Below are 129,989 nucleotides of genomic sequence, written 5' to 3'. Positions count from 1 at the left end.
GAGTTGTCCATTAAAAGTGTGTGTCCATTAAAATTTGGCCGGAGGAAGTTGTCATTTTCCAAAGGGAAAAAAAAACACTTCAGACCGGAGGAAGTTCTATGGTATTCGACCAATCATGACACATGTAAACAAAACCGATGCAGGTGATTGGAGAACATTAGCGGATGTGCCGCCTTATTTCCATTTTGACCAACTTTCTCCAGGAAATTGCCAGGTTTTACTGTGGAACCCTATCAGGCAGGGTGGGGCCCCCCGGATGCGGTTCTTAGTGGTAGGACTGATGTTTGAATGGAATGGGCCACTGAACAGATCAACTGCAGTTGCAAAGTTATCAGGGCCAATTACAATGAATTCAGTTTTGTCTGGGTTTAGGTGGAGGAAGTTACTGGACATCCAATCTTTGATAGATCAACAGTCATGGAGGGAGCACAGTAGCCTGGTTAAAACCATCTGGATCTGTGAACTCACAAGCTGTTCGTCTTGCGGATCCCTCAGGACTCAGCGCTGTGCACATTATTTCTCTGAAAGTACTTGCCTTGACAGACAACTCCTTCAGACAATCAGCGTTGGATCCAGTCAAATCCAAATCCGCTCGGGAGAACGGTGAAAACATATTTTCCGCCGAGAAGCTCCGCTGTTGTGGCGATACTCCTGTACTTGTTTAATTGTTGTTATTGAGTCTATTTCTGCAATAACTGAACTTTATGGCTGTTTAAACTCGACAAATGTTGACGTTACTGCTCGAGGCGGACAGCCACGGAGGCAGCCATTACTGTTTTGTCATCGGCATTCCTGATTGGCCGGTTATGATGTCAACTACGAGGTAGGTCCCTGATTGGCTAGTGCCCTTTGTCAAATCTGAAAGCGCCCACCCAGGGCTGGAGGCCAGACGGTCCCGCAAAATGAAATAGAATGTGAGTACACGTGACCGGATGGTTTACCAGGCTAGGAGGACAGTAGTTGATTAAGGTTATTGGGTTTGGCAGAGAAATCGATCTGTGTATCGTCGACATAACAATTCTACGACACATCTTGAAAGAGGCTGAACAAGAGACCCAGAGGAAGCATGTAAAGTGCAAAGAGGATTGGTCTCAGCACCGACCCCTGAGGGACTCCACACAGTAGGGCAGCTAAGGAGGACAGACACACAAAATATCTATTAGATAAGTAGTAATGAAACCAGTTTAGAGCTGTACCAGAAATGCCGACCCCAGTTTTGCAACCTATCAAGTAAAATGGTGTGATCAATAGTAGTAGAGGATGGGTCAAATGCAGAGGATGAATTTCCCCACGGGGACAATAAAAAATAACTTAACTTAATACTACGTCACTATTTGAATTGACGACTAGTGAGTGCCAACTGAGTGCCAACTGAGTGCCAATGATGACTTTAGTCGTCAATTCAAATAGTGACGTAGAGTGCCAAAGACGACTAAAGTCGTCAATTGCGTTTTTTGACGGGGGGATGTCGATCTAAGCCTCTTACATCGCCTCTTACAATATGGGAGCTATTGAATGTGTCTAACCTATTTTACAGAACCCTTAGGTGGCGACAGTGCTCTCCAGATAACAGAAAGGCAAGGAAAAAACAAAGAAGAAGTCGTTGGGGAAACGGAAATCGCATCGCATCCGTATGCATCGATATGCATGAAGCATAACGTTACTGTAGCTGTGCCTGCAGCAGCCAATCTGCTGCCACAATTGAGCCGCTCCGTGTCCGTTGCGACAGCACATCCGCATGATCAGCCGTGGAGTTGTTATTATTCTCAACTGGAAGCATGGCGGAACGCTGTAAAAAAGCTGGCTGTCGCGCACCCTTCACTGTGCACAGTAAACTCAGCAGAGAGCCACCAGAGACACTCCCATACGGAGGAGGAGTGTGCAGTTGAGGCGGGGGGGGGGGGGGGGGGGGGGGGGCACGCAGAGCAGCACACAACACCCAGACAGACCCAGACAGCAGGACAGGATTGACAAACGCAAGCCAGAATATCCGATGCCCACCAGCAGTAAATCAAGACCAGCAAGAAGCTGCAACCAGCAGCGCGCGCAGGGGCCAGCGCTGCTGGTTGCAGCTAAAAAATATTGTTTTGCCAAACAAAATTCCTTGGTTTTCGCTGTTCTATTGAAGGAAATTATTTTTGAGGTGTGACTACATCAGAAAATATTAGCTTCAGTCAGTGATGTGCATGAAATGTTTAATTTCACAAAAGGCTCATTATCTCAGCTTCTAGAAAATAATTGCTGTTTTTGGTTAAATCAAGCTATCTTCTCCGGCTCATAACTAAAGAACGGAAAATGGGATCAATAAACTTTTTTTTGCAGATGATAGAAGAGAGTATCATCGTTCTTTGTGCGTGTTCAGTGTTTACATAGTAATATCACACAATATTCTGTGGGCCTCGAGAAATCACTGAAAACGCTCTGAAACTCTGGCACTGGGAGCGTCCGTTCTCCAAAAGTGGCTGGCACTCAATGAGTTAATACTCCTCACAGTCACAACATGAAGGTATAACTTAACTTAATACTCTTCACAGTCACAACATGAAGGGATTCATACTCAAGGGCAACTGTTTTTGGACAACTCTGTTGGTGCTTTAATCAAAAGGAAAATCTTGTTTCCAAGAGGGTTTGTTTACCTTGTGTGACTCGGTTAGTTAGTTTTTTTTGTTTTTTTTTAGCAGGGAGCATTGGCGTTACAATACATTAACAAGTGTCATTTTCTTTTCTTTTTTACATTGAAACATCCCAACCAACACATCTACCCTCATTTGCCTCCACACAACCCAGTCCCATTCCAACAGAAATAAAAATACATAAAATAAGACAGTAAAATTAAAAAAAATTAAAAAAAATCTCGGTTAGTTTCTTGATGCTGGGAACATTGGTGAAATAACTGCCTGACATATTATTACTACACTAAGATGATGTATCATTTATTTTTTTCTCATCTTGTCTTGTGATAACTTGGCTGCGTTCAACGGTCCCTTATTTTTACAGAATTATTACGGAGTCTTCACAAAAATGTGTATCTTCCAGTAAGTCATTGTCATGGTGACCAGGCCTGTTGTTTATTGTTAGGTCAGTTTTGCTTCATGCTAGATTAAACTCTGCCTGGATAGTCTGCCACTATACACCTCTCCACCAGTGGTATAAACAGTGTTGGGACTAACGCGTTATTAAGTAACGCGTTACAGTAACTAAGTTACTTTTTGCGGTAACGAGTACTGTAACGAATTACTTCATCAGTAACTTAACGTACTTACAATTATTGCGGTTTAAACAGGCTCGTTACTCGTTACTTCACGATTCTGTGCGGGACCTACAGCAGCGAGGGTAGAGAGGAAAATGCGAGTCTGACGGCGGTCTGATGAGGAAGTAGGCAGGCTAATCGTGCAGCACTTCTATACTTTCTGTTACTGGACCAAATTCTGATAGTGAAACGGGTCCTTTTGCGCGAGCTGTGTTGTGTACGGTAGTGTTCACTTCACACCGCTCGGCGAGTCAGCAGCATGGAGCCCTCTCCTCCTCGCTTCTCTCAGGCTGTCTGTCACCAGTGCCCTGCTGCACCAGGCAAGCACTCGTCTCTCACTCACAGATTCCCCTCGCGTTGGAGGGTGTTCACGGTGTGTTTCGCGTTGTCATGAAATGGGGAAAAAATGCCTGCAAGTCTGCTGCCTTTTGGAGATGAACTGCTATTAACACATTGGGTGCCAGCCATGTTTTCATTCCTGTAGGTAAGTTGTGCCAGGGGTGTTTTTGACGATTCTGGCTCATTTTAAAACAGCCGAGGATTCTTTTCTGTTATGATTTCGTGAACACCAATCATCTAAAAACAACTAATAGAATGTGTGCTTTCTCTGTCTAAAAGAGTTAGTTTGTAGAGTTAGTAGTTATGTAGATATTAGCCGTTGAGTACAGCATGGTTTTGGCCTCTGAGAAGGAAAGCTGAGAAAAATGTAGTTTTGTGAAATTCAATCAAACAGGCAGAACAGTCACTTTTCACCATTTATTTTTGGCATCAGTGAGACATCAGACATCTGAACAATAGTTGTTTTCAATAATGGAGGAATAATACAAATAATAAAATAAATAAATGTCAAAATAAATACAAAACAAGAGCAGACTCAGCTTTTTTTTTTTTTTTATATAGTTTTTTTTTTTTATAGTTTTTTTCGGTTAGTGATCAAACCGGTTTGGGCTCGTACACCGAATCCAGAACTGCTCCAAAATGTAATGGGTACTTCCTTGGCCCATGTTACACCCATCCACAAAGTTACATGAAAATCGGCAGGTACTTTTTTATGTATTCCTGCTAGCTAGCAAACAATCAAACAAAGAGCAAAAACAATCCCTGGCTGGTTTTATTTTTATTTTTATGACCCATACCTACTCAGCGCCAGCGCCGCTGAGGAAGGTTCTTGTCTGAGTGGTACTCCTCATAGCATCTACCCCTGTGTAATGAGACCCCACATTTGACACACATGTAGCGTGTCTCTGCTCTAACCTTTCTCTTTGCACACATGCTACACCTCCTCGTTGGGCCATCTTTTTTGGGTGTGGCTGGTATGAGGACCATTACATGGCCCGCTAGCTTGACCTCCAGCCTGCATTGAGGGTCCAGGTATGGTCGCCGGGGCATGGTTGCAGGTTGGTCACTGCCCCCCGCCCCCGCCCCCACCTCCTCCCCGCCACCCCCCACCTCCTCCTCGCCAGCCCCCACCTCCTCCCCGCCACCCCCCACCTCCTCCTCGCCAGCCCCCACCTCCTCCCCGCCAGCCCCCACCTCCTCCCCGCCACCCCCCACCACAGGTCTGGTCCATACACCGATAACACTCAGGATGAAATCCAGCAATGTTTCACACTTTCTCTGGCGTTTAGCTGGGTGTTTAGCTTTGTACAGAACAAAGGCGTTATAAAAAGAGATCTGAAACATGTACATTACAAATTTGAAGGGCCACCTGGATGTCTTCCTGGCAAACGGATAGTATGCAATGTTCTGATCCAATCTGTCGACCCCATTCATGTACTTGTTGTAGTCTGCCACACACTTGGGTTTTGTGTGTGCGACCCTCTCTGTGCTGCCTTTCTGCCTGACCTGCACCGTCTCCATCGTGTCGTCGTGCAGCGTGGAGACCATCTTCACGATTCTTTTATCTCGCCAGGCGAGAACCATGGTGCCACCGTTGTGGCGCATGACCGTTTCCCCCAGCTTCACGGTGTGGTTGGTGACTATGGTAGCAGGTGGCTCACCCCTGTTCTTCCTCAGAGTGCCACAGACATGTGTCTGACACTCCAGCAGCTGTGCACACATTCCAACAGAGTTGTAGTAATTGTCCATGTACAAATGGTACCCCTGCCCTGCCAAGTCCCCGAGGAGGAACTCCACCGTCTCGCCTAGGGTGGCCCGCTCACCACAGTACGGCTTCATGTTGTGGCAGTAACCTGTCTGGGAGTCACACAGGATATAGGACTTGATCCCATACTTTATGGGTTTTTGGGGGTTGTAGACTTTGAAGGCCAACCGCCCACGCCACAGGAGCATCCCCTCATCAATGCTAATGTTTTGACTCGGTGTGAACATGTCTCTGAACTTTGCTAACAGGTCGTTCAGAACTGGCCGGACCTTGAACAACTTGTCTGCACCATCAACATCAAAATTGTTACTGAAATGGAGGAATCTTGTGAGCAGTTGAAAGCGGTTGCGAGACATGGTTTTGTTGAAGTGGGGGGTAGCAGTCAGTTCATTTGTGGTCCAGTACATGGCCAGTTTAGGCTTCTGGACGATCCCAGTGAGGAAGTATAGTCCCAAGAAGCGCTTGAGTTCTGCCACATCAGTGTCCTTCCACCTCCCAAGCCTCGAATGTGGCAGAGCCTCGCTCACCTGACTGATGCACTGGTGTGCATACAGGTTAGTTTGGACAACAATAGCCTGCAGCAGCTCATCGTCCAGGAAGAGCTGGAAAAAGTCAACTGGTTCAGCAGCACCACCACTATGATGACCCGGTTCAGCTGTGAAGGGGATGTGGGTTGGCTCCCAGTCAACTCCACTCCAGCCTGGACCTGCAGGCCGTTTCCCTCTTCCAGCTCCACTGCCACAATCTGCAAATTATAGAAATACATAATTACCATAAAATAGTGTTTTTTATATGTGTGGTACTGAATGCTGGCTGGAACCTGTGATGTGAAAATAAACCTGATTCTGAGGTGTGCTCTTACCCATTTTCCTGGCACCAGAGGCTGCAGCACCAGAGCCGCTACAGCTGGCTGCCTCAGGCTCATCTTCAGACTGTTCAGAGTCTGAAATAAAAGTAAAATGAATTGACTGACTGCTGGCTTTTGTATAGTCATAGTAATTACATTTCCACAAGTTACACAAGTCATCTCAAACATCGTCTTACCACTGCTCTCTGGAGCTTCGCTCCTCGACGGGGCCCACTCCTCCTCAGAATCCTCCGCGTCTGGAGAAGACTGGAGGTCACTCGACTCGGACTCAGTCGTGAGCCCTGCAGCCGCAGCCGCGACATGCAGAGGCTCACCCCGTTCATCATCCGAGACCTCGGAATCGGTCTCCGGCACAAGCTCGTTTCGGACGGAAAAGAAATCAAGCAGTGATCTCTGATCGGCCGATCGCTTGCGTGCAGCCGCCGAAGACCGCTTGCGTTTGGCCGGCATGGCACAAACACGCCACCCGCTCCCAACTAAACTGAAATAAAACTACTGCTACGACTAACTCAAACTGAACTGAAATAAAACTACTGCTACCACTAGCTCAAACTGAACTGAAATAAGGCTAATCTACCGGCTACCAACTCGATCAAACTGAACTAGAATAAACTGAACTAGAATAAAGGCTAAATACTAAAATGAACTGACGCTAACGCTAAATGTGCTAAGCTAACTACAATGAACACTAACTGTAACTACCGCTAACTATCTATCTAAACAAAGTCTTTATAAAGACTATACTAAACACTACTACTGTACTAACAACTAAATCAACTACGCTAACCAACTCGCTCTAAATCTGACTCTAAATTGCTAAATTGCTGAAATTCTCTATATATAAATCGCTATGTCTCTGTCTACTCGCTCAATCTTACCTACACAACCCGCTGATCAAAGAGCCCGCCTTCCCTATATAGAAATCTTTGTTAGAGTACTTCCGGGGCAGCGGGAGAGGTCGGATCCACATTCACATATTGCCCAAGGGCGCCAGCTAGTGGAAACCACTGAAAACGATGTAAGACGAGTTGGGTCGTCCTTGGCACTTAAGCGCTGGATTATGTAAGACGAGTTAGGTCGTCTCTGGCACTTAATGTGTTAAAGGCAGCCGTGACGAGCGGCTGCTTTGAGGCTCTGCTCTGTCCCTATCTGCAGGCAGCGCTGGGCTCTGCTGCTGAGTGTCACTCCGCTGTTACAAACGGTAACCACAGTGTTTCTGTTGTTCAGCCAGGATATAGACTATTGATACAGTTGTTAATTATACACTGCCAAAAGTGTACTGGCTACTTTTTGAAGGCAATAATAAATATGCCTCAATGCCTAAATGTTGTGTTTTCTTGTTCCACTACTTTTCGTCGTAGTGATAATGGGTACAATGATCAAATTTGACAGTTGTCTTGTCCCACACTGTGCTACAGAAACCCCAAAATAATGTGTGTGCATTAATAAGAGAATTGAGTTAAAAAAGAAAAGTAACTCAAAAGTTACTTTCCTAGTAACTAGTTACCTGGAAAGTAATGAGTAACTTAAAGTAACTGAGTTACTTTTCAGAGCAGTAACTAGTAACTGTAACTAAGTTACTAATGTAAAGTAACTTGACCAACACTGGGTATAAATACTGTCAAATAAACCAATGGTATGGTGATTTCTCAAACACTGAATAAAAACAATGGGCCTGACATGAAGACACATTGAGAGCCAACATTTCCCGCACATTAGCAGAATTGTTTCCACAAAATACAGTAGAGGACAAAGTGCATCTGGACAATTTCCCAATTTTGAGACCAATCGCATTAGGGTACATAACTTCCCAACACAAAACTTCCGTTCAACCTGACCAGTGAATTGCAAAAGGGATTTGATTCATGTTTTAATCATATCACAAGGACATATCAGTAAATGTGTGTACGTATTTACTCCAAATCAAACAACCAAGACGCTACAATTGTCGATTGGGTTGTGGAACTCGTTTTGAGTCGCACAACCCAATCGTGCGTGCTGCCACTCGATGATGACATCATCATCGCCTTTCTAATAGTTGCTGCAGCAATCATGACTCAACCAGGTCGAAGGTCGACTGCCTGTGTAATGTTTGTTCCGTTACACATTAGATTTTCTTTTTACTGATGTTTGAGTCAACGAGTCAGTTCAAGCTTCGACTTTTCATCAAGTGTTCAGAGAGAGAGCTCACAACTCCATGATCTGCACATGACCTCACTGCACTGTGGGAAATGTCCCCGCTTTTCAGCCTCCATCACTGTTTAATCAGTGCAAGCACTGATAGGGATTCACATGCTGATGGCTGGGATCGCCAGTGATTCAGAATCAGGATTCAGACTGATTAGTCTAGTCTTGTTTATTTATATAGTCCTTTCTCACAGTCAGGTCTCAAAGGACGTTATATATACCATCATATTTATACAACACTACATCAAACATATATACTACATACTATATACAAACACATTATTTACTGTGCATCCTGTACTAGGCCATATACATATGTCATACAGTATACATTGTTTGCTATATACATACTAATGACTAATGATTGATCCTCAGACAAATAGGCACATTTATTTCACTCACACACACACACACACACACACACACACACACACACACACACACACACACACACACACACACACACACACACACACACACACACACACACCTTTTCAGAAGACTAAGCACATGGCCAGTTTAAATGTGTATCTGTTCGGTTCTGTATGTATGTCACACTAATAAATGATGCCTCAGGAAAGCTACCCGAACAAGTCTGGTGTGCTGATTCCAATTTGAATCAAAGGGTTCCATACCAGCCTATTCTGCATTATCAGACCCAGGTTGTGTGTGTCATGGCTGAGGTCATTCTCTGGTCTGAGGCCTGGTTGTCTGGGGTCTGAGAGTCCAGAGACCCCCCACCCCCACCGAGGTCCCAACTCACTGGAGTAAACACTAGACCATTATATGATGTGTGTGTGTGTGTGTGTGTGTGTGTGTGTGTGTGTGTGTGTGTGTGTGTGTGTGTGCGTGTGCGTGCGCTGTGTGTGTGTGTGTGTCCTCAGGACATCATTACATTCATCAGGAAAGTGGCATGGGCCGGCTGTAGCAGAAACAGTTATATGACCTCATAACAATTCAACTTAAATGAGACACAACAGGAAACTCTGCATGCACTGATTATTTCAGATGTAAGATAAATAATGATATTTTTGTCTCGTTCCTTTTGACAGCAAATGCAGTATATCTACCTAAAGTTAAGACTACAGCTTTTTAAAACCGATCATAGAAGTGTTTATATTAGTTTCTATGTCACACTATATATTGTGAAAACTAAAGACATACGTTGCAGGGAAAAAAGTCCCCAGCGAAAGTCCAGCATCTTGATCTACCCAATAGGAGTGTTTTTGAACATGTGTTGTGAATCCTAAATGTAAGCCATATTGCCAGCAGCACCCCATCTTAACAGCAGAGGGATTCGCGTTAACAGCTTTGATTCACGCGCTCTGCCCTCCACAGCTCTAACAGGAATACCTCCCCCGTTTCTAGCGCAGGTATTGACAAGGAGATCAGTCACTCATCAACAACTTACAAAGTCCTATTATGAATGGTGGGGAGGGCCGAGTGTGTGACGCTCCATGTGGAGGGAATATTCTCTCACTGCATGAGGTCAGGGGGCTGGAAGCGGAGACGGGAAGAGATGCATGATGTCACTGCCCGGGGGAATATCGCGCAATCCCTCCCGACGTGGATCGTTAATTTACAGCACATTAGCAAAAGTGATAGCACATTGACCTGCATTAACGCTGTAACAGGCATTGTTACCTATGACCTGCATTAACGCTGTAACAGGCATTGATACCTATGACCTGCATTAACGCTGTAACAGGCATTGTTACCTATGACCTGCATTAATGCTGTAACAGGCATTGTTACCTATGACCTGCATTAATGCTGTAACAGGCATTGTTACCTATGACCTGCATTAACCCATGTTACATTAAAACATGGGTTCCCAAAAGCAGAACTTTAGCGACTGTACGTTCTGCGTGTGTTTATGAAAGAGAGAGAGAAAGAGATATCTAAATAGATAGCTATTAGAGATGCGCGGATGAGCTTTTATGCCATCCTAATCCGCGTGTATGCATGAACCGTCTGCCCGCCATAAATCCGCGCAAATTATTTCATACTATTTATAGATCCGCGCCCGCCATGCACCCGACGCTATAAACGCTATAAAAGGAGCGAACTTACGGTTTCTGCTGCCGTTGGTGCCATGGCCGTAACTAGCTATGAGGACGGGGAGGTCCGGACCTCCCCTAATATTTCAGAGAGAGATTGTTTTTTTTGTTTTTTGTTTTTAACAATTTGCATGGAAAAGCATGAAAAACACGGGATCGCTTTTATTTTGAAACGAAAGGCAGGTCAGGCAGGAAGTCATCTGACGCCGCGTCCGCGGTAACTTGATTCCGAGAGAGCAGCAGCATGGTGGTGAGTGATGACTGTCTGTCTGCCTGGCGAGATAATTGAAGGTGAGCGAGCTGCGAGACAGTGAGCGAGTGAACGACAGACAGTGAGTGACACTGACAGATTTTTTAGCAACAACCAAGAAAGTAAGTGTCTAGTCTGTCTCTTAAGTAATGTTACCTGTGTGACACGTTGGGATGCTACTGGCTAATCATGCATGATGCCAATTGCCAAGCTCCCGAAGTCAGGTATGCAGGTGGCTATATGCATGGTTTCAGTTTCATGACCCAATAAGTAACAAAAAGAGGTGGTGTAAAGTTAAAAACAACATAATATATTTTATTATATATTATTTATTCCTATCAGGAATAAATAAATGTCCCTCTGTATGTTTTTTTTATTATCGATGATGACTTTGTGTGTTGTGTACGGCTTGGGTTGTGTACCTGTGTTTGTAGGTGTCATTTTGATATGAATTTGGCTAAAACAGTTTGTGTTTGTTAGTTACAATTATGTTGACAGGAGAGCTGAGCAGGTGGTGACATGAAAGAGAATATACTGAATAATGACATCACAACAGTATAATCCTAATGTTGATTTTAAATGATATATTACTCTAAATATGGCTAAAAAAGGGGGGGAAAAACCCTCAAATTGGCCTCCCCTTGCTGGACCTCCCCTATTTCGGAACTCTGGTTACGGCCCTGGTTGGTGCGATCGCTGCAGTCCAAGACTCCAAATAAACTTCCATGCTGTATTATGTCCAGTCCACCACTTGCCCTCATGTAGTTTACTTGATTGCCCCATTGTATGGGAAAATACGAACGCGTCTTCTCTTCAAACACGTCTTCAGCGGAGATTCCTTTTTGAGGGTGACGCAATTGACCATATATGGACGAAAAGTGGAGAGCACATGGCTGAATTGTTTGGTTTACGGCCGTGGGTCCTTTGGGGGATCTACAATAGGCGACTAAGAATGTGCCTGACGAACAATGTAGCTTAAAATACGTTCATAGACTAGAGAACGTAATTCATATTATTGTTCCTCATTAATGATACATCGTTTCAACTGCCTGCAACCCATCCGCTATTAATCAGAATGTTTATTTTTATGATCTGGCCCGCCCGCGGGGCGGGATATCCGCGGTCAGCGCGGTTATAACTGCGGCCCGCGCATCACTAATAGCTATCCTTCTGTGTGTGTTTATGAAAGAGAGAGAGAAAGAGATATCTAAATAGATAGCTATCCTTCTGTGTGTGTTTATGAAAGAGAGAGAGAAAGAGATATCTAAATAGATAGCTATCGACTGTACGTTCTGTGTGCTTGTTGGCTGATTGGTGTCTGTTCCTTTCATGTTGCCCGTCCCACTGGCCACAGCTGTTATCTTGCTTTTTGCCTCTCGCTTGTCTGTCTTAATGCATGTGTGTGCTACCTTTGTTTTCTGTTTTTGTTGTAGGCTACTGTTCTGCTTGTTGTCGTGAGTATATGTAAGTGGAATATATGCTGCAAATGTTATGACTGTATATTGCTGATTGGTATATTTGGATGTGTGTCCCTTTCTCCTTTTAACTTCTTACTATCGCTGTGCTACTAGTTGGGTTTGTAAATGTTTGCATGCTGCTGTCATTTAGCTACAGTATGTCTGAAATGCTGCATGTGTACCACTACTTTATCTGTTTATGTTGAAGTGTTTAGATGGTTTATGTACTGCTGCCTTTTTAAACATTTAACCGGATTTCTTTTTTCAGCGCCCCTTTCCCCCCTCCCTCCAAGAGGCCTTATCGTCTCTTGCCAGGCTGTCATTGTAAATAAGAATTTGTTCTTAATTGATTTGCCTGGTTAAATAAAGTTTTTTTTTTAGTTTTTTTTTTAAGTATCGGTCTTTCTCAGCATGTGATCCAGGGTCTATAGCAGGGGTGGGCAACTATTTTTCATGGGGGGCCACATGAGAAACCCAGATTGTTGCCGGGGGCCGAACAAATATTGTCATGCCATAACCCATGGATGGGCAACTTTGATGATAGAGAGGGCCACAAAAAATGTCCTCGCTACCAGGTTTTGCTGAGGGCCGAACAGCGCCAGCGCAAAAGATTTGTGGCATTTGAAGCCAGGTTTAGAGGAATAACTCATTTTAAATGAACAGTTGTGATGTCATTATTCAGTCTTAACCACCAATATTTGATCCTTTTCTCACTCACTCCTATGTCACCACCTGCTCTCAGGGCTTGAAATTAACTTTTTTGACCACCTGCCAATATGGCTGCTAGATTTTAAAGTTACCAGCCAATTAGAATTTCCACTAGCCAAAATGTTTTTCTTGAAATAAACCAGAATATGAGTGGGTTAATTTAAGCATAAGTATCAGTAAGTGGCCCGGGATGATCAAAGCCTGTGTTGAGGGTCACACGAACAAAAATGCACTCTTGAAGCTAAATAAATCCAAAACCAATGAGTTAATTATTTAAATTTCTACTTCAATGTAGCCTTTTAGTCATAAAGACTATTGAAAGATATTCCATATTCCAGACTGAAATGCTATAACAGAAGTGGAGAATTGGCCAGAATGACATGAACATTTGGACACTTATTCAGCGGGTATCTTGCATGTTGCGTTCAGGTGCACTGTAAAAAAAAAAAAAAAATTGCCGGCCGTATTTTGCCCATGTGTGGTCTATAGGATGGATGGACAGAGAGGGAGTATAGGTCTTTCTCAGCATGTAATGCAGGGTCTATAGGATGGACAGAGAGGGAGTATAGGTCTTTCTCAGCATGTGATCCAGATGGGCTGGTTATTTGGGCAAATACTAGATGATTTATGCCCCTCTCCCAGAACGACCCATGTTGACATATTAGCTTCATGTCTGTGGAGGTACAGATGCAGACCTGTGTGCACCAGCATAAACATAGCGCAGTTGACACATTCGCCTCATATGCAAAATATGGTTAAAACAGTCTCTTTTAATTATTGTCATTAGCTGTGGCAACAAGTGTTATTAGAGGCAGGAGAGTGAGTGCATATACTCCAACTGCACTTTGTAACGTTCCATATGATGCATTGGAAATGCAGAGGGAGAGCCAAGGAAAAGACAGGGTGTCATGTGTTGTGACCATAGACCAGGGGTGGGCAATTAAGGGGAACACTTAAATCACACATCAGATCTTGATGAACCCATTAGTCAAGTTGAAAATCTCATGTACATAATTTGTTGAGGACAAAATGACTAACAACAGTCAAAAACCAAAATCATCAAACCATTGAGGGCTGCTGGATTCAAAATCACACTGAAAATCAAAGTAACCAATTTAAGTCACAGGCTGATCCAACTTGCGTGAATTTTATCACAGCAACTCATAATGTAGATTCAAGATTCAAGATTCAAAAACTTTATTGTCTGTCACAACGCAACAGAGATTTTTCGTTTGACCAGGCTCAGGTGCATGTTACAAAACACATAAAAAACACACAGACACATATAATAAGAAACAAAACTGACTGATCGCTCATTTAAAAGACAATACTAGAGGGGCCCATTTAAAAGACAATACTAGAGGGGAAGTGCAGTAGTTAAAAAGTTAAAAAAAAAAGTGTTAAAAAGTTAAAGTGCAGTTCCTACTTTAAAAGGTTGAGGGCGGTGATTGCGGATGTGATGAACGTTTTTCCGGGCCAGTGGGACTTTGTAGCGTCGACCTGAGTCGAGTAACTGAAAGAATTGGTGAAGGGGGTGAAGAGGTCCTGTGTGAGGGTGTATGCCTGCCTGTATGCACTCCCGACAATGTCTGGGCATGCTCTTGATGAGTCATGCGGTTGGTGTCGTGGGAGATCTCCTCCCAGACCTAGATCTGGGCATCGGTGAGCTCCTGGACAGTCTGACTCTGGATCAGGGCATCGCTGAGCTCCTGGACAGTCTGAATCAGGGCATCGCTGAGCTCCTGGACAGTCTGTGGCGGTACTTGGCGGCATCGGATGCACCGATACATAACGTCCCATAGGTGCTCAATTAGATTTAGGTCAGGAGAACGAGAGGGACAGCCAATAACATCAATGCCTTCATCATCCAGGAACTGCCTACACACTCTGGCCACATGAGGCTGGGCATTGTCCTGCTCCAGGAGGAACCCAGGGCCCACTGCACCAGCGTAAGGTCTGACAATTGCTCTGAGGACTTCATCCCGGTACCTAACAGCAGTCAGGGTACCGTTGGCTATGACATGGAGGTCTGTGTGGCCCTCCAAGGATATGCCTCCCCAGACCATCACTGACCCACTGCCAAACCCCTCATGCTGGATGATGCTACAGGCAGCAGAACGTTCACCACAGCAGCGTCTCCAGACTCTTTCCCGCCTGTCACATGTGCTTATTGTGAACCCGCTCTCATCTGTAAAGAGAACAGGGCGCCAATGGCAGACCTGCCAATTCTGGTGTTCTCTGATGAATGTCAATCAAGCTGCACAGTGCTGGGCTGTGAGCACAGGTCCCACTACAGGACGTCGGGCCATGTTTTTAGTGAGTCCTGGTATATAATATTGATATTGTATGAGACTGGATAGCTCCATAGAGTCCTATTTTTCCATGGGCTAAACAATTACACATATTGACCTCATTATGGTGCTATAACAGCCCTCTTTACGTTTTGGTCCATAACTTTTGAACCGTATAGCTTCTACAATCAAATTATTTTTTCCCTGGATTCCTTGGGTCTTTACCTACTGATATAGGCCCCGCCCATTTCTGTCTAAAACAAGATTTTCTGCCATTTTGCATTTTGTCCAAAACACTTTTTTCGTAACTTCTCCTACAAATTTTGTCCAATCTTCTCCACCAAACCACAACACACAGCATGTCTGGACTGTCATGCACAAAACTTCTGTCACAGTTTTTAGAAAGTCTGTCCCGTTGCAATATCAAAGTTTGGTGGGTGGAGCCTATTTCACAAAAAAGTACCACTATAAACTAGGGATGTCAACGGTTAACCGTTAATCGATTAACCGTCGCTAACGTCGTTGTTCGGTTATTGCTGTCGGTCTATCAGTTAATATTAAAATTTTTTTTTTTTTTTTTTTTTTTTTTTTTTTTTGTGGTCTATTTACTCAATGAGCTCATGCCCAAACAAGGCGTGTCTATTTAGATGCTGAAATGTTAATGCTTTTTGTGTTAGAAATTCTAACACAAAAAGAATTTGTGTTGAAATGTTGATGCTTTTTGTTAATGCTTGTTAATGCTTTTTGTGTTAGAAATTCTAACACAAAAAGCATTAACATTTCAGCATCTAAATAGACACGCCTTGTTTGGGCATGAGTTCATTGAGTAAATAGACAAAAAAAAAAAAAAAAAAAAATTTTTTTTTTTTTTTTTTTTTATATTAAAAAATTATGAATTAACCGATAGGTTAATCGATTATTAGCGTCGGTTAATCGAAAGTGAAATTAACCGAAAATTGACATCCCTACTATAAACCATCATATCTGTGTTGTTTCACCTTTGATTGAAAAATGCTTCCGCCAGACAGCACATTACTTGATGATGTTGACTGATGTTTTTTTCTCTAAATGTGCAGATTAGTTATTTTCCTTGTTAGGTGGAGCAGTGCCTATAGCGAAGATCGGCAGTCTACCGAGTGCACTTTTCTAGTTGTACTGGAATACATTTCCTGGAGAACGAGTAGAGTTGCTATGGTGTTTCGAGTTGGTGTTAAAGTGATACCATTTTCTGAACTTATTAGCCTCTTCTGGCTGAGTAAAATGAACAGTGATTGCCCTTCCTAATGCTCATCACATCCACATGACTATTTCAAAAATAAATTATTGTGTGTATATATCTTATGAAAGCATCAGTCTCACATGACACACAAGTATTTGACCTAGAAGAATAGACCTAGAATATTGTCTTTGGGTTAATTTCTCGTCAAAAATCACCCAGTCCTACTGTAACCATAGATATATATAAAGGTCTTTATATATATCTATGACTGTAACTGCATATAGCCTATTCACCTTATTCACCACGCCCACTTTTTCTCTCTTCCACGTTAGACGCAATTGTATTTGTTCTTCTGGTTCAGCGCTAGTTGGTGGCCAATTTCAAAACAAAACGTCACTATAATAATGACTGAAGTTTGGCAACATTCAGAATTAAGCTACACTGCGGCCAACTTCAGTGACATGTTCATAGCGTTACTGCTGCGAGGAGCCGATGGCTGTACCCGGTCGGCATTAACGTTAGTTACAAAACAAGCACGTCGACAGTGTTTTCTCACTGCCAGTAGCCTACAGTTAGCCTAGGTAAACCCAGCCCCCACGTGACCTGCTCTCTCAGTTCCCAGTCACTGGCCTTGTGACTGTAAGCAGGGTGAGCCTGAGAGCAGGTCACTGGGGGCTGGGTTCACCCAGGCTAGCCTACAGTAGGGTTTGACAGATAGCTAGTCCGACCGGTGTCAGCACAGCCAGCGCTCCCAGTCCTCGCTGCTCGTTAAAGATTTCCAAATAGGCATTATTCTGATAAACTGGTCACATATATGTTACGTTCTCACCCGAAAAATATTACAACTTTAAAACAGTTTTTTTTTTTTTTTTTTTTTTTGCTTGAAAACAGCTTTCTGGCAAGTCTAAAAATGACTACGGTAGGCTAATCTACTTCCGTGTCTAAAACTGGAAAGACGATTACAAAATGACGTCATGCAGAAGCGTCCTTGTATGGGCAAAGAATAAGGTTAATACTGCAGATAGAGACCTATAGAACAATACCTATTGTATGGCCTAAATTAAACCAAAAATAACTTGGCCAATGAGGGGCGGATCGGGTTGCTTGTTTCAGACGCGTGTTGTTCATTCAATGTCCACGAAAACGGTGTTGCTTCCCGAATCACGCACACCTGAATGCGATCCCCGACACACCTATAATTATAGAGCACTTTCCCCCCGACTCCACCTACTACGTAGTGGCTCAATAAAGGGGCAGTACGCCAAATACAGATAATTCATATAAACACACACATATCAATGAGGGTTCAATTAACGTCAGATGATGAATAGAAAATGGTGCGTTTTGGCTCCTACACATAAATGTATGGCCTAAATTAAACCAAAAATAACTTGGCCAATGAGGGGCAGATCGGGTTGCTTGTTTCAGACGCGTGTTGTTCAGTCACTAAACATTCAATGTCCAATGCATCAGGATATATTCGGATACCTCACCGGCAATCCATTTATTGTCATTAATCCACCGTTAACACAGAATAACAGCATAGTCCAATGTCACTATATGATGCTACCATTCATCATCAACCACAATGCTGCACACTTGAACGGTGGAACACAGAAGTAAACCGCAAGAACAAAGTAACAGGACACGGTTGAAAACGGTGTTGCTTCCCGAATCACGCACACCTGAATGCGATCCCCGACACACCTATAATTATAGAGCACTTTCCCCCCGACTCCACCTACTACGTAGTGGCTCAATAAAGGGGCAGTACGCCAAATACAGATAATTCATATAAACACACACATATCAATGAGGGTTCAATTAACGTCAGATGATGAATAGAAAATGGTGCGTTTTGGCTCCTACACATATAGTCAAAAAGTGCTTTAGCTGTGTGAACTCTCTGTTCAGATAAAAAGCCTAATTGCTCAGTGTGTCTATCGGTTTCATCTTCTGCTTGAATGTAAGAAGTAACTCTCCGCCATGGACTGTATATAATATCGCTCTCCGCACACTGCCACGTGCCCAACGTCTCTGCATTACTGACTGAGGTTAAACCAACACCTTCACTGTAACAGTAATGAGGGGAATGAAAGACATGCGAGAGAAGAGAACAGGAGGACAGATAGTCAGAGACGGAGATGGAGTGCAGCGGACCCTGGCCTTGTTCTTGCAGGGCGACCGGGCCCCAAGGATAACTGTCTCTAATCAGCAGCAGCTCTGTGGCCCACGAGGGGAACACATTCATTAACCCTGCAGTCAATCCACCACGTGAAAACAAAACACACATTAGTCTGCCATTCCATATGACTCAATGCCCTTTCACACTGACCACGAATGTTAGCGCTGCTGGGCTATTTCCTGTCCGCCATGACTCGCCCTTCCTCCGCTATCGGTCGCATTCAACTTTTAACCTGCAGTGTTTGGAGGTTGAATAAAGCGGAGACTGAATGACGTGGCACCTTGCTGTTTTCACTGACTGCCGTAGCCTACCAAGGGGTTGGATGGATGGATGGATGGATGGGGTAGGTTTATGAGCTAAAGAGAATGAATGAAGTTGCGAGGCTCTATCACAGGGATACTCAACTTGCTTTGCCCGGTGGCCACTTTCGTGAAATGATAGAAGGCCAATAAACAAACAATATACATTTTTCTGTAGCGGATTGTAGGTTTTTGGGGTGTCAGCCAGAGTTTAGTCTGACAATGTTGTGCACACCGGATAGTTAGGTTAAGTTAGTTAGGTTAAGTACATACATGAGTGCCTGGGTAGCGAGCAGGCGGCAGTATTTGACAATTTAGCAGCTAAATCATAGATTATTGAAAGATATTCCATATTCCAGACTGAAATGCTATAACAGAAGTGGAGTATTGGCCAGAATGACATGAACATTTGGACACTTTTATTCAGCGGGTATCTTGCATGTTGCGTTCAGGTGCACTGTAAAAACAAAAAAAAAGTGCAATTCCATCGCGGGCCACACAGGGGGCGCCCGCGGGCCGCATGTGGCCCGCGGGCCGGCAAGTCGGGTATCATTGCTCTATCATATCTATTAGACCTGTTTTCATGCATGTTTTTAGGCTCAAATCTGTCAAACAATGACTAATTTTGAATTGAATTTCATGGATCGGGTCCCAAAACCTTCGCCCAACACAAAATACTGTGGTTCAAATGGGCCAACTGATTGCACTGCATGGAAAAGAAAATCTCGCAGAAACCTGCCAAACCATTCAGATTTCCTAACTCTATAACCAGCCTTTCGCAATATCTAAAATCTGTGTTCTTTTAGGATGTCATCCACAATTATGAACAATAATGTAAATGTCGAATGTTTCAGGGTTTGTAAAGCCTTCTCACTCAAGTGTGTGTGCCATTATCAGTTTGTGGATTACACTGCTTGCTTTTAAACAACATAGGAAGTGGAACAGAGTGTTGGTGCACATTGTCTAGCTCTAGCTACAGTAATAGCCTAATCAGTCAAATGAAGTCTAGTCCAATCAATGAAAAATGTAATATCAGGGGACTAATAGTTTACAAAAGAGGATGTAGGCCAACATTATGCTAACATTTTTAATCTGAGAAATTATATATAAAGCTTGCGAATGGGGAGGTCACTCACTGTGTTATCATAAAAAACATACGACTGTAATCAAATAGCCCATGAGCTATCGTGCCTCTGTCTTATGTCACAGCGGCCCGTGGTTTCACAGGATTCAGATCCGATAACTTAGCATGCCGGCTTTCTCAGATAGCAAAACATTGGCTGCATGTGTCATAAGGTATGTATGTGCTTATCCTTGGGTAAATATTAGACAGGCCATTAATACCATGTGACCTACATCTGTAGGCTTTACTCCCACATAATTGACTTTACAGTTAAGCTGTTCCTGTGCTTCATTCACAATAAAGGCACAATAAAACGTGCTCTATATAATATAGAAATAAAAATGGTTGCAAAAAAGACGTTATGCTCTAGTCCTGTAACTATAAATCTCATACAATGTTGGCTATGGTTGTGTGCGGGTTATGTCTGTAGAATGCTGCTCCATTTCACTTTAGTCACACATTTTTTGTCAGACAACATGTTTGGTGGGAAACTATGGCTGCATTTGTGTGTGAATCATCTCACCAAACAGTGGAATATTTCTCTCAAAAATCTGTCGATAAATACAAGCTGATTCACAAATGCAGATTTAACACTTTGTAAGCCAATTTTACATTTAAGAATGTGTAGGCTATTGCCAAATAAAACAAAAATAAATAAAAGAAGGATATTTGGAGACGTTGTTGTATTTATTTGCAAACTATGTGGTTTTTGCAAAAGTGAAAACATTTAGTGACAAATGTGCATGCGTTTGTGAATAATAATTTGCATTCATTCAAATGACGATTGAGTTTTTTTTTGTGGATAGTAAAATACTTTGTGGTTTGTTTTTTTTACTTCCAGATCTTGGTACACACATTTGTGAACTATACTTTATGTAGGCCTAAGGGTTAATGCACGACGAGGTGTCCATTTACTCCATTATCAGAAATTAATGTACGAGGCGGAGGCGTGAACCGTCCGAGGCAAAGCCGAGTACATTCATTTCTGATAATAGACAGCTCGAAGTGCATTAACCCGCTTATACCATGGTCACTTGCCAAAGAAACAAAACAAGACCATTCATTTATATTTTCATGCATTTTGCAATCAAAATCTAGTTTTCATAACCATGGATATGAGTTGAGAACCGGCGAGACAAAATAGTCCCCTCGGCTGCTCAAGATTATCATTGGAGAAAATGGCCGCTTAGTGCCTGCACCTGGCAGAATTTCTAGACCATAAACTAACTAATAATTTGGCCAATTGTATGTAACATACAAAATAAAGCAAACGGCAATGTCTAAGAATGCAACGCCATGTAACTGGCTCGTTAAACTCGCATTCCAGGGAATGATGTGAATGTCTTAAGATGTAAGTGGCGCGTGCCGCGCTCAGAGGAGACTGAAAACCATCCGAAGCTTTCTATGTTGGAGTGCAGCTATGTTTTGTACAAGGACGTCTCTGTGTGTTGCTGTTAACTGCCCATTTCGTTGTTTTCTTTTTGTTGATCTCGTCGACTTGATTTGCATCAGTGATGCAGGCAGCGCGCGCTCTTGCAAAGTGCCTGGCTGGCTTGCTGCAAAGTTGTAAACAGAGCTGGTTTGACAGTTGACAGCTGAGAGCCGGTTCTGTCAGCTGACAACATCAGATCTCCAAAAACGACAGATTCCTAAATAGCCGTTATTTTGATCAACTGAGCGCACAGGGGTAATCTAAATAGTTACTTTGACCAACTCCATTTTTTTCTAAACGTATAAAAGTGCCATACTAACCCTTAACGGCAATGGCGCTGGAATTACTTTTAGGTAGGGGGTGCTGTAAGGAAGGGACTCTCGGTGCTTCCCGCAAGGCCAGCGCCGAAGAAAATTTGACATTTTTTGCACTTTCATCCATATTTAGAAGAATATTTAATTTTAAATTAACATTAGGATTATACTGTTGTGATGTCATTATTCAGTATCTTCTCCTTTTCTCACTCACTTTCATGTAAGCACCTGTTCTCCCTTTAGTCCAACAGACAGCAACACAGGCATAAACACTGAACTTATTATTATTATTATGGAAAACCAGATTATGATGAAAATCAAACACTTTTGAAGAGAGAGTGTATGAAATAAGATTAGAGCTGGGAAGCACACACTGTTTTTTAATGCATTTTGTTGGTGGTATAAACACAAGACAGCCAAATACAAACAATTTCAAAAATCCCATATCTTGCCACCAGGGGGTGCTGCAGCACCCTCAGCACCCACCTTCCAGCTCCCTTGCTTAACGGTGGTATAGAGCTCTGTCGAGATCCTCATTGATATGAACGATGAACAGACAATTTGCCTGGAATGACTTAGCTAGATGTACATTATCACCCTGCAGCCAATCAGAATCGAGTATTCACACAGACCATGGTATAAACCTGTTTATTATTGATTTCAACCTCCATAGGAAACAATGAGAAAACACTACGATACTGTGTGTATTGTTTCAGTGTTCCTGCAATGAGGCAGCACTTGGCTCCGGCTGTATACCAACGCTGCACTGCCTTAAATGGGAAACGGAGAGAACCAGACCTGTGCTTGACTACAACATGGCTCTGATTAAGACCAGCTTGCTCTGCCTGTGGTTGGTTCTGACCCACAGCCAAATCCCACTCAGGGACAGGACTCTTTATTCTGTTATGCATTCATTTATGTAAAACATCTTCTCCCTTTCAGGCCCTCACTTTTGCCTCAGTGGAAATCAGAAATAACTCCAATCATTGCCTAGTAGCTGATAGATTATGAGCATCGATGTTCATTTTGTGTCCCTTTTACAATATTCCGACATCAGAATCAGAATCAGAAAGACTTTAATGATCCCCGGGGGGAAATTGGGACAAGTTACAGTAGCTTGCTCACAGAACACACATAGCATAAAATAGACAGTAGTAAATGCAATATAAGCAAATAAGCAGAAAAACACAACATAGCGTAGAATAACTAGTAAATGCGATAGAAGCAAAAAATAAGTAGAATGTCAGTAGCAAAATACAATGTAATGTAAGTATACATTCCGTGTCAATTATCATTATTGCACCCTGGCCTTATATTAAGTCGGCTTGCCCTATACGTTACACGTGGCTCAGCCATGCTCAGTTAACCTATCGGCTGGCTCAGTCTCAGGGAGACTGAGCGTCTCCGAGGTGCTCTTTTAAGAGAGGCATTAAATAGACCAATGGCCACAGGCAGGAATGATTTCCTGTGCCTCTCCGTATTGCATCTAGGTGGAATCAGTCTCTCACTGAACGTACTCCTGTGTTTGACTAGCACGCCGTGGAGTGGGTGCGAGTCATTGTTCATGATGGAGCGTAGCCTGGACAACATTCTCTTCTCTGACACCGCAGTCAGAGAGCCCAGATCCAGCCCCACAATGTCCCTGGCCTTACGGATCAGTTTGTTGAGTCTGTTGGCATCCGCTGCCTTCAGCCTGCTGCCCCAGCACACAATAGCATACAGGAAGGCACTAGCCACTACCGACTCATAGAACATCCTGAGCATGGTCCGGCAGACGTTGAAGGACCTCAGCCGTCTCAGAAAGTAGAGACGGCTTTGCCCCTTCTTGTAGAGTGCATCAGAGTTCTTAGCCCAGTCTAGTTTATTGTCAATGTACACTCCAAGGTACTTGTAATCCTCCACTATGTCAACACTGACCCGGTGGATTGAAACAGGGGTCACCGGAGCCTTGACCCTCCTCAGGTCCACCACTAGCTCCTTTGTCTTTGACACATTGAGCTGCAGGTGGTTCAGCTCACACCATGTGACAAAGTTGGCCACCACATCCCGATACTCCTCATCGTCGCCATCTTTGATACATCCCACTATCACAGAGTCACATAAAGGTATCGATAGCATGGACACAAGAATGTGATGCAGCAGTGACAACACATGCTGTCGCTTGGGGTTGAGTCCTCTACCCACTTTCTTTCTCACATCTGTGTGCTAGATGATTCAACAGTAACAGGACAAGTTCTGTCACACATTCCTGCTCATTTTTCATTTTTTATTTGACCTTTATTTAAACAGAGGTGGCCCTTGAGAGCAGGCTCTCATTTTCAAGGGCGGCCTGTTACAGCAAAACATTTATAAAAGTTATAAAATTACAGACAGGCCAACACTCCTAACACTCCTGCCAAATAATCTCCTGATATAATAGTGATACAAATCCAATGGCTGTAGCAGATGAGATTTATTAACATAATTCTGCCTTTTATTGAGTTTTTGGGGGTTGTTTTGTTTTTCTTTGAGTCCGGGCCTGGGGCCGCAAGAAATGACTGTAGAACAGTCATTTCTTACACATGAGATTACTTTTAGTCTTTTAGTCATGAAGATTATTGAAAGATAGCCTATAGCGGGTATCTTGCATGTTGCATTCAGGTGCACTGTAATTTATATATATATTTTTTTCAATTCCATCGTGGGCATGGGGCCCGCGGGCCGTATTTTGCCCATGTGTGCTCTAGGAGCACTCTAAACGAATCTAAAGAGACCAATTGCTGTGATTTTAGAATGTCCTGGAGCCTATTCTAATCGTCAGGGGCATAGAATGAAAAAGCAGTCTTTCCGTGTTCAGTCCTCACACGCGGAATAAGCAGTCTGATGTGTGACCGCGAGCATGATGACCTCATGTTAATCTAATTTTGTTTTGTTTTGTTTGGCGAACTTGTTTGTGCATTTTGTTCTTTTTGCAGCATTATGAGTTTTATGTCATTGCTTGTCATCTTGATTTTTTATCTTCCACTTTTAGGATGACGGATGATGACATGATGTCTTCTCTCACATGTTTCTGTCATTTCATTTCCTCAGGTGCTGTGAGGTGAACCATCTGCAGCTCAGTGTCAGTATAGGACAGAGGAACTGAGCTGTGGATTTCTCACAGCAACAATTCATTGACATCTGCACTGTCCGGGGTGAGGAGTGGAGATGGTGCGGTCCCACATCTACCTGGGGATTCATATCAACAAAAGTCTGCCTAGGACTGATAACACAGAGGCACCGGACAAGAGTACACAGAAAAATAAAGGCGCCAACTGGAACTGAAAATGGTTCTTCAGAGTGATGCAATAGAAAACCCTTCTGGTTCCACAAAGAGCCTCTTAAGAACCTTTTACCATACGTTACCATATGGTTCTTTGGGATGTTAACGGGTTCTTAATTCTTACTAATTGCGTGGTGGGTGATCGCATAAATGTGGAAACTAACCCAACCCCTCCATAGTATATATTGTACATTTTCAAACAGTGCAGGTGTCCAAGCAAAGAAAGTAGCAGAAATGGTTCTTTAAGGAACCTTTGTTGTGTAGAACCTGAAATTGTTCTTCTATGGCTCCACTCCAACAAATTGGATGTTATTCCCACTAGGTTTCTCAAGGAGGTACTTCAAACAGTTGGGGCAACATCTTCTTTCTATTATTAACTGCTCATTATCCACTGGATCTTTCCCCTCCAGTTTTAAACATGCAATAGTCCAACCTCTCCTGAAGAAACCCACACTTTTGAACCTCTAATTCTTGACAATTTTAGACCAATCTCGAACCTACCATCTTTTATCAAAGATTTTAGAAAAGGCTGTTGCCACACAACTTCCTTAATTTATGAATAATAATAGTACTTTTGAACCATTTCAATCTGGATTCCGTGCCCAACATAGCACAGAAACAGCTATTATCAAGGTCTCAAATGACTTACTGCTTGCAGCTGACTCCGGGGCCTGTTCAATCCTAATTCTGCTTGACTTGAGCTCTGCATTTGATACAGTTGACCACGGCATCCTGTTAGAACGCCTGGAAAACCTTGTGGGCATTAAAGACACCTCCCTTGCCTGGTTTTCATGTGGTATTCCTCAAGGCTCGATTTTGGGGCCTTTATTATTTTGTATTTACAGTATATGCTTGCTTTGGGACAGATTTTCCGCAATCACAATATTAATTTCCATTATTATGCGGACGACATGCAGCTATATGTACCGCTCAAAAGCGGTGAAACTGATAACCTTGTACGTGTCATGGCTTGTCTCTCTGATGTGAAGTACTGGATGTCACAAAATCTCCTCCGACTTAAAGGAGAATTTCGTTTTTTTTTTACCTGGAGCCCTCTCCTCACATTAATTATTATCTGACAACTCACCCAGTGTTCTCCGCAGCGATTTGGACCGTCGTAGGCGTTGTTGCGATCAAAATAGTTCTCCAAGCCAGTCCTTGAATGCGCTCCGTCGGGGCCACATGGCAGCGTGCTTTTCCTCCATGGGCTGAGTTTCACTAACGCTCGTCAAGTCAGTACACAGCCCAGCCAACTCTCGTCAAGTCAGTACACAGCCCAGCCAACTCTCGTCAAGTCAGTACACAGCCCAGCCGGCAGGAAAGTCTTGCAGGACTTGACGAGAGTTGGTGAAACTCAGCCCGAATGAGGAAATGAGATCCCTGTGAAGAGTAGGCTAGTGGAAATAGCCTGGGGGTGAATAGCAATCTGATGTTTCTTTAGGGGTCATATAATGACGATATGGGTAGAACACGGGACGAAAAGTGTCTATTTACATGGAGGAAAAGCACGCTGCCATGTGGCCCCGACGGAGCGCATTCAAGGACTGGCTTGGAGTACTATTTAGATCACAACAACGCCTACGACGGTCCAAATCGCTGCGGAGAACACTGGGTGAGTCGTCAGATAATAATTAATGTGAGGAGAGGGCTCCAGTTTAAAAAAAAGTCTAAAACTGAGGTCATTTTATTTGGCTCTCCAAACTTGATCTCTGATTGGCATAAGAATTTAGGGAGTTTATCCACCAATGTCAAACAGACCACCCGTAACTTGGGAGTGACCTTTGACTCTGAGTTATGTTTTGACAAACATATCACTAAGGTAATTCAATCTTGCTTTTTGCATCTCAGAAACATTGCTAAAATTAGAGCTTTTCTGTCTCAGACCGACCTTGAAAAAGTCATCCATGCATTTATCTCCTCACGATTGGACTATTGGAACTCTTCAGGGCTCAGCCAAAAAGCCATTTCCCATCTTCAGCTCATACAAAATGCAGCAGCCAGACTTCTAACAAACTCCAAGAGACAAGATCATATCACACCCATCCTCGCCTCTCTCCACTGGCTACCTGTTAGGTTTAGATGTGATTTTAAGATTTTACTGATTACATTTAAAGCACTACATGGCCTTGCTCCTACCTACATTTTAAATTGATTAGCCCCATATGAGCCTGGTCACTGCTTGCGTTCCTGTGGTATATGACCCTCCTGAATGTCCCAAAAGCCCGCCTTGTTGCATTTGCTGTTAGAGCCCCGCAACTACAGTATGGAACTCCCTTCGTGAGGTCATCAGGATAGCAAATTCAGTAAATTATTTTAAATCACATACTTTTACAGGAAAGCCTTCTCTTAACTTGTTTGCATTTCTCTCTGTTTTTATTTTATTTTATTTTATTTTATTTTATTTTATTTTATTTTATTTTATTTTATTTTATTTTATTTTATTCTATTTTATTCTATTTTATTCTATTTTATTCTATTTTATTCTATTTTATTTTGTTTTATTTTGTTTTGTTTTATTTTATTTTATTTATTTTATCAGCATTATTTTATTGTTCCTATTTTACTTTGTTTTTATCTGGGGTACTTGTTTTATTTATTTTATCAGCATTATTTTATTGTTTCTATTTTAACTTTGTTTTTATCTGGGGTACTTATTTATTTTTATACCCCTGAGTATGCACTTTGAAACTTTGTTTTGAAAAGCGCTATACAAATAAAGATTACTTACTTACTCCGAAGAACCATTTTCAGTGCCAGTTTGCACCTTTACAAACTGGTTTATAAGGCTGGTTCTGTAGACCTGTTTTGTGCCAACATCCATCGGAATGTATTTCCTGCCTCAACTCTCCCATCTTCAGCCGACGAGTCTCTTCCACCGACCCTGGATTGCGTTTCACATTCCTATGCTCTGCACTAATCTGACATTGCCTTGCAGTGTTTTCATCTACATTCTCTGCATGTGAGTCGGCACATATGACATTTTCTGCACGATATACACATGACATGCCATGTCTGTTACCTCCATCTGTGTTCTGACAAGTTGTTGAGAACAGACAATACATATGAACTTTGTGTAATGCTGTTTGTACATGTGGGAGCCGGCTCCATTCTGACTTTAGATAAGGGACTTTAGATAAGGGGTACCCACAACTCGCAATGTCTACATTGGAACATTCTATAACTTTGTAATGCTTCCTCGCCGGCAACAGCCGTGGCAGCAGGCATTATGTTTTTGGGTTTTCTGTCCGTCGGGACGGTCCATCCTTACATTATGTGCATAGCCTACATCCATATGTCCCATTCCTGTGAACGCAATATCTTAGGAACGCCTTAAGGGAATTTGATTTTTTTTAAACGATTAAAACGATAAAACGATTTCAGACGGACAAGCCCGTCTTTTATTGTCACACGATCACACATCAACACATGCATGGCCACAAACACACTCATGCTGACGGTGGCCGGTGAAATTTGTCCTCTGCATTTAACCCATCCTGGCTTGTCCTTTCCTCCGGGGGGCAGGCCAGGAGCAGTGGTCGCTTTCTCGTACAGCGCCCGGGGACCAACTTCGGGTGTTGTCGTCACTGGTCGGATGACGATGACGATCTGATCTTCTGCATGTTTTTAGTGGGGGGGGGGGTGGTTATATACGGAGGAACCCCCTGGGCGAGCACGGGGAGAACATGCAAACTCCACACAGACAGAAAGGCCCTTACGACGAGATACCCCACCTGGGCAGTGGGCACTGAAGATATGGGGGGGAACACAACCACAGCGCCCACAGTGTCCCAGGCGAGAATCGAACTCAGGACCTTCTGACTGTGAGGCGACAGCTCTACCACTGAGCCACCGTGCTCAAGGTCTCTGTGACATCACGTCAGTCCCATTCTCATGAACGTGATATGTCAGGAATGCCTGGAGGGAATTGGCAAAACCCTCCGCTGCGACTCAAGGATGAACTGATTACCATTTGGTGGTCAAAGGTCAAGGTCACTGTGACCTCACAAAGGATGTTTTTTGGGCATAATTCTAGAATTCATACACTAATTATGACAACATTTCACACAAATGTCTAATAGGATAAAATGATGAAGTGATGGAAAAAAAATATCCAAAAGTTCAAACGTCAACTTCACTGTGACATCATAATGTTTTGCTTACCACTGTAGCTGAGAAAAGATCTTGGGTCATCCTACAAAAACTTGGCCTACTTTTGCAGACACATATTAATCACATTAATTATATTGATTTGGACGCCAAGATACTTGTATGAGTTCACCCTCGTCACTTCCTCTTCCTGGATGACAACCAGGATGGGGCCTCCTGTTCCTCTGGTAGTCCACCTCCACAAGCTAATTGTCGTTGCACCATGTGACGAAGCTCTCGATCAGTCCTCGTACTCCTCTGCAAAAAAAGACAGCATGTTTCTCAATGGAGATTATTCCTTGAAATCATTCATGTGAGTGATAAATCTTCAAATCCTTCAAAGTCTTCCTACATATTTGATGAGTCTGGACCATTGATAGTAGTCTGGACAGACATGGATGTAAACTGCAACTTGACTTGTTATACAACCGCTGTAACATTACCTATATATATTTGTATTTTACCATATCCATACACCTAGACATTTTCTGAACATGCCCTTTATTAAAGAGAATACAACTGTTTGCATATTTGTGCTGTCATGTCTTCTGAGAGGATATTCCCAAATCCTTCTCATTGTTAGAAAGTATAATGCATACATTATATTGCATACTTTCTTTCTTAATTTTTCCACACCCTAATAATGTTCTAATGATAATCTATATGTTATTCCTACTTTATTCTACTACTTTTAATTTCATACAGTCATGCGCAGCATGATCTAGCCTACTGTTGAAAGTGATGGTTTGGTTTTGTATGTTTACGGAGGAATATAATCAATCCATGTTTATTATCTGATATTGTCATTACAGTAGCCTACAGTGAGGTTTTCTCCATGTTTAGGAAGTGGTGTCTCTCTACTAGGCCTACTCTTGTGGTCAAAATGAAATTTTCAGCGAGAATAGAAACCTATTTCTTACGGTCTATAAATAGAACACAATAGAAAGCTTGGCTTGGCTCAACAATAGTAGATCAGACCAGGGATCTCCATGACTTACTCAACAACATCGCTGTGTGTCAGGGGGCACACTATCTCATGCCTTTTGGTTCTGCCCTTCACTAATGGGATTCTGGGCCAAAATATTTGACTGGAATATATATAAGGCCTACAAAGTAACCCTGCAGCCGGAGGCAGAACCCACTATCTTTGGCTGCACTGAGTCCTCTCTGAACTTCCCTACAGCCGTGTTGTAGCAATCTCTGGTGCTGGGGACAACTGTTGCTAAAAGACTTATTTTAAAGCAATGGAAGTCCTCTTCTTCACCTTCTTTTCAGGTGTGGCTGATGGACATGTTCTCTGTTATACAGATGGAGAGACTGAGGTTCCTGAGAGCCAACTCGCTCAGAAGGTTCTCAAATATCTGGGAACCCTTTTTGGCTTACTTTTGAAGTTATGACTAGTGACTGAGGTTAGGGGTGATAGACTGCTTACCTGGATGGTTTTCCATGGACTTTCGTAGGATCCCATGCATAATATCTTGTACAAGCACATATTGCACCTTATCTGGCTGGTAGCACCACGTTACAATACTAAATGTCAAATATCTTTTTTCCCTCTCTTTTCCTGTGTCTGAGCTTGTTTGTTTATTGTTCCGTAAACATTTGAAAATAAAATATTGAGGGAAAAAAACAACAACAACAACAACAACAACATCGCTGTGTTTCTTCCATCATCATCAGTTTGGGTTTTATTTAATCACATTCAATCAGCTGTTGGAAGAAACTGAGTTGCCCCCCTGGAGCTGTGTTGTGTCAGCGAATATAAGAGCTAGCGAATATAAGAAGTTCCGGTGAGGTTTTTCAAAGTAAAATAACGATTCTGCACAATTATAGAGCAGACGGGGCGATTGAAAAATGATTATTTTCCACATTAAACTAATAAACTAAGCATGTAAATGAAGCTATACAATACAAATGATGTTTCTGTATGATAATAACTGTTTCAATAACATTGAGAACATTCTTCTCAGTATCTTATAGCCTAGATAAAAGCTGTTCACTGGAGTGCATAGCCTTTACAAATTGGACAGGTTTGTGTTCAAAGTGGCAGCTTGCCAAACATATGCACACGCTCGGTAGACCTCCTCTATCACATCACACTCTCAGCTAAGCTCGGGAGGAGTAAGAAAAAACATGGCAGAGGTCACTCATATTGATATTTTTGTACAAATATTGGACAGTGTACACCCCTGTGTCGAAAGTGGCAGCACAAACGATATATGCACGCACTCAGGAAGACCTCCTCTATCACATCACGTCACGTCACATATGAGTGACCTCTGGGCGGGTTTGACAGCCTGCCATGTTTTTTTTTACTCCTCCCCAGGTTAGCTGACAGTGTGATGTGATAGAGGAGGTCTTCCTGAGCATGTGCATATAAGGTTTGTGCTGCCACTTTTGACACAGGGGTGTACTGTACAGTGTCCAATATTTGTACAAAAATGTCAATATGAGTGACCTCTGGGTGGGTTTGACGGGCCACCATTTTTTTTTAACTCCTACTGGCCTTGGGTGGGATGTCATAGAGGAGGTCTCCCCGAGGCGTGATTTCTAACCCCACATAGGATAAGCAATAACCACGCCCTGTGGCGTCGGGATTGGCCAGGAGCATTGAAGCTTGGGACTAAAGCACCTGGGTTTTTTCATCTTTTAAAATAAAGATGTTTAAAAAACTATTGCTTGTTACATTTTCAGTGCTGTACCTTTTCTCTGGGTAAGAATTGAGCTTGAAATTAATGATACTGTAGCGTATCGGGTAATTACGTGTATTGGGGTGTTTCCGTGCTTGGCTAGGAACTGATATGTGTGGGTGTGTTCCTAGGGGGAAGGGGATATATGTGACCAGCGGCCGGGGCGGAGGCCAGTCAGGCTATGCGAGGGAGCTGACCGGGTGGTTGCAGAGCTAGCAGCGAAGCTAGCTGCTAGGAGCTATATTGTGAAGACAAGAATAAAAAGCCTGTACCAACTTCAAGTCTCCAGTTCCTTGGACAAATACTCACTTTGTTACATTGGTGTCAGACAGTAAAGCGGTAACGCCTCTGATTCGGCCGAGAGGGGAGAGGGTGAGAAGGAACGGCAAAAGAGACGGGTGGTGCGGCTTTTTGGCTCTAGATCTAGCGCTAGTAAGTTAGCTACCAGGGGTGCTAACTGCTAACTGCTAGCTGCTAAAACCACGTGCGATGGTGCGCGGAGAATGGCCATCGGTGAACGGGAGGAAAGGAGAGCTGACGGCGGGGATCAGCTCGATGCTGGCGGGCATGGAGGCCCGTGTGTTGAGAGAGGTCGGACGGCTGGTGGAAGAGACTCCTGCCTGGGCAGTAGAGGTGATGCGGGCGCTGCGAGAAGTCATGCAGCGGGTGGACTTGATGAGCGCGGAGGTAATGCAGCGGGAAGAGCGGCCGGAGGAGCCACGGAAGAGACTGTGTTGGACCTGCAGAGAGCCGGGCCACGTGGCGAGGTGGTGCCGAGGCGGTTCCGGGAGACGGACCGGGTATGCGGGACAACGACATGGACAGCAGGGAGCCTGCTGGGCATGTAGCGCGATCGGACATCTAGCCAGAGAGTGTCCAGAGGCTGTCGGAGATCGGGGGGCAGCGGGAGAAGAGAGACGTGCAGGCGGCGGACAGGTGAGACTCTGCTGGACTTGCCAGTCACCGGAGCACTTGGCCAGGGACTGCACTGAGAGTGTGGAGGCCGGAGGTGAGACGCAGGCTGGGAAGAGCGTGAGCAGCCGGGGAGAAGAGAACGTTGTGACGGATAGGAGAACGGTGCTGCAGGGGAACAGCCAGAGGGAAGAGAGGGACATCGTCTGCAGCGTTGTTACAGTCGGGAGAGCGACGCTCGTGTCTCCGAGTGAGCGAGAGGGGTTACCGCCGGGGGAACCGGCCCAGCCTAACCGCTATACACCCCCTAACGTTGCACTGCGGAGAGCCGAGGGGAAGATCGACGCCGGTGGTGTTCGCTCTGCTGTCCTCAACCCTGGAGGAGGGGGACGGAAAAACGAGCGGAGAGCCGAGGGGAAGATCGACGCCGGTAGTGTTCGCTCTGCTGTCCTCAACCCTGGAGGAGGGGGACGGAAAAACGAGCGAGTGCGAGGCCGGGAGGACGACGCCAGGGTCAGCTGGAGAGTCGACGGGCGCGAGTGGAGACCGGAGGACGAGGATGTCGATCCGGTGCTCGTTCGTGCATTTGGCTACTGGAACAAACAAAAGGGGGGCTTGTGTTTAAAAGAAAGCTAAGGTAAATGTGGGTTGAATTGAAATGTGTGAAAAAGAAAGGAAATAATGAAAAACTAGACATTATGGAGTGCCTAATGGGAAACTAGACATTATGGGGGTAGGCTACCTAATGGAAAACTAGACATTACGGAGTACCTAATGAAAACTGGACATTATGACGGGGGTGCTGAAAAGAAAAGACTGTTTGTTGGGGAATTAGAATTTGATGTGGTGATGGGAAAAAATATTGTGTTGGGTGTGTTTTGGTACAGGGGGATGTGTGTGGGTTGTGCATGTCGCGTGGAAGCGACATTAAATTTGTGTGGGGGAAATGTAGCGTATCGGGTAATTACGTGTATTGGGGTGTTTCCGTGCTTGGCTAGGAACTGATATGTGTGGGTGTGTTCCTAGGGGGAAGGGGATATATGTGACCAGCGGCCGGGGCGGAGGCCAGTCAGGCTATGCGAGGGAGCTGACCGGGTGGTTGCAGAGCTAGCAGCGAAGCTAGCTGCTAGGAGCTATATTGTGAAGACAAGAATAAAAAGCCTGTACCAACTTCAAGTCTCCAGTTCCTTGGACAAATACCCACTTTGTTACAATAAATTATATTATATGAGCTGAACGTGAACACAACACCGTTTATATTATTGCAGGTTTTTGTAGATTTTGTACATTGTGTAGATTACAATTATTATGCTTATTATTATTATTACTATGCTAAGGAAGGTAGGTGACCATAATTAATTTCAATGTCCGCTCTCAATATCGCTGTCTGTTCTCAAGAGCTATTCAGTTGGTTCATGAAATCGCTGGGCTGCGTGCCCTCCAGTGTTGCTCCTGGCCAATCCCGGCGCCACAGGGCGTGGTTATTGCTTATCCTATGTGGGGTTAGAAATCACGCCTCCCCGAGCGCGTGCATATGTTTGGCAAGCTCCCACTTTGAACACAAACCTGTCCAGTGTCCAATTTGTAAAGGTAGCCTATATGAACTCCAGTGAACAGGTTTTATCTATTTACATACTGAGCAGATCGTTCTCAATGTTATTAAAAAAGTTGGTGTCAAACAGAAACATAATTTGTATTGTATACCTTCGTTTAGATGCTTTGTTCATTGTTTTAATCTGCGAACTAACCATTACGCCGCTTTTACTCTGAAGGCTGAACGTGTAAACCGGAAGTCTTATATTCGCTAGCTCCGTCAACCGGATGTGTTATATTCGTTGACATTACGGAGCTCCCCCCTGGTCCTGCATCACTTCCTGTTCCTGCTGTAAATGTGAAGCCGTTACAACTGACTCTTCTATCGTTTATTATTTTATTATCAAAGTGTGAATAGGCGGACCCGAATACTCGGCTACAGTAATATAATATCTATGTTATGGCTTATCTGAGACTAGTCCATCTGTCAATAATAATAATAATAATAATAATACTCCATCTGTCGCAAGTTTCAAAACTAAAACGCAGTGTCCCTCTTTACTAGCCGTAGTATTTACGTCATCAAAACAAGCCAAGACGGACAGGCATGGAGGAACATTCATGCTGAAGAACTGACCTTATGAATGTATTCTTGTAAAATAGTGTCGGTAAGATGATGGTTCTTTACATCGTGACATTGGCGTAAGTTTGTTTAAATAAAATTGACGTCCCTGTTATTTCCTGTTGATGAACGAACGTGACAAAGAATTGGTTAAAGCTAGGCTAACGTTAGTGGGCTGCGGCGCTGCTCCCAGACTCCCAGATCAGGGTTCTTCTGTGTGAAACGTTTTTTAAGCCTTGTTATCTTTGGCCACTGATTCAATAAACTTAGACGTGCCACCACCACAGGCCAGTTTTAACTCTCAACTGGTCATCATCTGGTCAGACAGAAATATTAAACACAAACCATCAACACAGTCACTGTCAGATTGCATTGATAAATTCTCTTTTTATATGCATTTATCCTAGACTTGAATAGACCGTTCCAGGATGTCGGTGAAGCAGGCGTCAGTCCATGCCAAATGGATCATTGGCAGGGTGACAGGGACCAAGATGACAAAGACTGCCAAAGTGCGAATCACTAGGCTGGTGCTGGACCCCTACCTGCTCAAGGTAAACTGAGACTGTCAGTCAACTCGCTGCTGAGATGACATGGGATGTTGTGTACTTTCCAAAGGAGAAAATACCAAAAAATGCTATTGTTGAAACCAGTCAGTCACTGGCTGGTTTCAGTCAGTGTATTTCCATATTCTATGCAGAGTTGACGTCATGCATTGTTCTCAACATAGGGTATTCAACAAACATGGCGCAACTCCGCAAGCTCTATTACATTCTCAAACATGACGAACATGAATCACCCACAAGATCCCAGACAGGTTTTTCTTCTGGTGTCTACTACTCACTCATTCAGTTTCTTAATTTCCTCTCACTCCCAGACAGTGGAAAGCCCGGCTGTGAGAGGAAATTGAGTATACCTTAGGCCAGTGGTTCTCAAACTTTTTTGGCTCCCTTTCCCTGATTTCTCAATCCAAGTACCCCCTCTACAACATTTTGCTAAAAAAACTGCTAAAATAAAACTATAGCATGATGCAATGAATGAATGATAACCCACCTTTGGAAGAATATAACATTACAAAATAAGAAATGGAGTGAAAGAGTTGTGATTAGTGCCTCCTGAGCAGATTTATTTTTCATAACGTTTCATAACTTTCATATATTTTCATGATTTATTCTTACATTTTTTCCCCTTTCTTTCAAGTAACCCCTGTAGTACATCTGCGTACCCGTACCCCAGATTGGGAACCAATGCCTTAGGCCATAAGATTTATTTAAGACGTATTTATTTTTTGCTTTGGAATATGGCAAACTCATTTGTATATGGCACAAGCGATCTTAGTACAATGGTAATACTATACAATAGGCTACATGCATAAATAATGATAAAGTGCGATACACACTTGTGAAACTGCTACCAATGTCCTTGCAGCAGAATCAGACTAAAAGGCATGGCACACAACTAATGAATTTGGTTACTATTAATCTACTGCTATTGAAGTCAGTAGCCTCAATGTATAAAACAAATCCCCCTATCTCTTGTGTCTAAACCGAGGAACACACTCCAAATGGACATTTTGACAAAAGACTGTTCCAGCTATCTCGGTACATTGACCAAGTCTTAACAAATGTTGTCATTTCTTACCCACAGTACTACAACAAGAGGAAGACCTACTTTGCCCACGATGCTCTGCAGCAGTGCACTGTGGGAGATATAGTTCTTCTCAAGGCCCTGCCTGAGCCCAGGTCCAAACACGTGAAGCACGAACTGGCTGAGATCGTGCATAAAGTCGGCCAGGTCGTTGACCCGCTGACGGGAAAGAAAGTTGAAGGAACTGAGTTTCTGGAGCCTCTAACCGACTCTGCACACAACCTGGAAGAGCAGACGACGCTAGCAGAGAAACTCCAGCAGCTGAACATCTCTGCCTCACCAGCATAAACACCTGTCCCTGACCCCATGTTACAAAGTTGAATTATTGTATGTAATAATGTTTTTCACGTTGCTATGTTTGCTGCTGCCTGCTCAGGTAGTGGAATTGAAGGCACATTTCAGAGGAATTTACAATAACATGATATTCATAATTCAACTTCTCTGTCCACAGAAAAGAATATATTTAATAAATAAATATAATTTACAGTCAGATCAAATACTGTATATCTATTTGAAATACATTGGAGACTCATTTATTTCAAAAAAGATATTTTCACTTTCCAGTCCTTGGTTGCAAAATGCAAAGCCCTATTACCATTCATTAGTCAGTTCCTTGGGAATACCATTAGCCAGTGTTGTGTATGTATATTCAATAAATCTGCTAATTTGATCACAATGATGCTATTATTTATTTGTTGATTGATTATCTGTGAAATCATTGGCCGTTCCCCTAAATATGGCATATCTGTATGAGATGATTATGATGCAAAACAGGCAGAATGAATTAGGCTAGATCTTCAGAAGTGAATAAGTCGGGTGTTTCAAACGCAAGTCCTGAAAACAGCACTCGCTGTTAAGTTAGTTTGCGAAGTCTGCACAAATCTGTCGGAAAAAACAAAGTTATGTGCTTACTCGGATACGTGCACTTTTAACACGTTATTAACGTCAGTGCTAGTCCAGTCCGCCAGGAGGAACACCCAGGAGTGGACTGATTTGCTAACCTGACGCTGCCAGATGGATGTAAGTTCGTTCACATTTGTGGAACAATGCCGCCCCCATCTGGCGGAGTCAGGCTACTGATTTGCTGCAGCTGTTCAAAACAACCAGCAACAACAACAGTGCTGAAGCCAAGGGGAAAGATGGCGACCCGAGTCCTTCAAAGTGTGGGCAACGGCTTGAAACAAACTACAAATAGGCTTCAGGGGAACGGACAGCTCACCGTTATCACCAGGTTAGATTGTTCAGATGAAGATTGTGAATTTCGATGGCAAATCCACTATATCTCATAGTTGGCATCAATGAGAAAGTCCTGTATGCTAGCAGTTAGCTGGCTAACGCTAAAGTTACGCTAACGACGTTATCCACTGCGCCTGCTTCAATTCTGTGTAACGTAGCTAGCTAGCAAGGTGTTGTAAACTTGCTAACTTATTGCTAATGCTAAAATGACTGTGCTCCCTTAAGACAAAGTTGCTAAGTAACTTATTTGAGCATGTGTTTTACACACACTTGACACTGTTGTGCTTAGAAGTACAGTAGCCATATGCCGAAAGCAAAATCAAAGCTCTGCTTCTGTCAGTGTCGAACATAATTAAACTTCAAGGTCAAAATGCAGTGAGTCGCTATGTTTGTTTTGTTCACGTTATGGCATGGTCCTACTCTGGCAGGTGTGTTTGCAGTGATCATTATAAGTGAAATGTTATACTTTGCTGAAAACTGCCTACTTGAGTACTAGACTAATTCTTCTTTGGCTACTTAGTAATTTACAGTTTATAGTCTTCTCAATTGCTTGCCTGTTAGCTGTGGAATTTCTGGGTTTCTGAGTTGGATTATAGTGCAAAGCCTGATTCACTGCAATCATCAATAATGATCCTGCCCGCCTTGTGTGTTTCCGGATGATTTAAAAGAATGCAAGCATCATATTTGCATACCGCACCTGACTTGATATTCAGGTTTTGTAAGATCCTGGGTGCTACAGTGTAAATAATAGATGAAATTAGTTTTTTCTTTTGTTTTAAATCTCACTGTTCTCCTTATTTACACTCCAGGGTCCTCTCAGCCTCCACCAACAGGCAAAGTGAAGACAGCTGGTTCAAATCTCTGTTTGTCAGAAAGGTGGACCCCAGAAAAGATGCCCACTCTCACCTGCTTGCCAAGAAGGAAGACAGCAACCTGTACAAAATACAGTGTATGTATTATAATGTGAGGGTAAATGATCCGTTGTGTTTTTCAACAGGCTTGAGATGGATAAAAAAAAAATCCTAGGACAATCTTATAAACATCTGTTACATTCTGCATAATGCATTGCCTCTTAGGGGTGGGAATCGCAGAGTAACTCACGATACGATATGGTCACGATACTTAGCCCTCGATAACGATATTATCACGATACAGCGATAATCGATAGATTGGAAGATTTTTTTTTATCTACGATACATCACGATATCTGTGTAACTGAAGAGGAAAAAATACCCCTAAAAGGCAAAAAGCAGGTATTATGCGTTTATTAGCAGAATTGACATGACTGATTGACATCACTCACTCATGTCATGTTGTCACAATACTAGAATTTCAATTTTCGATAGCCTATCAATACCCAGGAAATAGATACTCTATACCATTTTCAGTACCACAGAGGAAAAATGACAACAAGAGGCTTTTTTTTATTTTATTAAAACATGAGAACAATGGCATATATTCACAATATATACAATATATACTTCCTACATGGTGCTAGTCTATCAGAATATTAGCTGTCATTGATTGTGTTGCATAGTGGTTTTCTGTACTGTTGACAAATTGTGATATTGTAAGTCGCTTTGGACAAAAGCGTCTGCTAAATGACGTAATGTAATGTAAATGTAATGTTTTAATTGTCTTAAGTAGTGGGGGCAGGGGGTTCCAGTTCCCATGTTTCGTGTAGGCTACAATTTCCTCTAAAGCCTCCCTCAAGCTGCTGCTCCCAGTAGCCATTATGCTCAGAGTTCAGCCCAGCACAGTCCAAACACCAGCTCTGGATGTCCAGGACTCCGTTATAAATTGCAGGGTAAAGTTACTACCATCAGTGTGCTTCTGTCTCTGCTGCTCCAAAGCAAAGCAGTGGTCCAGTGGGAACAGAGGTCTCTACACGGTGTAAACGGGCCTGATCCATCATCATCATAATAATAATAATAATAATAATAAAAATAATAATAATAAATGTGCATAAGTACTAGGGGTGCTCCAAAAAATCGATTCTGAAAGGATCGCGATTCTTAATGCCACGATTCCTGGATCGATTCCAAACTCCCAAGAATCGATTCTTCTTTGTATTGTAAATTTTTTTTTTTTTTTTTTTTTAACAGTGCACCTGAAGGCAACATGCAAGATACCGGCTGATTAAGTGTCCAAATGTTCATGTCATTTGTGTACTGTACTGCCACGGTGCCACCACCTCTTGCACTTAACTCATTGAGTGCCATGGACGAGTATGTTCGTCATTTCGTTTAGTAACGTAGAGTGCCAAGGACGAGTATGGTCGTCAATTGCGTTTTTTGACGGTGGGACGTGGATCAAAGGCTCAGGTATCTCCTGTACAAATATGGGAGCTATTGAAGGTGTATAACCTATTTTACGGACTCATTAGGTGGCGACAGTGCTCTCCAGATTACAGAAAGGTCCGGAAAACAGGAGGAAAAAGCCGTGATCAAAGAGAAACCGATGCATGCTGCAGCCAGAGCCATATAGATTGCTCTGTCTGCAGCTGACGTTGTCTGCGAACCGCAGTCAATCCGCACACACAACTGAGCTCCTCTGCCTCTGTCTGTCTGGCTGCATATAGTTTCTCCACACGATTACCTGCCAGAAAGGCAGCACCCGACGCCGAAGGGCCAAACCTTTCCCTGCAGTCCGGTTTGGCATTTCCTTGTCGCGCTGGGAGCCGCCCGGCGCACAAAAACGAAGCACTCCGAAAATAGACTGGGTGCGTGTTAGGGATGGGCATTTCTAGCAAAAACACTATTCGAAATTCGCTGGCCAAAGTCGACTTTTAATCGAAATTCGAAAATAAAATAAAAATGTAAAAAAAATTAAAAATGTATTTTTTTTTTTTTTTTTTTTTTTTGGTGAGTTAAATGTTGCATTGTCTCCCCTGATTCTAAGTATAGTCGAATCGCTTGGTTTGAGCAAGTAAAACACTTTTTATAAGCATTTTAAGCAAGGTTTATGGAAAAATGAATGGCGGATGAAATCCCATGAAGAGGGAGAGGTTGCTTATAAAAATTGTTTTACTTGCGCAAACCAAGCGATTCGACTATACTTAGAATCAGGGGAGACAATGCAACATTCCACTCACAATTTTTTTTTTTTTTTTTTTTCAATAAACGAATTTCGACTTTCAATAATAAAAGTCGACCTTGATAATAACAACGATTATTCGAAAATTCGAAATTCGATGCCCATCCCTAGTGCGTGTAGGCTGTGTGTTAGTGTGGGGAGGAGTTTGCAGCTGAGGGGGGGAGAGGGGGGTGGGGCACGCAGGCACCACACAACTACACCACGTCACTACATCAGAAAATATTAGCTAGAGTCAGTGAATGTGCTTGAAATGCTTCATTTCACAAAAGGCTGAATATCTCAGCTTATAATTTGAAACCTGTCTTTTTGCTCAAAACAGCCTATCTTCTCCAGCTCATAACTAAAGAACGGAAAATGGTATCAATAAACTTTTTTTTGCAGATGATAGAAGAGAGTCTCATCGTTCTTTGTGCGTGTTCGGTGTTTACATAGTAATATCACACAATATTCTGTGGGCCTCGAGAAATCACTGAAAACGCTCTGAAACTCTGGCACTGGGAGCGTCCGTTCTCCAAAAGTGGCTGGCACTCAATGAGTTAAGAACTCTGGTTAATGTATTCCCCCCAAAATCTATAAATCCTTCTCAAAGTCTACAGATCCCCCCCAGTCTATAAATCCATCTTATCTGAAGAACATAAGGGGGGAATTCCCCCCTAGGTTGCAAAATGAATTTAGGCCCTGACTGTAATACTTCAGAAGTTGAATTTGAAGTTCAGCATTAATACATTTGTCATTTTTTGTCTTAGATTTACCTAATTACCTTTGTGTGTTATTGCAATATAAAACTACATAATTGAGAATCGATTCTAGATTCTGGAATCGAGAATCGTTAGAATCGAGAATCGTTTGAATCGAGAATCGATTCTGGAATCGGATCGTGACCCCAGGAATCGGAATCGGATCGGATCGTGGCTTAGCCGGATCGGAGCACCCCTAATAAGTACTCTACATCCCCATTTATCTCCTTTGCTTCTTGTGACTTGCATTTATTTTCATTGCTGTTCAAATACTGTTGATAGGGTGAGAGGGTAGGCTGTGAGTGTTCGGGTCAGTTGTTGCAGGATGACTTTCCTCAGCTTCAGTCTGGGACTATAAGAGAAACATCACACTTGTCAGGCGCAAAAGCATTTAGAATCTTGTTAAATTAACATTTGATTATCCGGCCAAGCCGGTGGCAGCTAGCTCTATGTAACGTTATTTAGAATATCTTAGCAAACAGCGGCTAAACGGCTAATTCTGAGGTAACGTTATGTTAACATTTATGTCATGTGCTTCATTAACGTTGAAACGGGAGCTTACCTCTTGAAATTCTTTATAGAGACCAAAACTGCTCACGGAGGATCTGCTGCCATGTTGACGAGGCTCTTTCATTGGGGGAAACGCACACTGTTTTGCTAGCAACAACAAAGAGTACAGAGAGGAGGGAGGTGGGGCTGAGCTCAGCTGCAGCGGTGCCGTGTGGTGGAGGATGCACTGGAAGCGCTGCTGGTATCGATAAACTCAATATTGTAGCAAAGGAGTATTGTATCTGTTTAAAATGTTTAGTATCGACTACAGAAGTATCAATATTTTTGACAACCCTATGAAGTAGTGACTCTGTTTATCAAAATGGCTGCGGGGGAATCGGTTTCAAGATTCTGTCTATTTTATGAAAATATCGATACTTGCCGCGCCAGTGTGTCGATGACGTATCGCAAGTGGAAATATTGCGATATCATGAGTGTCAATATTATGTCCCACCCCTAATTGCCTCACTCAAGTTTTATTTTCTTGCAGTTCACAATGTCAAGCCTGAATGTCTTGATGCTTACAACAAACTTTGGTAAGAAATCCCCATCCCTCTCTCACTTTACTCAAAAGCCTGGACAAGGACCTGGTTTAGTAAACAGTGCAGATGTTTTGGTTGATTTTTCTCTGTGTGTGTGTGTGTGTGTGTGTGTGTGTGTGTGTGTCTGTGTGTGTGTGTGTGTGTGCGCGCGCACACGTACGTACGTGCGCATGTCTCTGTTATGTGTGCACATCCTTAGTGAGGATGTCCTGCCTTCCATTCATGCCGACCCTCATTACCCTTGTGAGCTAGTGGGCACCTGGAACACATGGTATGGAGAGCAGGATCAGGCAGGTAAGAGCTTCTCCTCGAGCTCCATGTCTGAACAGACACATCAGTAACTGTATACATTTCTTCTCAAGGATTCACATGCAACCGGTAACCTTGCTTATGAATGACATGAACCTCCAAAACACTCCTAGGTTGCTGCTGCTGGGGGGATTAGAATGAGTTGTGAGGAGTTTGACACTGTACAGTTTCATTTCTTTGTTCTATTGCTTGATGAAGACCCACTGTTTGGGTTGAAACTTGTATCTTGTAGTCGTCGATAAATATTGGGAGCTGCTCCAGTGTGCGGATGGATATCCACTCTTTTCAACCTTCTTTGTATCCGACACCTGGCCGAAAAACAGCTTGGGTGTGCACACAACTACTCCACTGAACTGCATTTCTATTTTTGCCTTCAAGGACTTAGTCACAGACTAAGTTTCTTTCGGTTCATTTTTAATTCATTCATAAAAGGACAATTGCAGTATTTTTCATCTTGGACCTATTTTCTTACATTTTTATGTTGTAAAGGCATGCAAAGCAGCTGCCAACTGAAGCAATCTCGGTCAATACTGCACCAATTTCAAAAATGTCTGCTCAAATTAGTTAAACATAAAAGAAATCCCAAAATAGGGTACACGTTGAAAAATACCAAAATTATCCTTTAACTCATTCACTGCCAATATCTGACTGGCATTTTTGGCACAGGCCAAGTATTTCCATAATGTTTGGTCATCTTTCAAGACCCACAGTAAATTCTGTACTAGGACTACAGTGATGTCCAATACCTCGAAATGAAGATCTAAGTCTCTACTTTCACCCCCAAAAAGAAAGTTAGCTTTTAGCATGTTCTGTACTACTTATAACCCTTTTTATACACCCCATGTTCACCAAAAAAGCCTGTCTGGGAAGAGAAAAGGGAGAAAAAAGCATTTTTGTAAAAGGGCACAATCTCAGGCATAACTCACTCTCAATTATTTTATTTTGAACTGTATTGACATCAGACATGTAAATATTATTCGTTAGGACACAAATGACAAAAAAAAAAAAAATATATATATATATATATATACACACATGAAGTGCTTTTTTTTTACATTCAACAATACAGTTTACTCGGTGTGAGTGTGCAGACAGACAGACAGACAGACAGACACACACACACACACACACACACACACACACACACACACGATCCCCCTTTTAGATTTCTAACCCAACATAGGATAAGCAATAACCACGCCCTGTGGCGCTGGGATTGGCCAGGAGCAACACTGGAGGGCACGCAGCCCAGCGATTTCATGAACCAACTGAAGAGCTCTTGAGAAGGACAGCGGGCTGCTGTGAGTGCCTTCTGCCCGCTGCTGCCTAGCTGTTCCTGTGTTTATTTTTGATTTGTTCTGGTACACCCGTCCTCGTCCATGTCTCCCTGTCATATCAACTCTGCTATTTGATCGTTCCCGTTTTCCCCTCGGCTATTCAACACGTCCTCACCGCCCTCGCAAACTGATCGATCATTTCCTCATTCCTCCGATGATCAAACACATCTCTTGATTACTTTCTCCCGTTTTCTCCTGGCTGGCACAGAGGAAGGCGACTCCAGCTCGTGCAGCGCGCCGAGGGCGTTTCAATGGCGTTTCTCCTGTCTGCACAAGGAAGCGTTACCCGTTCTCTGCTTTTCCTCTTGCTCAATTTCAAAACAACAGCTGCGGTATGTGTTTGATCGCGTGCTGTCGGCTACCCTTTGAAGGCAGGGACCTGTGTCTGTGTCACAGGCTGGGCAAGTGTTTGCTGCAGGCGCTGCACCAATAAAAACAAAAACACGTCAAACACGTCCTTGGCGGGGAGGGCTATTTCTGATAACACGTCAAAGACGTCATTGGCGGTGAATGAGTTAAGATAAATGTTCGTCTGTTTGTTGAGTTGAGTTTAGTGGCCAGGGACGGGTTAGGGATAGTCATGGGTCGAAAGTGTTGTGTCCCCGGGTGCAAAAGCTCGGACATCAGGGTGGAATGGCTGCGACAACTGGGCCTAGCAGATCCGCTGCCTCGAGAGGGTGTTTGGCTGCAAACCTGCATTCCCCCCCGTATAGTTTCTTTAACCCACTGCCCCAGTAGGGCAGCGCCGGTGTCACGGCCACGGCAGTTGCTCTCAGTAATACTAACAGCCACTTTCTCTGCTTTTATGTTTGAGTTAATTAGAGCCTTGACTGAATTACACATTCTCTGGGTGCTGTCAATTTGTCCTTGTGGGGACATTGTCATTCCCCAGTTGTTACCTGCCTCTAATGTTACAGAGCAGTCTTGAAACTTTGGTAACCTTGATCAAAATAAGGCAAAAGGCTATATATAAATACCAAAAGTAATGAACTCTACACTCGGAAAATGAAGAACATTATATTCGAGAGAGGTTGTTTTCATACTCTGTGAAAGATGGTTGTAATTTCTTGGCAAGTCTCAAGTTACCGTAGTTGTTTAATAGATTTAAATTTGATTAGTTATTTCTTCAAATATGATTAATCTAGATCTAGATCATGGGACCCGCAGTCTTAGTTCTGCTAGGTTAGTCTTCAAGATAATTATACTGCCAGAGATGTTTTGTCAAAAATAAATTTCAATCTTTGTCTCACTGGGGTTCTGGTATGGATCGGGTTTAGCTGATGTTTACTCTGTTTTGTTTATTTGTTTTTTTAGTATAAGATTAACTAATGTCATTGTTTTGGAGGTAAACTTTGCCTGATCATGGTTGTAGGCAAGTTGAGGCATTATATTTGAAAAAATTAGTGATGGATTTATCGAAATGGATAAATAGCATTTTGGAACAAAGCCTGTCATGTCTTTTTAACTAAAAGTCTAAAATCCCTTCAAATTAGTTGTTTTTTAGAAAATCCACTTCCCCGGTGTTCACATAGACTTTTGGGTGTGTAACATTGTGCTGTGCGGTGTTGGGTGTGTAACGTTGTGCTGTGCGGTGTGTAACGTTGTGCTGTGCGGTGTTGGGTGTGTAACGTTGTGCTGTGCGGTGTTGGGTGTGTAACATTGTGGTGTTGGGTGTGTAACGTTGTGCTGTGCAGTGTTGGGTGTGTAACGTTGTAGGGATGGGGCCGATCCGATTAGGGATGTCGAAAATCATCATTTTTCTTGACCGACAACCGACAGTCATTAGCCGACAAGTGTCGGTTAACCGAGAAGATTAAAATGCGCATTTTGACTGTCTGTGCCCTATTAAACCCTTACCACAAAAATGCTTGATTTTTTTTCATTAGAAAGCGTTTATTTTTTACATCTACAAGCAGAAGAAAACACATTAACAAAACGAAAAGACAAGTTGAATCCTCCAGCCATCTAAACAAAAACATTCCTCCGATAGGCTATTGCTTTGAGCTGCAGGCTTTGCATATTAAGGACACGTCAATTGACACGCAGCCGCCCCGTGAAGTACTTTGAGTGGACGACAGCCCAGGGGCTGCAAGGCGCACTGACAACGCGTGCATGACTACAGTATCTAATACTTTAGCCATACCTGCTTTTGGTCTCACTCCTTCTCCCTCTGTCTTCACGCACGCAACGAGGGCTATGCTCTCTCTATCTTGCAGGGCTCCACATGCAGCTGTCAGTAGCTGCTTTCACACCGGCTTTGAAAGTGTCAATGAATGCAGTCTACAAACAATCCGTCTCTCGTTGTGAAACAATTCCTCCGAACTGCTCTGTGTTGGACAGTAAAGACTAACGTTAATTGTTACTTTTCAATCGTCAATTAGACGCATGTCTGCATTTTTGTAACACGGTAAAAAACTACTGTTTGATCGATCATTGAGTGCGAGCGTATGCATGCGTGTGCATGATGAGCATGCAGAGAGGGAGGGAGAGAGAGTGAAACCGAATGAAGTGCAGTGCACGCTGAACGCTGTGAGATGAGCAAGGTGTCGGGTTTCAGGCAATGCGCTCCTGTCCTGACCAAACTGAAAACCCGTTTCAGCGGCTGGAACACAGAAGCAGCAGAGTGACTGGCTGGCTGTAGTCTGCACAGGGCAGGCAGGGCGACGCGTCAGGGGAGAAATGTATCGCACTTCTCCTGTCTGGTCAAAGCAGAGGGGGGCGGGGCTGTGGCGCATGTATGGAGCGGACAGAGAAGTCAGTGCTGCTTGACAATGCACACGGCTTTTCTCTCAAACATTTGGAAAAGCCTTTCTCTAAATTAATGTTGTTCTGGCAGGAGCTTTTAATTCCTATATTCTGCTGCTACAGTAACTACTTGTTAACATTGCTTACAGCGGAGGAGGAAAAAAAACACCATATTGGCAACACGTTGTATGCCAATTTAATATGCAAATTAACCGTTTGACCGACATGCTTAACCGACCACTGACGTTGTCGGCGGTTAACCGGTTAACGGTTAACCGTCGACATCCCTAGATCCGATCCAATATCGCTATCGGGTGCCGATATGGCACTAATTCACGGATCGGATCGGAATTGGATTTTTTTTTTTTTTTTTTTTTTTTTTTTTTTCAATTCCAGTGCACAGCTGGCCGTAATTTGTATAATAATGTATAATAGTATCCTTCTTTGCCTTGTATATTTTCTTAATTTTGTCTGCTTTTTGCAAGGTATATTTAAAAAAAAACTTTAATTGGCCAAATCTTTGCCTATACTGTATATTCAAGAAAAATATTGGTATCGGCATAATATCGGTATCGGCAGATATCCAAATTCAGGTATCTGAATCGGATCGGAAGTGAAAAAAGTGGATCGGTGCATCCCTAGGTTGTACTACTACAGTACATCAAGATAGGACAGGACAATTTTTTCCCCTTCACTTTCCCTTTTTACCACAAGGTAGAAATAATTTAAATGAGAACCAATATCTAATGGTGGAAGTTCCAGGTTCAATCAGAACTGCCAGGTGTCAGAAGTTTTGTAAATGTTCACAGGTTTAGTTTTGACAAAATAGCTTTCATGCTGATGAGGACATTAATCCAGTGACATTAATTATGACGGCCCTGAAGTATATGCATGCATCCATCTTGGTGTTACTCAAGTATAATTGTCTATCCCAGTGTTTCTCAAACAGTGGTCTGCGGACCACCAGTAGATTTATATATTTTTCCTTTTTTTTTTTTACCTCCCACTATCCAATCAGAGAAATGTTTACATTTTCTGGGAAACTCAAGGTCAGATCACGTTGCCTTTAACACATTCAGTGCCACAGCGCTTCAGTAAAATTGTCTGGAGCCTGTGCCAGATTCACTTCCATTCAGTTGAAAACAGCTATAGAATTTTTTCTATTATGGCTATATTAACGGGGCTGGACTTTAATGAAACATTGAACACTCCTGCTTCTTCCAAAGAAGAAATTTTGTTTCTAGACAGTTCCATTATGAAATTACAGCCTCTCAAAAAAGTGCACTTTCAAGGGTTTTCTGTCGTTTTTTTTTACTTTCCAAGATATAGGCCCTTTTATGAATACCTTTTGCACTCTAATTTCGAGCACATTCACTGACTCTGGCTGGTGTTTTCTGATGTGGTGGCGTGTGGTGTGGTTTCTGTGAAGCCTGTGTGCCACACACCCCTCTCCCCCCCCCCCCCCCCTCTCCCCTCTCCACCTCTGAGCTGCGGGCTCCTCCCACACGCACAGAGTTTGTTTTCTCGTTTTTGCCCCGGACAGATCCCAGCGCCCATCAAGAAGGAAATGATGCGCGCTGGCAAACGCGACTGAACGAAAAGGCTTGGCCGTTCGGCTTCGGATGCTGGCTTTCTAGGAAATCGTGTGGAGATAGATAGAAGCATAAGAGCTCAGTTGTGAGCGCGGATGCAGCCGAGCCCACTGTCCGCTGTAGACAGAGCAATATATACGGCTCTGGCAGAAAGCATGCATCGGTTTCCACTTTCTCCGCTGTCTCCTGTACAAAGTAAAGGATCTGAGGTGGGTGGAGCAGCTCCTGTGACGATGTTTAAGGTGGCGCCGTGTGATCCCTTGAAGGGATTCATGCTCACTGGCTAGGTACGACCTTAAACAGCAGAATTATGGAATAATATGAATTATGATTTTAGGACGTCCACAGACGTCCTTGGCACTCCTCGTTACTTTTTTTTAGGACGTCCACAGACGTCCTTGGCACTGAATGTGTTAAAGGACTATATGTATTTTTTCACCCCGAATCCAATGCCATCACCCCTGACTCTCTACGACTTCCGGTTGCGGAGATACGTCCACTCTGCCTGCAGGGCTACAGGAGAGAGACAGAGTACAGCGGGTGGTTGGGAGTTCCAAGTTACTGACCAAACACTCTATTTCAGTAATTGCTGTCAGAATATAGAGCCATTTAACACTTATTTGAACACAAAAACATCACTGAATGCAACTTGAAAATGGCAAAAGATAGCCTATTTGACTTTGGCAACATTGTGCATTTATTGAACTTCAAAAAACTTTCTTTGAACTTTGAATATATTTGAACTGAACAGGAGAAATAAATGTAAAAAAAGTTAAATGGACTAACTAAAATAAATTACATATATATTTTTCATATCGGTTATCTTGTTTTCATAATTGTGGGAAGCCAAAAATGTGATTAATTGTACTGCTATTTGTCATTTAATTAGCCTGTAATTTGTAATTTACAGTTGAAGTAGTAGGCCTATTGTTTTTGGGGATGTTTTGGGAGTTAGGTGGTCCCCGAGCTTTTTTCATTGGTTTAAGTGGTCCTTGGTCTGAAAAAGTTTGAGAAACACTGGTCTATGCCATGTCTACTAATGCTCCAGGAGGTTAATATTTTACCATGTTCGCAGATTTGCTACAAAGTACTTTTTTTTAACCATGTTTACATGTTTTTTTTTACATGATGGGATGGAACTTGTCTTGTTTCATTGATTTGACTAAATACTACTTGTTTACATGTTTTTAAATGGTATTCTGTGGTTATTTCAAAACAATCTTTCTCGATTTAGAATCTCTCAATAAGTGGATGTACTGTAACTGTTGTGGTCAGATATTGTGTTTTCATGTTGAAATTACCTACAGAAATGGGCTAGGGCATCTGAGTAGTGTAGAGTTAAAAGCACTCTTCTACCACTGCAGAGACACTGGTTCGATTCCCGGCTAGTGGTGCTCCTGACCTGGGCAGATCTTCCCGGTAGTGTATGGGTCCTGGTCACTGCACCGGTGCCTCCTTTTGGTCGGTCGGAGCGCCTGTTTGCGGGGAGGGAAACTGGGGGGGAATAGCGTGATCCTCCCCACGCGCTACGCCCCTGCCGGTGAAACCCCTCGCTGTCAGGTGAAAAGAAGCGGCAGGTGACTGCACATGTATTGGAGAAAGCATGTGCTTAGTCTACAACTCTCCCCAGATCGGCAGAGGTGGTGGTGGAGCAACGGCCGGGGACAGCAGGGGGAAATGGCCAATTACAATTGGGGGAGACAATGGGAGAAAAACCCAAGGCCATTGGGGATCTAGAAAATTAAATAAACACTCAAATATAATTGTTGATACACAGTGTAAGAATACCGCCCCAAGATGTATAAATGATAATGTGAGTGCGACATTCATCTTCGCTCTTCTCCTCCTTGTGTCCTAGTTCACCTGTGGAGATACCGGGGAGGATACCCGGCCCTCACCGAAGTCATGAACAAACTCAGGCAGAATCAGGTATGGGGTGGTGCTCCATGTAGTGCAGCTAACTGGCAACTGGTGACCTGTGGGCCACCTTTGGGAGTGCACCCCTTAATTATAATGCTCAGACCAATTTCTCACCTATGTGTAGTAAGTTGGTGCTTGAATCAGTTTAATCAAGATTCTTTGACACTTATTTGGGGTTGTTTGAAACTTTCATTTACACAAACAAGTGTACAAACAGTTACAGGTTACTGGAGTTTTTGGCCCATTTCCATTAGGTATCTGCTTCAAAGGTATAAGAGGGACAGGGAGTCGCAAGTTAGGGAGTTTTTTAACGACCCCCCCCTTCCCCACACACACACACAGATTTTTCACTTTCATTGTCTTTATGAGGAAACATAACATGGCTCGAATGAAGGTCAAGTATAATTTTAGAAAATAAATTAATTTAAAACTATCTGCCATTTTACCTGCCTTAATAGAGATTATTATGGTAAATGGTAAATGGCCTGCATTTATATAGCGCTTTTATCCAAAGCGCTTTACAATCAGTAGGTACATTCACCCATTCATACACCGATGGTGGCAGGCTACCACGCAGGGTGCTGGCACACCATCGGGAGCAATTTGGGGTTCAGTATCTTGCCCAAGGTCACTTCAACATGCAAACTGGAGGAGGCGGGAATCGAACCACTGACCTCTTTTATCCAAAGCGATTAGTGGACAACCCGCTCGCCCCCCCGTTATTATTATTACCACCGCCACGGAGTTGGCCAGGCCAAAAGCCTAGCCAACGGAGTTGGGATATGTTTTTGCCCCTGTTTGTCTGTCTGCTTGTTGGCAGGATATCTGAAAAAGTTGTGAATGGATTTGCACGAAACTTGGCAGAAAAGCAGGTCATGAGCCAACATAGAAGGAAGAAGAAGTGCTTTGCCCTGAAGCGACACACATTTTGTGCTGATTAAATAAAGTGTGGGAGCAGCGGTTACCAGCTTGCGGACTCTATTTTGTTGTTTTCAGTTGCACTTCGGTCCTGCACCTGTTTTTTTTGCGGTTGGCCTTTTTTTTACCTTTTTGCCAACTTAGCCTTGCCAACTTAGCCACTGAACAGAAGCTGAGTGTCACGGAGGTATGCACTCTACCGAGCGCCCTCTAGTTCAGTTTGCAAGTAAAATGCTTGACTCTTGTCAGTTCAAAAGCAGTTATTTTAGCAGTTACATTTTAGCAGGTTACTGAAGCGACTTCCTTTGTAATTAGTGTGAATATACACATTTTCATACATCACATGATCTCAGTCATGAATGGTGGTCTATTTAACATACACACTCACACAGAAGATGATTTACGCTTTCCAGATCTTGTCAGAATCAGCTTTATTGGCCAAGTATGTACACATACAAGGAATTGGACTCCGGTTTGCGTCGCTGTCAAAAGTACTCACACAAAAAAAGGTATGCACAAGTTCAAACAAACAAGGCACGGGTACATTTAAACATTTGCAAAACAAAACAAAATAGCAGTACGGTAATTACTATATCCCAAAAGTGTCTATTTTAATGTACAGTACAGTATATGTATAACACAGGATTGTAAACAAAGGCATATATAGATGTTTCCAACATAGCTGCTACAGCACGCTCCTGTAGGTTCTCGCTCTACAACATCCGCAAAATCCGTCCCTTTCTCACAAGAGAAGCGACTCAACTCCTGGTCCAGTCTCTTGTCTCCTCCCGCCTGGACTACTGCAACGTGCTCCTGGCCGGCCTACCTGCCACCGACATCCGACCGCTTCAGCTCATTCAGAACGCTGCAGCCCGTCTGGTATTCAACCAACCCAAATTCTCTCATGTCACTCCCCTCTTCCAGGAGCTCCACTGGCTTCCCATCTCGGCCCGCATCAAATTCAAGACACTGGTACTGGCCTACAGGGCAGTACACCAGTCAGCTCCCCTGTACCTGCAATCCATGGTCAGGTTCCAAACCTCTCAGCGCTCCCTTCGCTCCTCCACCAGTGCAGGTCGCCTCGCCCCTCCTTCCCTACGGGGGCTCAAAAGTCGCTCATCCCGATCTCGACTCTTCTCGTCCCTGGCACCTCAATGGTGGAACGAGCTTCCACCTTCGGTCAGGACAGCTGAATCACTGCCGATCTTTCGGAAAAGACTAAAGACACACCTTTTCAGGCTCCATCTGGGCCCTTCTTGATCTAACTTCGTTCTCTCTCTTTCCTTATTAACTCATTGAGTGCCAATGACGACGCCTGTCGTCAAAGTAATTAGTAACGTAGAGTGCCAAAGACGATAGCTGTCGTCAATTGCCTTTTTTGACGGTGGGACGTGGATCAAAGCCTTATGTATGTCCTGTACAAATATTGTAGCTATTGAAGCTGTATAACCTATTTTACGGACTCATCAGGTGGCGACAGTGCTCTCCAGATTAGAGAAATGTCCGGAATACAGCCTGAAAAAGCCCCGTGATCAAAGAGAAACCGCTCATGCTGCAGCCCAGAGCCATGTAGATTGCTCTGGCTGCAGCTGACGGTGCCTGCCAACATCAGTCAATCCGCGCACACAACTGAGCTCCTCTGCCTCTGTCTGTCTGTCTGTCTGCATAGTTTCTTCACACGATTAGCCGCCAGAAAGGCAGCACCCGACGCCGAAGTGCCAAACCTTTCCCTGCAGTCCGGGTTGGCATTTCCTTGTCGCGCTGCCTGGGAGGCGGCGCACAAAAAGCACTCCGAAAATAGACGCTGGGTGCGTGAGGCTGTGTGTTACTAGTGTGGGGAGGAGTTTGCAGCTGAGGGGGGGAGAGGGGGGTGGGGCACGCAGGGCAGCACACAACTACACCACGTCACTACATCAGAAAATATTAGCTAGAGTCAGTGAATGTGCTTGAAATGCTTCATTTCACAAAAGGCTGAATATCTCAGCTTCTAGATGGAAATGCCTGTTTTTGCTGTTTTTGACCTATCTTCTCCGGCTGATAACTAAAGAACGGAAAATGGTATCAATAAACTTTTTTTTGCTGATGATACAATAGAGTCTCCTTGTTCTTTTTGCGTGTTCGGTGTTTACATAGTAATATCACACAATATTCTGTGGGCCTCGAGAAATCACTGAAAACGCTCTGAAACTCTGGCACGCAAACTCTGGTCCGTTCTCCAAAAGTGGCTGGCACTCAATGAGTTAAAAAAAAAAAAAACCTTGTACCACTAACCTAAACTTGTACCACTGTTCCTTCAGAAGTTGTAGTTGTCATAGACTGTGCTCCATTGTTGATTGCTCTATTGCTGACAAAAAATGTGTTATTGTAAATCGCTTTGGATAAAAGCGTCTGCCAAATGACGTAATGTAATGTAATGTAATGTTTCCAGATATTGATTGATTGATTTGATGTTCGATAGTAAAGAGTACACGAACAGAAGATATGCACCTCAGACAACATCAAGAATAAAAACAAAGTCCAGAGACTTGTTTCCATTGTGGTCCTTGGTCTCAGACAGACAAGTCAAAACAGACAAACAGGCATTTAAAACATTTAAAATACTAAAAACCATAAAAACTATGTGAGGTCTCCAGACCATAGTTCAAGCAGAAGGCCACTCACGCATAATCCGATCATCCCCTGACGTCAGTCAAGTTCTAGCATAACGTGGTCAGTCAAAAGTCCTAGTATGACGTCTGCTATGACGTCAAACATGACGTCAGTTAATCCTCATATATATAGCAAGGGTTCTACGTCACCTCTCTCTCTCTGGCCGATCATAGCAGCAGCAGCTCACGGCAGTCCATCTCCCTTGAAGCCGGCCTCCGAAGCGTTGTTTTGCGGCCTCCGAAGCGTTGTTTTGCTCCACATCTGCCGACCGAATCAGCATCCTCAAGCCTTCTCCACCCGTGGATATTCACCGCAGATTTCAACGCTCCCCACTCCATTCCGGTATGTCGAGTTCCGAGCCAGAGCTGTCCATGGACAGCGACGACAGCTTAGACATCGCTTCCCTGTTCCGGACCGGCCACGGAGCGTACCTGCTTTCCGAGTCTTCTGATGAAGACGCTGGCGAAGTGGCTGGACCACAGGCTGCACAGGCTGCTAGCATAGCCCCGACGAGAAGGCCCAGCACGCGTTCCCGTGGCACGGGGCGCGCCACTGCGTCGGCCCGTGGACGCCCAAGAACGCGCGCGAGCGTGCCGGAAGGAGAGGCCGCTCGGCGCGGACGCGCGAGAGGCCGCGGGCGAAGACCAGTAGAGGCAGCCGCCCCGAGAGCCGGGAGCCGCCGGGGAAACGCAGGCCGCGGGGCCGCCGTGAGACGCCTCGTCCTTCCTGGTCGCACTGACCTCCAGGCCGCCGCCCCGGAAGCGGAAGCGGCCCCATGCGTAGCTCCGCCGAGCCGACAGGGGTCGTCAAGAGCCATCCTGCTGTCTCTGCTAGATGCAAGCAGAGCAGTAGAAGCCCGTCTGAGCGCCCTGGAAACCCCGGCGCAGCAGCCGATCCTACCCCCGCCCATGCAGCAAGCTGATATGCTCCCCACCACCACCCAACCCGCCCAGATGAACACTCTGGCGTCCGCCATGCCTGCCAGCCCATTCGGTATGTCTTTTGTTTCTCCCTGTGCTGATATTTCGCCCAGGCTAAGGTCCCAGATTTTAAAGGGCAGAGACATCAACTTAGTTAGCATACTCCTGCCATCTCCCGAGTGTAAAAGGAAGGCTACGGGTGACCCAGATGGCCCTGTTTATTTAAAGTCGTCCGACCCCCGCCTGCCCAAAGACCTGTCCTTATGTGACTTCCTGAACACGTTCGGCGTCTACCGTGACGTGATCTGCGAAGTGTACCCAGAGCGCCGCCACGAGCTAGACAAATATCTAGCGCTAATAGGGGACCTCTACTCCAGCCACGGTAAACTATTTTACCAATATCATAAAGCATTCTCCGCTAAAGCCGCCCTGATGATCACTCGGGCAAATAGGCGGCTTGACTGGTCCGTCATGGACATGCAGATATTCATGAAGCTGGTTAGCGGGCGGCCGGCGAACACCTGCTACTCAAGCGGCGAACCGGGGCACTCCGCACAATTCTGCCCAAAGGCGGCCTTTCAGTCCGGCGCCGCCCCCTCCCAGGCGCCCGGCACCAGCAGGTCCTCCCAGGCAGGCAACCAGGTGCGTAACATTGGCCTCAACACGCTCTGCAAATATTTCAACGAGAACGTGTGCACGGTCCCTAACTGTTCCTTCCTGCACTCATGTAGCTTCTGCGGGGACGCCCACCCCCGCTCCGCCTGCCCGCGAAGGAACCGCCCCCCAAAGCTGACCCTCGAGAGGGAGAGATCGGGCTTTCGGCAATACTAAAACTCCACCCCTCCACCCCCATCGATGTCCCAGCTCTAACACAGGAGCTGTCCCTTCACCCCAACCGCCCTTTCGTCGACTACCTACTGTCCGGCCTCTCCCAGGGGTTCAGGATAGGCGTAGTCTCCCCCCCCCTGGCCCCCCACATATCAAAAAATTTGCAATCCGCCCTCAAGGAACCCGAAGTAGTCTCCCAACTTCTCGCCAAAGAACTATCTAAGGGATTCCTAATCGGCCCCTTCAAGGCCCCCCCCTTCCCGGTGTTCCGGACAAGCCCAATAGGCATCGCCACGCGCAAATATTCCGGCAAGAAAAGAATGATAATCGACCTCTCGGCACCCCGTCACGGCCCCACCTCCAGCATAAATAGCCTAATTCCCCCCGAACCCTTCTCCCTCCACTACGCCACAGTAGACCACGCCATCCTCCTTATTAAGTTTGCGGGGAGAGGCGACCAGCTCTCTAAGGCCAACATCTCGGACGCCTTCAAAGTCATGCCCATCCATCTCTCCCAATGGCCGCTGTTCGGAATCAAATGGGAGTCGAGGTTCTACTTCGCCGTCAGGCTCACGTTCGGCTGCAGGAGCAGCCCCGCCATCTTCAACTCCCTATCAGAAGCGTTATGCTGGATCCTGCTGAACAACGAGCGTCTCCCCGCCGTGCTCCACATGCTGGACGATTTTCTGCTGGTGGACCCCCCGTCGGTCCCCTCGGTCTCCCTAATTAAACTGAAGGGGGTGTTCCGAAGGCTAGGCGTGCCTCTAGCAGAGGAGAAAACCGCCGGCCCCGCGTCATCACTCGAATTCCTGGGCATCAACCTCGACTCCGAGCTCATGCAAGCCTCTCTCCCCCTCGAGAAGCTCACCCGGATCCGCGAAATCGCCCAGGCTCATACGTCCGCCACCCACGTCACCAAACGGGAGCTCCTGTCCCTCCTCGGCCACTTACATTTCGCCATGCGCATAATTCCCCAGGGCCGCTCATTCATTTCTAGGCTGCTCGACCTGGCGTCCTCAGTCCCCGGGCTCCTCGACCCGGTCACCCTCGACGGGGGCTGCCGGTCCGACCTCCGGTTCTGGTCTCACCTGTTATCGGACTGGAACGGGGTTTCCTTCTTCTACGAGGACGTCGTCTCGTCGGCTGACGACCTGAAATTTTTTACAGACGCGGCCCCATCCGTGGGCTTCGGGGGGCTTTTCGGAGCCCGGTGGTTCACCGGCCCATGGCCGCGGCAGTTCGCCGGGCTGGACCAGTCCTCCGCGCTGTACGAAATCTACCCAATAGTGGTCGCATGTCACCTGTGGGGAAGTCTCTGGGCAAGGAAACGGATAGCCGTAAAATGCGACAACGCAGCGGTGGTTGCCATAGTCAATAAGGGGCGTTCAGCATCCCCGGATATCATGCCTTTCGTGCGGCGCCTGACCTGGCTCTCAGTCGCCCATAACTTCATTATAGTAGCCCAGCACCTCCCCGGTCACTCTAATATCCTTGCTGACCATCTCTCCCGTTTCAACTTTCAGGCGTTCCGCAGACTCTGCCCCGAGGCCGACCCATCTCCAACACCGATTCCCCCATTCTCCGCCCTCACCCTCTCGTAAGCCAGCCCTTCCCCGTCCTGCCTCACCACCACAATCCCCTTCTCACCAATCTACTCCACACTGCCCAACTCTTCATCAGGAATGGCCTGGCCAGTTCCACGGTCAAAGCCTACGATTCGGCCTGGCGGTCATTCGCTTCGTTCTGCGTCTCAGTGGACCTTCCCACCTACCCGGTCCTGCTCCCCACGGTATGCGCCTTCATCACTTTCTGCGCAACCACCCGACGCCTGCGCCCCCGCTACATCCGCAGCCTAGTGGCGGGGATCCAGTTCCACGCAAGGCAATACGACCCCGCGTTCCCCAGCCTGTTCTCCTCCGCCATCATCAAGTCCCTGCTAAAAGGGATTACCAAGGCCTTCCCCTCCGCCCCAGACGCCAGGCGTCCCATCACCCTCCCCGTGCTGCGGCAGCTGCTGACCCGCTCGAGAGAGGCCAGCCCCTCACCACTGATAAATGCCCTCCTAGAATGCGTATTTTCCCTAGCCTTTTACGGATTCCTCAGGGTCAGCGAGTTCACTTCCCCCTCAACGTTCGACCCCGCACGGGACGTGACCCTGGCCGACCTAAAGTTTCACCCCGACCACTACAGCATCGCCCTCAAACACGCCAAAGCAGGCGGGGCATGCTCCATTGTCATCGCCCGGAACAATTCCCCCTTCTGCCCCTTCTCGTCCATGGCTCACTACGTCAGGCTCAGGCCTCAGACCGGCCCCTCGGCCCCCCTGTTCCTCATCGCACCTTGTCACCACATGACAAGATCCTGGTTCACCCTGCACCTCAAGCAGACGCTCCAGCAATGCAACCTCCCGACAAAGAACTACTCCAGCCACTCCTTCAGGATCGGAGCGGCCACCTCGGCCGCCGAGCAAGGAGTGTCCTCCGCCTCCCTCCAGCAAATGGGCCGCTGGTCGTCATCGGCATTCTCCAGCTACATCCGCCCGGAGCAGGCGGCCATACTGGCGGCCCAAAGAACCCTCCTCCCTTAAATCGGTGAGCATGGCAACAAACAATGTCCCGGACTTCCGTGCCGATGAAGAAAATGTCTCGTTGGTGGTGGCTCCCCGAAAGCATGGCGCCAGCAAGGCGCAGTAAACTCCCCGGCTCATTTTTTGGGGGGGATAGAGAAAGAGAGAGCAGAAAGTCAGGGTAGTCGCGCCAAGGCAGCCAAGTAGGCCAAGCCAGGAAGCGCCAAGCTAAATTTTAATGTAAGATCGAAGGCCCGACCGAGTTGGGAGCGCCGGCCGCAAATAGCCGTTAGCCGCTAAAAAGGTCGAAGGCCGGAAAAGTACAATCGCGAAGCGCCAAGGCGGCCAGGTAGGCCAAGCTGGGAAGCGCTATCGCGAGGTGCCCGACCGAGTTGGGAGCGCCAGCCGCAAATAGCTGTAAGTCGCTAAAAAGGTCGAAGGCAGGAAAAGCAAGATCGAAGGCCCGACCAAGTTGGGAGCGCCAGCCGCAAATAGCTGTAAGTCGCTAAAAAGGTCGAAGGCCGCAAAGTACGATCGCGAAGCGCCAAGGCGGCCAGGTAGGCCAAGCTGGGAAGCGCTATCGCGAGGTGCCCGACCGAGTTGGGAGCGCCAGCCGCAAATAGCTGTAAGTCGCTAAAAAAGGTCGAAGGCCGGAAAAGTGCAATCAACTACTGGCGCCTGCAGATCTCAATTAACCTCCGGTAATCAGATCTTCCTTTTGGGGGATCTCCTAGCCCATGCAGGTGCCCTCCTCTGCCTCAAGAGCAGCGCCACTGGCCAATGGAGTCAAGCGCCAAAGCATTTGCCATGCATGCCGATTGCTAAATAAAGTTTGTCTAATCCTACCAACTGGCCTCTCCTGATTGAAGTGAGGTCTCCAGACCATAGTTCAAGCAGAAGGCCACTCACGCATAATCCGATCATCCCCTGACGTCAGTTAAGTTCTAGCATAACGTGGTCAGTCAAAAGTCCTAGTATGACGTCTGCTATGACGTCAAACATGACGTCAGTTAATTCTCATATATATAGCAAGGGTTCTACGTCACCTCTCTCTCTCTGGCCGATCATAGCAGCAGCAGCTCACGGCAGTCCATCTCCCTTGAAGCCGGCCTCCGAAGCGTTGTTTTGCCCCACCCACCTCCCCAGTCCGCCACCAACGAGTCTTGACTCCTGATCCCCCACGGGGGGGGATCTCCTAGCCCATGCAGGTGCCCTCCTCTGCCTCAAGAGCAGCGCCACTGGCCAATGGAGTCAAGCGCCAAAGCATTTGCCATGCATGCCGATTGCTAAATAAAGTTTGTCTAATCCTACCAACTGGCCTCTCCTGATTGAAATAAAATTAGATGATGAAACCAAACCTAAAAGAACTGTAACACACACACAAAAAAGAAGTAAGAGCTATGTAAAATTAAATAACAAAAACATGAATATTACTATGCCACAGTACCGTTTTCCATATACTGTAAGGCAGTTTTTTAAGGTGGACTTGAATTTAATAATGGTGTCAACCAGCTTCAGGCTCTCTGGGAGTCTGTTCCATAACAGCAGCTGAATATAAAAACAAACTTTTTCACCATACAGCTCTTAAATTTCATGGGTACAATACAATTACTACAATTGCACGATGTATGCCGTTCAATGCGAACGAGGCTTTGAGTTAGATATTGCACAGTTATTTCGCAGTAAATATACATCAAATCATGTGTGAGCACAGTTATTCCACAGTAAGTGTAAGCTAGTGTTCAAGTGTTAATCAGAGTGATGGCCTTCTGGGTAGAAACTCTTTAGTGTCTGGTGGTTTTGGTACAGTGCTCTGTAGCACCTGCCAGAGGGAAGGAGTTCAAACAGATCGTGGCCAGGGTGAGATGGGACTCCGTGTCCAGTGTCAGTCTTTCCTGCCCTTTTCTTGACTCTGCAGGAGTACAAGACTTTGATGAAGGTTGGCACCGGTGATTTTCTCTGCTGTCCTGACTGCTCTGTGAAGCTACTAAATGATACTAACTTCATACTTATTCCCCCCAAACTGAATATATTTAATAATACAAAATGTGATTTGTGGGGTAGGATGCAAGCCCCCAAATGGACAACAGAAATGTGTGTGCCACTACCATCGAAGTTGCCTGTCTCTTTTCTATCTTGCTGCAGATTATCATGCCTTCTGCTGGACAGAAGTGAGTTTTCTGCTGTTTTAAAATGCTACTCCTCTCCAGCAGGGCTGGTCACTTAGCATTTTCAGAAGGAGCACGTGTGCCCCTAAGTTGAAGAAACTAGGAGCACACAAAGAATTTTAGGGGCATGATAAAAAATGTATTAAATAATGCGTTTCTCCTTAATAAAGGGATATTAGGAGACATTTTTAAACAAATAACATTTATTTGAATATGAAACGTACACTACGTTTTAAAGTGAATTCATGTGCAACTGAGGTATATTTTCAAAACGGCACGTTACATTCCTCAAATTAAATTCACAAACCTGTAGAACAAGAGTGCAGAGAGAATACAAATAAAATAAATAAAATAAAATAAAATAATCAATCCTAGACGTGTGCGGGCTGCAGAGAGAGTGCAGAGAGCGTAATCTAGAGAGGAGAGTACATGTGGCTTCAGTGGCTACGTTTACATGCACACAATATTCCGCTTTTTGCCCATATTCGGAAAATGACAATATTCCGACTAAATGAATACCGGTAATCCACAAATATTCCCGTTTACATGCAGTCGTAGCTCGCCCTCCCCGACACGTGAGGGAGGGGGGGAGAGAGAGAGATGCAGGTAGTTTTTCTGTTGAGAATAAACAGAGCAGCACTATTCTTACGAGCATCACTTGGTCCATTTCAGGAGCTGAAATGAAAATAGTCTTTCATAAAAAAGTAGGCTAGTAGCCTACGTTATTACCTCGCAGGCTCGCAAGCATTGTGGACTTCCGTGGGCACTGGGCACTATGACTACTCTCTCTCTTTAAATTAGGGCTGCCACAAATTATTATTTTGATAGTTGACTCAATCACTCTGATTTAGCTATCATCAGCTTCTAAATTTAGCTTCAAGTTGTTTTAAGCATGTGCCAAATAAAAATAAAGACAAGATGATAATTCACTCAAAAATAATATTTTCATGAACTTTAAAGTTTAGAGCATGTAGCAGAATATTTATTTCTGGCATCAATGTACTTGCATGTAATAAATGTAATATAGTGCAAATTGCAAAACTGAAAAATAGTACACATTGAAATTGAAAACATATAGTGCAATGAAATATGTACAGTACTATATCCATTGAATGAATAATGCAAAATAAAATTAGGGCACTACTACGTGGAATGGAGATGGAACCAAAAACTATTCACTATGTATGCAACCAAAATATCAACAAAAATAAATTGTTTCAGTCTTCTCAGGCATCATCAAACACATTTTTAAATGTACCGGTAGTAAGTAGAGTGCAAACTGCGGAGTAAAATGAGGTTTCCAGTATTCCTGTCAGCAACACATGAGCTTAACGTTGCTATGATGACGTTACAGCAGGCTTTTAACGTTAATATCGTCAGCCAATAGCTAACGTTAGCAGCTCAAACTTAACGTTGCGGTTGCCAGTGAGCTAACAAGCTAATTAGCCTTCATCTGCATTCGCCACAACGTGCTTCCTTTTGAGATGCTCGTGCATCATACTCGTTCTGCCATGATAAGCGAGTTCAGCTTATTTAGCAGATTTTGCACTTCACATTATTGTGGGTGAAATGCTCCCACACTTTGGACGTATGAGGACGGCTAGACATTTTTTCTGTGGTGCACTGGGAGCAAGCTGCAAGCTGCTTGTTTTTCCGCTGACGAGAGATCACGTGCTTTTTTTCATCAGTCACCATTGGTTCAAGGCAACGCTGTGTTGCCTTCAAGTGAACTGGGACACAGGCTCTCAACTTTAATGCCGTTCTGATTTTGATTTTTAAGGCTCTGAAAAAAAATACATATATATTGAAGGTCGAATTCTGTACTCGCACACGTGCCCCAAAAGGCATTTTACAATTCGCACTGTTCTATTTTTAGTCGCATATGCGAGTAAAACGGGCGCAGTCACCAGCCCTGCTCTCCAGTCAATGTCAAAATGTCTTGATCTCAGTTGATATTCTGTAATCAGTATGGCTGGCGAGTGTTGGTGGGCTTAGCCTCGCTTGCTGAGTAATTTTTTCTGATGCTATTTGTTGTAGGAGTTTATGGCCTGAGTAATATCTGATGGTATTTGCTGTAGGAGTTTATGGACTGAGTAACTTGTCTCTGATGGTATTTGCTGTAGGAGTTTATGGACTGAGTAACTTGTTTCTGATGGTATTTGCTGTAGGAGTTTATGGACTGAGTAACTTGTTTCTGATGGTATTTGTTGTAGGAGTTTATGGACTGAGTAACTTGTTTCTGATGGTATTTGCTGTAGGAGTTTATGGACTGAGTAACTTGTTTCTGATGGTATTTGCTGTAGGAGTTTATGGACTGAGTAACTTGTTTCTGATGGTATTTGTTGTAGGAGTTTATGGACTGAGTAACTTGTTTCTGATGGTATTTGTTGTAGGAGTTTATGGACTGAGTAACTTGTTTCTGATGGTATTTGTTGTAGGAGTTTATGGACTGAGTAACTTGTTTCTGATGGTATTTGCTGTAGGAGTTTATAGACTGAGTAACTTGTTTCTGATGGTATTTGCTGTAGGAGTTTATGGACTGAGTAACTTGTTTCTGATGGTATTTGTTGTAGGAGTTTATGGACGGAGTAACTTGTTTCTGATGCCATTTGCTGTAGGAGTTTATGGGCTGAGTAACTTGTTTCTGATGGTATTTGTTGTAGGAGTTTATGGACTGAGTAACTTGTTTCTGATGGTATTTGTTGTAGGAGTTTATGGACTGAGTAACTTGTTTCTGATGGTATTTGTTGTAGGAGTTTATGAACTGAGTAACTTGTTTCTGATGCTACAGTATTTGCTGTAGGAGTTTATGGACTGAGTAACTTGTTTCTGATGGTATTTGTTGTAGGAGTTTATGGACTGAGTAACTTGTTTCTGATGCTCTTTGCTGTAGGAGTTTATGGACTGAGTAACTTGTTTCTGATGCTCTTTGCTGTAGGAGTTTATGGACTGAGTAACTTGTTTCTGATGGTATTTGTTGTAGGAGTTTATGGACTGAGTAACTTGTTTCTGATGGTATTTGTTGTAGGAGTTTATGGACTGAGTAACTTGTTTCTGATGGTATTTGCTGTAGGAGTTTATGGACTGAGTAACTTGTTTCTGATGGTATTTGTTGTAGGAGTTTATGGACTGAGTAACTTGTTTCTGATGCCATTTGCTGTAGGAGTTTATGGACTGAGTAACTTGTTTCTGATGGTATTTGTTGTAGGAGTTTATGGACTGAGTAACTTGTTTCTGATGCTATTTGCTGTAGGAGTTTATGGACTGAGTAACTTGTTTCTGATGCTATTTGCTGTAGGAGTTTATAGACTGAGTAACTTGTTTCTGATGGTATTTGCTGTAGGAGTTTATAGACTTAGTAACTTGTTTCTGATGCTATTTGTTGTAGGAGTTTATGGACTGAGTAACTTGTTTCTGATGCTATTTGCTGTAGGAGTTTATAGACTGAGTAACTTGTTTCTGATGGTATTTGCTGTAGGAGTTTATAGACTTAGTAACTTGTTTCTGATGCTATTTGCTGTAGGAGTTTATGGACTGAGTAACTTGTTTCTGATGCTCTTTGTTGTAGGAGTTTATGGACTGAGTAACTTGTTTCTGATGGTATTTGCTGTAGGAGTTTATAGACTGAGTAACTTGTTTCTGATGCTCTTTGCTGTAGGAGTTTATGGACTGAGTAACTTGTTTCTGATGGTATTTGCTGTAGGAGTTTATGGACTGAGTAACTTGTTTCTGGTGGTATTTGTTGTAGGAGTTTATATACTTAGTAACTTGTTTCTGATGCTATTTGTTGTAGGAGTTTATAGACTGAGTAACTTGTTTCTGATGGTATTTGTTGTAGGAGTTTATATACTTAGTAACTTGTTTCTGATGCTATTTGTTGTAGGAGTTTATAGACTTAGTAACTTGTTTCTGATGCTATTTGCTGTAGGAGTTTATGGACTGAGTAACTTGTTTCTGATGCTATTTGTTGTAGGAGTTTATAGACTTAGTAACTTGTTTCTGATGCTATTTGCTGTAGGAGTTTATAGACTTAGTAACTTGTTTCTGATGCTATTTGTTGTAGGAGTTTATAGACTGAGTAACTTGTTTCTGATGGTATTTGCTGTAGGAGTTTATAGACTGAGTAACTTGTTTCTGATGCTATTTGTTATAGGAGTTTATAGACTGAGTAACTTGTTTCTGATGCTATTTGCTGTAGGAGTTTATAGACTTAGTAACTTGTTTCTGATGCTATTTGTTGTAGGAGTTTATAGACTTAGTAACTTGTTTCTGATGCTATTTGCTGTAGGAGTTTATGGACTGAGTAACTTGTTTCTGATGCTATTTGTTGTAGGAGTTTATAGACTGAGTAACTTGTTTCTGATGCTATTTGCTGTAGGAGTTTATAGACTTAGTAACTTGTTTCTGATGGTATTTGTTGTAGGAGTTTATATACTTAGTAACTTGTTTCTGATGCTATTTGTTGTAGGAGTTTATAGACTTAGTAACTTGTTTCTGATGCTATTTGCTGTAGGAGTTTATGGACTGAGTAACTTGTTTCTGATGCTCTTTGCTGTAGGAGTTTATAGACTGAGTTACTTGTTTCTGATGCTATTTGCTGTAGGAGTTTATAGACTTAGTAACTTGTTTCTGATGATCTTTGCTGTAGGAGTTTATAGACTTAGTAACTTGTTTCTGATGCTCTTTGCTGTAGGAGTTTATGGACTGAGTAACTTGTTTCTGGTGGTATTTGCTGTAGGAGTTTATGGACTGAGTAACTTGTTTCTGATGCTATTTGTTGTAGGAGTTTATAGACTGAGTAACTTGTTTCTGATGGTATTTGTTGTAGGAGTTTATAGACTGAGTAACTTGTTTCTGATGGTATTTGTTGTAGGAGTTTATAGACTTAGTAACTTGTTTCTGATGCTATTTGTTGTAGGAGTTTATAGACTGAGTAACTTGTTTCTGATGCTATTTGCTGTAGGAGTTTATAGACTTAGTAACTTGTTTCTGATGCTATTTGCTGTAGGAGTTTATGGACTGAGTAACTTGTTTCTGATGCTCTTTGCTGTAGGAGTTTATAGACTTAGTAACTTGTTTCTGATGGTATTTGTTGTAGGAGTTTATAGACTTAGTAACTTGTTTCTGATGCTATTTGCTGTAGGAGTTTATAGACTGAGTAACTTGTTTCTGATGCTCTTTGCTGTAGGAGTTTATATACTTAGTAACTTGTTTCTGATGATCTTTGCTGTAGGAGTTTATAGACTTAGTAACTTGTTTCTGATGGTATTTCTTGTAGGAGTTTATAGACTCCGTAACTTGTTTCTGATGCTCTTTGCTGTAGGAGTTTATGGACTGAGTAACTTGTTTCTGATGCTCTTTGCTGTAGGAGTTTATGGACTGAGTAACTTGTTTCTGATGCTATTTGTTGTAGGAGTTTATAGACTTAGTAACTTGTTTCTGGTGCTCTTTGCTGTAGGAGTTTATAGACTAACTAACTTGTTTCTGATGGTATTTGCTGTAGGAGTTTATAGACTTAGTAACTTGTTTCTGATGCTATTTGCTGTAGGAGTTTATAGACTTAGTAACTTGTTTCTGATGCTCTTTGCTGTAGGAGTTTATAGACTTAGTAACTTGTTTCTGATGCTCTTTGCTGTAGCAGTTTATGAACTCAGTAACTTGTTTCTGGTGCTCTTTGCTGTAGGAGTTCATGGACTACAGAAATGAGAGGGGGAAGATGCTGCTGTCCCGCAGGAACCAGCTGCTGCTGGAGTTCAGCTTCTGGAACGAGCCGGTGCCTCGTCCAGGACCCAACATCTACGAGCTCCGCTCATACCAACTCAGGGTAAAGTCCAGTCTCTTGATCACTCACTGTGTCCTCAGCTTGCTCCTCTTTTTCCACAGTTAGTTTACCTGCTTCCTCTCTGTCTATTTTCATCTTCTTGTTCTCACCCCCTTCCCCCAGCCAGGGACTATGATTGAGTGGGGAAATTACTGGTAAGGCAACATTTTCTCATAGTTTTGTGTGTGTCTGTGTCTGTGTGTGTGTCTGTGTGTGTGTCTGTGTGTGTGTGTGTGTGTGTGTGTGTGTGTGTGTGTGTGTGTGTGTGTGTGTGTGTGTGTGTGCGCGCGCGCGTGTGTGTGTGCGCGTGTGTGTGTGTTTTAATTGTGCAGTATCATATTCAAAATGACACGCTCACAAGATGTCTCCTGGTTATAGTAGAGCTGCCATTATTTTGTACCATTTAAAAAAAAATCCCTTACTACTATATTATTGCCTTTACAGATTGTAGAAGATGAATATGAGTGAACGGTACCTCTTGCCTACACAATCTATGCATGACTCATAAGCATGAGCTCAGCATGAGCGGATGAAGATCATTTGTAAAAGCCAAGCATAATTGACCAATTTGCTGTTTATTTCTCATATGCCGAATCTAACAAAATACAAAATGACTGGGAAGCTAGCTGGAAAATGTAATAAAAAAAAATGCAGGGATTGTAAAAGAAAAAAAGGTTGGAACACCAAGATTTGATGTTTTGAATTGATGGATTAGAATGTGGGGAAAAACAAAACATATGTTGAATAGAATCGGATGGAAATGTTTGAGTTATCAGTGAATGGCAGTTTAATTTGGACCACAGTGTCCACAAAATCATGCTTGTAATTTACAACACAACCCCTCAGTAACAAGCCCATACAGCTGTTTATCCGCATGTCACTTTTCCTGGTTCCTGTGCTTTGCAGGGCGCGCGCCATCGAGTTTCGCCAGCAGAACCATGAGGCAGTGGGAGGCTTCTTCTCACAGATTGGAAGTCTGTACATGGTTCACCACCTATGGGGTAGGTTTTCTTTTTTATTTATTTTTTGGATCAATTATTTATTCAATTTTAACATACACAGAACACAAAATACATACTGTACATAAACACAAACAAACTCACTCAAGAACATAACCCCCCCTCCCCGCAGGACCTCCCCCACCAACCCACATACATGGTTAGCTCATAGCAATATGTGTTATTTCATGTTTTAAATATCATTGTTTTTACTTGTGTGGTGTTTGTGTTTTAAATGTTTTTGTGTTCTTATTATCAGTGCTGTGGCTTCTTGGCCAGGTCTGCCTTGTACTAGAGAAATTGGTTCTCAAAGGGACTTCCTCGTAAAATGTGTAAAAACAAAATCTTTCTGGGATATCATGGTGTTTTGAGAGATCTGGTCCATGCAGGAAATTTGGTGAATGGATCACACAACATATCAAATGTGTTCATCGAATTACTTATCACAGCCGTGGCCTTTTAGACATTTTCTCAATCAAGTACCAGTGCCACCATCCAAAGAGGTCATGGAAATGATCTCTATCCACCTTATTTTTGAATGCCCCACTGTAAAAAATAATTGTGGGAACAAGGTCCGGTTTAACGTGACTCATTGTTGCAGCTTGCCATTTCCTTTGTTATACTCGGCTGCAGACCCGAATTATAAACCGGAAGCTGGAGTCCGTTATAAAAGTTATAAATATAGTCACGTTATAAACAACTAACCAACGTATGGAAACAGTGTTACTCGAAATGGTTAAAAGTTCAATCAATTTGGTCATTCAGTGGCATTTTACTGCCATGTAAAGTAACTATTACGCTAGCCGTTAGCATTAGCCACAGTAGTGGACTACCCACAATGCATTACGTTATCCCAGCACCTGAACGACACGGCTGTAGAGCAGAATGGCTCTGCTGTAAAATCCTCATAGACTTTTTTTTGTCAAGTTAAAACCATAGACTGTAAAACAGTCTATTACACCGGAAGCGCCGGAAGCAGAAGAAGCACCCATCAGGCATCATGGCAGCTAGAAATAAGGTGGATAAAGTTCAGGCAACTCTTTTCTAAGAGTGGGAATCTGAGCAATGATAACATTTCTAGAATAATGTGGATCTGAGCAAAAAGTAAATCTGTCTTTTCAATTCAAAGTAAGCAACCGTATCCGTTTTGTTTTCATCTCAAGCTTACAAAGATCTTCAGTCAAGAGAAGATACCAGAAACGCAGCCTGGCAGCACGAAGGCTGGGATGAAGTTGTTTATTACACAGGTATGCCGGTTGTCTGTTTCTTCTCTTCTCCCTCTCTTTGCCTTTCTTTTTTCTTTTTCTTTTTTCTTTTTTTTGTACTTTATTGCAACATTTCAGTTTGTTTTTTTACATAGATTTCATTAACTGTTTATACGTAACATTCTTACAATATTTTATGTATTATTTTTATGTGACAAAATAAAAAGGACAGTAATATACAACATCATAATTGTATTGAAAAAAACAACAACAATACTTAAAAAAAATAAAAAATGCATGCATGCATGCATACTCACATACACACAGTCACACATACACGCTTCCACACACATGAGGAAAAACACACACACACACACACACACACACACACACACACACACACACGTACATACACACACACGCCCCTGAACTCTTACTCTTCTGTAAGTTATTTTTTCCATTTCTACAATATTGTTTATATTTGACTTCCATTTATTAAAGACGGGTGGAGTAGGTTTGAACCAATTCCTTGTTATCTGCTTCATGGCTGCGATTCTAAGTATTCTATAAAGATATCTATCTATTTCTAATGTGAGTTCAGGTGGTGATATTCCTAAGATGATATGTTTTGGTTCAAGTGCCTTTTTAGTTTGGAAAATGTTTGTAATACAGGTTATAATTAATTGCCAGAAAGTTTTCAGTGATGGACAAAAAAAGAAACATGTGAATGGTTTGCCTTTCTCTCTTTCTATCCGTGTGAAAGAACGACACAAACAAGTTTTTCTTTGACCCATTGTTTCTTCTCCGCCCCCCCCCCCCCCCCCCCCCCCCCACAGTTCCTCTTATTCAGCACATGGATTCTAGAATAATGATTCCGATGAAGAGTTCGCCCTTGAAGTAACCCCCCCCCCACCAACCACCCAGAGGAAACTCCAATGAACTCTCAACAACAACAGCTAACTACCACACTGATCCATAGAGAGTGCACTGCCGGGGAGTTCAGCACATCATCGACATGTCACTTCAGTTTCTTTCTGTTCTCTTCTTTTGTGATTTCTTCACTCTCCTTTTCTGTGTGGGCCTAGAATGTCTTCTTATAGGTGATACAGCCACAATTATCACAAAGACACTTACTGTATGATCTGTTACAGCAGTTACTTTGTTACTGATTCATAAATGTGCTGTGTGTGTAGATTAAATGATTTGACACTCTTCCTCCTCTTAAACAGCTCCATCATTTAAGGGTCAGATTTGAAGGACTTTGTCTGATTTTATGATGATCTTAAATCCCACTTGCACCTGATTTCTGTTATTGGGATCCGGGGGCGAAAACAGTCAATTTTAGCCCTGCTGCCCCTAGCATTGATAAATAATTTCAGATTCTGCCTCCAGTATCTCACAAACTAAAACAATGAGTACAGGGCCTTTTTTTGATGGACTAAGGACTCTTCGGTTTGTTATGAATTGGATAAGCTTCTTAAGAAAGTGAACTGTCTATTTCAGGTGGTGGTCAGTTTTACAAAGTCTAGCTTGCTGTTAACAAATGAAAAGCTGAGTTCTTTAGTAGACCCTTTTCACGGGGTCATTTTGTGTCGAAAAGGCAGGGTGCAAGCAAAACGCTTCCAATGGAAGTTGGGTACCCTCATTAGTGTTTTGCTTGCATCTGTGTTTACCTGCCTTTTCGACACAAAATGCCCCCCGTGAAAAGGGTCTATTGAATGACAGAGATGATGTCTTAACGGCCACAGATGTCTGGAGTAAAAGTATTTAATCTGGTTTCCATTCCAGAAAACATCACCTGTGATTTTAAGTGAACCAGCTGATTGTGGTTCCTAATCAGTTGGCTGGGCAAGTTGTAGTTCCCAAATGCACCATATAGTGTCAGACTTGTCAGGTGTACAGAGCAAGAAGGTGGCATTTGAATGAGCACAGTCCTTTCATTCTTGTCCAAGTCGACACCATCGCCAGATTACCCACAGGATATTATGAAAAGTGTATCCATTTCTTGCATCTCTGTGAAACTGACCACATCTGTCGTTTATTTGCTCACTTTAAGATCACAACACTTCTGAATCTTCCAACTATGGAGAGTGTACGGCAATGCCCTAAAATGGTTGCCGTAAGAGTGGGATAAGAGGATTCTTGTTTGACAAATGTTTTTGTTTTGGACTTAAGCAGCTAATCAGTATCTACAAACTGCTGTACACTGACCAGTTTGGCTCATCCCTATAATCATGCATTTCATGCCAACCAGGTGAGTGCAACTGTAACTGAGATTGTTTTTTTTTATAGTCAGATTGTAGATATACATAGTGGACTTATTGACCAAGGCAGAGATATGGTAACCATTTATTTGTAAATGAAGTGGAGAATTCTATAACTATCTTGTGTTGATAAACAGGTGGACAGGAGAGGAAGATCTCAATGTGGTAAATAATGTGAAATGCAGTGCTTTAATAAGATTAGTTGTACATATTGAATTAAACTTCTGATGAAAATGAAATAGTGTGTTTTGCTCTCTGGCTCTTACACATCTCAAAAAGTATAGTCACATCGCTTATATTTTGACATTCTTAGTGAGAGCAGAATTAGCTCAGGAGTTTGATGTATAGGCTAGCATGTCGTGTTATAGTCTAGGGAAAATAAGGTTTGACCTTAAACTAATTGCAACATAATTTATTTTCACATTTTTACGTTTATATTGATGCCCGAAACACTGTAGTAAAAATCCCATTAGTGGAAGTATGTTAAAATGAAGTTTTTTCAAAATGGCTGCCATTATTAACATTTTGGCCATATCTTGACTCCAACTAGACCTAGAATTACAAATTTGGTGTCTATTTCCACATTTTTGGGGGCAAGGAATCCACAGAAATGGTTGTTGAGTCTCTTAAGTAGAACAGATTTTTATTTTCTCATGTAAGTATGTAGTCGTAATACAACATGGCATTTCTCACATAGCTACAACTTCGTATTTGTTAATCATACACATTTTGGGTGATACCCACTAACTACCCTTGAGCATAGTGAAGTGCTTGCCATTGAAAAAAAAAATGTGTTTCATATTTCCAATTAGCAATGTGTTGCGGTAATTAATTTATTCCCTCACAGTGTCTCTAAAAGTGTCTGGAAATACATCAAAAATGAGCACATCTATCTATCTAAAGCCACTTTCACACATGAACTCCGGATCAGGGGGAGCTAGGGCTCTGTCCCACTGATGACATCATCAGTGATGTCATAAATCCACTCACACACACAAAGTCTCAGTGATGTCAGTGTCAGAGGCATTGCGATATCATCAGTCATGTCATAAGAGGTTGTGATGTCATAAAAGCATTGTGACATCATCAGTGATGTCATAAGAGCAGAATCAAGTCCCAGGGGCAGACACTGAAAGAAGTGGGAGTCTGGCTTCAGTCTTCAGCCATGGACAGCTGTATGTTGCCAGCTCCAGGACAGGTGATCCAGCATCCCTGAAGTATGCCATCAAGGAGCAACCAGGGCGAGGCCGCGCAGCGGCCGACCTGCTTATTATGAGAGCTGCAAGGTAGGCGAGCTCGTGTAGCGCGCAAGATGCCTAGTGGATTATAATTTCAATTTGAATGGTGAAATTAGATCCTACTTGATATCTTCTTGATATCTTTGAGTTTTGCTATGAGTTGTACCATGTTCATGAGAATCACCCACCTGTGGCATTCTCAATCCTCCCATAGGACATGGATGAAGAAAGGCCAGGGGTCTCCAACTGCTGCTAGGATGTCACAGCTATCAGAGGTACTGGTTTGGCTCTCTGGTGTAACTCCAGCTATAACGCCCATACCATGTAGCCTAATGTGTTGTGGCCATCAATGGTTCTGATGTTATGGTCAACATTATCAGCAATGTACTGAATGAAGTGGCCTTCAACATTGCCAGGGAGGTATGTTCCTTGAGAAGCAGCTGCACTTGACTCAACATTTTCACCTCCTCATATGAGGAACAGAATCGAAGGTTACCAAGTGTTTTCACCAAAAATCTAGATCCAAATTGGTGATGCATTTGTCAATCCTATCTGTAGGAGCTATGATTGTGTGTTATTGTTATTACTGTATGATGAATTGTTGGTCACATACGGGGATTTGAGTCACCTGTCACTGTCACATACGGGGATTTGGGTGACGTGGTATTGGCGGCACGCTTCGTAGTAAAATCAGCTGTTTTACCTCCTTGCTTTGGTTTTGTGAATGGAGAGAGGGTGAGAGGGGGAAGTCTCACTTTTGCTGACCGCTGAACGCTATCGTTTACATTGCCTAGATCGCTGTTTTTGGATGCAATTCATGGATGTTTCACGCTGTATGTTCACCTGCAATAAATCTGCAAAACGTAACTTTCTTTGGATCAGTGATTTTCCGTATTCGACAGCCAGCGCGTCGGGCCAGGTCAGTCCCCCAATTAGCCTCTCGGTGACTAATTTTGGACTTTGATATGTAACACTAGGGTGCGTATGTGAGCAAGCAACTAGCCAGACAACGCCACCTTGGGAATTGCACCCAAGGAAATAATTCAAGGGGGTATAACAAACACCTTAATGGTTACAATGTACGGGGCCCCTTAGGTTCTTTTTAGTGTAATGAAGACAGAGACGTGATTCAAAATCAAAGGTTCAATTTATTTGAATATCTAGAAAGGTATAGCTGGAAGCATCTATGGAAAAAAGCAATCAATGGTTACTAACAGGAAGCGGTGAAGAATTAGGCTACCAAGGTCAGCCAATGATACTTTATTATACAATTTAATATTCTAAGTAAAAATGCTATAGACTGTAAAAAAAAAGACACTTCCAACACACACTGATCCCAGTACTGCTGGTTTACCTATGTAAGTCGTTTTCTCTAGGGGCTGAGCTAAGGGCCAACTGGGGGGAGGTATACTCACGTATCCGGCTATCCACCCAGGTGCACAACCACACAGCAAGCTTAAGAGTGCAGAAAAACGGATGATCACAGTGGAAGAAAACACGGCAAGCTTAACATGCATAGAAAAAGGTGATCACTGCAATTATATCACACGCATGCATATAGTGGTGGTAGCCTATGCCCGACTAACCCCGCCCGCCAGCCTGGCACCTTGCCCAGGTAAGTAGCTAGAACCCCACAGGTAAGACCAGATTAATAACCGGACCAGTTGGTTTATCACACAAACAAACAATTAAAATTTCTAGTGGCAATCCCGCAGCCGCAGACAAGCGATGGCGGGAGACAGAACCAAGCAAAATCCTATACAGAGGCAAACAGTTCTTTTATGGCAAACAACAGGTTTTGCCGAAGGCAAAACAGCAGCTAGTGCTCTGACAGCCGACCTATGGGCAGAATACACAATCCATAAATAAACATTACAATGAAATGCTACAAGCATTAAGACATGGTGTATGTGGGGGGGATTTCATAATCCCCATTACCTTTGTCAGTGGCATGCATCAAATATCCTGCATTGCATCCGCAACTGTACCTCGGCGGTGGGAACCAGCAATGTTAACGGCCACCAGCCTACAAATACCTGTGCGCAGTGTTCTGACAGCCAACCTACAGGCAAAATACACACAACCCATGAATGAAACAAACATAATGAAATGCTAGACATGTGTATTTAGGGGGAATTTTGTAATCCTATTACCTTTGTCAGTTGCATGAATCGATTACCTACAATACGACAGCAACCTGTACCTCGGCGGTGAGAACCAGCAATGTGTAATGGCCACCCGCCTACAAATACCTATGAACAATGGAATACAAGGTTTTAGCGGACACTAATATGTACAGCATTAAGTAGGACTCGAGATTCAATGACATACCTGTAACCCAAACAAGGAGGGACTGGAGGAGAAAGCTCAGAAGAGTCAAGCAAGTGGCAGGGACTGAACAATAGGTCCCCACGGGTTATATAGAAAACACAGGTGGACTGATTACTCATTAGTCACAGGTGGTAGCTGCACACAGCTCCATGACTCCCTCCTCACCAGTTAATTGACAGGGGCACCTCCACACCAGTTGAGTTGGCAGGGCGGCCCTACTATCACAATCTACCCCCAGCTTTTTCGTCGTCGGCCCGACGGTGCACTTACATCCAAGGCCTAAAGACAACAGAGACAGCATTAGCAGACCCAGGTACCCGGGAGTTCGTAGCCCCTCCTACCCTAATCCCCATTGACTCAGGCAGGTGGTGCACATTACGATGTCTTCCTGCAGTGGCCCGGGTGGTTCTTCGCCTGGCCATGTCACTGGTACTTGGCTGGTCCTCCACCACCGGGGTGGTGGTACTTGGCTGGTCCTCCGCCACCGGGGTGGTGGATAGGGGGCCCGCCTGTACTGGGGGACATGAGTGCACAGATGGTGATGGGGCACCCTGCGATTCAGGCCGGACGACCCACAGCTCACCTTCTTCGGCAGAGTTGTCCTCTTCTGGCTCCATCTCAGGCGATTGTTCACTTGCATCCACAGGGTGGGCTCTAAAAGCGTGATCAAGGGGCAGACCTCCATGATGAACTTTTAGCAATGTTCGGTTAACATGTTTTACCTTGTCCAAGTCGTCGAGGGGTGCGATGGTGTAGACAGATCCTCCATCCTTGGGTGCCTTCAGGACCTGATACAACACAGAGCTCCACAAATCTTGAATTTTGTTGCGGCCTCTCACACTGTGATCCCTCAGATAGACCCGCTGACCTTCTGGAATTGGGGCGTCCCGTACCTTCTGGTCATGCCGTTCCTTGCGTCGATCCGCCGCGGCTCTCAAGCGTCCTCTGGCTCCATCAAACGCCACCTGGAGTCGTGTCTGATGTTCCATCACCCAGTCATGGACTCGACCCTCTGTGGGTTCCTCCACTCTGCCCAACAGAAAGTCAATTGGCAATATGGGGTCTTGGCCAAACATCAGATAAAAGGGGGACTCACCGGTGGATTGGTGGGCTGCTGTGTTGTAGGAGAAGACCACTTGTGGTAGGTAGGATGTCCAGTCTCTCTTCTTGGTCAGCGGCAGGGTACGCAGGAGGTTGTGTAAAGTCCGGTTGAAGCGCTCACACTGGCCATTCCCAGCAGGGTGGTAGGGAGTGGTGCGCGTTTTCTGAATGCCATAAAGGCTGCACAGTTGTTGGATGAGACCACTTTCGAAGTTTCTCCCCTGGTCAGAGTGTAGCCTTCCTGGTACACCAAACTTATAAAACCATTCTTGGACCAGGACCTTGGCTACTGTGGAAGCCCGTTGGTCCCTGCAGGGAACTGCTTGGGTGTACTTGGAAAAGACATCCGTCATCACCAAGACATGCTCCCTCCCATCCTGAGAGGGCTCAAGCAAGGTGAAATCGATGGCAAGGATTTGGTTCGGCTTGGAGGCCAGTAAGTGGCCCATGAACGTCCGCGCTTGAGGCTGGGTGTCCTTGGCTACCATGCACCGCTCGCACTCCTGACACCATTGTCTGACATCTTGAGACATGCTGGGCCAGTAGCACCTCTGCCGTACCAGCTCCATGGTCCGGTCAATGCCTTGATGTCCGTGTTCGTGGTGCAGTTGCCGCAGTACCTCAGTCTTCAGAGTGTTGGGGAGGAGCAGCTGGAGAACCTCCTCTCCCCCATCAGACCGGAATGTCTGACGATAAAGCACCCCATCCTTCTCCAGGACACGATCCCGTTGCTGGAGGAGCCTGAGAACAGGTTTGGGGATTAGATGTCGTTCCTCGGCAGTGGGGCCCTTCTCCCGCCGCCAGAATCTCCGGAACTCACTGAGAATGGAGTCAGCTTCCTGCAAAATACGGAGGTCAGTGAAAGAATGCGAGGGTAGGGCAGAGATGGCAGCCTGAGTTACTGGAGGACCCTGTTCTGGGAGATGCGCCTGTTGTAATAGCTCTGGTAAAGGGGTACCGGGAACTAGTCCTCCCAGGGTTGACGTGGCATGTTCAGGTAGGTATTGCCTTGACAGCGCATCGGCGTTCCCATTACTTCGGCCCGGCCGGTATTTGATAATGTAGTCGAAGGCAGCGAGCTCGGATGCCCATCGCTGCTCCGTGGCCCCCAGCTTGGCCGTGTTAAGATGGCTGAGAGGGTTGTTATCTGTATATACCATACATTTCTGGCCAAGCAAATACTCTCTAAACTTTTCAGTCATAGCCCATTTTAACGCCACAAACTCCAACTTCATGGAGCTGTAGTTGGTCATATTGCGTTCGGTGGGCTTAAGACCTCGGCTGGCGTAGGCTATGGGCCTAATCTTCCCCTCCTGCTCCTGGGAAAGAACTGCCCCCAACCCACCGTAGCTAGCGTCCACCTCGAGAATAAAGGGAAGGGAGAAGTTGGCATAAGCCAACACTGGGGCTGACACTAACCTGCCTTTGATGCCTTCAAAGCTCTGTTCACATTCTTCGGTCCATACCTCCTGCAGTCGCCTCCCCGATCCCCTTTTGGTTTTTGTTCCAATCAGCATGGCCACGAGTTTGTGTAGAGGAGCAGCCAGCTTGGCAAACCCCTCTACAAAACGCCTATAATAACTGGCAAAACCGAGAAATTACCTCAGTTCAGAGACATGTTTTGGCCGTTGCCAGTTGGCGACAGCCTCAATTTTGTCCGGGTCAGTCGACACCCCGGCGCTGGAGATTACATGGCCCAGGTACTTTACCTCCTTTTTGAAGAAGGCACACTTCTCCAGCTTGACTTTGAGGCCTTCCTGCTTCAGTCGCCCCAGGACAGCATCAAGGCGCTCCACCTGCTCATCTACAGTGGAAGAGAACACAACAACATCGTCCAAGTACAATAACAAAGAGTTGCAGTGTTGAGCCCCGAACATCCGCTCCATTAGCCTCTGGAATGTACTTGGAGCATTGCACAGCCCAAAGGGCATTCGATTCCATTCGAACAGGCCAAAGGGGGTGCAGAAGGCGGTCTTTGATTTATCCTCCTCGGCTACTGGCACCTGGTTGTACCCGCTGGCGAGGTCCATGGTGGAGAACCATTGGGCTCCGGACAGTGCATCTAAGGATTCCTCAATGCGAGGCAACGGGAATGCATCCTTACGGGTCCTTTGGTTCAAGTGCCGGTAGTCTACACATAGGCGAAGGCTACCATCTTTTTTCTTCACCAAGACAATCGGAGAGGCATAGGGGCTACTACTCTCCCGGATAACCTGGGTCTCCAACAACTGGTGTATATGGGCTTTTACCGACTCATATTCAGAGGGGGGTATACGCCTATACCTCTGTCGCACTGGTGCATCATCCACTAGGGGAATGTGGTGTGCTATAAGGTTGGTACACCCTAGGTCACCTTCATGGGCTGAAAATACTGACTTGTATTTCTGCAACAAGGACCTTACTTTCCCCTGTTCGTGAGCTGTGAGTGCAGATAGATCAATAGCCTCAATATGGTCTTCACTTGGGCTACTGGCAGTCTGAGAAGAAACCGTAGCAGGGACACCTTCACTGACCTCACAAATGCCTGGCGGTAGACTCACAAGGTGTGCCTGACTTAAGGTGCCAAGAAAAACACGTGGGTAAAGCAAAGCCTCAGTAACCCCTACGTTGACTATTGGGATATAAGCTGTGCCTTGAGTCACCTTAACCACCGCAGGATATGCCAACAAACCAGCTGGCAAACCATTACTAGGGGGCTCGAAAAACACAGTGTCACAGGACTCAAAATGGCGCTGAGAACATGTGGTGGCTACCATCTTCAAAGTACCCGCAGGAATGCGAGAGACCCTCCCGCCCCTCGCCCTCACCCCACCAGAATAACCTGGGGGAGTTAGGATTTGGGCCTGGTGGCACTGTTGCAAAGCTTGTTTCCAGGAGTTGGAAGCCTGGTTGACTGGGGCCAAATCAAAAAGAGCAGTACCATGTTGTCCAAATAACTCGTGGTAACATTCCTTAATGATATTCATACCCATAACGCCCGGGGCCCCTGGCTTTTGTGCACCGTTGGGGGGGTCTCTAACCACCAGCACCCCACGGCTTGGAAGTATCTTGCCAAGGACCTCAATGTCAAGTTCGAGGTAACCTACATAAGGGATGTCGAGGCCATTAGCAGCCCGGAGCTGCAACCACTGGCAGGACTTAAGTTTCTCGTGACCCCATGGCTCAAAGTTTTTCAAAAAGAAGCTTTCGGTAATAGTTGACACCATAGACCCTGTGTCTAACAAACATGAGACCCCAACCCCTCCCATTTCAACTGTCACATAAGGACATGCACTTAACAGACTCGTTGTGGTGTTTTGACTCACCACAGAGGTAGTACTTGAGCCAGCACGGCCCCCTTCTGAACTGTGGCTCCTCAGGTCAGAGGGGGTCAGTTTTCCGACGGCTGACTGGAGGCTTGGGACGTACATGTCTGAAACTGAGAGGCCTGGGGACGAGAGGAATGAGCCCGGGGATGAGAGGACTGGGGACGAGAGGGCTGGACCTGGGGATGAGAGGACTGGACCTGGGGATGAGAGGACTGGGCCTGGAAAGTGACTCGTTCATTATCACATTCTCTAGCAAAATGGCCTGGTCGTTGACACCTCCTGCAAATGATAGGACCATCACGGTTGAATGGTGTATGCCTGGGTGGGTTCTGGAGAAGAGAAAAACTTTGAGTAAGCTGATGAAGTTGCTCTTGTTGTTTTCGCATCATCTCTTTTAGCTCAGCCAACTCAGACCCTGCAACCACTTGACCTAACCGGGCTTGAGGTGTCCCCTGGACCCCATACTGGGTTCCAAAAGCAGAAGGGACAGAATGGCTTCTCTCTCGCCCACCTCCCGGCATACCCTCCCGCTCCCACCTAATAGCCTCTCCACGAACGTCTAACAAGGTGTAAGTTGGGTGCCGGCGAACTAACTGCTTCAGCTCCCTACGAAGGGCACAATCATGAACATATTCGACGAACTGATCACGCAGCAGAACCTCAGAGTTAGGCATGCCATTAGGGGCCCTGGTCACTACCTTTTCCATGAGACACAATAAGGCATGGGAAAATTCCTGTAAAGTCTCCCCCTCCTGCTGCTTTCTCGAGAAAAAGTTCTCCTGTAAGGAAATGTACGATTGAGAACACCCATACAGTTCTTTAAGTATGGCCAAGATCTGCTCGGGGCTCTGCCTCTCTGCCGTCGACCGGTACTTTATCTCCTCTTTTGCCTCTCCTTCTAGATGGTCATAAATAAAAAACGCTTGGTCAATACTAGATAGGTGGCGTGCACGCATGTTGGACTGGACCTCCTCTTCCCACTCAGTTATACGTATGCCCGTTTTACCTCTAAACGAAGGACACTTCCTTTCTCTGGGGACATAAACAAGTCGCTCTGTTACTGGGACATTAATACTAGAGGGGGGTCTGGAAACCTGAGGGTTTACATCAGAGCGAGATGGCTCACCTACTACAGACGGCGATGATGCCCTAGAGCTAGCTTCAGAAGTAACTTGTTCCTGCAAACGTTGATTGTCTGCTTTTAGCTGCTTAACCATCTCCCTCAACTCATCTAGCTCTTCGGCCATACTGACCAAGTTAACTGGGAAAAGAGGAGACAAAATAGATGCGTGGTGATGTTCTCAGGTCCACAGCACCGTGGCTTGAAGGGTGAAGCTCTCCTGGGTCCTCCACACACCAGCTGCTGTTTTGCCTCTAAACTAAAAAATAAATTCTCACAACAAGAAAACACTTCATTAGATAGAAAATGCCACTATAAACACTCCACAGGATAAACCAACTGGTACAAATCACAGAAAAAGAATACACGTCTCTGCTTTTACAAATCCTGCCGACAAACGTCAAAATGTAACACTAGGGTGCGTATGTGAGCAAGCAACTAGCCAGACAACGCCACCTTGGGAATTGCACCCAAGGAAATAATTCAAGGGGGTATAACAAACACCTTAATGGTTACAATGTACGGGGCCCCTTAGGTTCTTTTTAGTGTAATGAAGACAGAGACGTGATTCAAAATCAAAGGTTCAATTTATTTGAATATCTAGAAAGGTATAGCTGGAAGCATCTATGGAAAAAAGCAATCAATGGTTACTAACAGGAAGCGGTGAAGAATTAGGCTACCAAGGTCAGCCAATGATACTTTATTATACAATTTAATATTCTAAGTAAAAATGCTATAGACTGTAAAAAAAAGACACTTCCAACACACACTGATCCCAGTACTGCTGGTTTACCTATGTAAGTCGTTTTCTCTAGGGGCTGAGCTAAGGGCCAACTGGGGGGAGGTATACTCACGTATCCGGCTATCCACCCAGGTGCACAACCACACAGCAAGCTTAAGAGTGCAGAAAAACGGATGATCACAGTGGAAGAAAACACGGCAAGCTTAACATGCATAGAAAAAGGTGATCACTGCAATTATATCACACGCATGCATATAGTGGTGGTAGCCTATGCCCGACTAACCCCGCCCGCCAGCCTGGCACCTTGCCCAGGTAAGTAGCTAGAACCCCACAGGTAAGACCAGATTAATAACCGGACCAGTTGGTTTATCACACAAACAAACAATTAAAATTTCTAGTGGCAATCCCGCAGCCGCAGACAAGCGATGGCGGGAGACAGAACCAAGCAAAATCCTATACAGAGGCAAACAGTTCTTTTATGGCAAACAACAGGTTTTGCCGAAGGCAAAACAGCAGCTAGTGCTCTGACAGCCGACCTATGGGCAGAATACACAATCCATAAATAAACATTACAATGAAATGCTACAAGCATTAAGACATGGTGTATGTGGGGGGGATTTCATAATCCCCATTACCTTTGTCAGTGGCATGCATCAAATATCCTGCATTGCATCCGCAACTGTACCTCGGCGGTGGGAACCAGCAATGTTAACGGCCACCAGCCTACAAATACCTGTGCGCAGTGTTCTGACAGCCAACCTACAGGCAAAATACACACAACCCATGAATGAAACAAACATAATGAAATGCTAGACATGTGTATTTAGGGGGAATTTTGTAATCCTATTACCTTTGTCAGTTGCATGAATCGATTACCTACAATACGACAGCAACCTGTACCTCGGCGGTGAGAACCAGCAATGTGTAATGGCCACCCGCCTACAAATACCTATGAACAATGGAATACAAGGTTTTAGCGGACACTAATATGTACAGCATTAAGTAGGACTCGAGATTCAATGACATACCTGTAACCCAAACAAGGAGGGACTGGAGGAGAAAGCTCAGAAGAGTCAAGCAAGTGGCAGGGACTGAACAATAGGTCCCCACGGGTTATATAGAAAACACAGGTGGACTGATTACTCATTAGTCACAGGTGGTAGCTGCACACAGCTCCATGACTCCCTCCTCACCAGTTAATTGACAGGGGCACCTCCACACCAGTTGAGTTGGCAGGGCGGCCCTACTATCACAGATAGTCGCCTATACTATCTCTGTCATGGCGGGTAACGCTTTAGAATACAGCCCGCAAGCATGTAGTTAGAGTATAACAACGGGGTTTAGGGCTGTAGTTATAGACCAAATCACCGTGACGTCACCATGTAAACAAATTTACTTCCGGGTACCACTTGGGGAAGGCGGCAGGTTTAAATGTGCGTGTTGTCAAATAAATGCTGTCAAACCCTCTCGTTGTTTTCGGCCGACTACTTTCAATTTAAATGGTTAAACGGTTGGTAAACATGCTTGTCCGACGTATCTAGCCTTTCTTCTGTGTTTGTTTTATGTAGTGTTAGCTAGCTAATAACGTGTGTTTGTCTGTCAAACTCGCTGTTTTTTTACGTTACAGACAGAGTAACCTCGCGTCACCAGGCTCTTCTCGGCGAGAAAGAGCCTGGTACAGACAGAGCTACTGACGCCACGTCAATTTAATTTAGCTTCAAGTCTACTCTAGTCTGGTCCAACAGGTAAATTAGCTAGTCTGGTCTCCACTAACGTTAGTGAAAGTGTTGTTATGAATGATATTAAACAACAACACAACACGGACGAACCATTTTTGTCTTCTTTGTCTGTTTTTGTCTTCAACACGTCAGTTTGTGCCGTCCACCGCCATTATAATGTGTGGACCTCGGGTACCCGGAAGTAAATGTAAACATCCCGCTGATTTGGTCTATAGTCTAACTACGGGGTTTAAGGAGTGAATTATAAGATCTGTACTTATAGTCTAACTACGGGGTTTAAGGAGTGTAGTTGTAGTATAACAACAGGGTTTAGTTATGGTATATAACAACGGGGTTTAAGGAGTGTAGTTATAGTCTAACAACGGGGTTTAAGGAGTGTAGTTAGAGTATAACAACAGGGTTTAAGGAGTGTAGTTAGAGTCTAACAACGGGGTTTAAGGAGTGTAGTTAGAGTATAACAACAGGGTTTAAGGAGTGTAGTTAGAGTATAACAACGGGGTTTAAGGAGTGAAAAAATACTTTAACTAGAGGGTAACAAGATCTGTACTTATAGTCTAACTACGGGGTCGCGGGCTGGGGGTCATCCCGGCTGGGGGTCATCCCTATGTTCCCCGGGTCCTATGTTCCCCGGGTCCTATGTTGCCCGTTTTTAACACTCTCCGTAACATTTGGGGTGTCTATCCGCTATGCCGACCACCCGCAATGCCGACCTTAGGTTTAGGCGTGAGGGGTGGGACAGGTTAGGTTTTGGGTTAGGGTCTGAGGGAGGTTAGGAAGGGTTATATGTTCCCCGGTCCCACAAAAACGGGGAACATAGGACCCGGGGAATATAGGACCCGGGGAACATAGGTACGCTCCCGCGGGCTGTATTATGAAGCAGGGGACAAATGTTTGTACTTATAAGCTAATTACGGGGTACCACACTATACTTACAGGGTAACTACGGGGTTTAAGGAGTGTAGTTAGAGTATAACAACGGGGTTTAAGGAGTCTAGTTAGAGTATAACAACAGGGTTTAAGGAGTGTAGTTATAGTCTAACAACGGGGTTTAAGGAGTGTAGTTAGAGTATAACAACAGGGTTTAACGGGGTTTAAGGAGTGTAGTTAGAGTATAACAACGGGGTTTAAGGAGTGTAGTTAGAGTATAACAACGGGGTTTAAGGAGTAGTTAGAGTAAAACAACGGGGTTTAAGGAGTCTAGTTAGAGTATAACAACGGGGTTTAAGGAGTGTAGTTAGAGTATAACAACGGGGTTTAAGGAGTGTAGTTAGAGTATAACAACGGGGTTTAAGGAGTCTAGTTAGAGTATAACAACGGGGTTTAAGGAGTCTAGTTAGAGTATAACAACAGGGTTTAAGGAGTGTAGTTAGAGTATAACAACGGGGTTTAAGGAGTGTAGTTAGAGTATAACAACGGGGTTTAAGGAGTCTAGTTAGAGTATAACAACGGGGTTTAAGGAGTCTAGTTAGAGTATAACAACGGGGTTTAAGGAGTCTAGTTAGAGTATAACAACAGGGTTTAAGGAGTGTAGTTAGAGTATAACAACGGGGTTTAAGGAGTGTAGTTAGACTATAACTACAGCCCTAAACCCCGTTGTTATACTCTAACTACACTCCTTAAACCCCGTTGTTATACTCTAACTAGACTCCTTAAACCCCGTTGTTATACTCTAACTAGACTCCTTAAACCCCGTTGTTATACTCTAACTAGACTCCTTAAACCCCGTTGTTATACTCTAACTAGACTCCTTAAACCCTGTTGTTATACTCTAACTACACTCCTTAAACCCCGCTGTTATACTCTAACTACACTCCTTAAACCCCGTTGTTAGACTATAACTAGACTCCTTAAACCCCGTTGTTATACTCTAACTAGACTCCTTAAACCCTGTTGTTATACTCTAACTAGACTCCTTAAACCCCGTTGTTATACTCTAACTAGACTCCTTAAACCCCATTGTTATACTCTAACTAGACTCCTTAAACCCCGTTGTTATACTCTAACTAGACTCCTTAAACCCCGTTGTTATACTCTAACTAGACTCCTTAAACCCCGTTGTTATACTCTAACTACACTCCTTAAACCCCGTTGTTATACTCTAACTACACTCCTTAAACCCCGTTGTTATACTCTAACTAGACTCCTTAAACCCCGTTGTTATACTCTAACTAGACTCCTTAAACCCCATTGTCTAACTACACTCCTTAAACCCCGTTGTTATACTCTAACTACACTCCTTAAACCCCGTTGTTATACTCTAACTACACTCCTTAAACCCCGTTGTTAGACTATAACTACACTCCTTAAACCCCGTTGTTATACTCTAACTAGACTCCTTAAACCCCGTTGTTATACTCTAACTACACTCCTTAAACCCCGTAGTTACCCTGTAAGTATAGTGTGGTACCCCGTAATTAGCCTATAAGTACAAACATTTGTCCCCTGCTTCATAATACAGCCCGCGACCCCGTATTTAGACTATAAGTACAGATCTTGTTACCCTCTAGTTAAAGTATTTTTTCACTCCTTAAACCCCGTTGTTATACTCTAACTACACTCCTTAAACCCCGTTGTTATACTCTAACTAGACTCCTTAAACCCCGTTGTTATACTCTAACTACACTCCTTAAACCCTGTTGTTATACTCATACACTCCTTAAACCCTGTTGTTATACTCTAACTACACTCCTTAAACCCCGTTTTTATACTCTAACTACACTCCTTAAACCCCGTAGTTACCCTGTAAGTATAGTGTGGTACCCCGTAATTAGCCTATAAGTACAAACATTTGTCCCCTGCTTCATAATACAGCCCGCGACCCCGTAGTTAGACTATAAGTACAGATCTTGTTACCCTCTAGTTAAAGTATTTTTTCACTCCTTAAACCCCGTTGTTATACTCTAACTAGACTCCTTAAACCCCGTTGTTATACTCTAACTACACTCCTTAAACCCTGTTGTTATACTCTAACTACACTCCTTAAACCCCGTAGTTACCCTGTAAGTATAGTGTGGTACCCCGTAATTAGCCTATAAGTACAAACATTTGTCCCCTGCTTCATAATACAGCCCGCGACCCCGTAGTTAGACTATAAGTACAGATCTTGTTACCCTCTAGTTAAAGTATTTTTTCACTCCTTAAACCCCGTTGTTATACTCTAACTACACTCCTTAAACCCCGTTGTTATACTCTAACTACACTCCTTAAACCCCGTTGTTATACTCTAACTACACTCCTTAAACCCTGTTGTTATACTCTAACTACACTCCTTAAACCCCGTTGTTATACTCTAACTACACTCCTTAAACCCCGTAGTTACCCTGTAAGTATAGTGTGGTACCCCGTAATTAGCCTATAAGTACAAACATTTGTCCCCTGCTTCATAATACAGCCCGCGACCCCGTAGTTAGACTATAAGTACAGATCTTGTTACCCTCTAGTTAAAGTATTTTTTCACTCCTTAAACCCCGTTGTTATACTCTAACTAGACTCCTTAAACCCCGTTGTTATACCATAACTACACTCCTTAAACCCAGTTGTTATACTATAACTACACTCCTTAAACCCCGTAGTTAGACTATAAGTACAGATCTTATAATTCACTCCTTAAACCCCGTAGTTAGACTATAACTACAGCTAAACCCCGTTGTTATACTCTAACTACATGCTTATTTGCGGGCTGTATTCGAAAGCGTTTCCCAAACATTTCTTTGAGGAGAAGCTGAAGGGTTTCCATGTTTCCTTTGGCAGATGATATATTTTGAGGGATATGCATCTCTGGGAATCTTGATATCTTTTATGTCAGTCTTTACCAGTCTGGCAGCGGTTTTCACAAGACACACTTTTTCTTCATCAACATCATTATTGTCCTTCCTAGATGCATGCAAAAATGCACTCAAAATATTTGAGGGCTTCGGCTTCAATAGGCGCTTTCACGTAACCACTTCTGGTTTGCCATTGATTTCTGTAATGATTATTTGATCACCATTTCAAGGTTATTGTTCAATTTTCACAGTTACTTCTCCAAGTGCAATTTGCTCATCGTCATTCTGTTCTAAATAGCTGTCTGCTCTTTTTCTTTGGACAACCATGTTCTTCATCAAAGGTCTGAGGTATTTGTTTTTTGGTACAGATAGCTGGCATCTGCAGCATGAAGATCTTGGGCAAATGAATCCTGAAGGGCTTCTTCCTCTGTGGTGTTTTATGGCAGTTGGCATCCTTTATGTTGCATTACCGCCTCCTTCTGAATTTATCCATCCACTGTTTCCTTACATTCTGTAAAACCCGATCCCCTCTCCTCTTTTGTTGGTATTTCCTGAAAGCATTCTTCTTCTAATGGCTTTCTGGCATACTGATTGCAGTGGTCCTAACAGGAAACATAAGTGGGCAGGCGGCATGTGTGCCATGATTGTGATGTCACGATTGTCATGTAGGCCTATCAGTGATGTCATCAGTGATGTCACTTGAGCAATTGTGATGTCATCAGTGATGTAATAAATCCTTCTTCTGTGGTGTTTTATGGCAGTTGGCATCCTTTATGTTGCATTACCGCCTGGCTGAGGCTTTATAAGTGTTATAAGTTTATGTTTATTGTTTATTTATTTTTGTTTATTGTTTATTTGCACAAAGAACATGAATAACAACAGATAGTACAAGTATATTAATAAGCTATTATTAAGCTGTCTATTAGTAAGCTATTAGCTAACTAGTAAGTGCTTATTAAGCTAGCCTACTTTGAATGGTAACAGACAATGACTGTCATTGGTAACAGATGATAAATGGCGGTCAACTTATCCATAACCTTCGGATATGGAGAACACTTAGCCTGTCCACTCGTCTGCATGTTTGAGCTACAACTTGCGCTGTGCCTTGCCGAAATCAAATTGCCTCCAATGCGAGACTCATGAATGACATGACTATGAAGTTATGGTTTGCGATGGTTGTCTGAGGGAACAAGATGTGCATGAAAACTCACCCTTTTCCACTAACTGTAGCATTAGAACATATTAGCCACACTTAGCTACATTTTTTATGTTTTGTTTTGTTATGTTACAGTATGTTTGGTAGGGCTTTTCCCTAGCCCCGCCCCTTTCCTGACCACACCCCCCCTCACACATACACTCCCCCCACCTGTCCATGTCCCCTACCCACCTCTCGAATCCAGACTCTCTACGACCTTCCTATCCCTAGCAACGGACCCTTTTCCCTAGCCCCGCCCCCTCCTTTGAGCCGACCCGGATCAGATCCGCCCCAAAGTGTAATGGGTTCTTCCTTGGCCCATGCTACACCCTTCCACCAAGTTTCATGAAAATCGGCCCAGTACTTTTGCCGTAATCCTCCTGCTAACAGACAAACGGTCAGACAAATGGCACAGAAAACATCACCTCCTTTGTGGAGACAATGCCAATTTTGACAATGTTCCACTACTGGGATTTTTAGTAGGCTATGTTAAATTGGAAGGTTTCAAGAGCTGAATACAACACAAATAATTTCTGTTGCAATTAGTTTAAGGTTGGGTCATTTTTTCTCACAGATTCCGGCCTAGACTATTAAGGTTGTGTGAACTGTTGCCGTTTTTAAATTGTAAACACGGGCAGCCGGCTAGAGTCAGATGCTCAAATTCAGGCTCCATAGGGTTCCATTGCCGTTGCCACCCACGGTTTGTGGGTGACGCGGTTTGTTTACCAAAATGCTGCTCGGCTGATCCCTCGTATTGGCCTACGTACGGTGTAGCCTACCCAATTTTATGCTTTTATCACAAAACTGTGGGATTCAAAGCGGTTGATGCAAGAATGGATCGGCCCAATCATTATGTGCCTCCGGATGATCCATTGTAGCATGGAACAGTTTCCGGGATATTATGATTGACAAACGTCTGAACCAATCAGGCACTCGCACAATGTTGCCTTCATGTGCTGTCTGTTATGTGCTGTCTAATGTGCAGTCGGAAATCTAGACAGAGAGAGAGGATAAAAAAAAATATATATATATATATATCGGCTGTTTGCCCCAATACATCTTGAAAGACATCTCCGTGATTCTGATCAATCACCTGTGGCAAGTTCCAATTGAAAAAAATCCAGCACATAATAAGTGAAAGCTACATCTTCCATACAGGTCGAGTTTATTCGGGGGGTCAGTAAACGCAGCACCAAAACACATGTTGGAGCCTTCTGGAAGCCGACACCCCTTCTCGTGAGCGTCCGAGGCCGAGCAGTCTACTCCCGAACAGCGCGGACCAGTTTTCCCCCTCCTTCGCTGGCTCTAACTGCTTCGCCATGTCTGCGATAAAAGCTCTCAACCCGAAAGCAGAGGTAGCCCGGGCCCAGGCGGCCCTGGCTGTTAACATCAGTGCCGCCCGCGGACTTCAAGATGTGCTGAAGAGTAACCTGGGACCTAAAGGGACCATGAAAATGTGAGCAGCGTCCAGCCCCGTGCAGCATGCGCAGCAGCGGAACCTTTTGTTAAGCACACTTGCTAAGCTAACTTGCTAACAGTAGCTTCTAATGAGTGTTTGGGCAAGTGGTTTAGCGTTGTAATCGCCACCAGTTTATGTATGTTATCTGTGTCATTTAATAAGTCGTGCATATGGCGTAATTTATACGTTTATGTTAAACTAACGGTTCAGTTGAGGCCTCCCTTGCTAACTGCAAACCGTATTTTACCGGCGCACGTTGCCCTGCCTTGTCATCGTCATGATCCGTTTTGACAATCAAGCTAATGTTAGCATGACAGCGCCACCAGCCGGTTAGCAGACTGCGCTAATGCCAACACTTACTACACTACACAAAACACTTAACGCTAGTTAGTTAAATTTAGTTTCTGCCAAACCTGCCTTTTGCTTTTTCAAAGTTAGGAGCTAATGTTGTCTTGAAATTCGTTTAACCGCAACGTTTGTTATGCTGTGTAAGGAAGTTCAATGAGATTATGCTTCATAATCTGTCTGACAATTTACTGTTGTCACGCCTTGTCTGCCTGTACTAGTCCAGACGGCTCACCACATTTTATTTCACTGTTGTTGACCAGCATTGCCATGTAAACAGTAACCTTAGCTAACTTAGCTGCCCGTCTCACTTGCCTCTGCTAACCCATCCCTGTGTGTCTCGACCGACAGGCTTGTGTCTGGTGCGGGGGACATAAAGTTGACCAAAGATGGCAATGTCTTGTTACATGAGATGGTAAGCAACGGTTCAACTGTGAAATCTCTATTTTGTGCAACCGACTTATTTATCTTACTGTTTACTGTCCAGTCATGAATATAGGCATTAGTAACCACACCCCTATTGTGTCTTGTCATTTAAAGACTGCAGGGAGACTGTGCTAGCACATTCTCACATCAACATAATAGGATAATAATCGAGTTGTAATATATAATACAACTATAATATATAACGTAACGTATATAACATGTAATATATATAATATCAATAACTTACACTTGAATGAGCATGCATTCAAAATGCTTTACTTTCATGGATGTATTTCAATATGCATTTTCACATGTTGCACAGAGGCAACATGTCTTGTATGTCTGCTACAACAAGCAGATTGCAGCTATGGTCTGCAGGAGTTGTTGCCTCCCCTACATGTATTCATCAGACAAGTACACCACCACATGATTGGGGAAAATCCGGATTTGATCATTATAATTTGTACTCTTTCATGCACCCTCAAGGGTTTTTGCTTAACCCCTGTGATGAAGATCTTCCGTTTGGTGTTCCGGTGCGTTTGCAAATGTTTATTTTATTGTTCCCTCAGCAAATTCAGCATCCCACAGCATCGCTCATTGCTAAGGTTGCCACGGCGCAGGATGACATCACAGGTGATGGGACCACTTCCAATGTTCTCATCATTGGCGAACTCCTGAAGCAGGCCGACCTCTACGTGTCAGAGGTGAGAGGTCGAGACCTGTCTATTAAAAACCTCTACGCTTATTCTGTCTATTGAATGAACACTGATTCAGGTAAAATCTCAATCTTAGTGTTACTAGACCTCAGCGCTGCCTTTGACACGGTTGACCACGAAATTCTACTGGACAGACTGGAAAACTGGGTCGGGCTTTCCGGCACGGTCCTAGAGTGGTTCAGATCTTATCTGCAAGACAGGAACTACTTTGTCTCCATTGGCAACTACACATCTGACCAAACCAAAATGACATGTGGGGTACCCCAAGGATCAATTTTAGGTCCTGTCCTATTTAACCTTTATATGCTCTCTCTGGGCCTAATTATGCAAAAAAACAAAATAGCTTACCATAGCTATGCAGATGACACCCAACTTTACATAGCCCTCTCATCGGATGACTATGCCCCCATAGAGACACTGTGTCAGTGCCTTGCGCAAATTAATGATTGGATGTGCCAGAATTTTCTCCAACTTAATAAAGACAAAACAGAGATAATTGTCTTCGGCAAAAAAGAAGATAGGCTCAAAGTTACTGCTCACCTCGAATCCCTATCTTTGAAGCCAAAGGACCAGGTAAAAAATCTTGGCATTATTATTGACTCTGATCTAAATTTCAACTCCCACATCAAGCTTATAAGAAAATCTGCCTTCTATCATCTAAAAAATATAGCAAGGATTAGAGGCTATATGTCCAAACAAGATCTTGAAAAACTAATTCATGCTTTCATTTCTAGCAGGCTAGACTACTGCAACAGTCTTTTCAATGGTCTTCCCAAAAAAGCTATTAAACAACTACAGCTCATTCAGAATGCGGCTGCTAGAGTTCTAACAAGAACCAAGAAAGCTGAACACATTACACCAGTTCTCAAATCCCTGCATTGGCTGCCAGTAAATCTTAGAATAGACTTTAAAATTCTGCTAATAGTTTACAAATCTCTCAACGGGTCAGGCCCACACTACATCTCTGAAATGCTTCTACACTATGAACCATCCAGATCCCTGAGATCTTCAGGCACTGGTCTACTAATTGTCCCGAGGACCAAATCAAAACATGGTGAAGCCGCGTTCTCCCACTATGCCTCTCATAACTGGAACAAACTCCCTGAACACATTAGATCTGCCCCTACTCTGCCTATTTTTAAATCCAAGCTAAAGACCTTTATGTTTACTCTTGCCTTTAACTGCTACTAAACTACTGCCTCTCTCCAGCCCGGCAGAATAAACCTGTATTCGGCCTGTAATTTTTAATTTTTTTTCCTGTACATTTCCAACAAATGGACTGTACATGTAATAATAATACTGAAGAATGCCTTGTAACTTATTTAAAACAGAAATAATGTTTCATGTTTGTTAATTTGAGTACCGTAAATTTCGGACTATAAGCCGCGGCTTTTCCCCCGTTTTTTGGCCCCTGCGCCTTATATAACGGTGCGGCTTATCTATGGATTTTTTCAGCAAACGGCCACTCGGTGACCCGCCAAAATCGATGGATTTTACAGGTTACACAGCTTCATCTGCACATTTTATGTGCATTGCTTTGCTGCTTGTTTTTTCGATTATTTTTTTGTAAAGCACCTTGAATTGCCTTTCTGTATGAAAGGTGCTATATAAATAAAATTTGACTTGACTTGACATCATTTGGCGGAAATCAACCGGCATCACGGTGAACATGGCGCTCAGCTAGACAGCTGCTACACCAGACCAAACAATATGTTTTAGCGATCTGATCTAAAATGAATAAGGTGACCAGAACCAACTGAATAACTTTAAAGAGTGGGGCGAATGTCTGCTGGAAGAAGCACAAGACTGAAAACCAGTAAGCAGAAAGAAAAGAGACGAAGCAATCACCGCCATGAATGAGGAAATGACTCACCTGCTGGAGGCTGGAGATACACGGCTTGGGCTTAACTTTTACTCCGTGAAACACTATCGATTAAGTCCGACATCGCTCAGAGGTTTTGAGCAGCTTGAAAACGTGCAGAAGTCCATCCACTCACTCACTAAAGAAAATAAGGCAACCGTGAACAGAGTTTCTAATGCGGAAAAGCGCATCAGCGCACTGGAGGACAAAAACAACACAGTGAGTCCGAAAATGGATAAAATGCAAAAACAAATCGAAACCCTGCACACGCAGGTTGATGACTTAATCAGCAGGAGTAAAAGAAATAACATTCGCCTGATCAATGTAAAAGAGGAGCTGAGATTGGTGACATGGACGCTTTCCTTGGCAAAATCCTGTGTTACATCCTGGACCTGAAGGAAGGCGAGAAACCACAGTGGACAGGGCACACCGGGCGCCTCGGCCACGTCCAGACCCCGGCCTGACACCGAGAAGAAGCCTCTTCCCCGCAGAAGGGTACGCGCTTTTTCGTCCGGCAGGACCTCTCCGCGTTGGTGCAACAGAAACGCGCAACATACAACAGCATCATCGAAAAGGTTAAAGTCAATGGATATCGCTTTGGCGTACTGTACCCAGCGAGACTCGTCATAACCATTGATGGACAGCGGCGGAACAAGAGCTCAAAGTGAAACTGCCGAATATCTTTTGAGTTGGACTGGTCAATAGTACTGTGAGTAACTAAAATAAAAAACGGAATTCTCTCTTCTTTAGCACTCTTTCTAACTATAAATCCACTTCTGTTTTAATTTCCTCTCTTGCCCTCTTTTCACCACACCGCGGACACTGTGTGCACTGTAAAAAAAAAACTCAGGTGGTGTTGTGTTATGTTGTTTTGTTGAAATGTTAATAAATGGGAGCTTCCTCAAACAGCCATCTCTTTCCCGACAATCCCCTCTGTGCACGAACCCTTACATATGGTAATTAAACATTAAAACACAAAAAAAAAAAAAAAAAAAAAAACATTAAACACCTGCGGCTTATAGTCCGGTGCGGCTTATATATGTAACAAACAGGCAATTTTGCTGCTGCGGCTTATACTCCGGTGCGCCTTATAGTCCGGAAATTACGGTATATATTCTAACTAAAACTGTCGGCTGTGTTTTTATGCCTCCGCCGGCGAAGCCAGGCCGAAGGCATTATGGATCCGGGTTGTCCGTCCGTACGTACGTACGGCCGGCCGTCCGTACGTACGTCCGTACGGATGTTTGTTAACGCCATATCTGAGGAACGCCTTGACGGAATTTCATCAGATTCGCCTTAAACATTCACTTAGGCTCAACGATGATCTGATTAGATTTTGGTGGTCAAAGGTCAAAGGTCAAGGTCACTATGACCTCTCGAACGCCATTTTCAAGCTTGTTAACGCGATATCTGAGGAACGCCTGGACGGAATTTCATCAGATTCGCCTTAAACATTCACTTAGGCTCAAGGATGATCTGATTAGATTTTGAAGGTCAAAGGTCAAGGTCACTGTGACCTCTCAAACGCCATGTTCAAGCTTGTTAACGCGATATCTGAGGAACGCCTGGACGGAATTTCATCAGATTCGCCTTAAACATTCACTTAGGCTCAAGGATGAACTGATTCCATTTTGGTTATCAAAGGTCAAAGGTCAAGGTCACAGTGACCTAACAAATGCCATTTTCAAGCTCGGTAACGCCATATCTCAGTAACACATTGACTAAATTTCTTCACATTTGGCTCAAATATCCAATTCTGCACAGAAACACCTTGATGCTATTTCTTCCAATTTGGCTCCAACATCCACTTGGACTCAAGAATGAACTAATGGCGGAGGCATAAGTCCGCGTTGCGGTCGTTCTAGTTTATATATGCATTGCTTTGCTGCTTGTTTTTTTCGATTTTTTTTTTTTTTTTGTAAAGCACCTTGAATTGCCTTTGTGTATGAAAGGTGCTATATAAATAAACTTGACTTGACTTGACTATTGATCTCGCCAAGGATGTGTAGCAGTACGGTCTATGTGAACGTGTTAAATCCACCTGTGTTAACACTTTGAGTGCCACGGCCCTTGGGCAAAAGGTGCTGTACTGTGCCACATAGGCCGCAATGCATTTTAATATAGCCATATAATTTTTTGTGTTCCTCTTATATGGACAACCAATAGCCTCAATGAAACTTTGAACCCTTCTGTTTAATTAAAAAAAAAACTGTGTTTATAAACCGTTCCATTTTGGAAATACACCCCTCTGAAAAAGAGTGTTTTCGACCAAAAAGAGCATGCTGAAATTGGTTTCTGAGATAATCACATCTTTATGTTAGAAAGGCGACAGAATGAATTCTGCTTTGAGTTGAACAAACATCGAGCCTGCTGCTGCATGGGTGTGTGTGTACTGTCAATGGTTGTATGCTGTTAGTGCCCTGCGTGCCCCACCCCCCTCCTCCTCCTCCGTGGTGGGAGGAGTCGAGTGTCTCTGCTCTGCTGCGGTTTGCTCTGTTTGATCTGCACTGAAAAGTCCGCTGCCTGCACCCCCCGCTTTTTTACAGCGTGTCCTCGGCTCCCAGCTGAGAATAATGTCACTTTTCATAAAGACGCTGGTGTCGCCGTGTCGGCAACTAAATCATATGGATGGACTATCGCAGCGGACATGGATGGGGCTCAATTGTGGCAGCAGATGACTGCTGTTCACAGGCACAGCTAACGACGTTATGCTTCAAGCATATCAATGGCGATTTCCGTTTCCTCATGACTTCTTCTGTCTTTTCTCCTGGCCTTTGTCTAATCGGGAGGGCACTGTCGCCACCTAAGGGTTCTGTAAAATAGGTTAGACACATTCAATAGCTCCCATATTGTAAGAGGCGATGTAAGAGGCTTAGATCGACATTCCCCCGTCAAAATATGAATTTGGAGTTATTGACGCCATTTGGCGTCGCTGGCAGCCTACGGTAAATTTCTCTTGACGCCATATGGCGTCGCTGGCACTCAATGTGTTAAGTAAGTAAATTGCGGAGACCCAGGTTCAATTTGCTGTAGCTGCGGTACTGCCGGCCTCGTCAGACTTTCCTACAGACACAATTGACTGTCTGTGGGTGGGAAGCTGGCGAGAGATGGAGTCCCGGTCGCTGCACTAGCACCTCCTCTGGTCGGTTGGGGGGAGGGGAACTGGGGGGAGTAGCATGATCCTCCCACGTGCTACGTTTGGGGGGGGGGGGGTGTAAGGGTGACCGGTGAATCTAGGATTGCATCATCGGTTAGGAGGACTAGCCAGTCAGAAGACAACAGGGGCGGGTCTTGCCAAGTGAATAGGCTTGTTTGAGATGAGCAAGTTCTGCGCAGATTCGACCAGCGCCTTTCTTGCCCCATTGCATGATGGTTAGAAAAGTTGTCCGACTTGCTCCGACTGCGTGAGCCACGGGACTTGCTCGTGAGAGCAAGGCTGGCGCAGATTTGGAGCAAGGCGCCGCCCCACCGACTGCGGATGACACAGGATGACGATAAACGCATCAAGCTGTGCGCCCATTGGTTCAACACAGGTGCATCACAAACCCACAGTGAAGTGTAGAAACTGCAGATGGATTTCTCTGTGCGCACCTATAGAGAGCCGCAGGAATGAGTCCGGAAAACATTGATGCTAACACTCCCGGTTCTTCACTGTTTTCGCCTATGGGATTTTTGAATGGGTTTTTGGCGCGATGCTTCAAATAAGGTCTGTGGTTAACGCAAGCTTATTCAAACGCGAACCAGTGTTCAGCAGGATAATCTTCACACATGAGGACCACTTTTATGAGTTTTTAAGCTTTTACGTGCCGTTAAAAGGGCGGCTAGCTAGCAAACGGCTAAATGAGACTACACTGTATAACAGGCAGTGAAATTGAAATACTGATGTGCTGTATCATCTACATCTATGCCCTGAAAACTTCAATAAACAGAAATGTGAGAAAAAAAAAAGAGACTACACTGTTAAGTCGACGGGGATATTATACGTCAATAACGTCATCACTTCAAAGGATGAACACGGAAATGATCTTTCCCTCACCTGGTTCAGCCCGGGGTAATCCGTGCACAGCAGCGCACACATCAACAACACTCCAGGGGCCAGTTGCACCAAGTGGTCTTACGACTGGTCTTAAGCTAAGTTGGTTGTAACTTTACGACCTAACAACTACGCCGGTTGCACCAAGAGGGCTTAAGCCTTCTTTTCACTACGCCCAGGCGTAACTCTTAACGCCTGGTCAGGCGTAATGAAGTGCCTGCCTGTAACAGAGATCTCCGTGTCTATCAGCAGAGACCTGCTGTAATTGAGTCCTTACCATCCTCATCGTAGTAAAGTTGCCTTTGAAGCATGAAGTTAGATTATAACAAACTAGTTGTGTGGCTTAGCCTTCCAAAATGTTGAGTGTCGTTTTTTAGAATTTACTACATAGAATTGGGAACGTTACATTCAATTTCATTCAGACTGCCTGACACTCAATCGCCGCCATTTCCCCCGGGGCTTCCACAGGAGGAGGGGGGTGGGAGGAGGGAGGGTGTAGTGACACACATACAGTAGTGGGTGACGGCGCGAGGCACATTTTTGGCCCAATCAGAGGGCATTCCCCAGCAATTCACATGAACGCGCATTGCTACGACCAGCGTAGTTAAGACCAGATGTAAGCCCTATTGGTGCAACAGGCATAAATCCACTCTAAAGACTGGTATTACGTAACTAAGACCGACGTAGGAGTTACGACCAGGCATAGTTAAGACCACTTGGTGCAACTGGCCCCAGGTTGAGTGGTGACGTGACGTGGAAGCCTATGCGACACTGTGTAGTTCTGAATTAGCTTAGCACAAGCTTTTTACTTCTAGGGCTCGCATTTATGCTTCAAAACTCATGAAAGTGGTCCTCATGTGTGAAGATTATCCCGCTGAACACTGGTTCGCGTTTGATTAAGCTTGCGTTGCCCAGAGATCTTATTTGAAGCATCGCGCCAAAAACCCATTCAAAAATCCCATAGGCAGAAACAGTGAAGAGCCATGAAGTCCAGGACTTCCGCGCTCAAACTACAAAAATATGTCATCCCTGCGGCTCTCTATTGCGAGAGAGATTATTATTATAACCGAGGAGTCTATTTAACGCACAACAGGCGAGACACACGCAGATTAGGGTTGCACGGTATACCGAAATGTAATACTTTTTCTCTTTTTTTTCTTTTTTTTCCCCCCGATTTTTTTTATCCCATTTTTATCCCCCATTAGTGCTAACGTAATTTCTTTATCCTGGTTGCTACTCCACCCTCTGCCGATCTGGGGAGAGCCGAAACTGGCTCCATGCTTCCTCCGAGACATGGGCAGTTAGCCAGCCGCTTCTTTTCACCTGACAGAGGAAGCTTCACCGGTAGGACATAGCACGTGGGAGGTTCACGCTATTCCAACCAGTTCCCCTCCCTCTGAACAGGCGCCCTTAACGACCAGAGGAGGAACCACATTAGCAACCAGGATATTGCATGTTTTTGTGAAGGGGGTTCCTATATGAAGGAAACCCCCGGGAGGCACGGGGAGAACATGCAAACTCCACACACAAATACTTTTTCTATACTTTTTATTTAAAACGGTTCGGTATTGGAAGTTCCCAAAGTTCGGTACCATCACTTTAACTGGTCGTTGCTGTGCTTTTAAAATGAAGTTGCGGGATTCCTCGTCTAACGTTACACGCGAAGCAACAAATAAACACACATTTCCCAGTGTCTCTGCCATCACACTGGACATCAACACTAGCGGGAGACTTCTCCCCCTCCATATACACGAATGTTATGCGTAACGAACATGAATCTTACCGAGAGGGAGAGAGCTAAGCTAAAGTAGCTAACAGCTAAGTATAGCTAGCGTGTTAGCGTTAGCTAGCCGATCTGAAAAGCATGTAAACAGCGGTGAGATTAGTGAGAGTCGGTAAAAGGAGGAGAGACCCGCGAGTGCTTGTGCAGAACTGGTGCACGTTGTGTACAGCGGGTAATGAGCCGCTGTTATGAAGATTAAAGCGATATTCACGGAGTTGAGAGCAGACAAACACTCTCAGCTGCATCCTCTCCAGTCCTGCACATGACGCGTTCAGGAGCCGTCGGTAAAGCACGCGCGTGTGGCCTTTGAGTGACATCTGTAATGTGTCACAACAAAATAAATAACCTGGGTTACCCTTACTACGTTATCGTGTGTTACTGGACAGACACACTAATAACTTTTCGGTCTGAGCCATCTTACATAGCCTACAGTGTGCACACAGCACACTGTAGGCTATGTAAGATGCTGCAGTGCTGCAGTTCTGTGTTTCTATTTTCAATGAGACAGGCAAAGGACCTGTCTCAAACATTGAGTGGTTTCAATCTATCAGTGCAAAATAGCCGCTATTACTCTTATCACTCTAAATGTTTTTTTATTTAGTAATGTCAAATAAAATTTGACAAAATATATTACTCTAGGAATTAATTTGAAACTTTGCAAAATTACTACATCAAAGCAGCAACTCACTTTTTGTATAGTTTAAACTTTTAGGCTACATTTGCAATTGCAATAATGCAAAATCCCAAGGCACACCTGGACTTGTCCTAAGGCACACCAGTGTGCCTAGGCACACCATTTGGGAACCACTGGCCTACATTATGGCGTTGTTCTAACACTGAGAGACATTCAGTTAATATGGCGTTATTCTTCTAACACAGAAACATTCAGTTAGTTATTCTTCTAATACAGAAACATTCAGTTAATATGGTGGTCTTCTAACACCAGAGAGGCCCATTTCAAAAGGTGTCCTTCAATCCCACAGTGTTACTAAACCTTGAATTTGTGAATGTGATCAACCTTGTGGACATTCGGTTTCTTATCCATTAGGTATCGAGTATCGTATCTGTATCGAGTATCGTATCAGTATCGAGTATCGTGATACTAAACTTGGTATCGGTATCAAAGTCAAAACTTTGGTATCGTGACAACCCTACTGCAGATAGCCTATGCTTTGGTTATCTTACTTCTGATAGTAGGCTGTTCCGTGTCGCGGGTCCTAGCCTTTCAGGTGGAGGCGGAGTGGATGGTGATACGGCGCTATGACAACCTCCACTGGCAGAACGAAAGGCGTAACACATTTATCCACCAATCCGCTTTCACCACTTTCACATTGGAGGCGCGGATCACATATTCCGTAACATTTACCCGCTTTCAAGGCCGGTGTGAAAGCGGCTAATAACAGCAGCAGCGCTAGTTGCTAGCTCATTGCTACATGCTGAAAACGATTGATGTGGATTATGCAATGAAGCAGCCTGCATGGTACGTCCGGTGGATGGCTGTAAACAGCATTTTCCCCCCTCTAGTCCACAATAGAAAGCCTCCCCAGCCAGACTCTGGCAAGCGAGACTATGCCGTCTGTAACCGGGGGCAGCCGAGACTACAGTATCCCAGTGTCTGCGGAGATTTCCGTGTCCGCGCGCGTCCCGCACCAAATCCGTTTGGAAAGTGAAACGTGTGTTTTGTGTTAAAACTACTGCAGTGGCTTGTGAGCTAACTTACTGCTTGATAAAACAAAAAAAAGAAGTGGAACAGAAACTACTGTCGTGTAAATCTATCCATTTTAGTGTCAGTGGAGTCATCACTTCCTAGTTTACAGTAGAGAGGTGGAGGAACCATGGCTTCAAGTGTTGAAGATGAGATTTTGAGACTCATTCATCATTGGACAATACAATGTAAATCTTACCATTCTATCCAATCAACAAATTGGTTGTTGATTGGTGAGGGTGGTTGAGGCTTCACTGTTGTGAATTGCATGTGTTTTTCGACCAATCATAGATTAGCATGAGATAAATTACAAAGGAAAAGAAACGCCCAAGGGGGTAATATTAATGCAGCATACCCCTGAGGGCACAGACAGACCCAGTGGCACAGACTCTGTCTGCATGCCACCACTGTCCTTTCCGTCAGTGCCCTACAGATGTCACCGTTGAAGCATTTTAAGAAAATCAGCCATGACTTTTATGAAGAAAAAACACATTTGATTGATATTTTATTAAAAATATATATAAAATCTCCCTCTCCTTCTCAAAAAACAAGGGAGGGGGCTCCTCCCCTGCCTCACTAGAATAACGCGTATATATATATATATATATATATATATATATATATATATATATATATATATATATATAATTTGGTGTGTGGATCTTTGGAGAATGCATGAAATCGACAATATGTTATGAAACACAGAAAATGTTAGGAGACAAAATCCATCAACTGATTTTTGCCTTGCAGGGCCTCCATCCCAGAATCATTGCGGATGGCTTTGAGGCGGCAAAGGAGAAGGCCTTGGCTGTCCTAGAGGAGCTGAAGGTGACTCGGGAAATGGACAGAGAGACGCTCATCAACGTAGCGCGCACCTCCCTGAGAACCAAGGTCCACAAAGAGCTGGCAGACTGTCTCACCGAGGTGAGAGATGAGGGCAAAATGTCAGAGCAAATGCAGGGCTTCAGGGACTGGCATCTGAAGCTATGACCTGACCTACGAACTAAGGAGATTAGAGATGACGGATAACGGTTTAAATTTGTGCAATACTTAAAGGGGGACTTACCCCCCCAGATATGTGACAAAGCGGCATGCTGCTTATTTGAAAAAACCTATGGGAAAAACCAAGAAATTAACGTCTCCTCTTGTCTCGCTATACTCTTTGGCTGTGCTCGGGTCAGGGATTTTTTTTTACCAGAAATCGACGCCATGACAGTTTGCCCGCCGCCTAAAAAAAAAGCTTAATTTTTGCTCTTACCACAGAAGTAATCGGTATCCTCAATACATTTTCTTTTAGCAGGTTTCTATCCCTGGTATAAAGAGTGGAATAAACTTAAGGATATATTTATTCTTGCCACATGCTTCTAAGTTGTTCTTTGCACAGAGAACACCCAAGGATGCTAACGTGGCTCTCCTTGGTCTCCTATATCTGTGCTACAGGAACTCTGATCTGTTACCTCTGCATTAGGAGAGCTGCTTTCTCCCCTACATGTATTCAGCGGATCAGAACAAGCTGATGTTACCTATGTTAAAATTCAGGCTTGTTCAAGTACATGATGCATTGCTTCTTGAATTGATGCCTACATGGCAGCTGTAGGAAAAAAAAAGTGTTTTGGGGGTACGTTACACTTTAGAGCATTTTTCCAGTTGGGATTGAACAGTGCTTCTGCAGTCAGATTGGTTTTCACATTCCTGTAGGCCTAATAAGTGCTGATTGTGTTGCTGATGGGTTTCATGACTGCTTGTCTGCAGGCTGTAGTGGATGCTGTGCTGGCCATCGCCAGACCCAATGAGCCCATCGACCTGTACATGGTGGAAATCATGGAAATGAAACACAAGACTGACAGTGATACACAGTGAGTCTCATTAAGACAAAAGGCTTGCAATGCAAAGTCATTCATCCATTTAATTAGATTTGTCCAAACCAAAGAAAAGTTGTCATCGCCAAGTCTTAAAATAGCCCTCTTAAAGCTCACAATACGTCTTTCTCAGGCTGATCAGAGGGTTGGTGCTGGACCACGGTGCGCGACACCCCGACATGAAGAAGAGGGTGGAGGACGCCTACGTTCTGACCTGCAATGTCTCCTTGGAGTACGAAAAGACGGAGGTCAACTCCAGTTTCTTCTACAAGAGTGCCGACGAGCGGGAGAAGCTCGTGTCGGCGGAAAGGAAGTTCATTGAGGAACGCGTGCAGAAGATCATTGCCCTGAAGAACGCCGTTTGTCCCAATGATGAGAAGAGCTTTGTCGTCATCAACCAGAAGGTATGGTTGTACAGTGGAGCTGCACAAGTATTTCAACATCAGCCTACTTAAAGTTTTGGCTCTAGGGATGCACCGATATGAAAATGTTTGGCCGTTGCCGATAACCGATATTAAGATTGCTGTTATGGCCAATAACCGATATTTACCGATGTCGATATGATCTGTATAAAAACACATCTATGATAATAAAATGTTTTGTACATACTGAAAAACACATGTAAACACTGAATTTGAAAAAGTTATGCATTTCTTTATTTCAAAAACATTTGTAAAAGCCCATAAATCATAGATTTACTGCATTATTTCATCTCAATGTGAAGAATTTGGCTGATACCGATAACCGATATTAACATTGCAACATCGGACCGATATGTTAAAAAAAGACTAACATCGGCCGATACCGATATGATTGCCGATATATTGTGCATCCCTAATTGGCTCCTTTAATTTTGTTTGACTTATTAAATGTGAAATGAAATGTTGACCATGAGATTTAAGTGCAGTGTCAGCTTTAATATGTGGTTATTTTCAACTTTATTGGATGAAAGTCACAGAAATAAGGCGCTGTTTTCATATGAATCGTTCAGAAGTATTTGGACAGATGGTAATGTTGTAATTGCAGTGATGTCTAGTAGTCTGCAATCCTTAAACTTTTAGACTGTTGATGTTGTTCTCAGTCTCTCGCCAGGCTGTTTACATTTGAATGTCTCTCTGAAGATTAATCTATGGCAGTGTTTCTCAAACAGTGGTCCGCGGGCGCCCCCTAGTGGTCCGCGAGTAGATTTATATTTTCCCCCTTTTTTTTTACCTCCCACTATCCAATCAGATAAATGTTATGTTTTCTGGGAAACGGAAGGTCTATCGTGATGCCCATATAGGACTATGTATTTTTTCACCCCGAATCCAACGCCACCAGCCCCGAGTCTCTACGAGTTACGGTTGCGGAGATAGGTCCACTCTGCATGCAGGGCTACAGGAGAGAGACAGAGTAGGCAACAGCGGGGGGTTGGGAGTTCCAAGTTACTGACCAAACACTCTATTTCAGTGATTGCTGTCAGAATATAGAGCCATTTAACAGTTATTTGAACACAAAAACATCACTGAATGCAACTTTAAGATGGCAACAGATAGCCTATTTGACTTTGGCAACATTGTGCATTTATTGAGCTTTGAATATATTTGAACTGAAAAGGAGAAATGAATGGTAAATGGACTAAAATAAATTGTATATATTTTTTATATCGGTTATCTTGTTTTCATAATTGTGGGAAGCCAGAAATTTGATTCATTGTACAGCCTTAATGCTATTTGTCATTTAATTAGCCTGTAATTTGTCATTTACAGTTGAAGTAGTAGGCCTATTGTTTTTGGGGATGTTTTGGGAGTTAGGTGGTCCCTGAGTTTTTATGCCTCCGCCGGCGATAGCCAGGCCGGAGGCATTATGGATCCGGGTTGTCCGTCCGTACGGCTGTCCGTACGGCTGTCCGTCCGTCCGTCCGTCCGTACGATGTTTGTTAACGCGATATCTGAGGAACGCCTGGACGGAATTTCATCAAATTTGCCTCAAACATCGACTTAGACTCAAGGATGATCTGATTAGATTTTGCTGGTCAAAGGTCAAAGGTCAAGGTCACTGTGACCTCTCGAACGCCATTTTCAAGCTTGTTAACGCGATATCTGAGGAACGCCTGGACGGAATTTCATCAAATTTGCCTCAAACATCGACTTAGACTCAAGGATGATCTGATTAGATTTTGGTGGTCAAAGGTCAAGATCACTGTGACCTCTCGAATGCCATTTTCAAGCTTGTTAACGCGATATCTGAGGAACGCCTGGACGGAATTTCATCAAATTTGCCTCAAACATCGACTTAGACTCAAGGATGATCTGATTAGATTTTGGTGGTCAAAGGTCAAAGGTCAAGGTCACTGTGACCTCTCGAACACCATTTTCAAGCTTGTTAACGCGATATCTGAGGAACGCCTGGACGGAATTTCATCAAATTTGCCTCAAACATCGACTTACACTCAAGGATGATCTGATTAGATTTTGGTGGTCAAAGGTCAAGGTCACTGTGACCTCTCGAACGCCATTTTCAAGCTTGTTAACGCGATATCTGAGGAACGCCTGGACGGAATTTCATCAAATTTGCCTCAAACATCGACTTAGACTCAAGGATGATCTGATTAGATTTTGGTGGTCAAAGGTCAAGGTCACTGTGACCTCTCGAACGCCATTTTCAAGCTTGTTAACGCGATATCTCAGGAATGCCTTGACGGAATTTAATCAAACTTGTCTCAAACATCGACTTGGACTCAAGGATGAACTGATTACATTTTGGTGGTCAAAGTTCAAGGTCACTGTGACCTCTCACACACCCAATTTCCAAGCTCTGTAACGCAACATCACAGGAGCGCCTTGACGGAATCTCTTCCAATTTGCCTCAAATGGCGATTTGGACTCCAGAATGAACTAATGGCGGAGGCATAAGTCTGCGTTGCGGTCGTTCTAGTTTTTTATTGGTTAAGTGGTCCTTGGTCTGTGAAAGTTTGAGAAACACTGATCTATGACTATGGTTGGCTGTAACTTGCTGATCTAGATCAGCGGTTCTCACCCTTTTCCGACCCAAAAATAATCTAAAAAGAAAAATGACTACCGTAATTTCCGCACTATAAGGCGCACCTGAGTATAAGCCGCAGCAGCAAAATTGCCTGTTTGTTACATATATAAGCCGCACCGGACTATAAGCCGCGGGTGTTTTGATGTTTAATTACCATATGTAAGGGTTCGTGCACAGAGGGGATTGTCGGGAAAGAGATGGCTGTTTGGGGAAGCTCCCATTTATTAACATTTCAACAAAACAAGCATATCCCGCTGGGGATCTTTTCTTTTGGCATTGTGAGACGCTTAAAAATCACCATCGGCGGGAGCTTTACTCCAGATGCTGTGCAGCCAAGAACACAAGTGAAATTCGTTCTCTCGTGACCTGTGGTTCTCAACGTGATGGACGATTCACCTTTCTTGTTAACAGTCCTAGTGAGAGGCAGGTCGAACGTCAAAGGCACTTCATCCATATTTATGATCTGCTCCGGTCCGATGGAATATTCCTTGATCTTTCTTTGTGTGAATTCGCCGAAGTTTGTAATTTTCTCCTGGTAGTCGGGAGGGAGTTGCTGACACACAGTTGTCCGCGCCCTGACGGACAGTCCCTTTCGTCTCATAAATCTGAAACACCAGGATGGTCCACCTCTAAAATTTTCAATTTTCATTTCGGTGGCGACTGTTTTGGCCTTCAGTCGGATCTGAACGGTGGACACACCTCGGCCGTCTGCTCTCTGTGTCAACACCCTGATGCCAAGGTTACGTGCTGCTGCTCGATTTCCTTCTTTCCTTCTTCTTCTCGCCGCCATCGTCGTAACACAGCCAGTGCTCCATCTTTTGAAGCATGATGTTAGATTACAACGAGCTAGTTGTGTGGCTTAGCCTTCCAAAATGTTGCCGTTAGTTTTTTAGAATGTAATACATAGAATTGGGAATGTTACATTCAATTTCATTCAGACTGTCTTTCAGGCTCAATCGCTGCCATTTTCCCCCCGGAGCGAGGGAGGAGGGAGGGTGTTTTACTGTAGTGGCTGAGAGAGCGTAGTGGCACAGTGCTCCAATCAGGTCGCGAGGCACATTTTTTGCAACATCATCCAATCAGGGTCTCGCTCTCGTAATGTCTGTCTTGCTCTCGTTCTGCCTCATACCAACATCCATAGATTTTGGAGGTCCCCGAGCGGCCGTTAGCTGATAAAATCCATAGATAAGCCGCACCGTTATATAAGCCGCAGGGCCAAAAAACGGGGGAAAAGCCGCGGCTTATAGTCCGAAATTTACGGTACTCTGCTCAACCTGAATTTTTGCTCTTACCACAGAAGTAATCGGTATCCTCGATACATTTTCTTTTAGCAGGTTTCTATCCCCGGTATAAAGAGTGGAATAAACTTAAGGATATATTTATTCTTGCCACATGCTCTAAGTCGTGCTTTGCACAGAGAACACCCAAGGATGCTAACGTGGCTCTCCTTGGTCTCCTATATCTGTGCTACAGGAACTCTGATCTGTTACCTCTGCATTAGGAGAGCTGCTTTCTCCCCTACATGTATTCAGCGGATCAGAACAAGCTGATGTTAAATGCATTGCTTCTTGAGTTGATGCCTACATGGCAGCTGTATGAATTCTAATTCATTTGAATACATGAATACCTTTTTTCTTCTGTTGTATTCTGCAGGGTATTGACCCGTACTCCCTAGATGCCCTGGCCAAAGAAGGCATTGTAGCCCTGCGCAGGGCGAAGAGAAGGAACATGGAGAGGTAAGGAAATCAAATAAAAAAGTTTGCCATTTTGCAACGGTCATTTGCCTTTGTTTAGTGGCAATGGGATTGTTGTGGTTGATGGGCATTTTGTTCTTGACATGTGCAAACGCAACACAAGCAGAACCCAAGTTTGCAGTTAATTTCGCATTGCCATATGCCTGTAAGAACATACATATCAGTGTTTCCCCTAGAATATTTGTCAGGCCTGGAGGGAGCCACCGAAAACCTAAACCCACGTGGCGCGATGGCTTCTGGTCACATGGTGCAGCAGGCGGTCTGCGTTAAGAGAAACTTCACTCTGTGATATTAATACTCAAGACTTAAAACAATGTGATCACAAGGAGGATGACTTAATAATGAAGTGCATTTATTGTTGAAGAAATCAGCTGTGTAAAGGCGCTGACAGGGTTCTGCGCAGCCTCGTCTTGGAGCCTTGCCGCCGACTAGCGGCGAGAGAGAGACTGTGCATACTCTTGAACGTAACTTGGCACGTTGGCTGCGGTACACGTCCAAAACACTAGGTGGCTTGTGGTACATTGCATATGACGTTATCATGTCGTTTACCAAGAACTTGCAATCATGTCGGTGTGGGGACATTTTATTGTCCCTCCATTTCAAAACTCATTCCGGTGAGCCTGCAGAAGGCTTTGCTAGATGAGGGACAAGCACTGTTAAATGAGGAAATGGCATTTCCTCATTTAACAGTCCCCCACTCCACCCTCTTTTCAGTTGTGGTTGGCGGACATGATCTCTGTTATACGAATGGAGAGACTCAGGTTCTTGAGGACCAACTCACCTGGGAGATTTCAAACTACCGTAAATTCCGCACTATAAGCCGCACCGGAGTATAAGCCGCACCTGCAAAATTGCCTGTTTGTTACATATATAAGCCGCACCGGACTATAAGCCGCGGGTGTTTTAATGTTTTTTTTTTTTTTTTTTTTTTTTTTTTTTAATTGTGTTTTAATGTTTAATTACCATATGTAAGGGTTCATGCACAGAGGGGATTGTCGGGAAAGAGATGGCTGTTTGAGGAAGCTCCCATTTATTAACATTTCAACAAAACAACATAACACAACACCACCTGTGTTTTTTTTTACAGTGCACACAGTGTCCGCGGTGTGGTGAAAAGAGGGCAAGAGAGGAAATTAAAACAGAAGTGGATTTATAGTTAGAAAGAGTGCTAAAAAAGAGAGATTTTTTTTTTTTTTTTTGGAAAAAATCTATAGATAAGCCGCACCGGACTATAAGCCGCAGGGGCCAAAAAACGCCAAAAAACGGGGAAAAAGCCGCGGCTTATAGTCCGGAATTTACGGTATTTGGGACCCGTTTCTGGCCTACCTTGACGAGGTTAGGGGTGATGGGTGATTCGCCCGGCCGGTCTTTCTCCCTCAATTTATATATTTGATTTGATTTGATTTGATATGACGGTTACAAGTTGAAATACAGTGTACTAAACAAAGTACAGACACGGATCTCAAAGAATAACATCAAGGATAAAGCACAATAAAGTCAAGACTTATTTCCATTGTGGTCCTTGGTCTAAAACAGGTAGATAAAAAAAACAACAACAATATAAACATAAAATAATTAGCAGAAGCATTCATACAGTGTGATTTATGCAATGAGAGATGAGAAACATACATATCAAAATACACAAAAGAAACTACATCAGAGCTTAGACAGGGACTTGTTCAAGAAGCCACAATTTGACCTTCTTCTTGAAAACGCCTTGGCTGCTTGTACATATATATATTTACAAGCTGTATGTAACTGGTGGCACTAGTGTATGTATGTTTTTATGCCTCCGCCGGCGATAGCCAGGCCGGAGGCATTATGGATCCGGGTTGTCCGTACGTCCGTCCGTACGGCTGTCCGTCCGTCCGTCCGTCCGATGTTTGTTAACGCGATATCTGAGGAACGCCTGGACGGAATTTCATCAAATTTGCCTCAAACATCGACTTAGACTCAAGGATGATCTGATTAGATTTTGGTGGTCAAAGGTCAAAGGTCAAGGTCACTGTGACCTCTCGAACGCCATTTTCAAGCTTGTTAACGCGATATCTGAGGAACGCCTGGACGGAATTTCATCAAATTTGCCTCAAACATCGACTTAGACTCAAGGATGATCTGATTAGATTTTGGTGGTCAAAGGTCAAAGGTCAAGGTCACTGTGACCTCTCGAACGCCATTTTCAAGCTTGTTAACGCGATATCTGAGGAACGCCTGGACGGAATTTCATCAAATTTGCCTCAAACATCGACTTAGACTCAAGGATGATCTGATTACATTTTGGTGGTCAAAGGTCAAAGGTTAAGGTCACTTTGACCTCTCAAACGCCATTTTCAAGCTTGTTAACGCGATATCTGAGGAACGCCTGGACGGAATTTCATCAAATTTGCCTCAAACATCGACTTAGACTCAAGGATGATCTGATTAGATTTTGGTGGTCAAAGATCAAAGGTCACTGTGACCTCTCGAACGCCATTTTCAAGCTTGTTAACGCGATATCTGAGGAACGCCTGGACGGAATTTCATCAAATTTGCCTCAAACATCGACTTGGACTCAAGGATGATCTGATTAGATTTTGGTGGTCAAAGGTCAAGGTCACTGTGACCTCTCGAACGCCATTTTCAAGCTTAACGCGATATCTCAGGAATGCCTTGACGGAATTTAATCAAACTTGTCTCAAACATCGACTTGGAGTCAAGGATGAACTGATTAGATTTTGGTGGTCAAAGGTCAAGGTGAGCTCTCCAACGCCATTTTCAAGCTTGTTAACGCGATATCTCAGGAATGCCTTGACGGAATTTAATCAAACTTGTCTCAAACATCGACTTGGACTCAAGGATGAACTGATTACATTTTGGTGGTGAAAGTTCAAGGTCACTGTGACCTCTCACACACCCAATTTCCAAGCTCTGTAACGCAACATCACAGGAGCGCCTTGACGGAATCTCTTCCAATTTGCCTCAAATGGCGATTTGGACTCCAGAATGAACTAATGGCGGAGGCATAAGTCCGCGTTGCGGGCGTTCTAGTTTCTTTCTTTTCTTTTCCTGTATCTGAGTTTGTTAGTTTTTTTGTTTTTCTGTGTTCTGGTTTGTATGCAGTTCCATACAAACCAAAAAGGCCAGCTGTAGACTCCAATTTTCCTCCCTTTCTATTGGCTGAGCTCTTGATCAGTGACGTAGCTTCATCAGTGACGTCACCAAACCCAGTATTTAGTAGTTTAGTTTTAGAGTACGTCAGATAGGCTAGGTTGTGTTTGTTTGTAAAAAAAATAAAATAAATGTTCGTCCGTTTGCATAGGTATGTGAGAAGAGATGAGGAATTACTCCGTTTTACAGTAAATGTCAGGTCTTTGACCTGGATTCATCAAGAACGCAGCTAATTTGCAATATATATTGATTTTCAGCAGTAAAAAGTGTTGAGTATCTCTTTGTAGTATTTAGTAGTTTAGGTTAGGCGTGGGCGATAGGGCGATCTTAGATCGTTAACGATTAGAATGGGTCCACGACTAGGGATGGGCGCGAGTACTCGGGTACTCGAGCACTCGTTCATAACATCAGTATTCGAGTAACGTTTCTGCTGTTCGGGTACTCGCCCCACTCCCCACCCCTTTAAAAATGGTAGAAGATCTACGCACGCATCGTCATGTGGATCTGGCAGCAACCAGCAGCGCTGTGTTTCCCTCCCATTCAACGAACACGCCTGGGTTTCTTGTGACTAAACTCTATCAGGCGTCAAGTCAGCCAGAATGTACCAAGTACGTCATCCGCTTTGTTGCTTTCAAAATAAAATGCTTATTGTAACCTTATTTATTTTGAGTAAAGCGTTACAGCCACAGTTTCACGCCATATAACATCACAACGAGTATTTTGATACAAGGATGCTGCTTCATTCATTGAAATACCTTTTCTCCTCCAACGTGCATCAATAAGCTATTTACTTTTGTTTAAGTAACATTATTTTGAAAGTTTTAACCGGAAGTTTTCCAGCTCTTCCCGAAAATGGTGGCTGGAGATATTCTCCCGAATGAGAAGCATGCTTCTTCATAGCGCACGCCCGATAAAACTCATTCAAAACGTTGCACTAGTTTACTGACTACACTGTCGTTTCCCATAACGTTAGTCACTCACAAGAAATGTGGAGAAAGAATCACTTTTTGGGAGACAATCGCATCATGGTGATCACTATTCAGCAACAATGGACATGTATTGGAAATCAAATGCCTTCGCTTGTTTCACAACTTGTCTGCTCCAAAGTGCTAATCCAACCATCGGAGATACTGTCTAAAGGTAGGCTTTAGATGTTAGCTTAGCGTCACCTAATATCACAGTCAGTCCCTCTCCTGACAAAAATGCTCCAGGTAGCGCTTTTTCCATGCAAAAATGCAAACGTTATGTGTGAACAGCCCCCCACACAGCAAATTACCCCTGCTCAGTCATTACCATAGTAATCACACAGCCCGCACCCCCCGCGCGAGTACTCGAGCACTCGTTCATAATAGAAGGAGAGTACTCGACTATTTAAATTGCTTAAAATGCCCATCCCTATCCACGACCTGCCTTTCCAGACAGATCATTAGAATCGCGCTACATGCAGTGCACATTCTATCAGTTGCATTTCTATGTCTGAAAGACTCTTCCAAAGTTTTCCTGCTCTCCCCCTTTTCACTTCAAAGTGTGACTCGCGAGCACATCAGAGCAGCACGGAGGACGACAACACAGAGGGGTGGGGGGGGGGGACTGGGGGGTTGGTTTGACACACACACTCTCCAGAGCAGAGAATTGTAGCCTATTCTGTAGCCTACTTGTCCTCTGCAGTAGCCAGGCAGCAGCACTGTGCTCCAAACCGCGCCGGAGCTTCTCCCCATGTTTAGAATAAAATGTAGACATGGCCTCAGTGTGTGAAATGAACTCTCATTCTGTGTTGCTAACTTTTAGGAAAGTGCTCCCTGATAGCTGCTTGGTGGAATTGAGCAGGGCTTTGCATAGAAACTCTCTCTCTGTCTAGTAACGGACGGACCGTCTTTTATTGTCACACGAACACCACAACACATGCATGCGGCCACAACACACTCATGCTGACGGTGGCCGGTGAAAAGTGTCCTCTGCATTTAACCCATCCAGGCATGTCCTTTCCTCCGGGGGGCAGGCCAGGAGCAGTGGTCACTTTCTCGTACAGCGCCCGGGGACCAACTTCGGATGTTGTCGTCACTGGTCGGATGACGATGACGATCTGATCTTCTGCATGTTTTTAGTAGGGGGGTTATGTACGGAGGAACCCCCTGGGGGGTACGGGGAGAACATGCAAACTCCACACAGAGAGAAAGGCCCTTACGACGAGATACCCCACCTGGGCAGTGGGCACTGAAGATATGGGGGGGAACACAACCACAGTGCTCACAGTGTCCCAGGCGAGAATCGAACTCAGGACCTTCTAACTGTGAGGCGACAGCTCTACCACTGAGCCACCGTACCCCCCCACTGAGCCACCGTACCCCCCCACTGAGCCACCGTACCCCCCCATAAATCGTAGCAAAAAACTAAACGTATGTTTCTTTGCAGGCTCACCCTGGCTTGTGGTGGCATTGCCATGAACTCTGTTGATGACCTCACTCCAGAGTGCTTGGGACATGCTGGGTTGGTTTACGAACACACATTGGTGAGTATCTGCCTCGGTTTCTCTGTTCCGTTTCACTGACTGCGTTTACATGGACTTGAACATCCTGGTTATGAAGCTCATCCTTGTTTTGATCATATTCGGGATATGGAGTTTACATGGAACACAGAGAAATCTGGTTATTCATATCCCTGTACATAAGTACTAGTATCCCGGTTACTGATTACTGCATGCAATTTGTGCAGGCACCTGTGATCTGTATTGCATGTGTGTGACATTCACCTTTTTTGGACCAAGACTGTGTGGGATTCCCTCTTCACGGTGGTCTGCCCCCGTTTGCGCGCTGCTGCTTTCTTTCATTTTAGTCACAACACCTTCCTGTCCTGTATACTACAGACTTGAATAGATCAGCATTTTGATGCTTTCTCCTATCTAAACTGACAAGTATTTTAATTCTTTCATCACCGAAAGATAAAACTCAGTTTCCTCATCGTTCCAGAAGTGAGACTTTGTTCAAGCCGCACCTGCGCAGGTAGTCTGCTGCAGTCAGAAGCCAGGATAAGATATATACATTAGGGCTGTGCCGATTCACTTATCTCCCGATTCGATACTATCACGATACTTTGGTGCCGATTCGATATATATTGCGATTCACGATTATTGCGATTCTACGATTATTGCGATTCGATATTACGATTTATTGCGATTTTTGTTTATTTTTTTCTTTTATTTTTTCAGTTTGTTTGCTTTTTTACACTAGATTAGAACATGGGAAAAGTTGAATCATTCACTAGAGACTGTATATTATATATCATGAGTAGGGCTGGGCGATATAGTTAAAAACAGGGGCGGACTGGGATCATAATTCAGGCCGGGCATTAGATACCAAGCAGGCCAGGCCGATATGGGCCAACGCGCGTGAAATTTGGGCCGTTTGAAGCCAGATTTGGGCCGTTTGAAGTCCAATTTTACAATGAGATGCACCCACTTTAACCCTGAAGTGTAATTATTACTTCAGACTAACTAATAAAGTAATAAAACCACTAGTAAACCAGTAGGCGGCGCCTAGCCTGCTGTTCAGTGAGTGGCCTGACTGCAAGCACCAAAAAAAAAAAAAAAAAAAAAAATTTTTTTTTTTTTTTTTTTAATTTGCGATTATCGATTCTGGAATAAAAGATCGATCCAAAAAATCGTGACATTAAAAATCGCGATACTTAGGTGAATCGATTTTTTCTCCCACCCCTAATATACATGCACCAAAGTATCCTTGTTTCTTTCGGAGTACTCCAGCTAGCATAAGCGGGTTTCTCAAAACTTGGATAAGGGCTTATCCAGGTTTCTGAAATCAGGATAGGTTTACATGTGCAAACACAAAAACGGGATACTCCAAAACCCTGACAATAACTGGGATACTCATGCCCATGTAAATGCAGTCACTGACAAAAACAAATCTGATCATTTGACCTCTTGTCTTGAAGTGCCTGCAGTCTGCTGACGCTTGTTTGGAGCTGAGGTGCTCTAAACAAGGAACAGTGCTATTAAAGGAACACTGCTGATTTTCAACCAGCTTTGTATCATTACAAAATCAGGAGTAAATCAGAAAACATAACAGTTTTGCAGGCATTCATTTAGTTTGACAGTTATTCATAGTTATTTGAGTGAAGTTGTTCTGATGTCATTTGTGCATGAATGACATCACTGGTCCACAACTGAACTCAAATCAACTGTTACTGTCAAACTACCGGTAAATGAATGCCTGCAAAACGCTTTACACTTTTCTCTTATGCTACTGATTTTGTAATGATACAAAGCTGGTTGAAGATCAGCGGAGTGCTCCTTTAACCCATTGATACCTGATGCTGCATTTGTGTGTGTATCCCTTTAAGACCGCGGTTCGCGGTCTTAAAGGGATACACACACAAATGAGGGATAGACACGCAAATGCTGCATCAGGTATCAATGGGTTAATCAGAATTGCCCCTAATCCTCTTTGCCTGCCCTGTTCCACAGGGAGAAGAGAAATACACGTTCATTGAGAAGTGTGGGAACCCACGCTCAGTGACCCTGTTGGTGAAGGGACCCAACAAGCACACCCTCACACAGATCAAAGACGCTGTGAGGGATGGCCTGCGGGCGGTCAAGAACGCCATTGAAGATGGTAAGAGACTAGAGGACAGTGTGTGGTGTTGGGATTCGTATCTCCCTACCAAAGGTTACAATTCACTGAATTTGCTGCTGTTTATTTAATGCAATTTGTTGCAGGTAAGTGCAACAATATTCATCAAATGATTCAGTTACATCATTGGTCCATTTCAATATCCTCTAGTTGTCTTGGTGACCTGCTCCTCCCAGGCCAGTCTCAGGTGGATCCACACAGTTTAATCCAGCTGTTTTGGGAGCACCAGCTCCACTCATTTCTAACAGCGCGTTGCCCTTTTTATGGAGGCATTATGGATCGGGTTGTCCGTACGTACGTCTGTCCGATGTTCGTTAACGCGATATCCGAGCTCCCTATATTCTTGTATTGTTTATAGTGTAGTTTGTCTCGGCTCAATCTTAATTTTTGCTCTCACCACAGAAGTACTTGGTATCCTCAATACACTTTTTAATCAGGTTTCTATCACTGATATAAATAGTGGAATAAACTCAAGATCTATTTATTGTTAAAGACGTCGAATAACTTGCCCAGCTAACTTCTCAGACTCCTTGCACTGCATTCTATGTACAGCATCTCTTACAAACTCTTTAGCACTGTATGCAGCTGGTAGCATCATCATATTGTAATGTTTGCATGTGTATTTTTTCTGTGTATGTTTGTGTCTGAGTTTTGTTTTGCTTTTGTCCTGAAAATTGAAAAATAAAATATTGGGCGGGGGGGGAAAGAAAAAGATCTATTTATTGTTGCCACATGCTCTAATTAACAAATTTACCACGAGAGGAAGGGGGTTGTGGGCACATTTACCACTGGTACAGGGTTGTGGCACGAGGCGAAGCCGAGTGCTATAAACCCTGTACCAGTGGTAAATGTGCCCACAACCCCCGACCTCGAGTGGTAAATTTGTTTTCTACAACAGCTACCAAATAATATAAAAAATACACAATTGTAATATCCAATTCATTTATTTACAATCATTACTGGTTTCAGAATACATTTATCCTTCCGCCACAGAATATAGTTCCATACACAAGATCAATGATTGCACTAAACATTTAGTTGCCTTTGAGCCAAAAAACAACTAACCTATTCCTTAACGGGATTCACAGTTATTGATACATTGCCTGTAAAAGTACAGTTATTTAAACAGTTATCTAAAGCAGCCCGTTTTGGTGGTGGTGTGTTGATATCTGGTGACGGCAGAGGGCGTTTGTTTGTTTGACAGTCCCAGGTTCGGGGTCCGGGCGCTAGTCCGACCTCCCGCTAGTCCGAACTCGTGACAACTCAAGCTCAGCCAGTTCTCTCTCCCCAATTTCACCATGTTGTTCTTTGTTCACTTCACCTTCATCTAACCACTGCTCAAAACTCAATCCACCCAGTAAATCAAACGTTACTACGAAATCGGACATTTCCTTGTTACAGATCGGCCATTTCCTTGTTAGAGATTTGCAGACTGACAGGCTAACAGTGGGCGGAGTCAGCACAGGGAGCGGAGTCAGCATCAGGGAGCGGAGTGATACTGCGGTTGGAGCCGAACTGTAGATTGTTGGCCTATTTACCACTGTTGCTAGCCAATCAGAATCCAGTATTCACTCATGCTGTTGTAGAATGCCGTATCTAAGTTGTCCTTTGCACAGAGAACACCCCAGGATGCTAACGTGGCTCTCCCTGGTCTCCTATATCTGTGCTACAGTGACTTTGATCTGTTACCTCTGCATTAGGAGAGCTGCCTTCTCCCCTACATGTATTCAGCGGATCAATACAAACTTGCATCCCACCTCAAGTGGTTTTCAGCAGTGACACTTTTCTCACCTTGAGACACCTTGACTGTGCTGAGGTATCCCTCCTGTCTCTGTGTATCTTCAGGCAGTGTGGTATCTGGAGCCGGTGCGTTTGAGGTGGCTGTGGCAGACGCTCTGGTGAAACACAAGTCCAAGGTGAAGGGCAGAGCCCAGCTGGGAGTCCAGGCCTTTGCCGATGCTCTCCTCGTCATCCCCAAGGTGAGGAGGCGCACACGCACACGCACACACACACACACACACACACACACACACACACACACACACACACACACACACAAAGCATAAGCCAAACAATAGGAAATGCTTCAGCATAACTTGGTGGAAAACTAATGAAGATACAGTATGTTCCAATTGGCCAATTCAGATGTGAGTGAAGGAGCTGTGGCCTTGAGGTCAGCACTGATGATAATGAATGAATGAAGTATTTATTTGTCCGTTAGGAAACAATTCTAAAGATACTTTAACTGCTAGCTAAGATGTCATGAGGAACGCAGTTGTTTTCCTGAGAAGTTTTCTTTTTTGTCCAGGTTTCTTTTCATTTGTGATGGAGCATTTTATTTGTGCTCTTGATCACAGCCCTGAATTTTAGTCTCTGGCCTTGTTGCCCTTTGATCTGAAGTTCATACCTAGAAAGCAGAAATGGTTGATCTACTCATGAAGAAGCCCTGTTCATTTCATAATGCTCTTCTTAACCCTCTTGTCACTGCTGTAGGTTTTGGCCCAGAACTCTGGCTATGACCCAATTGAAACCCTGGTGAAGCTGCAGACAGAGTATAAAGAGTCTGCTCAGCTGGTGGGCGTGGACCTCAACACAGGTCAGACCTGCTTGCACAGTCATGGCGCTTCATGAGACTGAAAGATATTTTCTTCTTTAATCGCTATAACCCACTGTGTTCAAAATACATTACTGGGTTTATGGTGCACTTATATGGCAAGCTTGTTATCGAGTTTGATCCTTTTTTTGTTTTTCTTTGTAGGGGAACCCATGGTGGCAGCAGAGGCGGGTGTGTGGGATAACTACAGCGTCAAGAAACAGCTCCTGCATTCATGGTGAGATGAAGTCATCTGTAAAGTAAAGGACAAACTGAATATTGTAGTTATTTCCTTGATGCATGGCTTCCAATACTCACCAATCTGTCTTTCTTTGTGCCTGCCCCTGTTACCTTCCAGCACGGTGATCGCCAGCAACATCCTGCTGGTCGATGAGATCATGCGAGCTGGAATGTCGTCTCTCAAAGGTTAAAGGTCACCTGTAGAAGCTGCGGCTGCTCTCATACGACAGCGATAGTTGTTTACCTGAAAGGATCAGTCAAACGCGCTCCTGCTTCCCAGCACGCTGAAGCATCCCAGTCAGTCAGACGGACGGCCCACTGTTATAAACCTCCATCAGTGTCAGAAAACATTGTTCTGTTGTTTTTTTCATGGATTTGTTCAACGCCTCCCTCCAAAATGATTGGTCTATTTATGAGATTTTGTTAAAAGCACTGACCTCTGCCACTTAGTTTTGTTTCTACCCATTAAAGTCTGTTTTCTTGGCTCTAGAAGTGAGTTTTGTTGTTTTTATGTGAAAGATGAGTGGATGGTGTGTGAACCACATGAAAGATGTTTAAAAAGAACATTTGTCCCGACAGGACTTGCATGTTATATTGGACAGGTTTGTCAGTGTTTCGAACATGACTAAACTTCAAAAGATTAGAAAATGTGGAATTAACATACATTCTGATGTCCTCAAGGAACGCTTTCTGCAGCAGCTCCACTGACATTGTTGGGGATACACATCAACTAATATAAATGCATATCAATAAGATAGTTACTCGTGCACGTCCAAAGAGAGGTGCAGGTCACAGCAAGATAAATCCAAGGTACTATATAAAACACCAACTAGTCAGGAACAAATCCATAATGTAGACCGCACACTCCAAAGATTCAGGTTGCGACTGATGAAGCACGTCTGCGAAGCGCGTTCTTAAAAAGTCAAGTCTTTTTGGCAAGTTTGGTCATCTTTGGAGTGTGCGGTCTACATTATGGACTTGTTCCTGACTAGTTGGTGTTTTATATAGTATCTAATATAAATACACATTTTAATTTTATGTATATATATATATGCATATATTTATGTGTGTGTGTGTGTGTGTGTGTGTGTGTGTAATTGCTTTGTCTGAGGAAAGACCCACAGTCTGAGACTTTGAAGACCCCTGCTTTATACTCTAGTCTACAGCAAGTTACACAGCCTTGACACCAGTATCATTTGCAGGACATTAGCTGAGAAAAGATCATGAACAGTGGGTTAAACCTCCAGTTTTTCCTGGAGGTTTAAGGTCCCCTCTTTGTTGAGGGGGTGAGTGTCAATTTGACATGCAGGGTGAGACTACTTTTTCCCTATTTTTACAGTCCATGTCTCACATGCACAGTGAAGACTTATTCCTGTATTTTTGGAGTGATGTTGGTTTCTAAAATATACTTAATTTTTAACCGTTTTATTTTATATGGAAAATATTAGATCCATAAATGCAAAAGGGACTACCAAGAAACCACACAACAATCAGGACAATTTTTTCTCAAGAACAGTAAAACCATTAAAACTGATCAAAATTGGTAAAGATTTATGTTATGTGATGCCTGTAGCTACTATGATAACATGATACCCCTATGTATTTGTATTCTGTTGGATTTTTTTCTTTCTCTTTATGAATTTACATACTTAACTGTCAGTTGATTGACGTTTATTATTATTATATCAGATTTTGAATGCCGTTTTTAGTTGACGCGGAACCTTTGTTTATTTACACCATGGTTCACACGGAAGCGTTCTACCGTTGGTTCCGTTCTACCGTGAAGAGTGTCCGACCGAGAAACGACCAAACGTCAAAGTTGGAGAGAGCTATATTTAGTTGACTTGTAAATCTTTACGTGCATAATTATCAAGTGTGTTTTATCAAATTAGTGTTCGGTCTAATTTACTAGTCAGCGATGTATCTTAAAGCCGCTTTGTGGATGTCTCTAATAATAACGCTAGTGGCAGCAGGTAAGAACCATACATTTTTTTATATATTTTTTTTATATACATTTGATTAAAGACCATATCATACAAAAACAGATAATACACACAGACAACATCTACAGTACAAGGCTCAGGGGTACAAGCAAATAATACTAATAAGAAGAAACAACAAGGTAGGCTATACTTCATGAGGTCACAAAAGTTGTAAATAGCAGCACAGTCCTGATTGCTTTGGTATTCTTTGAGTGTTTGATGGAGTCCATATATTCAGTGAGATCATTTTTAAACACGGGGAAGGATGGTTTAGAACCACTGAATTTACACTTGTGGATGTGGTATTTAGCAAGTAAAAACAAAAGATGAATTATAAAACATTTCCCCTCATTCTCCATCGTGAAATCAAATACACAAAAGAAAACGTCCTTAAAACAGAAAGAAAAATCTGAGATGAAATGCAGTTGGATGAACTTCAAAATCTCTAAATGTCTCTGTATGAGAACACTTCCAAAACAGATGTGAGATATTTTCATCAGAATCTTTACAAAATGAGCGCTCAGACTCAATGTCCCGCTTATATATTTTAAGAAAGGATTTTGCTGCGTAGAACCTGTGTATTAATTTAAAAGTAACTTCTCTCACTTTATTGGTAATCAAATATCTGAGTGGCAAGAACCACACTTTTTTCCAAGGCACATTCTCTACTATACCATTCCAAAAGGAGATTATGTAAGGGAGTGTGACAATGTCCTTTTGGAATAAAGTCCGAATTGTGCGGTTATTAACCCGATGCTCTGACAAGATAACTTGACAATGGGAGTAAGCGGCCATGGGAAGTTCATACCCCCCAACAGCATTGTGATTCCAGAAGGAATTGCATCGAAAACGACTGCAAATTCTTTTAACTGTTATGGGAATTTGAGACCGTCTCAAAAAATCTGCATAGTTGTACAGCCTACCATTCAAGTCAAATGGTTGACCAACAAGTAAGATATTGTTTTTTAACCAATTCTCATAGAACGACTTATTTTTGTAGAGAATGTCCTTATTATTCCAAATATAATATCTATGTGGAGAGAAGTTATGCTTAAACATGAGAGACCAAGACAACAGCATCTGCTTATGAAAGTTTGGTAAGAACCATACATACAAATCACAACCAGACCAATGTTAGTTCAGTGGGTGTACACACCGGAATGTGTGACCGCGCGTAACAAGGAGGTATCTTTCTTCTCCTTATGAGCGTGAGCCCCTCTGTGATTGTTCAAACTGTGGTTATGTTTTTATCATAATGCCCACGAGGGGAAAGATAATATATCTTTTTTTAATCAAGTTTTAGAAACAACAATTTTTTGATTACGGCAAACTGCATTTTGTAAAAATGTAAGTTGTGCATGCATAAGTGATATTTGCATTACCTTAATCTTAAAGTTATTTTGGAATAGGCATACATAGTCTATTCCTAAAGGTCACAATTTTTGACAGTGGCTGCGTATGATCATACTGCAAGCAACCATTTATTTCTGTCTGTGGTCACACATTTCTGTGTAACACATGCCATTTCTTAACGTGTTGACTGGCTTTGTTCACTGACCTACTGCAATACAAAGTATTGCTATTGCATTGAATGAACATCATATAAAAATGGTCGCCATCGGTGACAGTCTACCATTTTTTGCTGTCCCTCAGCAGCAGCTGAAGAGGAGATGGTCAAGGTACCAGGAGGAAAGATGACCATGGGAACAAATGCAGCAGATGGCAGAGATGGAGAATCCCCGACCAAAGAAGTGAAAGTTGGACCCTTCAGAATAGACAAGTACCCTGTGACAAATGCTGATTTCAGGTGAAGAAGCTTAACCTGTGCTTAGTGGATTCATGTCAGTTATGCATTTAAATCCACTGACTGGTCTGTGGGTGTCTGTCATCCCCCCACAGAGACTTTGTGAGAGCGCAGAAGTACAAAAGTGAAGCCGAGGCATTTGGCTGGAGCTTTGTGTTTCAGGATTTTGTGTCAGAAGAGCTGAAGAGCAAAGTGACTGAGAGGATCGAGGTATCAGCTGTTGAAACCATAAACTTACTAGGAACATCTGGCTGTTTGCTACACTATACACATACACTATTACAATACACTTGTCATGGATTCTATGGTTAGTGGTGGTCTTCCATAAGAGTAGCTGCTGGTGAATAACTGTTTCTGTGTTTTACTCTTGACTATTTTGCCTCCTCCTTTCCCAACGAGTCTGCACCTTGGTGGCTGCCTATAGAAAAGGTGTTTTGGAGACAGGTGAGGTCAATTGTTTTGCTCCCCTAGTCCATGTTGTTGTCGTCCATGTTCAGTCATACACATGCATATATAACAAAAAAAAAACTGAAATGTGTGTTGTTTGGACACATGATTGTTTTTATTTATTTATTAGGAGTGCCCTGGATAGTTTTCCCAGTATTTCCTGTAGGAATTGGATGATAATGCTTATCTCACAATTCAATATGCAATATTATAATATTACAATTCATTACATCCAAGAGACCATTTAATAGATAACATGACTGACAACAAAGTCTGACTGTGCACATTTGCTTATTTTTGAGCCACAAATCTTCCTAGAAATGGGATTGGCTTGCTAGAATTTAAACAATTTAAAAAATGTCATTACAAAGTGTAAATAATATAATTTTGATGGGAGTTCTTGTGAGATGTGATGGACAAACCATCTCATATGTTACTATTCACCTTATGTTCAGACCTTACAGTGGGCCAAATTCTTCCGGGTCCTTTTAACACTTCCGGCGGTCACGGCGCAAAACGAGAGAGTTGTTTTTGTAGCGGACAGTGCAGGGGGTAAAATAAAGAACGTAGCCTACTACTTTGAGCTCAGTACACAGCAAGCAAGCGAGTATCCACTGTTAGCCAGGTCAGATAACGTTATCGTCGACAATGACGAGCACTTTCTTGTAAAACATACCTGGACTCCAACAAAGAAAGCTTCAGATGGTTTTCTCTCCTCCGAGTTGCGCTTGAGCCACTAACGTCAATAAGACCCGCAGACGTTAACGTAATTCCCTGGAATGCGAGACTTACATGGCGTTGCATTCTTAGACATTGCCGTTTGCTTTTATTTGGTATGTAACATACAATTGGCTAAATTATTAGTTAATTCAGAGTTAGATGATATTGGAGCAGCAGCCATTTTATTTTATTTTATTTTTAGCCGGAACTTTTGATACGGCCACACAACCGGGTCAAATGGGCGTGGCTACATAAGGTGAATAGCAGAATAAAATGTAGCTATTATCAGAATACATTTTTCTTCTCCAAGTTATGTATTGTCAGTGTCACATTTTTGTATTGCAATAGAGTACGGTATATTGAATTTCAATATATCATCCCATCCCTAATTCTCTGTGTACTTTCTGCTGCCATTGGATGCCTTTGATTCTTTGCCCCCTCTGTTGTCCAGCCTGCAGGACCTGGTTCAGGCATTCGGGAGCGCCTGGACTTCCCGGTGGTTCAAGTGAGTTGGAGCGACGCCCAGGCCTTTTGCAGCTGGAGGGGGAAGAGGCTGCCGACTGAGGAGGAGTGGGAGTGGGCGGCGCGCGGGGGTCTGCAGGGTACACAGTTTATACACTGAAAGCATACAATAGAGTTTACTGCCATTTTAAATACAGAGTTGTATAACTTTTTGGACAATCCATTTCATGCATGCTATTTCGGGTTAAAAAAAAAAAGTTCTTAATCCTGTCGCCATCGCCTTCATGTACTCACACAATCTCCCCTTCATGGTTGAAGTTGATTTAATACCGGGTTCCCACAGTCATGGAAAACCTGGAAAAGTAATGGAATTGCAAAATCAAATTTTCCAGGCCTGGAAAAGTCATTGATTTAGTAAAAAAAATCATTCAAAGCTTTGCAAAGTTCATGGAATATTGTTGTTTCCAATTAAATTAATTGTTACAGTAATCTTCCCGTGGATAACCTTTCATGATTATGTTACCATCACGTAGGTTTCTTCATTGTTTGTTTTTATATTGGATTTTAGTGCTTTGTGTATTTTATATTAATATACGTGTGGAAAATTATTTTTTTCTCCTTATTTTTCCAATAGCTTCCAGGTAATGTAATGCAGTGACTCTAAAGCACTAAATCTGATGTAAAGAAGGGTGTCCTATTCGTCCAGTGTAGTAATAGCTTCTGGTATTGATTCAATTACGGTATGTCACCGGCTCCTTGAAAATTCATGGAAAAGTTTTGAAATTGTATCCATGAAAATGTGTGCGAACCCTCTTAATAGGGTGCGTCAGTAATTGTATTGACCTTGATGCGTCTGCCTTATTTCATGGAGGGAGCTGCTCATCCTCATTTTCTGTATTTGTTCTCAAATACAGTATGTGTAGTAGTGCCTCTACTGGTACAAGTGGAAAGTCTTTTTAGGGAAGTCAAAGAAGAAAGATGAGAAACTACTATTTCTCAGTGCCATGTTCACTAAGGCCATGTTCACATTACAGGCAAATCTGATTTGCTGATAAAGACATTAATCATCATTATCTTGATTGGTTTCCCAAATCTGATTTGGGAGTGTGTCCGCACTGCCACAAATCTGATTCTCAAGTCGGATCTGTGTGTCCAGACCTAAACAGCCTATCTGCATGGGTTGCTATGGTAACGACGTGGGCGTCAGTAAATACGTACGTTGGTGACGTGGTTTTCCTGCGCAGAAGCATTTGATGACGAGTTGCGAGTGACGTTCAAATCAGATTTGGTGGATCTGTGCATCCGCACATCAGTCGAAAGCAGATTGGAAACTACCTCCATATGTGGTTTGGGACAAGTGACACAAATCAGACTTGGAGCGTCCAGACTCATAAAACCAATCTGGATAAAGTCATTAATAGGTCACTAAAGTTCACAAATCAGATTTGGCCTCCTAGTCTGAACATGGCCTAACAGACATGCAATAGACTAGGGATGAGATGCGGTCATTTCTTTGTTTGCTCTCCTCCCATCCCTCTCTTGTGTCTTGTGCTCCAGGCAGGACGTATCCCTGGGGAAACAAGTTCCAGGTGAACCGAACCAACCTGTGGCAGGTCAGCCGACTATAATAATGCATCCACGAGTAACATTAGCAGCCTATGTTTTCCTCCTAACATGCTTTGATGTGATATTTTTCTGTATGTTTTAGGGATTGTTTCCAGATGGAGACACTGCAGAAGATGGCTACCATGGCATCTCCCCTGTCACAGCCTTCCCTCCTCAGAACAGTTATGGTACATTTCCATCAAAACTGTCCTCACTTCCAGCTTTAAGAATGATTCATGCTCTCATCTCTATTGACTGATTGATTGATTGCTGGGGGCGGCCGTAGCTCAGGAGGTAGAGCGGGTCGTCCACTAATCGCTTTGGATAAAAGAGGTCGGTGGTTTGATTCCCACCTCCTCCAGTCTGCATGTCGAAGTGTCCTTGGGCAAGATACTGAACCCCAAATTGCTCCTGATGGTCTGCCAGCATCCTGCGTGGTAGCCTGCCGCCATCGGTGTATGAATGGGTGAATGTACCTACTGATTGTAAAGCGCTTTGGATAAAAGCGCTATATAAATGCAGGCCATTTACCATTTACCATTGACCTTTTCCCATGTCGTAGCAAAACCACATGAAATCTGATATAGGCTGGATCCTCACTCTGCGTTCTCTTAATATCACAATTCATGTCAATCTTCCCACAGGACTGTACGACATGATGGGAAACGCATGGGAATGGACAGCCACACCGTTTCCTGCGGCAAATAAAATGTACGTGCTGCGCGGTGCGTCTTGGATCGACACAGCGGACGGATCGGCCAATCACAAGGCACGACTCACTACCAGGCGAGTTATTAGATGCACTGTATTTTCACAGTTTGAGCATCCAGATCAACCATACAATAGTCTTGACTAATGGTTATGTTTGTGTCATGTAGGATGGGTAACACTCCTGACTCCGCCTCCGATAACCTGGGTTTCAGGTGCGCTGCCAGCGATGGACAGAAACAAGGGAAGAAAACAGAACTGTAGAGAAAAAGTGAGTGAGTGAATGAAGATGATGTTCATTTGAGCTGATCATGCTGAAGATTTTGAATCGGATAATATTGATGGATCTGATGACTTTGATATTGACTGAGGACAGGAGCAAACGGAGGGACCAATTGAATAATAATAACATGAATGTTGATGGTGACACAGACATGTGAGCACAAGGAAATGCTGTATTTCTCCTGTGGAGAGCTCTTCATGGAAACCCTTTTTATTATTATTACAGTCATTTGATGCAGAATAAAAGTAAAAATGCTAAAGCTGCATTCACACCGACCTATTAAAGTTTTTCGCTGGCATCGAGTTTACATACAAAGTCAATGCAAACGAGCGATTGAGCGTATATTCGCCCGGGAGAAAAATCGCTGGGCGTCCGAGCGACAGAGACAGAGCGATAGGGTGAAAATTCGCTCGTCGCCCGAGATGAAATATCCCAACTGGAGCGAAATTACGCTGGCATCAGTCGCTCGATCACACTGGCTTGGAACAAACCGCTGGTTTATTGTGTGGCAACAAACCGCATTGACAGCTGATTGACAGGCTGACAGCTGACATGAAGTGAAGTCTGCACTACCGGTATAGAGCTGGCGTTAGGAGCACGCTGATAGGCTAAAGCTTGTAAACAACTATGGTGGCTCGTAGTGGACAAATGTCATGACATTGCGTAACGTTATAGCCCCTAGATGTCCGTCAATTCTTGTGCCTGTTGACGAGCGATTTAAACAGAGCGACAGAGCGATTCCAAAGGGTTGAATCGAGCGACAGAGAGAAAAATAAATATCTCGGTGTGAACACAGCTTAACACATTCCAGCAAGCAGTAAATAGTGTGAGACTTCCAGTAAATATATCATTTTTAAATAAACTGGTAAATGACTGCCAATGTTATGTTTTGTAGTTTTATTTTTCTAAATGCACATTTTAATCTCTCCCCTTCCTGCTGGTTTTTGTCCATAACTCCCTATAACTGAAGAATGTTTGATTTCACCCAGAGACTAGCCGTATTGGAACAAATAAAAGCCCCACACAGATCAATTAAATGTCGACACTCATTGGAAAGTCTCGACTAATTGAATAGTCCAATTGACTAATTTCACTGTAATATATGAATGTCTTCTCTATTGTAATGAAGTCTTTAGCATGCACACAACACCCAAGGGAGGAAATGGGTCGGTCGGTCACTCACTGAGTGGGATCTGTCTTTTGTGTGTTTTTATGTGACCAGAGACTTTTATTTACTTTCTCAGGAGTGGCTGACTATTCAGCGGCAGTTGATCAACTGATATGGATTGGGACTCATAATAGAACGATTATGTCAAACACACTCAGATAAGCAGCATTATCAGGTCTCCATTAATTTTCTTTGTCAAAATATCAGGTTATGTATATTAGCCTACCTTTTTGCTGTTCTTAAGACATTAACAAGTACTTTTCATCAGATTATACAATCAATGGCAAAGAGATTATGGTTGTGGAGGTAAAACTGGTGACTTTATTGTTCTAAAAGTAACATGGGGGAAAAACTGAGTCAAGTTCTGCAGTCATTTTGGCTGGAAAAACAAGACATTTGAATATCTCTTGATTCTTTGAGTCCTAACTGCAGCCTCTTGCATTTCAGTGGGATTGATCTCTAGTTAGGAATCTACTCTGATGCATTAATTAATTAATTAATTAATGCATTAATAGTGTGTGAATACATTTGTGACATGCAGAAATGTCCTCTCAGCCTAACAGACTGACACCTTAAGACTTTCCCCTCAAAGTGATCATATACTGTAGTAGCGTATACAAGTTATGTAAAGAATAAGCAGAGACACGTTTTCTAACTACATCAATGTTTTTGTTTACACACAAAAAAGATAAATTTGTGGAGATGAAAAAAGGCGACCAGGTTAGACAAATAAATAACAAATAAACAAATAAATAAATAAAAATGTGCTTGTAGAAGATGATTCAATCTCCTATCTAAAAAAAACAAAAAAAAAAACAATCTAAGCTGGGGAGGATCTCATGTGCTAAGTCAGGTGTGAGCTATGTACTGCAATTCCAAACTACAAGAACTGCAAACCAGTCCCCACTGGAGCAGCGAGCAAAAAAAAAAAAAAAAAAAGTACAATTTCAATACAAAAATACAGAAACAATCAACTGATAATCACATTATTACACAAGTAAATACAAGAAAACAAAAACAACCCTAACCCATACATAAACATAATACAAATAGAGCTTAACTTCAACAAAAATATTGAATTGGGAGCCCAGATGCACAGTTTTAACAGCTTTTTCGTTTTTCACTGAAGATATACAGTAGTTCTGAGATATAGTTCCATTTCTTTCTTGAAAACAATGAAGTGAGGTTTCACTTTTGCAAATTTACACTTATGAATGTGAAACTTTGCAAGAAAAATAATGAGATTGATGATCAAATATTCATTTGCATTCACTGTGTTCTTTACAAAACCAAAAAATACATTTTCCAAGAGGAGCTCAAAATTACAGACGAATGATGTTATCCAACACAAATCTACATATATCTTGCCACAGTTTACGGATGTAATGTACGGTATACATTTCCAGAACAGATGGACAATAGTCTCAGTATGGGAGAAGAAGCAGTTCTAGAGAGGCAGTGGGTTTGGTCAGATTACATCACAGTAACACAGCCAAGTGCAAGAGCCTCTCCTGCAAAGGCATGACAGAAAATACTAAAATACACAAAACAGCAGTCGGCATTGTAAAAGAGAAAGAAATGGAAAACAATTCGTGTAACTGACAATAAAACACTTCAATAGTTTGAGTCGGGTCAGGTTGAAGGCAGAGAGCTGTCCTACAGAGAGTGCATTTTACCCTCATGCCAGGGTGAAACTTGTCCCTCTGGGAACTGCTGTGTTGGGACAGTAGGTGGTCACAGACTCTACTCTGTTATTGTCTGTAACGGAAGGGCTGGGCGATATGGTCAAAATCAATATCACTGTAATCAGGCTTTCAGGCTGTTAAACTCTCTCCCCTCTCTTCCCTCTGCCCCCAGTCTGGACTGTTACTTTTTCATAGTACAACTCCCCTCTCTTCCCTCTGCCCCCAGTCTGGACTGTTACTTTTTCTTAGTACAACTCCCCTCTCTTCCCTCTGCCCCCAGTCTGGACTGTTACTTTTTCATAGTACAACTCCCCTCTCTTCCCTCTGCCCCCAGTCTGGACTTGAACCCATATCCACACTCAGCACCAGTCACTTTATGCATAATTACTATGTCGCCTTGTTCATTTTATTGCACTTTTCTGCCATCACTATTTGCACTATCTGACTTTTATTACAGTGACCTCATTTATGACCCCTATGGTAGTATTTTATTGTATGTTTTTTTTTATGTATTTTATCTTCGTATGTTATGTCGTGTGTTGTCTCCTATCTGTATATTGAGTGCACCGTGGATCGTGAGATACGGAATTTCGATGCTCTGTATGTCTTGTACATATGGTAGTGATTGACAATCAAATTGACTTTGACATACAATTTTATTATTATTATTATTGTTGTTAAATAATAATGTCGATGAAAGTTCCGGGGTTCCAACCAAAACAGACCCTCTTTACATGACTAAATTGGGGGGGGGAATGATATTTACAACAACTGACAATTTTATCAAAATGTTTTAAACAAATACTAAAAATCCACCAATGAAGGGTTGACAGTCGGTGCTTTTGACTGAGTAAAAATCTCCATTTACAAAAATTTCCATTTACAAAAAATGTCCATTTACAGCAGTTAGTTTCCCTTCACTGTCCTGTTGCCTTTGCCACTGATTGTAGACGATTTTGTTTTTGCTCTGTCCAAGTCAAGTCAAGTCAAGTCAAGTTTATTTATATAGCCCTAATTCACAAGCATGTCTCAGAGGGCTTCACAGAAAGTATGTCTAGCTGATTCTAGCTGACACAACAGTAACAAGAGTATACAGAATAAAGATAACATTTGAACAATTGATAATATAGAAAATATAGAAATGAAGAGAGAGCAGAGGAGAGAGCAGGAGAAGGGGGAAGAGCAGGGGGAATGTGAGAGAGTGATGGGGTGGGGAGGGAATGGGAGATGTTGGAGGGTATAGGAGGTGGGGAAGGAGCAAGAGGAGAGAGCAGGAGAGGGGAAGGAGGGGGGTGTGGGGGAGAAGAGAGCAGGGGGAGGGAGGAGGTGGGGAGAGAATGAGAAATATAGACGCACATCTTGCAAACGGACATATGTCAATTTCTTAGCAACCAAACTATGCCTAATTTAATTGGCTGCAAGCCTTTAGTAGTGAGTCCTTTTGCCAAATAAGCACATGTTCACATATAGAGCTTATGGGTGCCTTGCTTTAGGGAAGAGTGGGTGCCATGCTTTGAATAGTGGCGTCCAGTGTTGCCAGATACAGCAAATAGGTTCCAGCCCAAAACGCACACAAAAGCAGGTCTACAAAAGCAGGTCTACAAAAGCAGGTCTATGGAAACAAGTGGCTCTCTAAACCCCCCCAAGTCCATTCCATCCCCGCACTGCCTCTGTCCTCCTGTCTGTTGTCTTGTCCCCGCACTGCCTCTGTCCTCCTGTCTGTTGTCTTTCCATCCCCGCACTGCCTCTGTCCTCCTGTCTGTTGTCTTGTCCCCACGCTGCCTCTGTCCTCCTGTCTGTTGTCTTGTCCCCGCACTGCCTCTGTCCTCCTGTCGTCTTGTTCCATCCCCGCACTGCCTCTGTCCTCCTGTCTGTTGTCTTGTCCATCCCTGCACTGCCTCTGTCCTCCTGTCGTCTTGTTCCATCCCCGCACTGCCTCTGTCCTCCTGTCGTCTTGTCCCCGCACTGCCTCTGTCCTCCTGTCTGTTGTCTTGTCCATCCCTG

General features: G+C 43.7%; 4 protein-coding genes across 5 annotated transcripts; all 4 read left to right on the top strand.

Annotated features, from left to right (window-relative positions):
• The first annotated feature begins 34,901 nt into the window (after nucleotides 1–34,901).
• mrps17 (mitochondrial ribosomal protein S17) lies at nucleotides 34,902–37,271 on the top strand. Its single transcript, XM_083639375.1, has 3 exons — nucleotides 34,902–34,997; nucleotides 35,359–35,502; nucleotides 36,596–37,271. Exons 2-3 carry the CDS (start codon nucleotides 35,380–35,382, stop codon nucleotides 36,881–36,883), a joined length of 411 nt encoding a protein of 136 aa, XP_083495501.1. The 5' UTR covers nucleotides 34,902–34,997; nucleotides 35,359–35,379; the 3' UTR covers nucleotides 36,884–37,271.
• Nucleotides 37,272–37,727: 456 nt separating this feature from the next.
• Nucleotides 37,728–71,198, top strand: LOC310781744 (protein NipSnap homolog 2-like). The gene is made up of 10 exons (XM_083642358.1): nucleotides 37,728–37,826; nucleotides 38,641–38,780; nucleotides 42,704–42,749; nucleotides 42,955–43,049; nucleotides 50,597–50,667; nucleotides 66,391–66,531; nucleotides 66,652–66,683; nucleotides 67,435–67,529; nucleotides 68,690–68,773; nucleotides 69,568–71,198. The coding sequence occupies exons 1-10, from the start codon at nucleotides 37,735–37,737 to the stop codon at nucleotides 69,630–69,632; spliced, it is 861 nt and encodes a 286-aa protein (XP_083498484.1). The 5' UTR covers nucleotides 37,728–37,734; the 3' UTR covers nucleotides 69,633–71,198.
• A 17,579-nt stretch (nucleotides 71,199–88,777) lies between these two features.
• Nucleotides 88,778–117,606, top strand: cct6a (chaperonin containing TCP1, subunit 6A (zeta 1)). The gene is made up of 13 exons (XM_083633482.1): nucleotides 88,778–88,989; nucleotides 89,689–89,752; nucleotides 90,333–90,467; nucleotides 100,612–100,785; nucleotides 101,614–101,717; nucleotides 101,854–102,124; nucleotides 106,398–106,480; nucleotides 112,058–112,154; nucleotides 114,123–114,270; nucleotides 116,134–116,267; nucleotides 116,782–116,884; nucleotides 117,047–117,119; nucleotides 117,240–117,606. Exons 1-13 carry the CDS (start codon nucleotides 88,853–88,855, stop codon nucleotides 117,310–117,312), a joined length of 1,596 nt encoding a protein of 531 aa, XP_083489608.1. The 5' UTR covers nucleotides 88,778–88,852; the 3' UTR covers nucleotides 117,313–117,606.
• A 1,316-nt stretch (nucleotides 117,607–118,922) lies between these two features.
• Nucleotides 118,923–126,065, top strand: sumf2 (sulfatase modifying factor 2). Of its 2 annotated transcripts, none has more exons than XM_083633694.1 (9): nucleotides 118,923–119,094; nucleotides 120,760–120,910; nucleotides 121,003–121,117; nucleotides 121,307–121,351; nucleotides 122,526–122,676; nucleotides 124,094–124,149; nucleotides 124,245–124,329; nucleotides 124,786–124,927; nucleotides 125,020–126,065. In XM_083633694.1, the coding sequence occupies exons 1-9, from the start codon at nucleotides 119,040–119,042 to the stop codon at nucleotides 125,111–125,113; spliced, it is 894 nt and encodes a 297-aa protein (XP_083489820.1). In that variant the 5' UTR covers nucleotides 118,923–119,039; the 3' UTR covers nucleotides 125,114–126,065. The 2 variants fall into 2 exon arrangements, with proteins under 2 accessions (XP_083489820.1, XP_083489819.1); XM_083633693.1 differs by having other exon boundaries at nucleotides 120,757–120,910.
• Nucleotides 126,066–129,989: the final 3,924 nt, after the last annotated feature.

The sequence above is a fragment of the Poromitra crassiceps genome (assembly GCF_964638095.1).
Source record: "Poromitra crassiceps genome assembly, chromosome: 1".
Lineage (NCBI taxonomy): Eukaryota > Metazoa > Chordata > Actinopteri > Beryciformes > Melamphaidae > Poromitra > Poromitra crassiceps.
The sequence above is the reverse complement of the archived record's forward strand: the minus strand, read 5'-3'. Positions and strand labels throughout refer to the sequence as shown.

What these genes read in the sequence shown, in the direction of transcription:
- mrps17 (XM_083639375.1), top strand. Translation starts at nt 35,380, where the DNA reads ATGTCGGTGAAGCAGGCGTCAGTCCATGCCAAATGGATCATTGGCAGG. An exon ending in TGGACCCCTACCTGCTCAAG is followed by an intron (nt 35,503 to 36,595) that starts GTAAACTGAGAC and finishes TCTTACCCACAG; the next exon opens with TACTACAACAAGAGGAAGAC.
- LOC310781744 (XM_083642358.1), top strand. Translation starts at nt 37,735, where the DNA reads ATGGCGACCCGAGTCCTTCAAAGTGTGGGCAACGGCTTGAAACAAACT. An exon ending in TGGAGAGCAGGATCAGGCAG is followed by an intron (nt 43,050 to 50,596) that starts GTAAGAGCTTCT and finishes CTTGTGTCCTAG; the next exon opens with TTCACCTGTGGAGATACCGG. An exon ending in TGAAGTTGTTTATTACACAG is followed by an intron (nt 68,774 to 69,567) that starts GTATGCCGGTTG and finishes CCCCCCCCACAG; the next exon opens with TTCCTCTTATTCAGCACATG.
- cct6a (XM_083633482.1), top strand. Translation starts at nt 88,853, where the DNA reads ATGTCTGCGATAAAAGCTCTCAACCCGAAAGCAGAGGTAGCCCGGGCC. An exon ending in ATGTCTTGTTACATGAGATG is followed by an intron (nt 89,753 to 90,332) that starts GTAAGCAACGGT and finishes TTGTTCCCTCAG; the next exon opens with CAAATTCAGCATCCCACAGC. An exon ending in AAGACTGACAGTGATACACA is followed by an intron (nt 101,718 to 101,853) that starts GTGAGTCTCATT and finishes CGTCTTTCTCAG; the next exon opens with GCTGATCAGAGGGTTGGTGC.
- sumf2 (XM_083633693.1), top strand. Translation starts at nt 119,040, where the DNA reads ATGTATCTTAAAGCCGCTTTGTGGATGTCTCTAATAATAACGCTAGTG. An exon ending in GTGACAAATGCTGATTTCAG is followed by an intron (nt 120,911 to 121,002) that starts GTGAAGAAGCTT and finishes ATCCCCCCACAG; the next exon opens with AGACTTTGTGAGAGCGCAGA. An exon ending in AAGTGACTGAGAGGATCGAG is followed by an intron (nt 121,118 to 121,306) that starts GTATCAGCTGTT and finishes TTTCCCAACGAG; the next exon opens with TCTGCACCTTGGTGGCTGCC.